The 144,179-nt window shown below is 42.8% G+C and overlaps 1 protein-coding gene and 1 pseudogene across 1 annotated transcript; both read right to left on the reverse strand.

Moving 5' to 3' along the window:
• Positions 1-12,034: 12,034 nt before the first annotated feature.
• LOC148009694 (uncharacterized) lies at positions 12,035-77,711 on the reverse strand. Its single transcript, XM_087673220.1, has 4 exons — positions 77,488-77,711; positions 76,918-77,103; positions 12,585-12,624; positions 12,035-12,451 (listed from the first exon to the last, which is right to left on the reverse strand). The coding sequence occupies exons 1-4, from the start codon at positions 77,488-77,490 to the stop codon at positions 12,381-12,383; spliced, it is 300 nt and encodes a 99-aa protein (XP_087529346.1). The 5' UTR covers positions 77,491-77,711; the 3' UTR covers positions 12,035-12,380.
• A 33,217-nt stretch (positions 77,712-110,928) lies between these two features.
• LOC148009695 (pentatricopeptide repeat-containing protein At2g13600 pseudogene) lies at positions 110,929-114,459 on the reverse strand (annotated as a pseudogene).
• Positions 114,460-144,179: the final 29,720 nt, after the last annotated feature.

Here is a 144,179-nt window from a genome sequence, read left to right on the forward strand (position 1 = left end):
TTGTTGATAAAATAAAGGCCACATGAATAAGTAATATTTGAAGGGGATGCAATGGCAGTGGAGAAGGAGAAGAGGAAGATGCGGGAGAGAAGAGCACACACAATGTAGGTGATGTCCAACTGAACTAACAACCTTATTGTACTATTATATTATATATGAATAAAGAATATGGGAGGTCACTATACATGGGCAGGCCCAAGGGCCTTTTACCCCAACAACCTCCCACTAAAAGGCCAATGTGGCTGGGGAGTGAAAACAAAGACAAGGTGAGGAATCATGGCATCTCACCCAACGCCCACGAGCTGTGCAAGAAATGTCGGGAACCTCTATAGAAGAAGAGTCAAGCATCCCTGAGTCCATGACATCCAGGAGATAAGCAATCCCGTAGCTCCATACAACGGAGCAATCCATGCTTCTCATGAAGTAAGCACAACTCATCAATGCACTGCTATAAATCATCAAAGTCACGCATAGCATCAGCGTGGTGCATACAAGACAGCGGAGAGCAGTCAAACTCTCCAGAGTCAATCACTGAAAGAGAGCCAACATCCCGGACACTCGTCCAACAGGGTCTCAAGACTAGATGTGGCCTCAGCAAAGCGGAAGACTGACATATGGCTGGCTGTCCAGCTTGCAAAACTACAAGAAAATGGCTCTTATGAACCTGCAAGGGGTCTAGCAACTAACCACCAATATCATGACCCTAATTGTTATGCATAGCTATGTCATCTGGGCCAATAAGTGCCTCATTTTCAACATAAATAGCTTGTTGTAATGGCACTGTGGCTACTATAAAATCAACCATAAAGAGTATTGAATGCTCATCAAAAGGCTTGAGAGGTGTCTGTATCTCATAGAAGATAGCATGATGGCTGCGTATGACCTGTTGGGTATCCAAATCCCATAATCTGTAGGCCTTAAAGTCACCATCTCCATAACCAAGGAGGATATATCTATGTGACATAAGCTCATGTGGCATACGTACAGATGCCTAGCAGCCAAACATCCTCAAGTAATCATAGGAGGGCTGCATGCCACTCCATGCTTCATGGGTTGTAATACGATCCAAGGTCAAGCATGGCGTCCTGTTAACCAAATAGACTGCCGCCATAAGGGCCTCAGCCCAAAAGCCATAAGACAACCCAGCTATGGTAAGCATAGAACCAACCTTTGCCTGTAAGGTCAGGCACATGTCAAGATTGTGGGAGATTGAGCTCGAGGCACATGGGAGTAGATAAGGATATCTCAACACTCCCCCTCGAGCTCAATCCCAATTCCTGCACACCAAGCAGGTCTCTGAACTTGCGCAGCTTCTCTGCGCCCAATGTCTTCGTAAATATATCAGCTACCTGATCCTCTGTGCTGACATAAACTAGATCAATAAGACCTAGTAAAACCCTCTCCCGCACATAGTGATAATGCACCTCAATGTGCTTTGTTCTAGCATGATAGACTGGGTTATTTACCAAGTGTATACTACTCATGTTGTCACAATAAATGACAACTGGTCCATCTGTAGACTGATGCATATCATAAAGTAGCTTATGCAACCAAGCTACCTCACATACAGCCATTGCTGCACCCCTGTACTCAACCTCTGTGCTCGACAAGGCAACTGTAGGCTGTTTCTTGCTGCTCTAAGTGACTGCAGCACTCCCAAAAGAGAACACATATCCACTAGTAGATCGTCTATCAGAATGCTACCAGCCCAATCAGCATCAATGTATCCATGCAACTGTATCCGAACCCCAGTCTCATAAAATAGTCCATACTACAATGTGGACTTCACATACCTGAGTATGCGTCTAGCCGCATCCAAATGTGGTTTCCTTGGAGCCTGCATAAACTGACTTACCAATCCCACAGCATAGCTCAAATCTGGCCTGGTAATAGTCATATAAATCAAGCTTCCTACTATGTGTCTGTACATAGTAGGATCTTCCAGAAGCTCACCTGCATCTGTGCTCAGCTTCACATTCTACTCCAAAGGAACTGAAATAGGCTTACAGCCTGTCATCCCATATTTGGACAGCATGTCCAATCCATACTGCCTTTGCAAGAGTTATATCCCACTTGGTGATCTAATCACCTCAATGCCCAAGAAATAACGCAGCTCTCCCAAATCCTTCATCTCAAACTTCTGCTTCAATAGCATTTTCACATGAAGGATATCTTCATCACTGTCACCTGTCATAATCAAATCATCAACATAAATGACAAGTAGCATAATACATTTCTCTGTTTTTCTCACATAAAGTGAGAAATCTGCCTTGAAAATCTGAAAGCCAATAGTGACAAGATACTGTCCTATCTTGTCAGACCATGCTCTAGGTGCTTGCTTCAAGCCATACAAGGCTTTCTTCAACCTGCAAACAAACTCAGGATGAAAAGCATGCACATAACCTGGTGGCTGCTCCATATAGACCTCTTCTTGCAAATCACCATACAAGAAATCATTCTTTACATCCATTTGATGTAAAGACCATCCCTTTGATGCAGCCATAGCAATGACTGCTCTTACGGTTGCCATCCTTGCAACCGAACTGAATGTTTCTTCATAATCAATGCCATATATTTGTCCATACCCCTTGACTACTAATCTTGCCTTGTATCTGTTCACAGAACCATCTGCATTGTGCTTCACCTTATAAACCCACTTACAGCCAATTGCATTCTTACCTTTAGGCAAAGGTACTAACTCCCATGTAGCATTTGCTTCCAAGGCATCCATTTTTTCATCTATGGCTTTCTCCCATTTTTCTTTTCCCATGGCTTGCTCAAAAGAAATGGGTTCTAGTTCCTGTATCACTTTGACCATATATGCATAGTGAATGGCTGTAAATCCATCATATTTCAGCCTATCCACAGGATACCTAGCTCTGGTAGACCTGCGCAAAGTAGGTTCACTCTCAGGTGCTCTCAAAACATCCTTGGTCTTCCTTACTCCAGGTGTAACAATAGAAGGAATACCCAACTCATCATCAATGCTCTGTTCTGATCCACTGGATTCACCATCCACATAAGAGTGACCTGCATTCACATCAAGCATGGGCTGATCCACCTTCTCTTTTCCTTTTCGTGATACCTGCATACCACTATCTACATTGCTTTGAGAAGATTCTCCTAATCTCAATCTGCCTGTCCATGGCGAAGAATGTGAACCACTGCTAGAAAACGCTCCAGGTCCACTAATATTTTGTGACTGCTGCTGTGAATTCTGTACAGCATTACTATTTTGTGCATCTACATCATCAATCACATTTACTGGTTTATACCAGCTACTCATCTCATCAAAAACAACATCTCTGCTCACTGTAAACTTACGAGTAGAAGGGTTATAGCATCTATACTCTTTCTACTGCAAAGAGTAACCAATAAAGATGCACTTCTCAGCTTTTGGATCCAACTTGGATCTCAACTCATCTGGCACATGAACATAGGCAATACAACCAAAAATTTTCAAATGAGAAATATCTGGTTTCCTACCAGTATACCTCTCCTCTGGAGTCATTCCATGTATTGCTGCAGTGGGAGTCATGTTCATTATGTAGACTGCTGTAGCAACTGCTTCAGCCCAATAAAAATCTGGCATGTCTTTTTCATTGAGCATGGCACGAGATACCTCTCCAATATGCCTATTTTTCCTTTCTGCAATTCCATTTTGTTGTGGGGTATGACTGTATGAATATTGCTGCTTTATGCCATGCTCCTGCACGAACCTTGCAAACTCATTTGAGAGGTACTCTCCCCCTCCATCTGACCTTAGGCATTTTATTTGCAAGCATGTTTCTTTTTCAGCCATAGCTTTAAGAGTTTTGAAATACCCAAAAACTTCACTTTTCTTTTTCATAAAATACACCCAAACTTTTCTGCTATAGTCATCAATAAAAGTGACAAAATAATAACAGTCTCCAAGAGATGCAGCTTTAGTAGTCCACACATCAGAGTGGATTAATTCCAATGGCTTTTTACTTTCTTGAACATGTCTAGGAAATGGTTTCCTTGCCTGTTTTCCAAACTGACAGGCTTCACATACCTTATGCATTTCTGCAACCTTGAATTTTGGCAATCCTGCAACAATATTTTGGGCCTGCATTGATTTAAGTCACTGTACATTAACATGACCAATGCGTTTATGCCAGATATCAATATCTGCAACTACACCGGTCCCATATGCAAACATTGCTGCACTCAATTCAGACATGTCTGCATCCAACGTAAAGATTCTGCCCTTCTTATTTCCTTTTGCTATCAAGCGACCTTTATTTTTCATATCCTCAACAAAGCATCCATAAGGATTAAATCTGACCTGCAAGCCCTGCTCAACCATTTGACCAACAGAAACCAGATTCTTGGTGATATTCGGGACATGAAATACATCGGACAGGTATTTCTTTTTCGCATCCTACATAGACAAAGGAATTTTTCCAATCTGCACAATAGGATGTGCAGTATCATCACCAGTCTCCACAAATCCTGGTTTTTCCATTTTCCTTGCATCCTCCATCCATTCTGCATGACCTGTCATGTGGTTTGATGCACCTGAGTCAACATACCACATCGTTGCTTTCTTTTGCACTTGTCACAGAATTGTTCATGTGCTGCACCATAAACAAATGCTCATTTCTGTCATCACCCTGTCTACTAGAATATGCATAATTTCCTTGTTGCAGTTTTCCATTCATGATGTCATTCTGCTTTTTATAGCAGGCTTTAGCCATATGACCCATTTTACCACAGTAGTAGCATTCAACATTATTATTTACATTTTGACCTCTTTGCCATCCACCACGACCTCTTTGGCTCCCCCTGCCTCTAGAGTTACCACGTCCTCCTCCATAGGACTGGTTTTCTTGAGTCTACTGCATATTCTGATTTCTACCACGGCCTCCAAATCGGCCTCCTCTACCTCTGCCTCTACCTCTTCCAGCATTTGAGTAAAAGACAATTTCTTTTGAAGTTCCTCCTGAAGAAGATGCACCACCATTTCTTTGCTCCTCAGAAATTAGAAGAGCAATCAACTCCTCAAAATCAGAAAATCTTTCACGAATTGAAATGGATGTCAGAAACTGTGCATAATCATTTCCTAGACCATTCAAGGTCACACAAAATAAATCATCATCTTCCACTGGCGATCCAATGGAAGCAAGTGTATCTGCAATCTTCTTCACCTTCATGTGGTAGTCATTGATGCTCATACTTTCTCTTTACACATTATGCAACTCTTGCTTGGCTGCATTTTCCTGGCTTGCGTATTTGTGCTATACATTTTTGACAAAGTATCCCATGCCTCCTTTGGCGTACTTGCATCCTGAATATGCACAATCATAAAGTCTGAAATGCTGATAGACAGCCAATACATAACTTTCATGGCTCTCTCATGCCATGCTTTAAATGCCTGCATTTGCTGTTGATTTGGAACATCAGGAAGAACTGGTTCTTCTTCATTTCCTGCAACAAATTTCCAATATCCTTTTCCCATAAGGAAATTCGTCATTCTAAACTTCCATGCTTGGAAGTTGTTCTTGTCAACCTTTTCAGTGACAATCTGTGAAAGAGAATCAGACGCCATTACAAAACACTGCAAAAAATTCTGTCACTGCAAAAAACACAGCTTCACCCTCACAAGGGCAAATCTGCAAAACTGGCGAAAGTGGTATTTGACTACACAGTCACTTCCTAGTGACGATTTTGCATAAACAGGAACCAAGGATGATTTTGTAACTCCCAATATCTCTGCACACAAGCATACGATGCAATTTTTGTGATAACTTTTCACCGACCTGTAGAACAGTGGTCGCACAGCATAAAACAGGGCCTTTTCCTGAGTGCGTGCAGAAAACTTCCACCTTCAAAACAGGCCCCGAAATGGCCTCAAATCAAAAAAACAGGGTCGCCAAGAGCTAAAGCCCTTTCCCGCAGCATATATTGCCCTCTTGCTTCAACGCGAAGGGCGTCTCAACCTGAGACAATGCACTCTTGCAATTTTCGACTGTGCTACCTGCAGAGATCTGCTCCCAAAATAGAAAATGAAAGCAACACTGCTCCTTTTACCAGAACACCGCAAGCTTGGCTTGCTTTCTTGAGCTCCTTACTACGAACAAGGCTCTGCTACCATGTCAAGATTGTGGGAGACAAGGAAGGAGTCTCACTTGTAGCTTTCTTGCTTGCACAATGGGGGAATACACACAAGGGTGGAGGCTGAAAACAGTTTTCCTCTTTTTAGTTGTGTAAGCCAAAAAAGAACTCTTGTACAAAGAAATAGAAGAACCCTATATATGGGTCTCAAACCAAACTCAACTAACTAAGGTGACATACTAACTAAGCCACGAACTAGAGTAGATAAGGATAGCTGTCATGTAGCTATTATTGATGGGCGGTGTACCAACCGCATCTGCAACTGACACGTCGGTGACATAATTGCACAACGGTCACCCTGGCATGTCACGAGTGGAGCTTGATATCTCAACAGCACATGCCATGAGCAATCCCATAATACCGTGGGCACAAGAAATCAATGTCATACTGCTGACAAGAGGTTTGAAAGCTGGGAGAGAGAGCATGACTCTCATAATCCATCGGCAAGCACCTAGGCCTGCTACCAACACAATCCATAAACCTGTCAAGCATAACTGGAGCATCCTCAATCTGCACCAAGGGAAAAGCCCAAACACGATGGGTAGCATGATCAACAAAGGTCACAAAGTACGATGCTCCACCAAGTGATTGGGAAGGCATAGGTCCGTATACTACACAATGGACAAGATCTAGAGAAGCATGCCTCGTACGATCGCCATAAGTCAAGGGGGCTCTGCAAGAACTAAGTACAATCAGAGCAAGCATCAAGATTTGTAAGTGACATAAGAGGCAGCAATGAGTCTAAATGAGACAATATCTCCATCTCTCTATGGTGCATATAGCCTAGGCGATAATGCCATAACAATGCATGTGGTATCTAGATAATTGTAACCATAGAATCTCCCATATGAGAGACATGCACTAGGTAATGAGAACCAACTCTAAAAGCTTTGGCCAAACCAAGCAACCACGATAGATCTTCCATGACCTATCCTGAAGAGAAATAAAGTAACCTGCATCATACAACTGACTGACAGAAATCAAGCTCTTATTGAGCATGGGAATATGTAAAATATCCCTAAGCATAAGAGAAGTCCCATTAGGCAAAGCTAGGTGTATATCTCCTATACCAAGAATAGCATAAGTTTGCTCAATGCCCAAAGAAATGCATCCATCAAACTCCCTGTAAGTAGAGAATCATGCTCTATGTGGAGTAACATGACAAGATGCCATAGAATCCAATAGCCAATCTGAGGCATAGGCCATATCACTGAGCAAGAAAGTTGTAGGAAAACTAGATGACAGGAGTACATGCTCAACTGCATCATCATTGGTAACAACATGTACATCGCCACTAGTAACAGTGGTAACACCCGCTGTATCTCCTATCTCTCTGACTCTCTGCTCATGTCGAGTCCATCTCTGTCTTTGTTGCTCTCTAATCCATCTGAAACATTTTCTTTTAACATGCCCAAGCTTCCCACAATGGAACCATACATCTGTAGAAGAAGAATCTGTAGAAGATAACGAGGAATCCAAGTCATCATGAATAGGCCTATCCATAGCATCCATGGAGCTCAAGGAGTCGAGAGCTGTCCCAACATATGGAACTTGCTCATCAAGACAACTATCAGTAGAAGCACAAGTGGTAGAAGCATGATGCTGCAAGTACTAGCACAGAAGCATCAACTAGGGATGCAGAAGCTCCCACATGAAAAAGACTCGTAGCTAAGTACATGACATAACCAACCACAATAGTGTAAAGACCAAGATATCTGTCAAAAGAGCATACGGTATTCAGCCATGAAATCAACCCATAACCATAATGGCAAGCATGACTCTGTAGTACATTAGACCACATAGTAGTATCCAAGTCAATGCAAGATTGGTAAGTGGCATAAGATCCTGCAATGGTTAAGCTCCAGGAGAAGTCCAAGTATCTGTACAACAACATCCAAATAAGTGGCTCTGTAAAGTACATGATAGTAGACAAAGTATATAGCCGAGTAAGCATCAAGAGCAACTGCTCTCTGACCTGTCTAGGCAAAAGCAACCCAACTAGCATAGAAGTTAGGCAACACAGAAGCAACAAAGCCATAACTGCTAAATCCAAGCACTATCAAAAAGTCCACTGATCAAGGAGTAACCCGCAAAGAACCAAGTATCAATGAGCAACAAAAGCTCAATAACCAACTGCCAAGACAATGAAGCAAGCACTCAAACATGTATCTGCATCCAAGTAAACCCAAGATCCATAATCAAGGCATTAAGGGCCAAATAGCATCCAAGTTGCATAAGTGATAAGCCGACCAAATGCAAACTGCTCCACAAAATTCTCAAATGCAAGTCAATTCAAGCCCAAATATGTGCCATAATGTAGCCGAACCTAAAAGCATCCACAGCAGACATCAGTCCCATAATGGGTAGCACGAAGCATAAACCTTGTCAAGTGAAATGCCAACTGCAAAGAAAATGTCAGTGACCCAAGAATTGAGCTCTACTCTTTGCTTAAGAAGCATCTGGGAGCATAAACATCAAAGTGGCATCATCCAAATAGATCAACATATCATCCCGAGTAGTCAGGAGCACCCGTAGACCATAGGCATAACCAAATTGGAGGTAAAATAACATGTCAACCAAGGTAGCATAAATCCCAACTAACAACAAAGTGTCCGCATCCAAATCAAGGCTCAATAGCTCTCAAATAGCATATCCGGGTATAAACCATGATGACCAAGTATCAATACATCGAACAGGACACCCGAATGTCAACAAAGAGCATTATGCATAAGCCGTCCCTGATAAAACCTTACTACTTATCCAAACAATGCACACTAGTAAATCCTTGCATAAATCGAGCTATGGAAGCTCAAACCAAGTCCCAAAGCATCTGGGCATCAAATACCAAGCCTTGAAAGTATCATATAAGCTAAAAGCATGACATTTTCTTGCTGTAAATCAACTCAAATCTATTACAGGAAATTCTATGATCAAAATTTGACAGATCTGAAATCACCATTGCATCCGGAGCGTGTCAAAACCCCAAGTTAGACTCTTACCTTACCTAAATCAGGTTTCGAATGCTGAGGTATGAGAAAAATTGAGATTTTTGAGCCAGATTTTGAAACATACGCAAAAAAACGTGAGCTGCTACTATGGGGCCTGGTGGTTATGCTAAGGATAAGGGAGTAAATGGAGACATACAAGGTGCCCAATGAAGCCAAGGAAAGACCTGCAAAGAGCCTATGAGGGCCAGGGAGAGGCGAGAGATGAAATCTTACCTCGGGGGGAAGAAGCCATGGCTAGCATTGAAGCTCCAAGCTCTAGGTCTTCAATCCGGGTAGAAGTAATACCTGACCAAGCTCCACAATCAAGCTCTGATCCAAAGCTCTAATACCAGGTAAAGGATGCAATGACAGTGGAGAAGGAGAAGAGGAAGATGCGAGAGAGAAGAGCACACACAATGTAGGTGCTGTCCAATTGAACTGACAGCCTTATTGCACTATCATATTATATATGAATAAAGAATATGGGCGATCACTATACATGGGCAGGCCCAAGGGACTTTTACCCCAACAATATTGTGTATACCAAGACGAGTACATAAACTATAACTAAGTAGCTTCAGTGTGAATGGGAATCTAGAAGATATTAAGGTTTTAAAATAACTCTAATAAGATAAGCTTTGATCCTTATCTACACAATGTACTGTTTCTAATTTGATGGCATCGCCAAAGATGCCATTAACTATATTGATGATACCACCGTGATTTGCTATCATGATTGCACCAATGATGACAGCTATGATGGTGCTGGCTACTATGTTGACTAGACTAATGTGGGTTGAGCTTGTCTGAGTAATCAAGTGCTAGTGCTGATGTTGCACGTAACTACTGAAGTCTAAAGCTCACAAGATACTACATGTTAAAGCAAAAGCCATTCTTTTCATACTGATGGTCGTAAACTACTACTCAATTGGATTTGTCTGATTGCCAATAATAGCGCTACTTGTGCTACTAGATAGAGCTCGAATGGTGGAGCCCGCGAAGTTGAATAGGAGATTTGGTCTTCCTCTTTAAATCAAACCATCTTAAGGTTTAAGAAAACCTTAAGAAAACAAAGAATCTCTCTCTCTCTCTCTCTCTCTCTCTCTCTCTCTCTCTCTCTCTCTCTCTCTCTATATATATATATATATATATATATATATATATATATATATATATATATATATATATATATATATATCAATGAAGTTGAAGAAAAAGTAGATGAGAATGCCAAAGTTGGCAAGGAGAGAGAGGTAAGAATTAAATAGGGGAAGAGAGAAAACAAAAAGAGAGAGAGCAGGTGAGAAAATCAAGGAGAAAGTCTAGCTTAAAATGCCAAAGATGAAGCTTGACTAAGATAATGAGCCTAATCTAATATAGAAACCTTGCTGACAATAAAATTAGGAAGGATAATGAGGTCCCACAAGCTTTTTTCACTCCAATACCATGTAGGAAATTCAATGTTTTCACACATGATCATATGTGTAAAAGAACGTATATGAGGAGAAAAGAAAAGAGCAAGACACAAGCTAGGTGCAAAGAAGTTTAATCATAATGATAGATCAAAGAGTTATTTTACAATGAAAACAAGCCTCTTATATTAGCAAAGGCAAGTGGATTGCTTACATCATCAGTTATGTCATGATCACATGGGTCCAACTATTTCTCTTGAAGAAGTCTAAGTACATCTCCCCCTTTCTCCACTAAGACAAGGGGGCATTCCTATGAGCCTAGTTGAGGAGTCTATTTCCAACACGATAGATCCTCAAGGCATCTTTCAAAGTCCACATCCTCTCAAAATAAAAGTTTGGTTAAACTCTACACTTAGCTAACAACAATATGAATGTCACTACCTTTCTTATCAAACTCTTGATTATCTCACCATGCATTTAGCCATGTAGCACCTTTAAAAACTCAATGTACACCACGCAAAGTTGCAAATGCAAGGAAAAATTATAGTGCAATATATTTTTCCAACTTACCTAGCCTACACTAAACAAGCAAGACAACCTTGAAATGGTGAAAGAGAGGATACTAAAGAAGTTTGATACATCCTTACGGCATTTTTCAACGTTCAAGCCTTCTCATAAAGAGAAGTTTGGCCACAGCTCCAACTTTTGCTACCAACAATAAGGTTGTTGCTGCCTTTTTTGTAGACTCTTCATTATCTCACCAAGCATTGCTAAGTTCAGCCAAGCAATTCAACATACTTGGTTCTAGTAGCTCATTGAATGGGTCCACCATTGAGCAATAAATAAAGAGAGTACATACCAATACTAGGACGAGGAACATGAGTTTTATCAATGAAAAGAAAACATTAGAGACGAGGGTAGAATGCTCAATACACAAATAACTCTATCAATGTGATGGGCAAGATTGAAATTTGACCCTTGTAATGAACCCAATATTGATACCTAGGACAAGATTTCTACATGCAAGACCATGGAGCTATGTGCATATTTGACTTCGGTGAATGCAAGATGTCCCTAGAGACGTAAGATACTAACCTTGCTGCTAACTTTCACAAGTATCCAAGGACTGGTCTTTTATTTGCCAATTCAAAATTCTAGACATGGTTTCAAATTTCCAAAAGGTGATGGCCCAGCAATTAAAACTAGGGCTCATATATCTAAGAGGTTGGAAGGTTCCATTGCAAACAAGCTCTACTATTCTGTCACCTTGCTGCTGTCCTTTCTACACATGCTACCAATGCCAATCCAACACTTGCCCACTCTCTTGGCTAATACGTGAAAGAGAGGGCCTGCCCCTAGAAGAACTGTTCATTAAAAATAAAGGGGGGCAGTTTGATGTCTCTCTCAAGGAGGAGAGCATGGGTTTGCTGTCACTTTAATCTTTCAATACAAGTTTCAGATCAGTGTGGTCAAAAGTCATAGGGCGATTTAACAATATTAAAATAAACTCACTTTGAGAATTCTACAAAGAAGCACGTTGTTTGATATATATTTCCCGTATCAGTAAACTTTGCCACTTCAAGAGCTGGACAGTGAAGATGAAATAGTGTGTGACAAATCAAAGAGCTTACCAACATGGAAGTGTAATGAATGTAGGTGCACAATATCATATTGGAAAAAGGATTTATCTTATGGATTAAAGGCATATATTTAGGTAGGTAGGTATGATTCTATAACAAGCTTTTTGGCTTTATTGACAAACAAAGCAGTGCCCAAGGCAGGTCATATTACACAATTCTGAGTCTTATGGTCAACAGGGCATGCATGGAGTAAGATGTGCTGGCTACTCTGGATCCAATCCACTCTGATGATCATATGGCTTCTCAATGTCAATAGCTTCCCATTCCCCAGTATCTGCACAAGACCATAACATTGAACACAGAAAACGGACAGTTTCAAGCAGGTAGTCAGGTTTGCATAATACATAATTGTAAGCGTCTACTGTCATGTGTGTCTTATCCTAAAGGCACCACTGTGAAACAACTACCTTTCTTCAATGTCAAGGCTACAACTGCATCATTTTCAACCTGCAGAAAGTAAAATTTTCAGTTGATCAAACAAAATGATATTGCACACATTCTAAAATACACTTATCCAATAACATCCTAGCAGATGGTCATTCCACTTGCGAACAAGTCAGAAATGAACATCACACATACAGCTGAGCAAAATAGATCATCACTTACATCACCGCCACCACATTACCAAGTGAAAATCTGGGATTCTTTCTTATTTGCTTCTTTATATTAACTCTACAGGCAGACCTCAGTCAATATGTCGTACTATGAAGGGTGTAGCAGGCCAAGGTTGCGAGCCCAATTGCCTTCCAGCTATTAAGAGTTCAACAACGCTTGCCATGGCCAATGTCATAACAAAGTTGTTGCTAATCAACATAGTTGCATCTCAAGTAATATAAGTATATCTAACAATGAACAAAAAGGCACATATCCCCCTATGATAGCCCTGTCAAAAGATGACGTACCAGCGAGACAGTAGGGTTGGCGGGGAGGAACACGGAGTGAACTCAGCAAACATGGAGAAGAGAAGGGAAGAGAGAAGAAACTCTGATGAATGGAACAATGAAGATCTGAATCATGAAGTGAATGTGATACAAGGGACCAAGGGTGCCGTAGCACAAGGAAGATGATGAAGACAGCCACGAACCACGAACCGCAATGTCCTCTTGAAGGGGTGTGAGGGTAGTCGAGAGGCTCGAGAGAAGATGTGACGGACTGAATGAATCAGCCGTAAGGAATGAATGAGAGAGTGGCCAATAAATAGGCACAGTCAGTCTAGGATGAAGCCCCTTTTTGGGGCTACAAACCATAAACGCAAACCCTAAATGCAAAACGCAAAAACACAAAAACGCTAACTGCCAGTGAAGGGTGAAGGGTTTCTCAACACCCCCTCTCGGACCCAAAAAGGGAAACAAGAGAAGAGTGAGGTGGAGATGCAATGCTACATGCTGAAGAATGCTCATGCAGCAGGTGCCACTTGGACAGTGTCCCTCGTGGGGAAATTGTTCACTTGCCCAAGAGCCCTAGTACAAAGATGATGAAAACATGCAATGCATAGGAGGAATGTTGGACTTCGTGTGGTGCCGAGAACCATAAGGATATTCCCATACTTAATCTCCAGAGGTGGCTCCATGCTAACCAAGTGACCAAGGCAAGAAGAGAAGAGGAGGAAGATGTAGAGGATCCCTAAGATCCAAGATTTCCACCGGAAAGGGAACTTGCAGTAAAGACCAATAGACAAAGTGAACTGGAGAACTCGAAACTCAACCTCCGAAGAGAAGCCACTAGCTCCATACATCCATGCTGGAAGGAATACGAAGGCCTCGTCACCAAGTCGCGGCTGAATCTCTGAGGTCCCGATCTAGGTGGTACCTGAAGATCCTAGGTATCAGTAGAAGAGATGACTGGTCGAAGACAGCCACCCCAAGAAAGTAGAGGATGGGTGAAGAACGTCATGTGGAGTAGGTTCTCCCTCTGAGGTGGGAGGTGAAGGGAACCCCGGTAAAGTCAAATAAGAAGTAGATGCCCCCTCTGAGGGCAAAGAAATAACATCTCCCTCTGAATCCCCCTCTAAAGTAGATAGGGAATCCAAAAACTCATGGATCACGGACTCCGAAATGTCTAATGACGAAGGAAGTGCCGTTGGTCGTGCTAAAGAAGGTATCTGGGGTGCCGAAGAGCTCCCAGAGGTAGCCTCTCGAACCTGAGTAGTCGAGGGTGGGAAAGGATGAGGCTCAGAATGAGCCAGAGGTCGGCAACAATCGCTGTCTCTCAGTGGAGCGGACAGGGTAGCCAAAGAAGAGGAAGGAGTCGAGCAGCCACTGTCTCTCGAAGGAGCGGACTGACGAGGAGACAATATCAAACAATCACTGTCTCTCAGTGGAGCGAACTACAGATCCGTAGGTCATGGAAGCCACTGTACCTGAAAATAAGTGGGAGAAGATTGCCGCTGGCATTGCGACGATCTCCAGGAGGTCGTAGCGCCAATCGATCCTCCATGTGCTCGAAAGGACTTAGTGCGCATCGGATGCGTCTTATTGCCTTAAGCATAGTACTCTGATAGCCGATGCAGAACAATCTCTGTGGCCCAGAAAGGAGAGGTGGCACAAGGAGTGCCTAGTGGAAGACGCATATACTCCGAGGAGGTGGGGAGCAAGGGTCGAAGTCAGCAAGCATCAATGGTGTGTTCGGTGATGCCACAGTAGGAGCACCCAACAGTCTGGTCATTTGTTGGTAAAGAAGCCATGGATACGAGTGTGCCTTGCTGAAGAAGGAAGAGGTCAGCCACCATGAACCACGAACCCCAATGTCCGCCTCAAGAGGTGTGAGGACAGTGTGAAGCACGAACTACAATGTCCACCTCAAGGGGCGGGAGTATAGTGGAAGGGCTGGAAGTGAGCTGCCAGTGGGAGGAGGATGTGACCAGCAATAAGAGACTAAAATCTGCAAAAACAAGATTTTGATGCAGCAGAAGAAGAAGGGAAGTGGATGCCGAACCCGCCACCGGTCTTTGCCTTCACTGGAGTGGAGGATCTTCGCTGCTAGGTGAGCATATCCAACTCTGATACCACATCAAAAGATGACGTACCAGCGAGACAGTAGGGTTGACGGGGAGGAACACGGAGTGAACTCGGCAAACATGAAGAAGAGAAGGGAAGAGAGAAGAAACTCTCATGAATGGAACGATGAAGATCTGAATCATGAAGTGAATGTGATACAAGGGACCAAGGGTGCCGTAGCACAAGGAAGATGATGAAGACAGCCACGAACCACGAACCGCAATGTCCTCCTGAAGGGATGTGAGGGTAGTGGAGAGGCTGGAGAGAAGAGGTGACGGACTAAATGAATCAGCCATAAGGAATGAATGAGAGAGTGGCCTATAAATAGGCCCAGTCAGTCTAGGATGGCGCCCCTTTTTGGAGCTGCAAACCCTAAACGCAAAACGCAAAAACGCAAAAACACAAACTGCGGGTGAAAGGTGAAGGGTTTCTCAACAAGCCCTACAGTATGAAGAGGATGAGCTTTGAGTACCGTCGACTCAGAAGCCACCAGCAAAAGCAAGCACAGCGTCCAAATCCCAATTAATGAAGGACCAGTAACCTTGTATCACATGCCACATTCCCATTGGATGATGTAATCCTTGATCCAGCTCACGCCAAGGTAGGAAAGCCAACTTCAGAAATCCCATGGCATAGCAGTATGTTCAGGGAAATCATCTTCCCAACTACATTGACAGACCTAATGAAATGCCAAATCCCCATCTTGAGCGTGTGATCAGCTCATACTGGCCATAGGAATCTTTTCCAAGCACAATTCCAGATACATGGCTGTTGGTATAATTTCAATTTTTTCCCCATACAATGACCTAGCAAAATCCCAATCAGCAACTCTAAAGTCATTGGCAATGTTCTTGATGCAACTTCAATTGTCAACTTGCATTTAGTTTCAAATCTTTTACTAAAATGTCAGCTTGCTCATCAAAAGCCAAGCTTTCAAGTGCTGATGGTCCAGCCACTCAAAACTCTCTCAAATAAACTCTCAATGAACCTGATGCATGCTTTTATTTAAGGCACATTGAGCATAGAAACTACAGGGGACTTTGGAAGTGACATTATCCTTGGCAATGTCCAAAAATCATTGCTCAGCCGATTTTCCATTGCTGATCCTCTATCAAGATGACACATAATGCAACATAAAACTAGTACCCCCAGCTCTTTCACAGCCACACAAAAGCAGTAATAACCAATTGCAGAAGAAATCTAAGGGTTTGTAAAGTGCACAACAACAAAAAACTCACTTTGTATACCAATCTAGCCAAGCATTTCCATTTAGAGATGGGGGACAACTGATGAGCTGCCCCCTCCCTTCCAAGCAGGCTGCTGCTGCCACACCTGATGCCTGGTCACCATCCACTCCCCCTCCCCCCTCCTGCCACACCACCTCACTGCCCCCCTGTTACATCCTTGGACATCCAAATGGGTGCTAGTAGCATTGGTCACGATGGTCATGAAGTGACTTAGTACGAATGCACTATGGACACTTAAAATTTAGAGCAGCGGAGTCTTAATTTATAGGCCTCAAGGCCCTATTGTGCTCATGATTGTGTAATTACCACTCTTGGCCCATTGGCCAACATATCTATACACCGGGATGGTGTGGGCTGGTGGTATAGGGCGCCAAACCTTGGGATGTAGTGGAGACCTGGAGTATTGCTAGCTCCTAGGCTCAGGGGTGAGCCCATTTGGCTATGGCTGGAAGGTTAGTCTAATGTCCAGTCCCTTATATTTGTGGATATATGAGCCACTTGGAAAAGTAGTTATGCCCATACTATAGAGAATTGAACTAGTTATTTTTAGAGCCACTTGTAGAGAACTATTTTCACATTGTGAAGAATGTGGATTGGTTGGTTCAATAAATTGGTTCGACCAGCCTATGTTCACACAGCAAGGGGGAAATACTAATTTTTCAGAAGGCCTAAAAGGCAATTTCTATGGAAGTTTTTGGGGACATTTTGCTTGGTAAACCTTCGCCTGCCCCCTACAAACGCAACCCACCTGCCCGCTGCTTGCCTATACACACCTTGCACACCTCCTTGCCCCGCCCCGCCCCCACCTAAACCTCCACCACCATGCCTCCTTGCCCCACTCTCACACCACACCAACCCTTGCTGCCCTGCGTCCTACATCCCCAGAACACTGCTGCCCCTTCCTTCCATGTGCCATGAAGACCCCCCCCGCCCCCCCCCCCCCACAACCCAAAAAAACAGCCAATGTCATGGCCCATAGTCAAAAGTAATAGTAATTTTTGGACTTGAGGATTGCAGAGATGGCGATTCCTCCCTGTGGCTAGTCCACCATCCCTGACCCATTTTGTGTCACATATGTGACTATGCTCAATTGGCAATCCATTCAATAAACCACCCACCTTTAAGCACACATTCAATCACTCCCTCCCTTCACAAAAGCATTCCTCTAGTTTCAACATCCACCCAAAAGGTCCTCCGTCCAATTCCCACGATGGAAACTGTAACCAGCCTTCCTTCCATGGATGGGTGGTTAATCCCTGATTACAACTTAATTACAGCAGCAAACAATAAATGCAAATCTAAAAATACAAATTTACCTACTGAACTTGGACAATGCACACCCGATTGGCCCCAAAATTGGTACCTCTTTCGGTATTTCTTTAGCTTTATTGCAAAAAAAGTTGATTCACAATGGGATTCTTCCGATCCCCTTCGCAATCCAAACTCCCCTTGCTGTCCAAAGTGACCAGCAAGTCTTCAATTCGATTTGCCCCTTGATTCGGGCACTTAATTGGCCTTCACCCACTTCATAGACGATGGAAATGCCCCAAATTCAATGGCTGGCTAGTCCTCCACCTGAATTTAGCTGAAAATCACCTTCAGCCCTGAAAAATCCAACTCTTGGAGCTTCCAATTTTTGGCATGCTTCCCGAGGCTACTGCTAAACTATAAATTAGGGTTTACAAAAGAGAAATTTGCAATTTCTAAACCTCCAAGGGTCCAAATGCTGAGATCTTCGGAGCAAGGTTGTGAAATGGCTGGAAGTTGAAAGAGAAAGCTGTAGAGAGAGAAAATTCAAAGTTTTGTCGTGAAGAATGACTGAAAATCAGTCAAATGTAGCTGCTGCCCTCCCACAACAACTTGTAGATACAAAGAACTGAAGAAAATCAATCATTTACTGTTGTTGTCCTGTCTCAACAGCCTGTAGATGTTGTCACTTGCTCTTGATTGGTCTTCTCCTGTCCCTAGCTGCTTCAGAAGGTTCTCCAATGGCTGCAAATCACACCAGTAACATCTTCTCTCTCTCTCTTGTAGGCTGAATACACTAAAAATGCCTCTCTCCAACCTCTAAAGACATTTTTCAGTCTTGCATGGATATTTTTGACAAGTGGCAACCTTCCCAAATGGTTTTTCCAACATTATCCATAATTAAATATTAATTTTCAATCTTTACATACTGAGAATTAATCTAATAATTATTTCGGTGCCCTGAAAAATAATCTAACTAACCAATAATTAAATTGGCTAGGCAACTTCCATTCCCAAGTGTCTCTGCGTCATCTTTGACCATTAGATTGGCGTTAGGTACCATTAAACACCACTTCTCTAGTGTCAACAACTAACACTTATGACCAAATGAATAACCTAGGCCAACAATTGACACCAGATACCACCAAGTACCTGTGCGGCATAACTTATAGCAACTTTTACCTTTGAAATCCCATGATTTCCTCGGATCCCAAACTTGTAAATTTACTCTAACCCCAGTTACACCTCACATATGCAACATTTACTTAACCATGTGATTAAAAATTAATCTACATGTTAAGTGAGGTTTCAAAAATACATATCCTCATGACAGGTTTCCTCTGGTCCAGCACCAGAATACTCCATGGGTGCCTCTAGTCACACCCCTTGCATATTGTCCTCACGAAAGAGCAGCTTCAATTCGTCGAAGCCATAAAGAAAGAATAGGACATCACGATCTTTGCTCAAGTCATAAGTCACTCCCCCTCTTGAGCATAACTTCAAGATTGGCTCACTCCATCTTGCACATCGGTACCTCGTAGATAGCAGCAAACCGCCTTGCTACTGTTACCAATCATGTTTGTCATGCAAAGCCATCTCCTACCTGTAAGCCTCTCAATTTGAGTCAAACAGGGGCATTAGGAGCTCTGACATTCAACCTATCATGCGATTTGATCCTACATTTCTTTTACAATCAAGTTTGAGGTATGTTCCCACTGTTTCCAACCAATTTACAGCTTTTTGTATTTCTTTCTTGATGGGCCAAAGGACCTATTCACATTGGACACGTGGTGATTTGTGCATACTTGCTGCAATCAGCATTTTACATGGCATTCACATAATTTTCTTTCCCAAATGCAGATTGGCCAACATTTTGTTAGATATGATCAATGCCCCACCCTCATTAGGTACTACCAATGATCCATGGTGCTCAAAGTTGTAAGGCCCCCATTATGAGGAGAAGCCAAGTGTGAGCCCGGACATTGGTGGAGTCCTGACTTGTATATCAGATGAGGTCTATGTGACCGGATGGCAAAAAGGTGACCATTGTGGGTCTAATCTTTGGGTTAGACAGAGTGGTTAAGCTGGTAGCAACTCGAGGCACATTGCATTGAGTTGCGTAGTAAGGGAGTTAAAAGGGGCCCCTATTGTGGGGTCCGGGGGCCGCGGAAGCGGCCCCTGGCTAGGGGGTCCCAAGGGGGCCAGCGGCCCCCCTGGCGGGGGTCCGGGGGCAGCGCCCCCGGCCCGATGGTAAAGGGAATATTCCCTGGAATATTCCCTGGCCGACTAGTGGAGGCTCATATGGTAGGTCGGTCAGCAGGCCGACCTAACGACCTTTGCGGGCCATAAAAGCTAAACCCCTTCGCAGCCATCTTACACTAATCTTTCACCCAGTCAGAGTTGTTGTTCCAGCTAGCCTTAAACTCTTCACCTATCTTCTGTCTAGATCGCCATCTAAGCTTCACTCAGTGGAAGCGCACGGGTGGACAGAGCCATCTTTGTATCAGTTGTTTGAAGTTAAAGAATTTACTGATTCTCCTCTTATCTGTTGTGTACTCTCTATCTCTTTCTCAGATTCTGTTCGCTGCGCCGTGTAATATTTTACACATTTTGCCCTTATTTTGACAAGTTGACCAATTTTGGTGAGATTTGGCTATTTATAGCAGCCAGATTTTGGGGATGTTCAAGATATCCTCCATCGTCAAGTGGCTAGATTTGGCTAATTATAACAGCCAGATTTTGGGGATGCTCAAGACTATCCACCATCTTCTAGTGCTGCCTTCCACATCAGCCTAATCCAGTGCCCTCCTTGACACCTTGGGTTGCGTGCAAGGGCTGATCAATACCCCTTATACTCGACATTCGTTCATAGTTCGCTGCAGATTTTCTTCATCCTTTCTCTTATTTCCTTGCAGTCTTTCTCTTCTCTTCTATCTCCATGTTCGTATTTCCTCTTCTGTTACAACTCTAACATGGTATCATTGCCAAGTTGGGGACCCAAAGATTCTACAAAGAGAAGACCACACTCCGCTTGTTGTTTGGATCAGATCTGTCACAAAGAACGCACATTTTCTGCATTGTTTGGGCCTCCTAAGAAGTATGGAGGATATCTACAACTCCTTGCACGGTGTAGCTGATTTTCCTTCCGTTCAAGCATCCCAATACCAGAACGTAAATTTTTCTAGCATTTGCAAGTTTTCAAAGATGGATTACTTGTTGAAAAATGACAGCCAGCTATGGAGGAGAGAAATGAGAGACAATGAGAGTGTGCTGAAGCAAAAGAGTAGAGTGTACTCGCTGAACTGAAAGAATGAGAATGAAAGGTACAAGATAGGTCTAAGATAGACCTAGGTCTAGCTCAACTAGAGTTAACTGACTCTAACTCTAAGAGTGGTGACATAACTTATAACTTTAGTTGTGTTCACACTAAGAATTGAAAAAGAACTAAAGACTAAAACATTGGGCACTGCCCATAGAATTGGCAAATTCTAACACCCCCTTGTAGTGCCAATGTGGTAAAGTACAATAATGATTAATCATCAAAGAGTAGCAAGTTTAAGGACTTGCGAAAAGCCTCAAACTTCTCACGAGATAGTGCCTTGGTGAAAATGTTTGCAATATTTTCTTGTGTAGAAACATACATCAAGTTGATCTCTCCTCCATAGCATCTCTCTCTAACGTAATGGTAATGCACCTCAATATGTTTCATGGGAGCATGAAACATAGGATTTCGTGCCATTGCAATAGCACTCTAACTGTCAAAAAGAATAGGTATAGAATCCTCCAATGATAAATGTAGATCAGCCAACACTCTGCGCAACCATACACATTCCACTGTTGCCATAAAGGCTACTCTATACTCAACCTCACAGGACAAGGTAGCCACTGTAGGCTATTTCTTACTTAGTCATAAAATGCATAAACGGCCTAGAAAGAAACAATGTCCACTAGTAGACTACCTAGTGTCTGCATCACTAGCCCAATTTGAATCATTGTAAGCCTATAATTGCAAGTCTCCCCCCTAGGAAATAATAATGCATGTAACTGAGTACCTTACAAGTATTTGAAGATCCGCTTGAATACTTACCAATGTATAGTCCATGGGCTATGCATATACTTGCTCACCTGAGATACTACATACTGAATGTCAAGGTGTGTGTTACAAAGATAAATAAAACAACCAACAGCCTAGTTGTAAATTGCAACATCATACATCTCTTCACTATCATACATAGACAACTTTAAGCCTGGCTCCATAGGAGTACACATAGATTTGCAATCTTGCATGTTAGACCTATGTAACAGCTTATCCACATACTGTGACTGTGACGTGATGATACCATGTTGATTTTGGGTGAATTGAATCCCCAAATAATAGTGTAGATTGTCCATATCTGACATAGCAAATGCATGTTTTAATTCAGTCTTGAAATCTACAATTTTTGCTTCTAAAGGTCCAATGAGCAGTATGTCATCTATATAAAGAATGATAATCAAAAAGTCCCTCTCTCCCTTCACTCTTAATGTATAGAGTGGAAGCAATTGGACTGTTTTTGAACCCTTCGCTCGCCAAATATGCATCAATTTTAGAGTACCATGCACAAGAAGCCTATTTGAGACCATAAAGAGCTTTGTTTAGCTTACATACCATGTACTCTTTTTCCTTAACCACAAACCCTAGAGATTGTGACACACAAACATCCTCATGCAAATCTCCATTCAAGAATGTCTTAATGTCCAACTGATGTGTCTTCCAACCATAATTTGCAGCCATAGCAATTACACATCTCACCGTACCCATACAGAATGTAGGAGCAAAAATTTCTTCATAATCTATGCCCTTCTTTTGTGCATAGCCTTTTGCTACCAACTGTGCTTTGTACCTATCAATAGTACCATCAGCCTTGCATTGGAGTTAAAAAACCTATTTTGTGCCAATGGCCTTCTTGCCAAGTGGTAAATCCACAAGATGCCACGTAGAGTTAGTGGCAATCGAGTCTAACTCATCCTACATGGCCTACATCCAATATACACCTTCCTGAGCTTCATCCAAGGAAATAGGCTCATCATCATCCAACAATGAGCTCATAAATACATGCTCATCACAATCATCTACTTCCATAAAATCAGCCAAATGGGCTCTCCTTGCATCATCTGTTGCATGTCTAGCAACCCTTCTAGTGCGTTGAGCTAAAGGAGTATCCATTTTACTCTCCTAGAGAGTCTGGGACTATTTTTGCTGCATTTACAGCAGCCCTTTCATGTTGTACTGCATCTTCTACTATATGTGGCAAACCATCATCAATACCGTGCTATTCAAGCACATATGGTACAGCAACAACTTGCTATATTGTGTATGTCCGGCCATTTGCAGCAGCCACAAACTCCAAAGAGTGGCAAGAGACCCTCAAAGACATCACCAATGTCATGGGTGGCTAGCATTTGAAACTGATTGTGTGAAAATGCAGTATCACCAATGTCATGGGTAGCTAGCATTTGAAAGTGATTGTGTGAAAATGCAGCATCACCAATGTCATGGGTGACTGGCATTTGAAATTGATCATATGAAAATGCAACATTTTCAGTAAATATGACATCCCTATTGACAAAAAATTTCTTTATGCATAGATCATACAAGCGATAGCCCTTGCTTTTTGAACAGTAGCCAATAAATATGCATTTATAGCCTTGTTGTCAAGCTTCCCACGAAGCTCTTTCAGAACATGTGCATAGGCTATGCAACCAAACACGTGAAAGTAGTCAACCTTGGGTTTCTTGCCATGCCAAGCTTCAAACTGGATGACCATCTTTACTACCTTAGGGGGTGCACAATTCAACACATGATTTGCACACTAAAGGCCTTCTAACCAAAATTTATGAGGCAACCCCTTGATTTTGAGCACACAATGAGTCATCTCCATAAGAGTGCAATTCTTCCTTTCAGCAACACCATTCTACTGAGGAGTCATTCTAACAGTGGCTTAATGCATAATGCCATGCTCAAGCAAATATATCTCAAAAGCACAAGACATGATAATACTTTTGGCTACAAATAGGGCAACCAATCGACCGGGGGTTCCCATTAAGCTATCTCAATCTTTAAATGAAAGGAGTCATGTCACGGGGACGTGAAATTTTGAGATGCTTTAATCTTGCTAGTAACATTTGATTAAGTTATTAATCAAATGTGCAAGGTTGTTTAGCACGTAATGCACATGGCAGCTATTTCATGGGAACGGGCCAAGGACCCCGAGGATGCAGTAGATGTTAAAGGCAAAAGTTGTGTTAAGTTACGCCAACTGGGTTTTGGTGGTCAGTTGGTGCCAGGTTGGACTCTACGACAATTATTTGGCCATTAAGTGTCAGTGGTGACACTAGGGACTAGCATTAATTAATTAATTAATGCTAGTCTAAGGGTCAACAGAGGTTGGAAACCACTCCAAGTTGCAAATGGTCTAGCCAATTTCATTACAGATGGGCATGTTTAATTTTGGGCAAGGTCAAAAGGGCTGAAATTCATTTTCAGAATTAGTTAATTTTGAAAAAATTAATTTAATGGCTGAAAATGCATTAGGAAGGCTGCCACTTGGCAAAACTTTCCCATGCAACTAGGGAGAAGGCTGTTGGAGGGTAGTTGAAGCTGAATTGCAGCCATTCTAAGCTTGGTGGAGGGAGAGGAGGTGATCAGTTTTGGCTCTGAGAGATGACAACGACTGATCGCGCCCCACGACAGGACAGGGGGCAACAGGTTTTCTCTTCCACCTCAAGAGAGGCGGCGGTAGAAGAGGAGGGCTCGCCGGTCAAGTTGGTATTTTACCCCCCTTTTGAAGCTATTGGTGCCATTAGATTTGTCATCAGAGCTACGAATCAAAAGATACATTTCAGCTGATTTTCTCTCTCTCTACAGCATTCTCTCATCTCCTCCAGTCTATGCTCAAGCATTCTCAATAATTCTCAGCCATTGGTAGCAGAGTATAGCCAAATTTGGTGGACAACAGAGAGTTTACTACTGTAAACCCTAAATTACAGCAGTAATTAGGGTTTAGCAACCACCTTGGGACCCGTGCCATTAGTCAAAGGCATTGTACACTGAAATCAGCATTGGAAATTTGTGGAATTGTGAGGATTTCAAATGCCAGCCCATCTATTGTGAATTTGGGGCAGCATTTGACTAGTTGGGGTTCCATTAGAGCAAGTCCTAGGTGAAAATCAAGGGGCAATTTGCCCGAATGCTTTGCTGATTATTGGAACAGCAAGGGGCTTTTGAATCAGCCAAGGAGATTATGAAATCTCGGCTTGTAATTTATCCATTAGCAATTGAAATTAAAGAAATACCGAAAGGGGCGCCAGTTTATGTTCATTTGCTAATTACTGTAATTAAGTGCTTAATCATGTTAAACCACCCTATCCGAGAAGATAGGCTGGCTCCAAGTCACCTAAACCAACAGCAATTAGTCAATTGTCTTCAGAGTTGCATATAAGAAGTTGTCTATTACAATAGCAACTCGTCGGCCGTCTTTGGAATTGCATAAGAAAAAGAACGGCAAGCGTAAGGTCACTCCCACTAAGGATCTTCGATCACTCAAATGGCCGTTGTTTCGCTTGCCATTAGATGAATCATTTTCACAATGATTACAAGTGTCTCCAGAACAAAAAGGCAAAGTCTATCTTTAAGACTTCGATAAATACTCTTGAAGCTCTAGGTATTTCTTCTAAAATTTTATTCAAATAATGTTTTATTGATGCTAGCAATAGCAATGGTAATCCCATTAGTAAAACTCTTTTTGGCCTGCATGATCTTCTAAAGATCACTAGGAAAAATGGCCAAGAGGTCAGTTTTATTTTATGATGGTTCTACTCATAATTTTATTTATTCTCGCTTAATGCAAAGACTGCAACTCCACACGATACCCACTGATTGAATTTAACATGTCTAATATACAGAGGGCCCTATGATGGATTGTTGGGATTAGGTGGTACTCGACTTGGATCTTTCAATCCAACAATATCATCAGATTATAGATTTTTGACTTATGAGCCTTAACTATGTCAATGTCAATCTTGGCAGTGTTAGATTACGGGGACAGTTTTCTTGAAAAGATGGAAGCACGAGACAGACTAACCTCCCAGCCACGCCTAGATAAGTGCTGGCCCTCAAGCTTATCTCTTTGCCAGCCGTCAACTTCCTGGAGTCCTACTATTCCTGGACTCCCTTACTCTCTAGGCTCCCCTTAACCCCGTTCGGGCGCCCAAGAGCCCGGACGGTCATTCTCGTGCATGTTCCCCTAAATTTACCTTAATGTAACATTAAATATCCCTTTTAATGTCACATTCCACACTTATGACCTTAATGTGACATTAAATATCACTTTTAATGTCACATTAATGTCACATTTCCTTCCCCTTAAAAATCGGTTTCGTCCTCGAAAACGATATTTGGAAGGTCTAACTGTAAATCGTGAAACCTTTTCTTTAAAGTACTTACTCGCTCCCATGTTGAGCTTTCTTCTGAACAATCTTTCCACTTAACCAAACATTCTTGATAAATAGTATTCCTCGTTCGTCTATTACGAACATTTAATATTTTTTCTGGTTCATGTGGATTAGATTGGTCATAGAATAACTCCTCAATATCATCATTTAAGATTAGATTATCCAAATCACCCAGCTTCTTCCTTAGTTTGCTTACATGAAAAACTGGATGTATTTTACTACCAGCAGGTAGTTGGAGCTTGTAAGCCAATTCTCCCACCCTTTTAAGTATTATGAAAGGACAACAATACCTTGGTGAAAGCTTTGGACAATGTCCCTTTTTCATAGTTTTAGTTTGTTCAGGCACCTTAAGATAGACCAATTCTCCTTCTTCAAAGGAGATGTCTCTTCGGTGAGGATCTGCATATGCTCTAGCTCGACTTTGAGCCTTTTTAATATTTTCTTGAGCAAATTTTAACATACTATTCATATCCTCCAAAAAGTCTTTAGCTGCCTGAACCTTTCCCTTATGCAGTCCTACTGCAAAAGGAGCTCTGGGCTGAAACCCATACATCAACATAAATGGACTATATCCAGTGGAAGAGTGTTTGGCACTGTTATATGCAAACTCTGCTATCGGTAAATACTCTTCCCAATTAGTTTGCCTTTTGCTTACATATGCCCTAAGCATATCTTCAAGAATTTGGTTAACCCTTTCAGTTTGCCCATCTGTTTGCGGATGATCCGCCGTACTCATGCTAAGTTTAGTATCCAATTTCCTAAATACCGCACGCAAAAAATGGCTATCAAATTTTCTATCCCGATCAGAAATTATATTTGCCGGAAGGCCATACAATCCGTAATGTTCTCTACGAACAATCTAGCCAATTCTGGTGTTTTAACATCAATTGAAGTTGGAATAAACCTAGCCATTTTGGTTAACCTATCCACAATTACCCACACAGAGTCGTGCCCCCTCTGTGTTCTAGGTAAAGCAACAATAAAGTCCATGGAGATACTCTCCCATTTTCCCGAAGGAATTTCTAATGGATGGAGAAGTCCTCCCATTTTTAATTTTTCAGCTTTATTAACCTGGCATTTATTACATTTGACCACATAGTCAAGGACGTCCTTATTCATTCCAGGCCAATAGAACTGCCTTTTAATAAGACTATAAGTCTTATTAACTCCTGGATGTCCCGCACTAGGGGTATCATGACACTCAAAGAGTATCTGGCGCCTTATTTCTATATCTTTCGGGACACATACCCTACCCTTGTAGAGTAAATAACCATTATCAATGGTAAAATTCTTCCACTTGAATCCAGTTTGAGCAACCCCTAATGCTCCATTTCCTAGTTGAACATCCTCAGATATTCCTTCCTCAGTAGAAGCACTTTCTTTTGGATCCCCATTTTTTATTGCTTCCCATATGTTGGAATATGCCGGATCAACCTGACATTTCCCTTTTAAAGATTCAAGCAAGTTGGAAGTGAACTGAGTAAAACTTAATTCATTAATGATGGGCATTCTGCTGAGTGCATCAGCTACTATATTATACTTTCCTTTTCTATATCTTATTTCATAGTCGAACTCTTGGAGGAGTTTGGCCCATCTGGCTTTACACCCGTGTAAATCTGGTTGATCATTAAGCCACTTGATGCTTTCATGATCCGATAAAATCAAAAGTTTGACACCATACAAATAGTGCCTCCATTTCTTCATTGCATGTACTATTGCATACAGCTCCCTCTCATAAACAGAATAATTCTGTTTTGCACGATCTAATTTCTTGCTTTCAAAAGCAACTGGTCGACCTTCTTGTAATAAGACCGCGCCTATTGCCTTGTCACTGGCATCAGCTTCAACCACAAATGGTTTATTGGGATCCACTATTAATAATACTGGAGCTGTAGCAATAGCTACCTTAAGTTTTTGAAAACTTTCATTTTGGTCTATTCCCCAATTAAAACTTTTCCCTTTCCCTTTAAGTTGGTCTGTCATTGGAACAGCTATTTTGGCATAATCTCGAATGAATCTACGATAAAATCCAGATAAACCTAGGAAGATCTGCAGCTCTTCCAGGTTCCGTGGAGGTGGCCATTCAATAATTGCCTTTACTTTTTCTGGATCCATGTTGATTCCCTCTTTCGAGATTATATGTCCTAGATATTTGACCTCTTGTGCAAAGAATTCACATTTAGTTTTCTTCGCATAAAGGGAATGTGTTCTTAACAGTTGAAATACTAATTGTAAGTGTTCCAAATGTTCTTCTCTTGATTTACTAAAGATCAAGATATCATCCAAAAAGACTACTACAAAATGTCCTAGATAGGGCCGTAAAACACTATTCATCAGCTTCATAAAGGTAGCTGGTGCATTAGTGAGACCAAAAGGCATCACCAAAAAATCATAATGCCCGTATCTAGTACGAAATGCCGTTTTGGAAATATCTTGTGCGTTAATTCTTATTTGGTGATAACCTGATCTTAAGTCTATCTTTGTGAAGAATTTTGCTCCTTGCAATTGATCAAAAAGATCTTCCATTCTGGGCATAGGAAATTTATTCTTCACCGTTATTTTATTAAGTGCTCTATAGTCAACACAAAGTCGCATAGAACCATCTTTTTTCTTTACCAATAAAATTGGTGAAGCCCAAGGTGAATTACTAGGTTGAATAAATCCTTTATCCAGGTAATCCTTAATTTGTCTCTCAACTTCTTGATGCTGTGTTTCACTTAACCTATACGGTGGTTTTGAAATTGGATATGTATCCTTATTTATATCAATTGGGTGATTTATTTCACCCCTATCTGGTGGAAGGCCACTTGGTAAATCAGAAGGAAACACATCTTTAAAATCATCTAACAAACTGTTCAATTCATTATTAACATTCAATTCGCAAACATAAGAAAATTGTTGCTTTATATTACAGAAAGTAAAAGTATTCTGTACAGGAAGAGACCATAACATATATACCTCACAAACTTCCTTCTTTATCAGCTTCTGAACTTCAGTAGAACACAGCAAAGGATTATCAGATACTTCATGTTCACCTTGAATGACAAAAGTCTTACCATCCCTTTCAAATTCCAGTGTATTATGGTGATAGCTACGTTTTAAGCATGGTTCCAATCCCCATAGCCACTCCCTCCCTAGAGCAATATCAGCTCTTTCCATGTTCATTATTTGAAAATCAAGCTTATCTTTATATCCTTGAATCTCGATTTCCAAATTGGATACCATTGTATCCCATATTTTATTGTCTTGGCCTTGCATCATACGCACAACGTATTGATGCTCACTGTTTTGTTGGGGAAGTTTCAATTTTTTGACAAGTGCATCATTTATAAAATTATGTGTGGCAGAGTCATCAATCATGACTCTAACCCGTTTTCCAGCTATCAATCCATGTACTCTAAGTAAATCATGTGGCCCAAAAGTAGGCTGCCACAAAGAAGTTGACATACAACACTTATGTTGTATATCCCTGTGCAAGACCTCTAAAGATTTATACTTTTCATGGCCCTTTAATTCTAAGGTCTGCACTACATGGATTTGCTTTTCTTTTCCCTTGCCCTTGTCCTTTCCTTTGTCTTCCCCCTTTTTCTTTTGAGGGCAGTTCCAAGCAGCATGGTTAGGGGATAGGCAATTAAAACACAATTTTTCTTTTTTGGCCTTATCAAAGTCATCAGGACTTAACTTTGGCCTCATATATGGTTTCTTTTCAAAAGGTTGTTTTTTAGCCTTGAAAAATTGCATTTTTCTTTTAAATTTGCCCACAAATTTTGAGGTTTCTAATTCCTTAGACTTGGGCTCCGTATCAGTGAGACTGGTGAGTGTACCTGGATGCGTACTATCTTCATAAATTAATGCAAATTTAATTGCCTCTTCAAGCGTCTTAGGTAAACTCCGTTTTACTTCCTTTTTACAGGCTTTATCCAGTCCCCTAATGAATCCTCTTGTTTTTTGGAATTCATCAATTCCTTCCAGTTTGAGGATTATCTCACGATATTCCTCCAGATATGTCAGTAGGGGCCGTCCCTTTTGTCTGACATAATCCCAATCTTCCCAATTTCTTTCCATTTCATTTTCAGGAAGAAATTCTTTTAAAAAGACAGATTCAAATTGAGCCCAAGTTTCAGGTATTTTATTCGCCTCCTTTAAAGTTCGCCACCACTTATATGCTTTGGGCCCCAAAGTTAAACTGGCCTCCAGTGCTTGGAGATGTGGTGGGGTATTTTTTAATTTATGTAAATCTTCCCATTTTTGGAGGAAATTAAAGATTGTATCTTTATTCCTATCTTTTTCCTCCCCGTAAAATTGAGGTGGTTTCATATCCTTTAAAACCAGATTATCCCTCAATTTATGATAAGTTTGGGGTTCTTTAGGATCTCGCATAGTCACATCTAAATCTTTCGATGAAGATGGGACATCTGAGATTTCTATCTTATTTTTATCTTTTTCCAACAATAAAGTTAACTGAGATTTTATTTCAGTAAGTGTTTGAGTTAAAAATTCCATTTGAACCCCCTGAGTTTGCACACGAGCAGAAAGATCATCAAATTGCTCTCTCGTGGCAAAAAATTCTTCCCATTGTTCTTCTTGTATGTCTGGTTCATGGGGATCTGCCATAGGTTGATCCCCGGAACTAGAACTTTCCATTACCCTTTCTTTCCCTTTTTCTGCCATTAATACACTGGAATTGGAAAGCAAAAATAAGAAATTTGCATACAAGATAAAATACTTCCCTGATTTTTAATGGCAGACTGTGACTTCAGTTGTATATGATGTTTTCTGCCTGTCTCACAGCAGTTGCAGTCCTATCCGTCTCAGGAGCAGTCCTATTCGTCTCAGCAATCTGATACTGGCGGCTCCACTTCTGATCTAGTTCTCGCGGGTGCTGGCAGCTTCACATCTGATCCTCGCGGATGCTGACGGCTGCACGTTTTTTTTCTTTTTTCTTTTTTCTTTCTGCCCATCACGAAACGTTTCTGCTCGTAACTTTTTCTGCCGTGACGTTGAAGGTCACATTAATGTGACGTGGCGCTGAAATTCTTTTAAAATTTCTTTGACGGCCCGTTTTCTCACGCGACGGGACGGGGCGCTTCTGACTGACGGCCCATCGACTATTATCGACGTCTTAATGACCAGCAACTCCAGCGATTATTTTCGTGACGAGTCACGTCACGTCTTCACAGCTCCTGGTTCCGACTGCTCACGCGATATGACCAAAACTGACGACCTGACGGATTCTTGTTCGATTAATTATCAGAAACATAGGCTCTGATACCAATGTTAGATTACGGGGACAGTTTTCTTGAAAAGATGGAAGCACGAGACAGAATAACCTCCCAGCCACGCCTAGATAAGTGCTGGCCCTCAAGCTTATCTCTTTGCCAGCCGTCAACTTCCTGGAGTCCTACTATTCCTGGGCTCCCTTACTCTCTAGGCTCCCCTTAACCCCGTTCGGGCGCCCAAGAGCCCGGACGGTCATTCTCGTGCATGTTCCCCTAAATTTACCTTAATGTAACATTAAATATCCCTTTTAATGTCACATTCCACACTTATGACCTTAATGTGACATTAAATATCACTTTTAATGTCACATTAATGTCACAGGCAGGTTCTTTGAAAACTACTTCTCCTTATATATTGATTATAAAGTTGAGCTTGATGGTCGTTTTCATGTGATCGAGAGTTATTTACCCTCCGAGATCATAGAGAATAATGTAAATATGATCTCACCAATGGAGTTTACTTAATGTTTTTTTAATCCAAGTGTAACTACTTATATTTGTTTTGTTAAAAAAGTTCAATCATCTGATTATTAATGTAATTCAATTTCTTTTAGTAATAATCTTAATGTGAATTCAAATGTCAGTGAGTATTTGAATCCGATATTACATAATGCCGATGATTTTCCATCTGAGCTACCTGATGGACTCCCGCCGTCTCGCAGAACCTTAGACCATAGGATTTAAATTTTATATGTTCAGCCCAAAAGAGAAGGACAAGATAGCTAGCCAACTTCAAGATTATTTAGCTAAGGGTTATATTGAGCCGAGTAAATCCCCATAGGGTATACCTGGTGCTTCTCGCCAAATAGAAAGATGGCACAATGTGTTTCTGTATTGATTACAAAAGTCTCAATAAGGTGACTATCAAGAATAAATATATGTTGCCTAGGATGGATGACCTTATCAATTGCCTTTGTGGTGCACACTATTTAACCAAAATAGATCTAAGGTTCGGATACAATCAGATACGAATAGCTTCAAAGGATGTCCCGAAAACTACGTCGCAATATGGACTTTATCAATTTTTTGTTCTACCTTTTGGATTGACCAATGCTCCCACATCTTTCCAATATATGATAAATGATTTATTTCATCCATATCTTGGAAAGTGGGTAATCGTTTTCCTTCACAACATTTATAGCAAGTTATTGGAGGAATACACAAAACTCTTACATATCGTCTTACTTTTCTCAAGGCAATAGCAATTGTTTGTCAAACTATCAAAGTGTGAATTTATTTCACATAAAGCTTTTATACCTTAGTCATATCATCTCAATTGACAACATTTGTGTTGATCCTGAAAAGTTATGACTAGTACTCAATCACCCTATTCCGAGAACCATAAAGCAAGCAAATTTTTTTAAGGTTTTATTGGGGGGTTTTCAAAATTCATAAAGAACTATGCTTGTATTATTGAACCTTTGACACGTTTGCTTAAACATATCCGAAGTAAGAAGAAGCACGTTAGTCCACCAGTTGTTAGGACTACTAGCTCGATCAATGTTGTCAAACATTAAAATGGCTTGTTACCACTGCACCAATGTTGCAGATTATCGATCCGAATAAACCTTTTAAGGTTTATACGGATGCAAACGATTATGCTTTAGGTATTGTTCTTTATCAAGATAGCCGACCTATCACATTCAAGAGCCGCAAGCTCGTCAATGTCCAAACATGTTATACTACCCAAGAAGAAGGAAATATTGGTGGACATCCATGCGCTTGAAGTATGGAATCATTATTTGTACAGCACTCAATTTTATATTTGGACAAATCACCATTCATTGAAATACCTATGTGATCAACTCAATCTTTGTGGCTACAAGGCGAGATGGGTAGAGCTTATGTAAGAGTTTGACTTTGAATTTCATTGTAGAAAGGGTGCAAATAATATGATTATCAATGCTCTTAGTCAAATTCCTAAAATCAATGCCTTATCCTTCTTTGAAATTTCGACTATTTTTTACATTTTTCTCAAAGGGCATTGCCAAAACGCCCTTTACTTGTATACATCTAGCAACTAGTTCATGAGAAACCTAGTAGCCTAGGAAGCTTAGGCAGTCCAAATGCCCGAAAGCTGGCTACTAAGAGAAAGATAGCGAAAAAGTACTCCATTCATAATGGATTACTTTTTAAACACAGCAAATGTGTGCTCGATGATTAGGATATTCACAAAAAAAACTTATATACAAGTGTCACGATACGCCAAGGACTAACCTTGGAATGCACCAAGCTTTAGCCTTGGTTACCCATCATTTTTATTAGCCGCATATTAAGACTATGGCTGAGTCTTATGTGCGTGCGTGGACAACATAGACAAGCTGGGATGTTTGATCCTTTACAAATCCCTGATAAGAAATGGAGTAGCATTTCTATGGATTTTGTAGTAGGATTGCCTCATAGAAATTAAGATCATTGACTAAAACAGCTCCCCGTCATCATGTCGCGAAGCGCCAATCCTCCCCTGTCTTGTGCCAATCCTCTCCCCCCCTCCCCCGGCCCTGCGGCTGCCTACCCTGTGCCCCCCCCCCCCCTTGGCCTGCCGCCCGCCTTGCCCTCCCTCCACCTTGCGCCTATCTCGCCCACCCCCCGCTCTGCCTTTCCCCCTAGCCCCCCACTGCCCCCCTCCCTCGTCTATTCCCTTACCAATCCCGTCATGAAGTGCCAATCCTCCCCCGCCTATTCCCTTACCATCACGTCACGAAGCTGCCCCCCCCGTCACGAAGTGCCAGTCCTCCCGCGTCCTACACCAATCCTCTCCCCCCCTCCGATTCTACAACCGCCTGCCTTGCGTCCCCCCCCCCCCCAAGCCTATCCCCCACCCTGCTGTAACGTGTCCGCTTGTCCGCTTGTGGGACACGTCTTAGCAGCCAATCGGGAGAAGGGTCTAGAAGGTTCCGCCTAGCACTCGCAAGGAATGACACAGGATTTGCAATCTAGGTCTTCCCGCGTCTGCCTCGAGCGGAAGTGTCCGGCCGTTCCCACTTGGGATCGAGGTCAGGGTTCCTTTCCTATCAACAAGGTCTCTAGGAAAAAGCTAGCGTCGAGCTCCAATTGTACCTCATTTGTAGAAACAACAAAGTCGAAGCGGTTTCATGCTGCACTTGGTTCATGGAGAATGGGAAACGAGAGGGATGCGAAGCTCAACGTCTCTGCCATATAGCATAGTCCCATTCCTTTCCCCTAGAACAGAATCAACCGGAAATTCTACATCTACTGACACTAGGTCTTCATTGTCTTATTATCTCATCATTTGAGGAAATTTCCCAGCTAACTGAGACCACCCTTCCGTAGGATGAATCCAAGTCACGTCCACCGCACTTTCCTCAATTTGCTTTAGTTATCTAATTACTTACCACATTATGTTTTGACATGCAAAAGCAGCTTCCTTAATTAATCAAATTAATCACGGGTTCCTTCACGCAACTTAGGCACTAACACGAAAACAATGTCAAGCAAATTCTTTTTTCTCCAATATCTACTCTTTATTTATCAAAATCCTGGAGTACATCCAATATCACGCCCGAAGGCTATCCCAGCAATCTACAGGATTGTTGTTCCAAGTTCCGCCCGTTGACTAGTACACGGGCCTCAAGATCCCATCCCGAGTCACGTCGGCCTCTTGTGCAACATCCGAAGGCAAGGGATTTACAGCCAGAGCCTCCCCTCGCACCTAAGCGTCCTCCCGCTCCAAGCAGCACCCACGGAGAGACCTCTCGCAGCGGGTTAGGTCCATATACCCGGCGCGACTAACAACCCCTTGGATAGGGCCAGGCGGCAGACAATCGGAGGTAACTGTTCCTGCCTCTCCCTTTAGGCTTTCAACCTGAAGCATTAAGTGTTTTCCTTGAATTAGTTCCTTGAGCAAAGAGATCAAATAATGTACCTAAGTACAAGCACGAACATTTCGGAGGTCGTTTGTACAACCAACTGCTAAGGTGTGACTCCTTTTTTCCCGGATGCTCCAAACATCCTGATCTTGGGTCTTTTTGCGACTTGGCGAGATCCCAATAATCAAAAACAAGATTACGCAAGCAAATGATCTTGGTAAGTTAACTCAATTTTTGACTTGCCCTTTTCCCTTGGGATTTACCTTAGGGTATCTTAATCCCTAACTCAAGCATTAGCTGGTCAGTCAAGGCAACGGACATGCCTTATTCGCAATCCAACCAAGGGTCCAAGCTCAGTTAACACACTTGGCAACACATTTAGACTTTCAATATGCAGTCTACATGCATGCGATCCTTCCAATTCCCTTAGTGCGGTTCTATACAGGATTTCCCAATCAACCTTATCCATTATGCACATGGTGCGTTTAGTATAGTTGTACCTCCTTTATCTCTCTTCATTCCCGGCAACGAGTACTTATTTCTAATGCACCGGATCACATGTGACTTGCGTAAATGAAAGTCTAGGGTTTTGTCCAACGGTGCAAGTGTATCTCATGAACAGAAACTAACATTTCATGTGTTTCTTTTAATCATGATTGCGAAACCTCAAATTTAAATGACTATTCATACACTAAACTGGTTAAAAAGCTATCATTTTATGTGAAGTAAGGCGATTACCTTATCATTTTATGTATGTAAAAGCTATCATTTCATGCATATAATCTTATGCGAATTCCAAACTCTACCGTTTCGCGAATGCAACTTAGTACTTAGAGTAAACAGAACCCTAAGACTCGTTCTTGTTCCATGCATGTCACCAACCCTTTCATCTCTTCTACACGAAATAATATCTAATTAATTTTAAAGCTTAGAACCTGGGCTTGATTCGTGTTTGCTGCGTTGGTCGCTCCACTCGCCTCTCCAGCATTACCGATGGCTTTGGCTCCTACGCTTTCCGCGACTTTCTTCTTGGGAGCCATTCGCCTCGCGGAGATTGGACAGTCCGGACCTTAACGGTTTTCGGGTCAACAGGTTTGGGTAGGAAAGACCACTGGATGGGATCCTTCGTTGAGAGGGTGGTTTGAGTGTGGCTCCTTGCAGTTACTCACCAACTCTCACTCCCTCTCCTTCTTTCTTTCTCTCTCTCTCTTCTTCTTCTTTTTCTCCTCCTCTCCTTCTTCTCTTCCTCTCCTCTTCCTCTTCTTCTTCTTTTCTCTTATTCTCCTACTCTCTCTCTCTCTCTCTCTCTCTCTCTCTCTCCTTCTCCTTCTCCCTCTCCCACTTCTTTTCTCCTTCTTCTCCTTCCCTCTCTTTCTCTTCCTCTTCTCTTCTTTTCTCCTTCTACTCTTCTTCTTCTTCTTCTTCTACTACTTCTCTCCTTCTTCTAACTCTTCTTCTTCTTCTTCTACCTCTCCTTCTCCTTCTTCTTCTCCTCTCCTCTCTTCTACCCCTTTCTTTTTCCTCCTACTTCTCTCTTTCCTTCTCTTCCTTCCTTCTCCTTCCCTCTCTCTTCTTCTCTTCTCTCTCCCACTCCTCCTCTCCCTCTTCTTCCCTTCTCTCTCCCACTCCTCTCCTCACTACTCTCCCACTCCTTTTTCTCTCGTTCTCCTTCTCTCCCTCTTCTTCTCTCTCCTCACTCCTTCTCTTCTCTCTTCTTCTCTTCTCTCTCCCACTCCTCCTCTCCCTCTTCTTCCCTCTCTCTCCCACTCCTCTCCTCACTACTCTCCCACTCCTTTTTCTCTCGTTCTCCTTCTCTCCCTCTTCTTCTCTCTCCTCACTCCTTCTCTCCCTCCTCTTCTCTTCTCTCTTCCTCTTCTTCCTTTTCTCTCCCTCTTCCCCTCTCTCACGGGCCGAAAACTGAATGGCAATCAAAGGGGGGGTGGTTTAAATCGTAGGCGTAGTGTGAATCGTAGGGCCTAGGGCCCGCAGTCACAGCAGGTCCGAGGGGGGGGAAAGAACTCCAGCGAAAGGCCACGGGGGCCCCAGCTACCGTATCAGCGGGGGGGAGGGGGGGAAGGGGGGATTTGAGACTCGACGACCCAGGGCCCGCGCAGCAGCTGATGGAGGTGGCGATGTTGGGAAGGGGACGCAATCTCTTGTGCCTGAGGCCCGCGGGGGGGGGGGGGGGGGGGGGGGGGGGAGAAGCCTCCCCTATATAAGGGGAGGGGGGGAGGTAGGTGGCATGGCCACCCCTCCCACCTAGGGGGCTGCATGCCCCCCCAACACCATCACTCCCTCTCTCTCCCCGACGTGCTGTCGGCGGGGAGAGAGGGGGGGGATTTAAAAAATTGAAACTACAGATAATAATAATTTTTTATCCTTTTTTTTTTAATTAAAAAGGAGGGGGGTTCCTATGGGAGGAAGCTTGGTATGTTACATCCTCTCCCCCTTAGAGGAATCGAGATGTCCTCATCTCGAGAGGACCTGGGGGTATTGTTGGTTGAGAGTATCTTAGTCCATCCAAGTGGCATCCTCTTCGGGATAATCTTTCCACTGGATGAGGTATTCTCTCAATCCTTGACCTCAAATGCCTCTCCCTGACATCTAGGACTCTATCAGGTCGTAGCTCAACGGCCCCTTGGCTAGGCATTATAATTTGCTGATCATCAAGTACATGATTCGAATTAGGTAAATACTTTTTCAATAGGCTAACGTGGAATACATTATGAACCTTTAGGGTTCCGGGCAGTTGTAGTCTGTAAGCATTAGGTCCTAGGCACCTAGTGATCTTATAAGGTCCACAATACCTTGGACTTAGCTTCTTGTACTCTCCCAAGGACAGTGAACTCTTTTTAGGGCGTACGCGGATGAAGACCATATCACCTTCAACGAAGGATCTGTCTTGCCATTTCAAGTCCGCGTAAGCCTTCTGTCTATCCTTGGCAGCTTGGATGTCCTGTCTTATTGACTTGATTTGGTCATCCATGTCCTCTACCATCTGCCTTGAAGCTTCTACCCTTAAAGTTGGATCCGAGAAGCTCAAAGGGGTACGACAGTTGCCCGTACAATGCTTCAAAAGGGGTCATCTGAATACTGTGTTGGTAGAAAGCATTATAGGCAAACTCAACCAGTGGCAAATATTGAATCCACTTTTTGGGTTCGCGACAGCAATATGCCCTAAGCATATCTTCAATGACTTGGTTGACTTGTTCTGTTTGACCATCACTTTGGGGATGGTAAGCTGTACTGAAACAACGTTGAGTCTCAATAGCCTCGAAGATAGCCCTCCAGAAGTGTGATGTGAAGAGGGAGTCACGATCACTAATGATTCTTCTGGGTAACCCATGCAGTTTGAATATTTCCTTGATGAATAATCTTGCGATGTCTGAGGCTTTATAGTTTGTCTTAACAAGGATGAGATGTGCAACCTTGGTGAGCATGTCTACTATAACCATAATAAAGTTGTATCCTCCCTGAACTTGGGGTAGGCCAACAATGAAGTCCATACTAATGAATTCCCATTTCATTTGGGGAATATCAAGTGGTTGCAATTTCCCAAACATTTTGACATGTTCTGCCTTGATGCGTTGACAAGACAAACATTTCGTGACATATTTGAGAGTGTCACCCTTGAGCCTATCCCAATAATAGCTCTTCCTAACCGCATTAAGGATCTTGGCATAGCCAGGATGTCCTGAGAAAGGGAAGTCATGGGCTTCCCAAAGAATCTTCTGCTTGAGAGTATGGCTTGCAAGGATACATAATCTTGTCCTAAAGTAGACAAGTCCACTACTGACAGAGAATTCTTGATACTTCGACTTTAGCTTCGGGTCTTGATCCTTGATGGGGATCTCCCTTAGCAATTTCTGATCGACTGGGTCATGACACACCTCTTCTTTAGCTAGCTCAAGAATTGGGTTGTTTGGCATTGATACGTTTGTGGCTAGAGATCTTGCTGTTGATGGATCCTACAAAAATAAGAAATTTGAGAAATGCCTTGCGACTGACTGCATCGGCAACTACATTCTCCTTTCCAGGCATGTATTTAATTTCAAAATCATATTCTTCCAGCACTTCGATACATCGACGTTGCCTCATATTGGGCTCAATCTAGGTGAAGATCCACTTAAGACTCTTGTGGTCCGTCACTAAGGAAAATTTGTTACCTAGCAAGTAATGTCTCCAAAGTTTGAGAGCATGGATGACAGCCAATAGCTCCAGATAGTGTGTAGCATAATTCCTTTCATGGCTCTTCAATTTCCTTGAAGAATACGCTACGGGATGACCTTCTTGCATAAGCACACATCCTAAAGCAAGTGCACTAGCATCAGTTACCACTTCAAACTCCTTACTAAGATCAGGAAGTTTCAGGGTAGATACTGATACTAAGCTTTGCTTTAGCTTGTCGAAGCTGCTCTATTCAGCAAGTAACCATACAATTGCTACTTGCTTTTTCAGTAGATCAGTCAGAGGCGCTGCAATCAAAGCATAATCTTTGATGAAGATCCTGTACCATCTTGTCAATCCAAGAAAGCTACGTATTTCTTTGACAGAAGTTGGTATTGGCCATTCCAGAACGTCTCTTGGATCTATTGAAATTCCTTCCGCTGATACAATTAATCCCAGATATTCAATCTATCGCTTGAAAAATGCACACTTCTTCTTCTTGGCATAAAGCTTTTGTGTCCTCATTGTTTCAAGAACAATGAGAAGCTGGGGTTCATAATCTTTTTCCTGTTTAGAGTAGACTAGGGTATCGTCAAAGAAGACGAGTACGAAATCATCAAGATAGGGCCTAAAGATATCCTGCATTAACCTGTTGAAGGTAGCAGGAGCATTTGTCAGCCCGAATGACATCACTAGGAATTCAAAGTGTCCATACCTTGTGCTGAATGAAGTCTTTGGGATATCTTCTTCCTTGATCCTTATCTGATAATATCCAGATCTAAGATCTATCTTAGAGAAAATCTTCGCACCTTGAAGACGGTCAAGTAATTCATCTATTCTTGGAATGGGGTATTTATTTTTTATGGTTGATTGATTCAACCCTCTCTGGTCAATGCATAGCCGAAGCGTTTCATCTTTCTTCTTTTGGAATAGTACTGGAGCTCCCCATAGTGAACTACTAGGACAGATGTAGCCTTGGTCTAACAGTTGCTTGAGTTGCTCTTTCAGTTCAATAGCTTCCGGAGTGGACATCCTATATGGCCTCTTTGCGACTGGTGCAGCTCCTGGCGCCAGCTTGATTTCGTGGTCGACTTCCCTTTGAGGAGGAAGTTCTGTCAGCTCCTCAAGAAATACATCTGCGTATTCCTTTAACCATGAAGGTTCTTCCCCAGATTCTTGATTCTGATCTAGCTTATTCTGTTTAATCAGATAGACAGGCAGGCCCTTTCTAACTCCTTTTATTATCCGTGTTGCTTTTGCCAGCTGTATTTTTGGCTTACCAGCCTCTCCTTGAGTTGTAACTAGTTCCCCTTCAGAATTTCGGAAGGAGACTTGACCCTTTCCACAGTGGATGTGGGCATCATTGGGTACTAGCCAATCCATTCCAAGTAAACATTCATGGACACCTAGGTTCATTACCCTGAATCTTACCGAAGTTGGCTTCCCACCCAGTAGGAATTTCACCTTAGCAGTTTGCCTAGTACAAGAGACCTCACGACCATTTGCCAATTCCATAAGTAAAGTAGGTGCGTCTATTGTGGCTATCCCTAGCCTTTTTGCACAGATCGGTGAAATAAAGGAATGTGTACTGCCACAATTAATTAGGGTTTTGAAGCTTTTACCTTCATAATTTGATGGAGTTTGAATCACCGAGAATTGGCGATTTAAACCCTTCTTGTGCAAAGCGGTATGAACTGTTGTCCTCTCAATGTCAGCATCCATGGATGGATCTTCTTCATCGCCCAGCTCCTTGTTGAAAACACTAAAGGTTCTCCCTTTGGTCATGACTATGGATCCTTGGACATGGGCAGCTCCTTGGAATTGCCCTTGGGGATGTCCTTTGCTAAGCTTGGGACACTGCCTCTTAAAGTATCCGGGGTCGTTGCAATGGAAACAATGTAGATTGCGGTAATTTCCTTGTGTAGGGACAAAGTTGTTGACAGCATTGGCCCTAACTTTCTTCCTTTGGCCTGGATTCTAACCCTGCGCTCTCTTAGTCTGAGCCCTTGACATACCCTTATTCTGATCTTTGTAAGGCCAAGTTCTAATATTCCTTGGTTTGACCTGCACCTCCTGTATTATTGGTGCAGCTCGAATGAGTGCGTCTTGTAGGTCCGTTGGGCACATTCATTCTAAGCAGGTGTTTATGGGTGGATTTAACCCAACACAAAACTTTGACACATGTTGTGCCATATCCATTGGAGACATGTACTTTAAGAGAGAGACGAACTTTGAATAATATGCATTAAGATATAGTCTAAGCTGCTTCAATTCATAGAATTCGTTCATCTTCTGCGTGCGGTAGGCAGGTGGCAGATACCTCCCTCGCACAGCTTCCTTAAGCTTCTCCCAAGTGACTGTCCCTTCCGAGATCGCTTGGTCTTTGCACCACTGTTTCCACCAAAGTCTTGCTTCGTCTGTAAGCTTAAGTTTGGCGAGCATGGCTTGGTTAGCAGGTGCAGTTCCTGCTGCCTCAAAATAATCCTCCATCGACTCGATCCAGATCTTGGCGTCAGCTTAAACAGTCCTTCCCTTGCCATCGAACTCGGGTGGCTTAATTTGTTTGAGAAGAAACTTTTTCTCTTGAATCACAGCTGAACTTAGTGCCGGAGTCGGACTTGGAACCTGCGCTTGGGTTTGCCTCTGGGCAATAAGATTCTTTATGTTAAAAACTCATCAAACGTTTCCCATATTACGCTAATACGACTAGCACAACTTTTAGCCAAGTGATTTAATCGCTTAACACCTTAGCTAACATTTACAATCAAGATAGACGATAGTAAAAGTCTTGTTCATTCATGAGGGCATAGCCCTTTGAGTACATTTATTTTGGGAAAGTAGAACAAGCTGATTGATACATCAGTTTAGGAAAAATAGGATTGTGTTACAATCGGCTACAGGGACTGAGTAATAATATGGAGTGGAGTCATGGATTTTCAAGAAACGATAAGTCATAGGAAGCTCGGGGTATCCCTTCCTTTGATACCCATTCTTCTCATAGCGCCCTAGCACTTTGATTCTGTCGGCAGGGATCACCCGGGTCACTTCTTCATAGACATACTTGTTCTGCTTGACTTGTCGACCGCCAACATGCAAGCTTGCGTTTGCATGAGCTTCGACAAAGATGAACAACTTCACGATCTTTAAATCCTCCATCCACTTGATTGTCTTCAAGTTGGTCTAAAGGTACACAAGTCGATGGGCTGCTATGTAGTATATTCCTAATTCTCCCATCCATCTCCGTTCTGCATACAGGGGTGAAGGATTATAGATGCGGTCCAGAATATTCATCATGCCTAGCCTCTGCGATAATCCGAAGTACGCATTGCAATCATGAACATGACCTGGAACACCAAGAACTTGCTCCATGCTTCGTGAGTCTGCAATCCGGCATTCATAAGTAAGGAAATGTTTTCAACAGAAAACACTGTTCTATTCTACTCACCTTCCCCTGGCTGTCCCCTTATTCCCTTTATTTCCCCCATTAAGTTCCCTTGTAAATCTTAGATCCCGTTGGTTCGCTCTGATACCAACTGTAACGTATCCACTTGTCCGCTTGTGGGACACGTCTTAGCAGCCCGTCGAAAGGAGAGTCTAGAAGGCTCCACCTGGCACTTGCAAGAAATGACACACGATTTGAGATCTAGGTCTTCCCGAGTCTGCCCCGAGTGGAAGTATCCAGCCGTTCCCACTTGGGTTCGACCTGAGGTCAAGGTTCCTTTCCTATCAGCAAGGTCTCTAGGAAGAAGCTAGCGTCGAGCTCCAGTTGTACCTCCTTTCGTAGGAACAACAGAGTCGAAGCGGTTTCATGCTGCACTTGGTTCATGGAGAATGGGAAACGAGAGGGATACGAAGCTCAACCTCTTTGTCATACGGCATAGTCTCATTCATTTCCCCTAAAACAGAATAAACCGAAAATTCTACATCTACTGATACTAGGTCTTCATTGCCTTATTATCTCATCATTTGAGGAAAGTTCCCAGCTAACCGGAACCACCCTTCTGTAGGATGGACCCAAGTCACGTCCACCGCACTTTCCTCAATTTGCTTTAGTTATCTAATTACCTACAACATTATGTTTTGACATACAAAAGCAGCTTCCTTAATTAATCAAATTAATCACGAGTTCCTTCATGTAACTTAGGCACTGACACGAAAACAATGTCAAGCAATTCCTTTTTCTCCAATATCTGCTCTTTATTTATCAAAATCCTCGAGTACATCCAATATCACGCCCGAAGGCTATCCTAGCAATCTAGAGGATTGTTGTTCCAAGTTCCGCCCGTTGACTAGTACACCGGCCTCAAATCCCATCCGGAGTCACGTCGGCCTCTTGTGCGGGATCCGGAGGCAAAAGATTTACAGCCAGAGCCTCCCCTGGCACCCAAGCGTCCTCCCGCTCCAAGCAGCACCCACGGAGAGACCTCTCACAGCGGGTTAGGTCCATATACCCGGCACAGCTAACAATCCCCTTGGATAGAGCCAGACAGACAATCGGAGGTAATTGTTACTACCTCTCCCTCTAGGCTTTCAACCTGAAGCATTAAGTGTTATCCTTGAATTAGTTCCTTGAGCAAAGAGATCAAATAATGTACCTAAATACAAGTATGAACATTTCGGAGGTCGTTTTTACGACCGACTGCTTAAGTGTGACTCCTTTTTTCCCAGATGCTCCCAGCATCTTGATCTTGGGTCTTTTCGCAACTTGGCGAGATCCCAATAATCAAAAACAAGATTACGCAAGCAAATGATCTTGGTAAATTAACTTAATTTTTTACTTGCCCTTTTCCCTTGGGATTTACCTTAGGGTATCTTAATCCCTAACTCAAGCATTAGCTGGTCAGTCAAGGCAACGGACATACCTTATTCGCAACCCAACCAAGGGTCCAAGCTCAATTAACACACTTGGCAACACATGATTCTTCATTTAGACTTGCAAGATGCAGTCTACATGCATGCGATCCTTCCAATTCTCTTAGTGCAGTTCTATGCAGGATTTCCCAATCAACCTTATCCATCATGCACATGGTGAGTTTAGTATAGTTGTACCTCCTAAATGTCCTTTATCTCTCTTCATTCCCGGCAACGAGTACTTATTTCTAATGCACCGGATCACATGTGACTTGCGTATATGAAAGTCTAAGGTTTTGTCCGACGGTACAAGTGTATCTCATGAACAAAAACTAACATTTCATGTGTTTCTTTTAACCATGATTGCAAAATGTGAATTTTAAATGACTATTCATGCACTGAACTGGTTAAAAAGCTATCATTTTATGTGAAGTAAGACGATAACCTTATCATTTTATGTGTGTAAAAGCTATCATTTCATACATATAATCTTATGTGAATTCCAAACTCTACGGTTTCGCGCATGCAACTTAGTACTTAGAGTAAACAGAACCCTAAGACTCGTTTTTGTTCCATGCACATCACCAAGCATATCTACTATAACCATAATAGAGTTGTATCCTCCCTGAACTTGGGGTAGGCCAACAATGAAGTCCATACTAATGAATTCCCATTTCATTTGGAGAATGTCAAGTGGTTGCAATTTACCAGGCATTTTGACATGTTCTGCCTTGATGCGTTAACAAGACAAACATTTCGTGACATATTTGAGAACGTCACCCTTCTATCCCAATAATAGCTCTTCCTGACCGCATTAAGGATCTTGGCATAGCCAGGATGTCCTGAGAAAGAGGAGTCATGGGCTTCCCAAAGAATCTTCTGCTTGAGAGTATGGCTTGCAGGGATACATAATCTTGTCCTAAAGTAGACAAGTCCACTACTGACAGAGAATTCTTGATACTTTGACTTTAGCTTCGGGTCTTGATCCTTGATGGGGATCTCCCTTAGCAATTTCTGATAGACTGGGTCATGACACACCTCTTCTTTAGCTAGCTCAAGAATTGGGTTGTTTGGCATTGATACGTTTGTGGCTAGAGATCTTGCTGTTGATGGATCCTGCAAAATAAGAGAATTTAGAAATGCCTTGCAACTGAGTGCATCGGCAACTACATTCTCCTTTCGAGGCCTGTATTTAATTTCAAAATCATATTCTTCCAGCACTTCGATTCATCGACGTTGCCTCATATTGAGCTCATTCTGGATGAAGATCCATTTAAGACTCTTGTGGTCCGTCATGGCCAGCACTTCAAGCACTGCCAAAAAGAACATATCACGGTAAGACTATAACTACAATAAGAAGTATTTTCAAAAGCAGTGGCTTTGGCCTGTTGGGATCCCGGTCCTTATCTTCTGACCGGTTAACTCAGTATCCGGAATGTAAGATGATTCGCCTTGCCTAACTTACCTATTACATTTTGCTTCTAATACATGCGGCAACAAAAGCTAGACAATGTTTAGAACGATAAGTTTATTACTACATTTTGCTTCTAATATAACCGTAATGCGGTAGCAAAAGCTAGACAATGTTTAGAATGACGTGGCTGCAGTCATTCCAAACAATGACTAGGAAAATTTGTTACCTAGCAAGTAATGTCTCCACAGTTTAAGAGCATGGATGACAGCCAACAGCTCCAGATCGTGGGTAGCATAATTTCTTTTATGGCTCTTCAATTTCCTTGAAGAATACGCTACGGGATGACCTTCTTGCATAAGCACACACCCTAAAGCAAGTGCGCTAGCATCAGTTACCACTTCAAACTCCTTACTAAGATCAGGAAGTTTCAGGATAGGTGCTGATACTAAGCTTTGCTTTAGCTTATCAAAGTTGGTCAGTTCAGCAGGTGACCATACAATTGCTACTTGTTTCTTTAGTAGATCAGTCAGAGGCGCTGCAATCAAAGCATAATCTTTGATGAAGATCCTGTACCATCCTGTCAATCCAAGAAAGCTACGTATTTCTTTGACAGAAGTTGGTATTGGCCATTCCAGAACGTCTCTGACCTTAGCTGGATCTATTAAAATTCCTTCCGCTAATTCAATTAATTCCAGATATTCAATCTGTCGCTTGAAAAATGCACACTTCTTCTTCTTGGCATAAAGCTTTTGTGCCCTCATTGTTTCAAGAACAATGCGAAGCTGGGATTCATGATCTTTTTCCTGTTTAGAGTAGACTAGGGTATCGTCAAAGAAGACGAGTACGAGGTAATCAAGATAGGGCCTAAAGATATCCTGCATTAACCTGTTGAAGGTAGCAGGAGCATTTGTCAGCCCGAATGACATCACTAGGAATTCAAAGTGTCCATACCTTGTGCTGAATGAAGTCTTTGGGATATCTTCTTCCTTGATCCTTATCTGATAATATCCAGATCTAAGATCTATCTTAGAGAAAATCTTCGCACCTTGAAGACGGTCAAGTAATTCATCTATTCTTGGAATGGGGTATTTATTTTTTATGGTTGATTGATTCAACCCTCTGTAGTCAATGCATAGCCGAAGCGTTCCATTTTTCTTCTTTTGGAATAGTACTAGAGCTCCCCATGGTGAACTACTAGGACGGATGTAGCCTTGGTCTGCTTGAGTTGCTCTTTCAGTTCAATAGCTTCCGGGATGGGCATCCTATATGGCCTCTTTGCGACTGATGCAGCTCCTGGCGCCAGCTTGATTTCGTGGTTGACTTCCCTTTGAGTAGAAAGTTCTGTCAGCTCCTCAAGAAATACGTCTGCGTATTCCTTTAACCATGAAGGTTCTTCCCCAGATTCTTGATTCTGATCTAGCTTATTCTGTTTAAACAGATAGACAAGTAGGCCCTTTCTAACTCCTTTTATTATCCGTGTTGCTTTTGCCAGCTGTATTTTTAGCTTACCAGCCTCTCCTTGAGTTGTAACTAGTTCCCCTTCATAATTTCAGAAGGAGACTTGGCCCTTTCCACAGTGGATGTGGGCATCATTGGGTATTAGCCAATCCATTCCAAGTAAACATTCGTGGACACCTAGGTTCATTACCTTGAATCTCACCGAAGTTGGCTTCCCATCCAGTAGGAATTTCACCTTAGCAATTTGCCTAGTACAAGAGACCTCACGACCATTTGCCAATTCCATAAGTAAAGTAGGTGCGTCTATTGTGGCTATCCCTAGCCTTTTTGCACAGATCGGTAAAATGAAGGAATGTGTACTACCACAATCAATTAGGGTTTTGAAGCTTTTACCTTCATAATCTGATGGAGTTTGGATCACCGAGAATTGGCGATTCGGACCTTTCTTGTGCAGAGCGGCGTGAACCGTTGCCCTCTCAATGTCAGCATCCATGGATGGATCTTTTTCATCGCCCAGCTCCTTGTTGAAAACACTGAAGGTTCTCCCTCTGGTCATGACTATGGCTCCTTGGCCATGGGCGGCTCCTTGGAATTGCCCTTGGCAATGTCCTCTGCTAAGCTTGGGACACTGCCTCTTGAAGTGTCTGAGCTCATTGCAATGGAAGCAACGTACATTGCGGTAATTACCTTGTGTAGGAACAAAGTTGTTGACAGCATTGGCCCTAACTTTCTTCCTTTGGCCTAGATTCTGACCCTGCGCTCTCTTAGTCTGAGCCCTGGACATACCTTTGTTCTAATCTCTGTAAGGCCAAGTCCTAATATTCCTTGGTTTGGTCTAAACCTCCTGTATTATTGGTGCAGCTTGAATGAGTGCATCTTGTAGGTCCGTTAGGCGCATTCATTCCAAGCGGGTGTTTATGGGTGGATTTAACCCAACACAAAACTGACACATGTTGTGTCATATCCATTGGAGGCGCGTACTTTAAGAGAGAGACAAACTTTGAATAATATGCATCAAGGGATAGTCCAAGCTGCTTCAATTCATAGAATTCGTTCACCTTCTGTGTGCGGTAGGCAAGTGGCAGATACCTCCCTCGCACAGCTTCCTTAAGCTTTTCCCAAGTAACTGCCCCTTCCGAGATCGCTTGGCCTTTGCACCACTGTTTCCACCAAAGTCTTGCTTCGCTTGTAAGCTTAAGTTTGGCGAGCATGGCTTGGTTAGCAGGTGCAGTTCCTGCTGCCTCAAAATAGTCCTCCATCGACTCGATTCAGATCTCGGCGTCAGCTTGAACAGTCCTTCCCTTGCCATCGAACTCGGGTGGCTTGATTTGTTTGAGAAGGAACTTCTTCTCTTGAATCACAGCTGAACTTAGTGCTGAAGTCAGACTTGGAACCTGCGCTTGGGTTTGCGTCTGGGCAATAAGATTCTTTATATTAAAAACTCATCAAAACGTTTCCCATATTACGCTAATACGACTAGCACAGCTTTTAGCCAAGTGATTTAATCGCTTAACACCTTAGCTAACATTTACAATCAAGATAGATGATAGTAAAAGTCTTGTTCATTCATGAGGGCATAGCCCTTTGAGTACAAGTATTTTGGGAAAGTAGAACAAGCTGATTGATACATCAGTTTAGGGAAAATAGGATTGTGTTATAATCGGCTACAGGGACTGAGTAATCATATGGAGTGGGGTCATGGATTTTCAGGAAACGATAAGTCATAGGAAGCTCGGGGTATCCCTTCCTTCTGCAACCCAGCATCCATAAGTGAGTAAGGAAATGTTTTCAACAGAAAACAATGTTCTATTCTACTCACCTTTCCCTGGTTGCCCCTTATTCCCTTTATTTTCCCCCATTAAGTTCCCTTGTAAATCTTAGATCCTGTTGGTTCGCTTTGATACCAACTGTAACGTGTCCGCTTGTCCGCTTGTGGGACACGTCTTAGCAGCCCATCGGGAGGAGGGTCTAGAAGGCTCCCCCTGGCACTCGCAAGGAATGACATACGGTTTGCGATCTAGGTCTTCCCGAGTCTGCCCCAAGTGGAAGTGTCCGACCATTCCCACTTGGGTTCGACCTGAGGTCAAGGTTCCTTTCCTATCAGCAAGGTCTCTAGGAAGAAGCTAACGTCGAGCTCCAGTTGTACCTCCTTTCGTAAGAACAACAGAGTCAAAGCGGTTTCATACTGCACTTGGTTCATGGAGAATGGGAAACGAAAGGGATGCGAAGCTCAACCTCTCTCCCATACGGCATAGTCCCATTCCTTTCCCCTAAAACAGAATAAACCGGAAATTCTACATCTACTAACACTAGGTCTTCATTGTCTTATTATCTCATCATTTGAGAAAAGTTCCCAGCTAACCGGGACCACCCTTCCGTAGGACGGACCTAAGTCATGTCCACCGCACTTTCCTCAATTTGCTTTAGTTATCTAATTACCAACCACATTATGTTTTGACATGCAAAAGCAGCTTCCTTAATTAATCAAATTAATCACGGGTTCCTTCACGCAACTTAGGCACTGACACGAAAACAATGTCAAGCAATTCTTTTTTCTCCAATATCTGTTCTTTATTTATCAAAATCTTGGAGTACATCCAATATCACGCCCGAAGGCTATCCCAACAATCTACATGATTGTTGTTCCAAGTTCCGCCCGTTGACTAGTACAGGGGCCTCGAGATCCCATCCCGAGTCACGTCGGCCTCTTGTGTGGGATCCGGAGGCAAGGGATTTACAGCCACAGCCTCCCCTGGCACCCAAGCGTCCTCCTGCTCCAAGCAGCACCCACGAAGAGACCTCTCGCGGCGGGTTAGGTCCATATACCCGGCACGACTAACAACCCCCTTAAATAGGGCTAGGCAGACAGTCGGAGGTAACTATTCATGCCTCTCCCTTCAGGCTTTCAACCTGAAGCATTAAGTGTTTTCCTTGAATTAGTTCCTTGAGCAAAGAGATCAAATAATGTATCTAAGTACAAGCACGAACATTTCGGAGGTCGTTTGTACGACTGACTGCTAAGGTGTGACTCCTTTTTTCCTGGATGCTCCCAACATCCTGATCTTGGGTCTTTTCGCAACTCGGCGTGATCCCAATAATCTCAAACAAGATTACGCAAGCAAATGATCTTGGTAAGTTAACTTAATTTTTGACTTGCACTTTTCCCTTGGGATTTACCTTAGGGTATCTTAATCCCTAACTCAAGCATTAGCTGGTCAGTCAAGGCAACGGACATACCTTATTCGCAACCCAACCAAGGGTCCAAGCTCAATTAACACACTTGGCAACACATGATTCTTCATTTAAACTTTCAAGATGCAGTCTACATGCATGTGATCCTTCCAATTCTCTTAGTGCGGTTCTATGCAGGATTTTCCAATCAACCTTATCCATCATGCACATAGTGCATTTAGTATAGTTGTACCTCCTAAACGTCCTTTATCTCTCTTCATTCCTGGCAACGAGTACTTATTTCTAATGCACCAGATCACATGTGACTTGCGTATATGAAAGTCTAGGGTTTTGTCCAACGGTGCAAGTGTATCCCATGAACAAAAACTAACATTTCATGTGTTTCTTTTAACCATGATTGTGAAACGTGAATTTTAAATGACTATTCATGCACTGAACTGGTTAAAAAGCTATCATTTTATGTGAAGTAAGGCGATTACCTTATTTTATGTGTGTAAAAGCTATCATTTTATGCATATAATCTTATGCGAATTCCAAACTCTACCGTTTTGTGCATGCAACTTAGTACTTAGAATAAACAGAACCCTAAGACTCGTTCTTGTTCCATGCACGTCACCAACCCTTTCATCTCTTCTACGAGAAATAATGCCTAACTAATTTTAAAGCTTAGAACCTGGGCTTGATTCGTGTTTGCTGCGTTGGTCGCTCCACTCGCCTCTCCAGCATTACCGGTGGCTTTGGCTCCTACGCTTTCCGCGACTTTCTTCTTGGGAGCCTTCGCCTCGCGGAGATTGGACAGTCCGGACCTTAACGGTTTTTGGGTCAGCAGGTTCGAGTAGGAAAGACCGCTGGATGGGGTCCTTCGCCGAGAGGGTGGTTTGAGTGTGGCTCCTTGCAGTTACTCACCAACTCTCACTCTCTCTCCTTCTTTCTCTCTCTCTCTCTCTTCTTCTTCTTTTTCTCCTCCTCTCCTCTTCCTCTTCTTCTTCTTTTCTCTTATTCTTCTACTCTCTCTCTCTCTCTCCTTCTCTTCTTCTCCTTCTCCCTCTCCCACCTCTTTCTCCTTCTCCTTCCCTCTCTTTCTCTTCCTCTTCTCTTCTTTTCTCCTTCTACTCTTCTTCTTCTTCTTTTTCTTCCACTACTTCTCTCCTTCTACCTCTTCTTCTTCTTCTACCTCTCTCCTTCTCCTTTTTCTTCTCCTCTCCTCTCTTCTACCCCTTTATTTTTCCTCCTACTTCTCTATTTCCTTCTCTTCCCTCCTTCTCCTTCTCTCCCTCTTCTTCTCTTCTCTCTCCCACTCTTCCTCCTCTCCCTCTTCTTCCCTTCTCTCTCCCACTCCTCTTTCCTCACTCCTCTCCCACTTCTTCCCTTCTCTCTCCCACTCCTCTCCTGCTCCTCTCCCTCTTCTCTCTTCTCACTCCTCTCCTCCTCTCCCTCTTCCCTTCTCTCACAGGCCGAAACTGGATGGCAATCGGAGGGGGATGGGTTAAATCATAGGCATGGTGTGAATCGTAGGGCCCAGGGCCCGTAGTCGCAGCAGGTCGGGGGGGGGGGGGGGGGGGGGGGGGGGGGGTGCGGGTGCGGGGGGGGTTTAATTTTGAACTGCAGATAATAATAATTTTTTCTTTTTTCTTTTTTGAAATTAAAAAGGAGGGGGGGTCCTATGGGAGGACGCTTGGCATGTTACACCTGCCTCCCCCCGCCTTTGCGACTATCCCGCCTGCCTCCCGCTATGCTTTCCCCCTAGCCGCCCACTGCCCCCCTCCCCCACCTATTACCTTACCAACCCCCCACCCATTCCCTTACCAAACCCCCACCGTTTCCCCCCCTCCCCCCACGTTGCCCCGCCTCCCCAGCCTTGAGGCCCGGCCAGGCGGCCACACCACCAATTTAAAGACAACAATCCCCCCCCCCCTTCTAGTTGCTCCCTCCCCTTGCAGCAACTACCCACCCCCCGGTAGCACAGCAACGTGATAGGTAGGTTCCTAGCAGGGACGCACAATGAAAACCTCTGGTCAAACGTCGGCGCATTCTGCGAGTGCCTCCCAGTCAAACACCTTGTGCATCATCCTCTCTGAGGAATAGCTCTTAGCCGTCCGTGCCACAGAGCTGAAGTTGAAAGAAACAACGATCTTTAGTCATGTCATTGGACACTCCCCATCGAGGGCCCAGCTACAGGATTGGCTCCACTCCACACTGCGCATTGGCACAGCGCAGATTGTGGAGGCTGTTAGCCTGCTCTTTTATCATTCTCAGTCTGTCATCTCCTGGTTGTGAGCTCCTGTCAGAGTCTAACAGGAGACAGAGGAGCTCTGTCAGCTTATTAGTTGCTGTTCTTGTCTGTATTCAGCCTTCGGGAGTCACACAGCCCACACTGGGCTGTTTATGTGCAGTAGGCCCAGTTTTCTGGGCAGGTCAGCCAGATCTGGCCAAGTCGGCCAGATTTGGCAGGTCGGCCAGTTTTCTGGCCTGGGGCTATATATAGCAGCCCCCCAGTCATTTCCAGCATTGTCTTCTGCAGGTTCAGCACTCTCTCCGTCCTCTCCCGCTCCGGCATTGGTGCTGCCATTGCTTTCAATCTGTTCTGGTGCCCTCACTGACACTCCGGGCTGCGTGCAGGGACTGCTCCGTCCATTTCAGTGTATTCAGCATTCATCTCAGTCAGTGCAGACTTTCTTCCTTCATTCCCTGCTTTCTTTCTCCTCTCCTCTGTGTTCGTGTTCTTCTTCCATTGCGCACTCTCACATGGGATCGTCGCCTGATTGAGAGTACGGAGGACATACCCACTGGAGAGAGATACCTCTCTGCTGCTGTCATCTAATCTGCAACTGCCCAGGCGGCCTCTTCTTCCTGCGTTTGCTGTAAACGCTGTCTTCAGAGGCTGCCACGTCATCCAGCGACACATCATCCCTGCGTTTTCCATCAGGCTGTCCCTCCTTCTGCTGGGCGACTCATCTTCAGCCTGCGTTTTGCAGTTCTGCTGGTCGCTACTACTCCAGGCGGCACATTTCTTGCTGGCGACTCATTTTCTGGCTGTTTCTTGGTGCTGGTGGTCTCTTTTCTGGTGATCGTCATCAGTCATCTTTGCATTTTGCAGATCCAGGTGTTTGTAGGCATTCTTAGCCTGCGTCTTGGTGGTTGGTGACCAAACTGCTGGTCATATTTCGACATCGGCACAACTTTCTTTGGTATTTTGCAGATTGGAAGATGTCTTACCAGTTTTCAGGCTTTGACGACTCAGAGGATGAACTCCTTTCTCATCATTCCTCTGAGCGGAGGCAGGATTATCAGGAGGTTCGACGTCGGGAAGAACCTCCTCGCACTCGTCCTTCTTCAGTCCATGCATCTCAGAGGGTTCCATCTACCGTGAAGGTATCTTCCGTGAAGACTGCTTCAGATGTGCGGATGCCTTCCTTGATTCCCTCCATTCAGGTGCCGATTCTCCCTTCCTTTCCAAAGGAAGATAAGTTGGATGGTTCCAACTACTCCCTCTGGTCGTGCAAGGTGGCATGCATCCTCGATACATTTGACCTTTGGGAGCTTGTTTCTTCGCCCATCGACCGTCCCCCCGCGGATTCGTCCGATGGCACCTCTATGGACCGTGCAGCCTTGTGGGATAGGCTCAACTCTCGAGCCTGTTCCTTTCTTTTTATGAGTCTACATGATTCCCTTCTTGTACATGTTCACAGGTTACAGACCGCGGCGGAAGTGTGGAAGAAGCTTGCGTCTTTGTATCAGCACAAGACGTTTGCCCACAAGATTTCCTTGGAGAAGAAGTTGCGGATGCTCAGTCTTGATGATTCTCCTTCCATGAAGGAGCACATCACGAAGATGGAGGATATGCGAGGCGAGTTAGCCTCTCTTGGTCGTATGATATCGTCTGAGGATATGGCGATGATTCTGTTGACTCAGCTGCCATCACCCCGTTATGATGTCTTCTATACCAACCTCATCACCTCGAGGACCCGTGAGACACACCTATGGGAGGAGCTTTCCCCGCTTGTCTTGGAGCATGACGAGCGACTCAAAGAGGTGGGAGCCAGTGGCTCCACCAAGGCTTTCACAGCAGGCACAGGTGGCGGCAAGAAGAAGAAATAAAAGAAGGAGAAGGCCAAGGACAAGGAGGAGGAGGACAAGAAGGATGCGAAGGAGAAGAAGCCCAAATGTCCCCACTGTGGGAAGGGCACTCATCCCGAGGAGAAGTGTTGGCAGAAGTATCCCCATTTGAAGCCCAAGGAGAAGGACTCGAAGGCGGCCCCAGCCACGGCAGAATCTACGTTTGTGCATGTCTTTGTTGAGGAGGATACAGCCCTAGCTTCTACCACTCAGGAGAAGCCTTGGCTCGTAGACAGTGGAGCATCTTCACATATGACCTTCCGCCAGGATTGGCTTCAGGATCTTCGTTCCCGAGGGGGTACAATCACCATTGGTGACAATTCTACAGTCCCTGTTCGAGGCGTGGGGACTCTACCTATGTTTTCTGATAGGCAGTCTTCCTCCGCCAAAGTTCTCTATGTCCCTGATTTGGGTTTTAACCTATTGTCTGTGCATGGCCTTACTTAGCTAGGTACCCAAGTCATTTTTACTCAGGATGCAGTCACAGTGGAGGATGCTTCTACAGGTGATGCTCTTTGGACAGGTACACAGGAGGGTGGGCTTTATACACTCACAGCCTTGGCTACGCGGACTTCCCATGAGCTTGGGCTGCTTTGGCATGCTCAGTATGGTCATTTGAACCTCGATTCTCTTCGGCGGGCTTCTAGGAGGAAGATGGTGGAGGGCTTCTAGGAGGAAGATGGTGGAGGGCCTTCCAGATTTCCCTCCTCTTCACACTTTGTGCCCGAGCTGCTTGAGAGGCAAGCAGCATAGGCAGCCTCACCCTCACGTTGCTTCTCGGAGGGCTACTTCTCCGCTTGAGTTGGTTCACACCGACCTTTGCGGACCTATGGGCACGGCCTCCCTTGGGAAGGCCAGGTATTTGATGCTGATTGTGGACGACTTTAGTCGTTATGTGTGGCCTTATTTCTTGGAGTACAAGAGTGAAGTGTACTCCCGTTTCTGTGAGTGGCAGGTGTTTGTGGAGACTCAAACAACTTCTGCAAGGAATGAAGGAAGAAAGTCTGCACTGACTGAGATGAATGCTGACTACACTGAAATGGACGGAGCAGTCCCTGCATGCAGCCCGGAGCGTCAATGAGGGCACCAGAACAGACTGAAAGCAATGGCAGCACCAATGCCGGAGCGGGAGAGGACGGAGAGAGTGCTGAACCTGCAGAAGACAATGCTGGAAATGACTGGGGGGCTGCTATATATAGCCCCAGGCCAGAAAACTGGCCGACCTGCCAAATCTGACCGACTTGGCCAGATCTGGCCGACCGGCCACATCTGGCCGACTACTCTTTTATCATTCTCAGTCTGTCATCTCCTGGTTGTGAGCTCCTGTCAGAGTCTGACAGGAGACAGAGGAACTCTGTCAGCTTATTAGTTGCTGTTCTTGTCTGTATTCAGCCTTCGGGAGTCACACAGCCCACACTGGGCTGTTTATGTGCAGTAGGCCCAGTTTTCTGGGCAGGTCGGCCAGATCTGGCCAAGTCAGCCAGATTTGGCAGGTCGGCCAGTTTTCTGGCCTGGGGCTATATATAGCAGCTCCCCAGTCATTTCCAGCATTGTCTTCTGCAGGTTCAGCACTCTCTCCGTCCTCTCCCGCTCCGGCATTGGTGCTGCCATTGCTTTCAGTCTGTTCTGGTGCCCTCACTGACGCTCCGGGCTGCGCGCAGGGACTGCTCCGTCCATTTCAGTGTATTCAGCATTCATCTCAGTCAGTGCAGACTTTCTTCCTTCATTCCCTGCTTTCTCTCTCCTCTCCTCTGTGTTCGTGTTCTTCTTCCGTTGCGCACTCTCACAGAGGCAAGGCAGTCTTCATGGGCCGAGGGATCTTCATGGTTTGACTCACCTCTACGGACGCAACTCGTGAATTAGTGGAGAACTCGCCCTATACCTCCACGAAGGGGATCATTTACATGGTTCCCTGGTATAGCGGCTTCACAGTGGAGACATTTGCGCTCCACAACAGATTTCTCAGACACCCAGTCACCTATCTTTTTCCCAGACTAGCAGTAGAGTACCGCCAGTTAGTGGAGGACTTTGGACGGCTCTTCGGCACATTTCTTCTTGCCTCCTTCGCAAATGCAGTGACAGCTACAGGAGTCCCAAAGGTACGAGTGACTGTAAAAGACAGAGAGTATACCAAAGTTCCTGGAGATTGAGACAGGAGGTCACTCCTTTAGGCACCAAGTCATTGTGACTGGGCAACCACGGAAGTGTCTGCGCTACCACGACTTTGGGCATCAGGTAGCAGATTGCACGCGTTTCGGAGCCAAGGCGGCTCCGTCGACAGGCCTGCAGGTGGACGCAACGACTTCACACGAGTCCAGAGACGACACAGAGAGAGACGGCAAGGGGGGCCGCAGCCAGCTTCTCAGACGCATCCTCGACAACAAGGAGCAGAAGCGCGAGCAACGCCCCCTCGGCAAAGCACTCTGCAGCCCACCCCACCTGACAGGACAGTAGTCCCCCACATCCACCACGCGCGCCACAGACTACCTCACCTAAGATCCCACATCCCCCACACCCATCGTCCCCCGCCAAACATGCTCCTGTAAAGAAAATACCCTAACACAAAAGCATAAATAGAAACTGTACGACAAAGCACAGACTTATAAAAGAACACAGTTAGGGTTAGGGTTAGGGTAACTCAGAGACAATGAACACAGTTAATAAATGAAATAATATGACTACTAATAATACGATGCTCATGCAGCAAACACACTATGCAGTGAATGAATATACTGAACCTCGAACTCCTGTATCACAAGGATCACGGCAGGGGTAATGAGCTGGAGAGAGTGTCGTACTCCGAGCGGATCCCGAACTGCAGCAAGGCAGCCTCCGGATGTCAAACGCAGCAGTGAGAAGCTGGATCTGATGCGGACAGCAGTGAGGAGAGAGAAAGACTAAAAACGCAGGCAAGATTGCTTGCAGGAGAGAGAAATACTAAAAACGCAGGCAAGACAGCTTGCAGGAGAGAAAAACTGCAACGACTGCAGCAGGAGAGAGGAAACTGTCAAGGCAGCAGCTGGGGCCTGCAAATGCAGCAGTTTGCTGACGTGGCAGGCTGTACGACAGCAGTGTAGATGATCAGCAGTCAATCGCCAGGCAGAAACAGCAGCAATCAACGTGTGGAGGGCTGGAAACAGGTGCCAGACTGTAGGGAACAGTGATGGACATCAAGGGCTGAGATGTCCTCCGCGAACGGGGTGTGGGCAGCAAGCTTATAACACCTGGAACCTGCAAAAACGAGATTGGGGAAAGAGTGGAGGGCTGGCTGCCAATTTATAGAAAATTAGGGTTCTAGATCCTCTCCCACTTAACTCTCTCGATCCACTCCCTGTTTTAGGGTTTTGGCTAAAATAAGCATGTTTTGGGGCTGTTTAAGTGGCTAAGAGCAATTCTTAGCACAACAGCCCCCCCCACTGACCCTGGCCCACAGGCCCCCCGCCCCCCACACCCGCCACGTACCTCCGACCATCCCACCATCCCTCGATCCTCTTCCCCCCCACCACCTCCCCTACCAAGCACCCCCCTTGATCTGCACCCGGTTCAGGTGATCCCCCCCACACCCACCCCCCCTCCTCCCACAAGAGGTGATGAGCCACACACCTACATCCTCCTTGCGCCAGCAATTTTGCTCCTCCCACACAACCACCAGTTCATCTGCCCCTGCCGCCCGTCACACTTTCCCGAGACAAGCACGGCTATTGCCACAGGAGTTCTTCCGTAGTGGCCCATGGTCCTACCTGAGAGTTGTGGAGCGCGGAGAGTTCCCACTACCTCTAGAGGTGGGGATCTTCGTGGTTCGTAAGTCGAGGAGGGGCAAGGTCCATCTACTAGCACCACCAGATGTACCAAACTACACTTTTTTCCTTCGATCCTCTCACTCAGGGGAGAGGACGACGACACAGATAAAGAAGGAGGAAGAGTCAGGTGGCAGACCACATCTCCTAGTGGATGGGAGAAGAAAGACTAGCACTGTTTGCACAACAATGGCCTGGTTGCATGATGGGCCTTAACTGGTGGGCAGGTGCCAAGGTCCCACACTTGAGCATTATCTTTCAAGCCCCTCCATAGTGGAGAGCTCCGAGGGATGTGATTGAGTGGCCCCTGGCACACACGGCCCATTTCTACCAATGTACAGAGTCAGGACTCTCAGCATGGCTCGTAGATGCATTGATAGTACTACCTCGAGCATCTATCACCCCTATGGTCCGGCCGAGGGCCACCATGGGGGACTGGCATTCGCTGTCCAGACCTGTGGCAAAGCCTACTTGCATGCCCCATAGTTTTTCCTCCTCATCAGCAGTCTCCACACCAAACAGATGCCTATTCGGTCAGTCACAGGTTTCCCCATGAGCTTACACCTTGCATCGTGGAATGTGAATAGTCTCCACTACAGTGGGGCATGTGGTTCCAGAAAGTTGATTGTTCGGCACGAGCTGCAACCTGCCCTTGCCGGACGGATCGACATCTTACTTCTACAAGAACACAAGCTCACTCCCACCCAAGCCCAGCGGGTAGGAAAGGTACTCCTGGGCTGCTCGCACACTTACTGGGAAAACCATAGGTGCCCATAGCAGGATTGGAGGCATATGCATCTCTATTGGCCCAAGTCTCACCGCCTGTGTACGAGACCACGGGACGATAGTAGCAGGGAGGGTTCTATGGATCAGATTGGATATTGGGGACTCGTGCCTTGGAGTCCTCAATGTCTATGCCCCTACCGAGGTTAGGGCACGCAGCAGGTTCTAGGTGGAGATCGCAGGACTCCCAAAGGTGGACTCCTGGATCATTGGAGGAGACTTCAACAACCTGGAGGCTTTGGAGGACCAGCAAGGCAGAGGCAGAAAATACGAGGGCATGGCTAGGGAGGAGCAGGAGGCATGGGAGGTCTTTCTACTGGCAGTAGGAGCACGCGATGCCTGGAGAGACCCTGCATTCCACAAGAGGAAGAGGTCACTGGACTTCTCTTGGGGATACAGGCGGCTAGATGGAGTCCTGGTGGAGGCGGTTGGACAGGTTTTATGTGGGAGAGTGGGAAGGCTCTCGTGGAGACCAGATTGGGCACTTGGCGAACACCATGTTGTCTGATCATTGCCTGGTTCTCCTAACACTTGATCCCCCATCTGCCCTAGACACCCAATCCTATTGAATCCCTGACTCGATCTATAGGAGGGAGGAGGTGACGAGACAGATAGAGCAGATTTGGACCAAGGAGTGAGGCAAGAGGTACCGGATCGTGGAGGAGGTTGCAGAGGTCCTAGCCAAGTCAAGCAGAATCTGCCAAGAGAGAGCCATACAGGCCAGGCAGCAGAGCTGGGAGGATGAGAGAGCACTCCGGCGGGACCTTGCAGCCACGCAGAGATTATTACAAGAGGCACCACCTCCACGCACAGGAGGTGTGCGCACGAGCAGACATTGCTAGCCTACGAGACAAGCGCTCGGAGTTCTCTTTCCACACCTCAACAACTTTCTGGGCGCGGAAGGGGAACACGATGTACAAGGAGTTTTTCCAGGTGCATCAGCCTCGCACCTCAGGAGAGCAAATACATAGCCTTTGAGAATAGTATGGGAGGACTCATTTAGACGAGGTAATGGAGATTGCCACCGACTACTACAAACGCCTTTTCCAACAGGAGACAACCTCAACTAGAGGAAAGCGATATAGACAGCAGGTATGGGATCACATCCCGTCCCTCATCACAGAGATGGGACGCTCCCTCCTAGCCCTCTTCAAAGAGAAGGAACTAGAGGAGGCTTTCCATACACAGGACGGGCAGAAATGCCCGAGAGAGGATGGCCTCTCTAAGGCCTTCTTCACTACCTACTGGGAAGTGGTGAAGGACCCCCTATTGATGGCCTTCCAAGAGATTTTCACTTCAAGACATAGGCCAAGGAGTGTTTCAACAGGCCTTATCAGTCTTGTCCCCAAAGGGGGAGACTGGTTGGCGCTTTCCCAGAGGAGACCGATCACCTTATTGTCAGTGGCCTATAAGGCACTGGCAAAGATGATTGGTAGGCGACTACACCCCATGCCCCCTGGCCCTGTACCTATTCCTACTCTTCATAGAGGCGATGTCTCACTTCCTCACGTCACATGTGAGCGGATTACACAGCCTCCGACTTCTAGTGAGGGAGGAGACCGAGTTGTTAGACTCAGAGTATGCAAATGATATAGCACTCTACATAGAGAATGATGAGTTGATGCTGGAGAAAGTGAGGCTAGCTCTAAAGGTGTTCTATTCTGCAGCGGGAGCGAAAATCAACTTGCGAAAGTCGGTTGGTTTCCTCAAACCCAGACTCTAGCACGAAGTGGGGCATCCACCTGGGATTTAGATGGGTGACCAGCCAGTACCTAGGGTTCCAGGTGGGACTCGACATCACTCCCGCCCAACAGTTTCTTCCAGTCCTCGATTCTATTCTAAGGAAGCTGACCTACTGGAGCACAGCCGGCCAAGCCCTGGTGGTCAACCAAGCCCTCCTAGCGACAGCTTGGTACATCGCCTAATGTTGGTGCTTCTCCTCATCCTGTGTAGTACAGCTTCGCCACCTAGTGCGGAATTTCCTTTGGTCCCGGTCAGGTGGCTCCAGGGATTCCATGGCCAAGGTGGCGTGGGTGACCATCATACGGTATCGGTCAGAGGGAGGGCTTGGGATCATAGACCTAGAGTATCAGAGTATGGCCCTCTTGGGCAAGCTAGTAGTCTGTGGCCTCACACCAGGAGGACAGGGTCTTCAGGATTGTAGAACGAGGCTTGGCAGTGAGTGGAGGCCGTCCCTGAGATGGATCTTCACGTCAGCCCAGATCACCCCCCCAGATCACCTTTCCTACACAGCTTGCTCCGCGTGTGGCAGGGCCTCTGTAAGGCCCTAATCTAGAGCCCCCCAGGCTGCTAGGAGGAGATAGACCGTTAGCCGGTGATCTGGAACCCCCAAGTCAGAGATCGGGAAGGGGCACAAATTGGCGAGCGCCCCCACATCCAGTGGGCTGGTTGGGAGGCTGGCCCGGCTCGTACCACCAGGACATGGCGGGAGGTGTACAGGATGGTGGATGAGGAGGTGCTGCAACGAGTATCAGGCTGCCAAAGAGGAGTGGATTTAAGGAGAAGGGAGATAGACGCAGCAATACCTCAAGAGTGGCTTGCTCCCCCGATACGAGAGCCAATAGGGCCCTAGGAGGTATGTGTTAGCAGATATTAGTCAGCTCATGGTGTGAGTCTGTGTGCAGAGGCTGGGCATTTTATGTAGCATTTTATGCAGTATTTTATGGCGCATTTTTGTGGCCATTTATGATGTACTTTTAGCATTTATTGCTGGCCAACCAGCATTAAATGCTGGCCGACCTGTATTTTATGCTCCCCACTTTTGTGGCTATTTATAGGGCTCCTCCTCCACAGTCTTTTGTGCTTCAGCCATCAGTGGAGATCCTTCTGGGAGAGAGGAGCCGGTGCTGAGGAGCCCACGCAGCCAGTGACTCACCGTTGTATGCTGTTGTCTCGTGTTCGATATGGATTCCATTTCCGGAGCATACATCTGAGTTCTCATCTGTCTACTGTGTTCATTCTTTCTTTCTTTCTTCTGTCTTGTGTTTCAGCATTTATTTCAGCATATTCTTTACGCTTCCATTGCTGCACCACTTCTGACATGGTATCAGATTTCAGGCTGCAACCTATTTGTGCTGTGTTTTCTTGCTGATTTCAGGATTTACACCCTTCTTGCTGATCAGCCAGCTGTCCTTCCTGCTGGCGACTGCTGATTTGCTGCTGGCGACAGTGTTTCAGCATTTGCGTTTTGCGTTTTTCTGGACAGATTTGCGTTTACTGCTGTTCCACTCTTTGCTGCCCGTGTTTCCTTCATCAAACTGCTGGCAACAGTCTTTAGCCCCTGTTTCTTCAGTTTGCAGCCTGTGTTTTGCTGTTTACAGCATTATTTTTGCCTGTTTTTCTGATTATTCAGGCCGTTTTTGCTGTTTTTGGCAGTTTTAACCTGATTTTTTCACTTTGTGCAGCAGCTTTTGGTTTATTTTGGTCAGCCTTTGGGTTATATTGCATGTGAACTCACTATTTTTGGTGTTTTTGGTTGCGTTTTGGCTGTGCTCACTCTCCAAACGACCTTTTTTTCTTCTACTTCTTTTTTCTACCTCCTCCAGATGGCCCCTCCGTGCACCTCAAGTGAAGATAAGTTACATGGACCTGATTATCTCACATGGAGTGCTGTCATGAAAGCTTGGTTTGTGCAGAAGCGGCTATGGTACATCGTCTGTGGAGCTCTTGCTCGACCTCTCCGTCCTTTTCCTCTTCCTGAAGACTTTGATGAGGACAACCATGAGGAAGCGGTGCTCACATGGGACTCGGACGATGCCCGTGCTTACTCGGCGTTGCTTCGGTGTATTTCTAAAGCGGTCTTACCGGCGGTTACCTCCTGTAGAACATCTCCTGAAGTATGGCAGAAGTTGCAGCAGATGTACGAGGCACCTTCCACCATGCAGGCCGTCACACTTTATGGCCAGCTCCAACAGATGAAGTTTGAGCCGAAAGATACTATTCAGTCTTTTCTTCTTCGTGTTACGCAGGTACAGGACCAGCTTCGCCACATGCAATCTGCTCTTCCCGAGGTGCATCTTGTCGGGACGGTCCTCTACAAGCTCCCCCCGGAGTTTGATGGAGTGGCCACTGCTTTGCAGGCGCAGACATCATCGACTCCTGTCAGTTTTACACATATGACCTCAATGCTTCTTGAGCATGAGGCATCCTTGAGATTACAGGGGCGGCTTCCGGCACATTATGGAGGTGAGGCTTATGTAGCTTTAGAGAGGGGTGACGGGAAGAAGTCGAAGGCCCAGTGTTACCACTGTGGCAAGAAGGGACATTTGCGGAAGGACTGCAAGAAGTTAGCGGCTTCCAGGAAGAAGGAGCAGAAGACGAAGCGGGATGCTGACTCTACCGATGAGTCCTCTCCTTCATCAGACTCCGACTCCGATCCTCCGATCAAGGAGAAGTCCAAGGCGCGGAAGGGATCCTCTTCTTCGGATCGCGGGAAGGGCTTGGTGGCCCCTTCCTCGGCTGCTTTCTAGTGGTGGTGATGAGGTCATCCCTCACGACTCTCTTGTGCCAGAGAGGGAGTGTGAGCGGGTGTTGGTGGGGCTGCAGTGCCTCATCTATATTTTGATATAGATGCACAGGATCCAGAGAGGGATGTCCCTGACGCATCGACGGTATCTGGCAGTGAAATCCTAGAGACTGGAGTTGATTTCTGGGTTCATGATGAGCTGTTCTTCTTGACAGAGAGCGAGAGGCTTTCGTCTGGAGCTCACATGAGGGGACACTTTGGTGGTTTGGCCAAAGGCGGGGAATCCATGGTCACATGTTCACAGACATGTTTGGCAGATTGGCTTTGTATGTCCTGAGTGACATAGGTGACATTACACAAAGAGCTGCTATGAGTCTTCTCTATTTTCAGGTGTTGTTGGTACGATCGACATCGACATCAGATACTCTCCGAGGCATCTTGGTGGTGGGCTGGCCACTCACCGCTTGGACATCCATGGTCCTTCTGGTGTTTCTTTGTTGTGTAGTTTATGATTCTCCATCATTGTACTATTTTATTGTATCAGATCACACATGATCTGAGAGAGGGTGTTAGTAGATATTAGTCAGCTCATGGTGTGAGTCTGTGTGCAGAGGCTGGGCATTTTATGTAGCATTTTATGCAGTATTTTATGGCGCATTTTTGTGGCCATTTATGATGTACTTTTAGCATTTATTGCTGGCCGACCTGTATTTTATGCTCCCCACTTTTGTGGCTATTTATAGGGCTCCTCCTCCACAGTCTTTTGTGCTTCAGCCATCAGTGGAGATCCTTCTGGGAGAGAGGAGCCGGTGCTGAGGAGCCCACGCAGCCAGTGACTCACCGTTGTATGCTGCTGTCTCGTGTTCGATATGGATTCCATTTCCCGAGCATACATCTGAGTTCTCATCTGTCTACTGTGTTCATTCTTTCTTTCTTTCTTCTGTCTTGTGTTTCAGCATTTATTTCAGCATATTCTTTACGCTTCCATTGCTGCACCACTTCTGACAGTATGGGCCGCTAGGTTTCCACCAGCAGGCATCCCCCTACAGATAGCAGGTAGAGTGGGCGGCGCTCCACTTGGGACCTTCACTGTACAGGAGGGGGGCATCTCGCTCTTGACAAAGGGCAGCAGGATGAGGGAATAGCTGTCCGTTCATGGAAGAGGATTCGGGTAATTGGCCTTCACGGGAAGACACGACGGTTGGACCCTTTTGTCTTTTGGCAGGAGCTCAGGGAGTGACACCTCTAGATCTGGGAGGGCAGGACACTTAATGAGCTGGAGTGGGATCCGGGAGAGTGGCTATGGCCGGCCACTATGGTCGCCAAGAAGCCACCAAGGTTCCTAGAGTACACTGCTAGGATTGGCAGACACGTACTGATGTAGGAGGATATGGATTGGGCGCCGTCACGTAGCAGGCACTAGGCGGAGCACAGCATCACGGAGCCTTTCCGACGAACCTTCTGGCACCACCTATGGAATAACTGGAGGCCGAGGAGGGTATCGTATTTTTTATGGCTAGTGGCACATGGAGGCTTGGCGGTGGGAAGCTAGCTTGCCCAGATACAGAAGGAGGAAGGTTGTAAGCGCTGCACACAACAGCCTTTGGAAACCCCAAAGCACTGCCTTTGGTTGTGTGAGGTGGCGCAGCTCGTGTGAAGAGGAGCATGCCGCATCCTTCACCGTACAGCACCCAGTCTTGGATGCATCTCATGGGGAGCTTTCTGCCGGCAGGCAGTCAACCAAGGCCATCACCTTCTGTATGAGGCCGGGATGTAGGACACAATATTCATTATCGAGGCAGGGTTGTGCCCAGTGGTCGATTTGGAGGCTCTACCCATCCGCCTTGAGAGACTTATATACATGATGTATTTGTGACTTTCATCAACTCCAGCTAGTCTGTCGAGTATGAGCACTCCATTGTAATCAAAAAAAAATTAGTAATATAATCAACCACATTTTACTTGCAAAAAACTATATACATGACGCAATCTGGGTTATGGTCCACTGATTGAGGAAAATGGCTTGATTCATTCCTACAAAGATGATTGTGAAAAGCCATGAGTTGATTGATCATTTTATCAAACACTTTTATAGACTTCATGGTTTGCTTGATGAAATAGTCAATGACTATAATCCTAAGTTCACCAGTCATTTCTGGCAAACAATTTTTCAAAAACTGGAAACTCGATTATCCATGTTGTCCTTAGAACATCCTGAAACTGGTGAAAGACCAAATGGACAAATCAAACTAGCAAGTGCTATAAATTGTCTTCAAGATAATGCACTCCTTTCCAGAAAACCAAGAAGATAAGTAGCATATCAATGCTGGTCGGACATATTTATGGCCTCAAATTTCAGGTCGGCCAGTTTTTGGGTTTTTTGGCTATTTATAGCCATTTCCCACTTGGCAGTCAGTTGTATTATCATCGTCCCTCCTTCTTTGGCAGGTGCACACTCCGACTCCGTCATCTTCCTCCATCTTCGCAGCTGCCGTCATCATCAGCCTGATCTGGTGCCCTCACTGACGCTTCGAGCTGCGTGCAGGGACTGATCAGTCCATTTCAGTGTATTCAGCATTCATTTCAATCAGTGCAGATTTTCTTCCTTTATTTTCTGCTTTCTCTCTCTCTCCCTCTGTGTTCGTGTTTCTTCTTCTGTTGCGCACTCTCACATGGTATCATCGCCTAACTGAGAGCACAGAGGAGAGCTTCCATTGCAGAGGAGGACACCATCAAGTGCAGCCTTTCTTCCCTCCTTTCCAGCCCTTGGCGGTGCTGTCCAGGCTGAAACGCAGCCTTCTATACCTGCGTTTTGTTGTTTTGCAGCATCAGGAGGAGTAAGCGACAGTTTTCTAGGTGTTTGCAGCCTGCGTTTGCATCAAACGCAGCCAACAAGAGGTGGTCAACATCAGCAGAGGAGAAAGCGTCATCATCTGGAGGATAGGAGAGTTTTTCTCTCCAGGCGGCAGCATTTTCTCTCTCCTCTTGCAGGCGACAGCATCTTCTGGGTCTTTTCTGACATAGGCGGCTCCATCTTGACTGTCTGTTGGTTGCAGATTGTTTGGTGATTACAGATATATACAAAGATGTCTTATCACCAGTTCTTTGCTGATTCAGAGAATGAGGTCTCTATTCCTTCCTCTGAGAGACAAAGAGACTTTCGTGCTAGTTCACGCGACGAGCAGAGGTCACCTAGCCCATTTGACCGAGATCTCTCTATTCCCCGTTCTCTCCATGTTTCACAGAAGGCTCGTTCTGCTGGCCTTCATATGCCTTCCATGGCACCCTCTATACAGGTGCCCGTACTCCCTTCTTTGCCCAAAGAAGACCGGCTTGATAGTTCCAACTACTCACTTTGGTCGTGTAAGGTGGAGTGTATCCTTGATACCTTTGATCTTTGGGAGTTTGTTACCCACCCTATTTCCTATCCAGTGGAGGATCCCACCGTTGGATCATCGATGGATCGTGCGGCCTTATGGGATCGGCTCAACTCACGAGCTCGATATTTCCTCTTTATGAGCTTACATGATTCTGTCCTAGTGCATGTGCGCAGGTTGCGGAAAGCAGCAGAAGTGTGGACAAAGCTTGCTTCTTTGTACCATCAGAAGACTTTTGCCCATCGGATTACTCTCGAGAAGAAATTACGAATGCTCGTTGTTGATGATTCTTCTTCCATGAAGGATCATATCAACAGGTTGGAGGACATGAGGGATGAGCTTGCGTCCCTTGACAGGATGATCTCTTCCGAGGATATGGCCATGATTCTTTTGACTCAGCTGCCATCTCCCCGTTTTGATGTCTTCTACACCAGCCTTCTTACATCGAGGACCCGTGAGAAGCTTCTATGGGAGGAGCTTGCCCCGCTTGTTTTGGAGCATGACGAGCGCACCAAAGAGGTCGCCAATGGATTCACCTCCATCAAAGATTTTGTTGCAGGTTTGAGAGGGGGGACCCAAAAGAAAGGGAAGTCACAGGCTAAAAGACAGGAGAGTTCTTCAAGTTCTGACTCCGACTCGGAGAAGCCTAAATGCCCATACTGTGGGAAGGGACACATCCAAAGGAGAAATGTTGGAAGAAGTACCCTCACCTTCGTCCAGGAGCGAAGGATGGAGCTAACACATCCGAGCCTTCTACCTCTACTCCGGCGGTTACCAATGAGTCAGTGTTCCTTCATATTGTTGACTTGGAGGAGCCTTCTTCAGTGGTTGCCTCATCTTCTGAGAGACCTTGGCTGGTTAATAGTGGAGCTTCTAGTCATATGACTCCCCAAGGCGATTTGTTGCAAGATCTATGCCCTTCTGAGGGTTCAGTCACTGTTGGTGACATTGTTTTGGTGCCTATTTGTGGTGTTGGCACTTTGCCTTTATTTCCCGACTGCGCGTCGAGCTCCCTTTCCCAAGCTCTTTATGTTCCTGACTTGAGCTTTCCACTCCTCTCAGTCTATGGCCTTACTAGGCTTGGTACCCGGGTTGTCTTCACCGAGCAGGCCGTTTGTATTGAGGATTCTTCTACAAGGGCTATTATTGCGACAGGTTGGCAGGAGAGCGGCCTTTATCGCCTCCATTCCCCTTCTCTTATGCAGGGACCTCCGAGGCAATTGTCTATTGCTACACCTGTTTCCACTTGTGCACCCTCTTTTCCACAGGTTCCTTCCCATCTCCCACCCTCTCCTCCGGTGGTTCCCTCGTACCCCCCATCCCTTTCAGAGAGAGACGATCTCACTGATGCTGCTGTGGATTTCCTAGCCCCTACTGTTTTAGAGGGGGCTTCCCAGGATCGCGAGGAGTTTCTTCATCGACGGACTTCATCGACCTTGGCATTCCTCTTGCCACCCCAGGATCCGTTTCTCCCTTGGCCTTCCGCCACATCCAGGATCCGAGAGGGGGTGTTAGCAGTCATGTTTGTCATGCCCTGTCATCTCCTGCTTGTGAGCCTCAGTCCGGACATTGTCCACCCTTTCCAGGATTTTTTTTTAGCATTCTTGGCTTTTTTACCAGGCATTAAATGCTGGTCGGACATATTTATGGCCTCAAATTTCAAGTCGGCCAGTTTTTGGGTTTTTTGGCTATTTATAGCCATTTCCCACTTGGCAGTCAGTTGTATTATCATCTTCCCTCCTTCTTTGGCAGGTGCACACTTCGACTCCGTCATCTTCCTCCGTCTTCGGTGCTGCCGTCATCATCAGCCTGATCTGGTGCCCTCACTGACGCTTCGGGCTGCGTGCAGGGACTGATCAGCCCATTTCAGTGTATTCAGCATTCATTTCAGTCAGCGCAGATTTTCTTCCTTCATTTTCTGCTTTCTCTCTCTCTCCCTCTGTGTTCGTGTTTCTTCTTCAGTTGCGCACTCTCACATACGTATCATCTTACGTCTTTTAAGATAAGAGCGATTGTTTGCCAAACTATCCAATGCAAATTCTTTCATATAAAGCTCTTGTACCTTGGATATATCATCTCGATTGATGGCATTCGTACTGATCCCAAAAAGTTATAACTAGTGCTCAATTGCTCTATTCTAGGGACCATAAAGCAAGTTTTTTTTTTTTTTTAAACCAGGTTTTGTCTAAAATTCATAAAGGACTATACTCATATTATTGAACCCTTGACATGTTTGCTTAAGGGTATCCCAAGCAAGAAGAAGCACGTTAGTCCACTGGTTGTTTGGACTACTAAGCTCGATCATATTTTCAGACATTAAAACCGCCAGTTACTATTGCACCGATATTGCAAATTATCAATTCGAATAAACGTTTTGAGGTTCATATGGAGCTATCATTTATCAGGATAGCCAACCTATCACATTTAAGAGCCACAAGCTCGTTGATGCCCAAACATGTTATACTTCCAAAAAGGAATTATCGGCAACCATCCATGTGCTTAAAGTATGGCATCATTATTTGTATGGCACCCGATTTAACATTTGAACAAATCGCCATTCATTGAAATACTTATGTGATTAGCCTAATCGTTGTGGCTACAAGGCAAGATGGGTAGAGCTTATGCAAGAGTTTGACTTCGAAATTCACTATAAGAAGGGTGCAAATAGTATGATTGCCAATGTCTTAGTCAAATTCCTGAAATCAATGTAAAATATTACACGGCGCAGCGAACAGAATCTGAGAAAGAGATAGAGAGTACACAACAGATAAGAGGAGAATCAGTAAAATTCTTTAACTCCAAACAACTGATACAAAGATGGCTCTGTCCACCCGTGCGCTTCCACTGTGTGAAGCTTAGATGGCGATCTAGACAGAAGATAGGTGAAGAGCTTAAGGCTAGCTGGAACAACAACTCTGACTGGGTGAAAGATGAGTGTAAGATGGCTGCGAAGGGGTTTAGCTTTTATAGCCTGCGAAGGTCGTTAGGTCGGCCTATTGACCGACCTACCATATGAGCCTCCACTAGTCGGCCAGGGAATATTCCAGGGAATATTCCCTTTACCATCGGGCCGGGGGCGCTGCCCCCGAACCCCCGCCAGGGGGGCCGCTGGCCCCCCTGGGACCCCCCAGCCAGGGGCCGCTTCCGCGGCCCCCGGACCCCACAATAGGGGCCCCTTTTAACTCCCTTACCACGCAACTCAATGCAATGTGCCTCGAGTTGCTACCAGCTTAACCACTCTGTCTAACCCAAAGATTAGACCCACAACAGTCACCTTTTTGCCATCCGGTCACATAGACCTCATCTGATATACAAGTCAGGACTCAACCAATGTCCGGGCTCACATTTGGCTTCTCCTCATAATGGGGGCCTTACAACTTTGAGCACCATGGATCATTGGTAGCACCTAATGAGGGTGGGGGCATTGATCATATCTAACACCCCCCCTCAATGTCCACCCATAGATGAACTATCTCCTCGGCCCAATGCCGAGTCTCTGAAGATGAACTTGAAGCAGATCCTTCGTAAGTGCTTTGGTGAAGATATCTGCTCCATTCTCCTCTGTTGGACAGTAGACCAATTCCACTATCCCATCCTCCATCAAATCACGCACATAGTGATACTGGATCTCTATATGTTTGGTGCGTGCATGAAACACTGGATTTTTGGCAATGGCGATGCAACTCTGATTGTCACATCTCAGCACAGTTGGTTCTTCATCCTGCACTCCCATATGCCATAGAATCCTTCTCAACCATACGGCCTCACATGCAGCAAAACAAGCTGCCTTGTACTCTGCTTCGGTAGAAGACAATGCCACTGTTGGTTGCTTCTTACTAATCCAAGAAAAAATTCCTGAACCCAAAGAGAAACAATAACCAGAAACTGACTTCCTGGAATCAATGTCTCCTGCCCAATCTGAGTCACAGTTCCCCACAAGAGAAGTTCCGAAACTGTATGTGATACCATAGTCAAGAGTTCTCTTCAAGTATCTGAGCACCCGCATCCCAGCCTTCCAATGACTCTCATGAGGTTTGTTTGAGAACCTGCTCAAAACACCAACAGCAAAACTGATATCTGGTCTGGTGTTACACAAGTAGATTAGACTGCCGACCAACCTCCTATACCTCCCAATGTCTGCTAGTGCTGATGTATCCTCAACGGATAACTTTACATTCACCTCCATAGGTGTAGCTATCTCCTTGCACTCGGTCATGCCAAATGCCTTCAAGATCTCCCATGCATACTTCTTCTGAGAGATGAAGATCTTTCCTGGCTCTTGCCAGACTTCAATCCCCAAACAATAGTGCAGCAAGCCCAAGTCTGTCATTTCAAACTCAGAACTCAAAGCCTTTCGAGTTTGGTTGATCATATCTTCATAGTCACCTGTAATAAGAAGGTCGTCCACATATAGGACAATCACTACAGACTTTTTACCATCCCTGTAAACATACAAGTTAGCATCTGAGGCACATCTTTTGAAGTTTAGGTTTAAAAAGAACCTATCTATCCGCTGGTACCATGCTCTGGGGGCTTGTTTCAGCCCATACAATGCCTTCTTCAGTTTACACACTTTGTTCTCAGAATGGGGGGCCTCAAACCCTGGTGGCTGAGCCACGTACACCTCCTCCTTGAGGTCACCATTTAAGAACGCTGACTTAACATCCATTTGGTACACTGGCCACTTCTTGTGGGCAGCCACTGCAAGTACCGTGCGAATAGTGGTCATTCTGGCAGTTGGGGCAAATGACTCTTGAAAATCAAACCCTTCAACTTGTGAAAATCCTTGGGCAACTAGTCTAGCTTTGTACTTTTCTAAGGTACCATCAGCCTTGTACTTTACCTTCCAGATCCACTTGGTGCCAATAATCTTCCGCTTTGCTGGCCGATCCACTAGCTCCCAAGTGTCATTCTTCATTATGCTGTCATACTCCGCCTGCATAGCAGCCTTCCATGATGGATCTGCAAGTGCTTCTTCTAAGTCAGTTGGCTCCTTTACTTCTCTCATAATCTCAACCATCAAGGCCATGTTGACTATGTGAGCAGAAGCCCTCCTTTGCTCCTCTATTCTCTGAGACCTCCTTGGTCCGTCTGCCTTCTCCTCAACAGATGCAGGCCTAGGATTATTGTGGTCATAGAGCTGCTTCACCCAGCGCGGCAATGGCTTTTCCGGTGGGGTGATGTCAGGTTGGTGAACTTTTTCCTCATCATCTGAAGATGATGCTTCCTCCTCCTTAAGGATAGGGATAGCTCTCGGGACAGGTTCATAGTGGACTACTTCTTCGCTTGATGATAAAGTGGAAGACCTTGCCTTCTCCTCCTCCACTGTATGCGGCTCCTCCTTGAACACCACATCACGGCTCGCGATGATCTTCTTTGCCTCTTGGTCATATAACTTGTAAGCCTTCTGCTCATCACTATAACCCAAGAAGATACATTTTCTGCTTTTTGGTTGTAACTTGTTTCTCTTCTCATCTGGAACATGTGCATAACATTCACATCCAAAAATTCTGAAATGTGAAACAGATGGTTTCTTACCAGTGTAAGCCTCATGAGGTGTTTTTCCCTTGAGAGCCTTTGTGTAGCTCCGATTTAGAATGTAGACTGCAGTATTAACAGCTTCAGCCCAAAAATGGTTAGGCAATCCCTTGCCCTTTAGCATGCATCTTGCCATCTCCACAATGGTACGATTCCTGCGTTCCACAACACCATTCTGCTGAGGTGTGTGAGGCGTCGTCAATTGACGCTTGATCCCTTTGCTCTTGCAAAAGCCTTCAAACTCCTTTGAGTTGAACTCACCACCACCATCTGTTCTAAATTTCTTCACACTTTTCCCTGTTTCATTCTCAACAAGTATTAGCCATTCTTTAAACTTACCAAAAGCTTGAGCCTTATCACGAAGGAAGTACACCCACATCTTCCTACTGTAGTCATCGACAATCAACATAAAATAAGAAGATCCCCCCAAGGCCTGTGTAGGCATCTTACCACACAAGTCAGCATGCACCAACTCTAGAGGAGCATGTGCTCTATTCTTGCTTTCTTGTGGAAATGCCTTTCTCTGTTGCTTGCCCATCATACAAGCTTCACATGGTTCCTTCAATTCAGTTATTGTAGGTAGGTGAGCAACCATACCTTGCTTTTGCATCTCCTTCAATACTGCAAATCCGATGTGTCCAAACCTTTCATGCCAAAGCTTACTTGTGCCCACTCCAACGGTGGCTGTAAGAGCACTTAGCTCATACAGGTTGTTCCTTCTTTCTCCTTTGCCAACAATTGTGCCAGCACTATCAATAATTTCTGCACCTGTCTTCTTGAACCTCACTTCATGACCAAGATCAGTTATGGCAGCAACTGATAAGAGATTTCTCCTGATTTCGGGAACATACAACACATTTGAAAGCTTTTTGACTTCACCATTTGCAGCAACAAAAGAAATAGTACCTGTGCCCGCAGCAGGGCATTTAGCATCATTTCCAACCGTCACAGTGATGGATTCTTGTAGAGGCTGCATAGAACTGTATAGACCTTTCTTGTTGGTCATGTGACGGGAGGCCCCACTATCCAACACCCAAGAGTCAGTGGTAGATTCTTCTTGCGCCGAGGAGCACACTTCCTCAACGGTCGCCATGAATAATTCCAACTCTGCTTCAGCCGTATTGGCTGTCTCTTTCCCTTTAGTTTTAAGGGTACCATTCTTTTCATCTGCCTTCTTGACACGACAATCTGCAATTGCATGTCCTTTCTTCTTACAGTAGAAGCACTCTCCTTGAAACTTCTTCTTGCCGCCCTTTTTCTTTTTGTCACCATCATTTTTGGTGGAGGAAACACCTTTGCCTTTTGCATTGGCAGAGAATGCAGCATCTCCATTGTTGCTTCCTTCTCGGGCTTTCAGCCTCAACTCCTCCTCCATTAATAATGCACAAAACTCCTCAAAAGTCAAAGCTTGAGGTCTCACCTGAGTATTAAGGGCAGTTACTAGTCCATCAAACTTTTGTGGACAAATCCGAAGACACCTCCGAGCTAGCTCTTCGCTAGTCTTTTGTATCCCAGCGCCAGCCATCTGGTTGCGCAGATTCTTAATCCGAGTGATGAATGCTTCAACCGTCTCTCCTTCAGCAAACTTCTCCGCTGCTAGTTGATTCTCCAAGTTTTGAATCCTTGTTTGGTTTCGTGTTTCATACTGACTCCTTAGTACATTCCAAGCCTCTGACGCTTTGGTTGTATGCTGAATCAGAGTCAAAACACTGTCAGAACAGCTTGTAACTAAGGCACACAATGCATCTGCATTCCTTCGTTTCCAAGCTCGTAGAAGATCTGCATTCGGAGGAATCATCACACTAGGATTTGATGGGTCGGGGGTAGGCTGTGGTTCTGGGTCAGTCCCCAGCACAGTCTCCAGAAGCTCATAAGAATCAAGGATAGTTGTAATTTTGAACTTCCACAAGGTGTAGTTTGTACCATCTAACTTGCCTTCGCTGAAGGTTGGTGGACGAATCCTCAGTGTTTGAATAGCCGGTACAGCAGCACCACCTCCTGCACCGCTTCCTGATGCGCCAGAACTGCTTCCCGGAGTCGACATCGTTTCTCTTTGCTGTTGAAGCCTTTGCCTCTTGCACGCTCTCCGATCTCTAGAGCCCCCTGGGCTCTGATACCATGTAAAATATTACACGGCGCAGCGAACAGAATCTGAGAAAGAGATAGAGAGTACACAACAGATAAGAGGAGAATCAGTAAAATTCTTTAACTCCAAACAACTGATACAAAGATGGCTCTGTCCACCCGTGCGCTTCCACTGTGTGAAGCTTAGATGGCGATCTAGACAGAAGATAGGTGAAGAGCTTAAGGCTAGCTGGAACAACAACTCTGACTGGGTGAAAGATGAGTGTAAGATGGCTGCGAAGGGGTTTAGCTTTTATAGCCTGCGAAGGTCGTTAGGTCGGCCTATTGACCGACCTACCATATGAGCCTCCACTAGTCGGCCAGGGAATATTCCAGGGAATATTCCCTTTACCATCGGGCCGGGGGCGCTGCCCCCGGACCCCCGCCAGGGGGGCCGCTGGCCCCCCTGGGACCCCCCAGCCAGGGGCCGCTTCCGCGGCCCCCGGACCCCACAATAGGGGCCCCTTTTAACTCCCTTACCACGCAACTCAATGCAATGTGCCTCGAGTTGCTACCAGCTTAACCACTCTGTCTAACCCAAAGATTAGACCCACAACAGTCACCTTTTTGCCATCCGGTCACATAGACCTCATCTGATATACAAGTCAGGACTCAACCAATGTCCGGGCTCACATTTGGCTTCTCCTCATAATGGGGGCCTTACAACTTTGAGCACCATGGATCATTGGTAGCACCTAATGAGGGTGGGGGCATTGATCATATCTAACAATCAATACCTTATCCTCCTTCGAGATTTTGATTAATTTCTATCTTTCTTTCAAAGGGCGTTGCCAAAATGCTCTTCACTTCGGTAAGATCTAACAACTAGTTTAAGAGGGACGTGGTAGCCCAGAAAGCTTAGGCAGTCCAAATGCCTAAAGGTCGACTACTAAGAGAAAGATAGTCGAAAAGTATTCCATTCATTAGAATGGATCACTTTTTAAACATAACAAAGTATGTGTGCCTATTGACCCTATCCTTGCATTATAGCATCACTGACTATAATCCTCTTACTAATCTTTCTTAATATTCATGAAGTAACCAAAGGATAGAGACCAAACTCCTGAGCCTAACCATCTAGTCATGGATTGATGACAACGGAAAACTAGCCATTACCTAATAAGCTTTCAAAAAGAGACTATAAACTTACCATCCCTATTTGAAAGGAAAACATATTTCCAATTAGATGTCACAAAATTGTGCGACTTTACGTGTAATATTGTGTTGACTATAGCCATAATATCATATATCAAGATTTGAACCCTATGAATCCTTCCAATATGTTCCTATCTTTACATTTTTGAATCTCCTACATAATAAACATTGCTTTGAAGCACATAAAGTAAGCTCTGATTGCAACTATTTATCAAATGCAAGGTCAATAGTGCTGAACATCTCTACTCTATAGCAAATTTGAACCTTAAGCTATATGTTGACATTTCACCCAATCTTACTTCTAAGTCTTGGTTGAGTGTGTTAAATTTGGATAGAAAAAATATCCATTCAACAAAAGTCTATGTAAGTATGTCTAACATCTCCTATGCTAGCTTCATGACCTTGTCCAACCAATTTACCAACTTTGATAAACAAGCTGTTGCACCTTCACCAAGTTGAGTAATATTCACAACCTCAATCAAGGCTACCATACCATGCTAGCATGGTATCTTCTTCTCTTTCTCAATGTCCCATGGGGTGATACTTCAAAAGCTCTCCCTAACATAGCCATATAAGACTCAAGAAAAAAATCATACTAAGATCATGAAAGGTCACAACCTCACCCTTCCAAGACACTTCTAAATTTTGGCTGGTCGTGTTAAAATTGGATACGAAAAAAAGTTCATTCAGCAAAAGTCTCTTAACAAGTATGTCAAAGCATCCCATTCTAGCTTTATGGCCTTGTCCTACCAACAGTCTATTTTCCCAGCTTTGATAGCATAACAAGCTATCGCATCTTCGCAAAAAATTGAGTGATATTCAAAGCCTCAATCAAGGCCTACATTAGCTTCTTCTCTTTGTCAATGTCCCAATTTCTAATTTCATGCAGTGATGTTTCAAGAGCTCTCCCCGATCCCTAAGATAGCCATATAGAATTCAAAGGAAACTTCATATTGAGATTGTAAAAGGTCCCATCCTCAGTCTTCCAAAACATCGATACATTTTGAAGTTGCCTATGCCATGCAGGCATCAAAGTGATTTAATTTTCTCATGAAACAAATGCCATTTTTTCACCAGTTTCCAATGCTCAAAGATTATCTTGCTTATCAAATACATGCAGGAGAGCAGCAGACCTCAATAAATGTTGAGCCTAGGAAGACACATAGACAATTTCAGCATAGGATAGTACCTTTTGGTCTGCCAGAGTCTTAGCATCTTCAAGGGTCAAATTTCGTGAAAGAAGGATCAGACGCTGGGCATCCACATCATTGTCAGTTAGAACTTGGAGTTTTGCCTTTATTTCTAGAGTGGTCTCTGAGGGATCACAATGCAGGAAATAAGTAGTCTTCTTCCTCTTCACCCTTATGAACATAGCCTACAGAGACAGGTTGCATCAATCGCACATGTGCTGTGTCCGTGACTGACATAAATAGACACACCGACTAGCTTTAAATAGAATCTAAAAGTATGTGTGCTCATTGTGTGTGTGTGTGTGTGTGTGTGTGTGTGTGTGTGTGTGTGTGTGTGTGTGTGTGTGTGTGTAGTGAATACTGTTGTAAACGGTCCTTCTGATGCAATCTGCAGTGAATGGCATAAGATTTTGATCTACTAGGCTTCTGGCTATAAGAACTGTGCAATTTGAAATAAAACACCTCTGTGTGTGTGTGTGTGTGAGAGAGAGAGAGAATCAAGGTGAACCAATTGGCCATTAAACAATGGTGTGTTTTGCAGTGTTACAGAATATCGACAAGATCTTTACCATGGCCGGAACTCGAGATTGAATTCAACAACGGCTGAAGCTCTACAGCGGGATTTCTGTACGTCTTCCCTGTTCTTCTTCGTCTTCTCTACCTGCTGTTACTGCCATGCGCTAAACTTGAGCGTCTTCACATTCCCTCACAACAGTGGACACACCAAGAAAACTAGTGCTTCCAAAAGGTCACGTTCCGTCCCACGTCGACTTGCTTGCTTCGCACTTGCGATTATCCTCTCAACCTATGCATTAAACTCAAAAGTTTATCATTACATCACCCACACTAATAAACTTGTTTTACCATTCCATCATATACAATAAACTTGCTATACCTATTACATCATACATCCTCAATAAAAGAGCTTCATCCCATGTTTTCTTACCAAATAGCATAGCAAAATAGTTCCTCAAATTGAAATATAGGAAGACATGTACACCAAGAAGGGTTTCTCTACAAATGAGATGGCTTTTTATGTAGATAATATTCCATATGAGAGAGAGAGAGAGAGAGAGAGAGAGAGCGAACTCATTGTGTGCTCTTTTTTGCTACAAGCCCCTACGAAATGATTGTGAGCTACTTCCATGGTGGCCTTATTGAAGATACATCCATCATCATCTTCTTCTTGTTCCATGGAATGCTTTTGATTTTTCCTTGCATGCATTAGTGGGGAGGTGGTGGAGGGGATAGAGAGAGAGGGGGGGGGGGGCTCAATTCATTTACATTCAACACAAAGAGGAGGAGAAGGAGGAGATGATGGCGAAGAAAACTCACATACTCATTGATCTAGAATCTTCTCCAAGAAGAAGAAGAAGGTAGGAGAGTAAGAGGAGGACTTAGGTGAGTGAGTCTTCTTAATCCCCATATCCTCAACCTCTCCTCTCTAGCGTACATCTTCATGACCTTCTCTTGATGAGGGCCTCTCTTTCAAAGCCTACAAAATTATGATCTTCTCTTGACAATGAGGAATTATGCATACCTTAAGTGATCCTAAAGTTATGCTTGTAGAACTATTGCAAGGTCCTTAGGGTCTCTCCTCCATAACCTATAAAATCATTGATGAAAAATTATGCATACCTCACGTGATCTTGAAGTTATGCTTGTAGGATTGCTACAAGGTCCTACTTGAGAGAGAGAGAGAGAGAGAGAGAGAGAGAGAGAGAGAGAGAGAGAGAGAAGCACATGAGAGTGTTCTATTTGGTGGCTAGTATCATTTATGTCTTATGCATGTTATTAGAAATATGAGCACACACAGGATGGTCTCTACTTGAGTCTTGCTAATTGTGTTTTCGCAAATACTAGCACATTTTGGATTAGTTTGCTCTAATGGACAGAAAGGTGGAGAGAGGAGGTGGTTGCATAGGATGGGTTGATGGAGAGTTGCCTCACATTGCCTAATGGTACATGGAGGTGTTTTTCATCAAATTGTGATAGTTTCTAATTGCTCTTTCACTTGCTAGTCACAAGTCCCATTGCCATTAGTGAGGATCTTTATTGGAATGCTACTTGAGATACTACATGTACCTAGGGTGAGATAGAGACATGGGGGAGGGAGCCATCCCTTCTATGATGTTGGCCTCACCTCCACAACCTACATGAGAGAGAGAGAGAGAGAGAGAGAGAGAGAAGTTGTTAACCCTCAAACGAACGAAGGTGGAAAATTAGAAAAGCTAAAGCAGAAGACAAAGACAAAGGCTAAGGCAAAGAGAAACGGAAGACAAAGACGCACAAGGAGAAGAGTCCTAAATAAGGGAGAAAGGCACACAAGGAAAAGTGCAAGTCAAAACTTTTGTAAAAGAGCGCAAACGCATCATGGTTTAATTCAAGGAGCGCTGGGCTCTCACCCGTGCAATTTGTAAATGTAGACGGGCGGTGGAAAGGAAGCTAGGAAGATAGAATGACAATGGGAAAAAGGGCCTAGGCTATGGCCGGCCATGTAAAAAAGAGGAAAAGGGGATGACCGCCCAAAAGGGATTTAGGGTTTTGTATATAAAGTTGAAAAGTGAATGAGAAGCTCATTCTTGTGTGTGGCCAAAAGTAGCTCTCTTCTTCTTCTTCTTCTTCTTCTTGTTCTTGCTTGCTTGAGCTTGTGCTTGAGAGAGGGAATGTGAGAGTGTGAGGGAGTGAGTATGTGAGGGTGAGGGACCAAGGAGGAAAAGCTCTCCATCTTCTCCTCTCTTCTTCTCTTCTCTTCTCTTCTCTTCTCTTGCTCGCGGCAATGGAGCTTGGAGCGTGGAGCTTGAGGATGGAGCTTGCTTGAAGCTTGCACTTGGATCGTGGAGCTACCAAAGTGCGTGGGAGAGGAGGTAACTCGAACGGCGCAGAGGTAAGCTCACTACACCCGTAGATATGGATGGTGTGTCGGTTATGTGAGAGGTAGCCATTAGTGCTCAGCTTGGAACGCTTGAAACAATAAGCGGTCCATAGGTCTTGGCGGTTGAGTGAAAGCTCCCACATTTTGGTTCGTGCCGGGACCAACGGATTCAAGCCTTGAGCGCTTGCGCGCTTCGAATCGAGCATCAAAGTAAGGGTTTCCCCGAACTGGTGCTTGAGATAGGTAGGAAGGGAGGGGGTTGAAGATGGTATTCGATATCCTTGGCAAGTAGGTTTTTTGCTTTCTTGAGATTTATGTTGTGGAATGAAGTAGTGTAGGTATTTACTTTGTGATTTGTATGCATTTAAGATAGGAAAAAACAAAGAAAAAGAAGCAAACAGTAGGGGCTTCTGTTGTTGTATAACAGGCTAAAATAGGGAAATAGGGGCACAGATCCTTGGAGTACCGTTTGATTCGAGCACCACAGTGATTCCAGGCATGTCTGGCATTCCCTTGTAGTGTCTTGCACCTATCTAGAAGGCACTGGACGATTCGGTGTAGTAGACGTCAGTCTAGAGGTATCGCGTGCAACTCGCGGGCCGTCGGCTGTGTAGTCAGACCAGGCCGTCCGAGTCCCAGAATCGAACCAGTCCATAATCGGACGCTTGGACACCCGTCCGATCGGACCACTTGGACCAACCCATCCGATTTTGGAAATCGGACCACTCGGACTCGGACGCTCGGACTCAGACACTCGGACTGTCGTTTGATTGGACCAACCCCGTCCGACTCGAACACTCGGACCACCCAGAATCAGGCCGTCCAAAATCGGACTGTCCAGAATCGGACCACCCAGAATCGGACCACCCAGAATCGGACCACCCTGTCCGATCTGATTCCCAGAATCGGACCACTTTTTCGATCCGACTCCTAGAATCGAACGTGACCAAAATCGGACCACTAGGCCGATCGAACCAACCCAAAATCGAACGTTCGATTCTGATAATTGGACTCCTGAAAATCGGACAAAAAACTGTCAAAATCGAACAGGTACCTAGAATACAAATTTTAACGCATCTAAACCCCGAGATTGACCCCAAAGGCTACGTAGAGCTAAAGGCACATCACAGATCCATCACTGGGCTAAATTTTAGAGCACGTAGTTCAAAATTTGGCTATAAACAGTCCTCCAAATTGCGTATGGCATTTATCGTAACGGCCTTGTGGGCCGGGGGGACTGCCCCCCCCCCCCCCCCCGGACCCCCACAGAGGGGACTCTGCCCCCTCTGCACCTCCCCCAAGTAGGTTGGAGGGAAAATACGCGTCGTGATAGGTCTTCCAAATTGGACGCTAGTGAAGTAATGGCTCTACACGAGCATGGATTCTCGCTTGCAAAAGAGCAACCAAAAGCCCGTACCCAAATAGAGACAAACAGAGGCCCTAGAACCTCAATGGGCCCATCTAGCCAACAAGGGCAAAAAGGCCACACTGCAAAAACACATACGTGTTGTATTCGGGCTGCATATAGTCAAAGCGGAAAGCAACAACATCAAGCTACAATAGCGAGAATGATAGATATGACAGTCTTGACGAGAGATGTACCTTGAGCAACACTGCACAAACAACCCAAGACATCAGTGGAGAATCCACATCTGGTCGTGCAGTTGAGAACTCAAGGGCATTTGTCAGAAGGCTTAAATTTACAAGCCAGGACCCGGAAGATGAAGACATAGTACCACCTGCTTATCTTAGGGTCAAACTCACCGCGAAAAGAGAGCATACTATTGATGCTCTAATTGATGAAGGAGCAAATTTTAACATCTTGACCTATGAATCATAGACCCTACTAGGCCAACCAGAGCTCACACTGACTAGTGCAACTCTTAGCCCTTATGGGGGACACCCATAAACACTCATGGGGAAGTGCAAAATCCTTGTGACAATTAAAACAGAAAGCTTGCCTATCCTATTTCATGTTCCTCCAAATAGTGCTAGCTGCGGGAAAGAAACCCTCCTTGGAAGACCCTTCAAGAGGGCAACCAAGTGTGAGGCCGACTATGTAGCACAGAGGATACACCTAACACTACCGGGTGTGAGGATAGTCACAACCTTTAGCAAGGGTGACCTCAGGAACCTCGAAGGAAAGGCAAGGAAGGTGCTTATGTAACAATCAAGCCTATTAACGAGGGCAAGGACTTGTTGGAGGAGTTGATACAAGCACAGGTCGAGCAACGAGAACCAATGAGTGAGGCCATGCTTGAAACAAAAAGGTTAGGAGACAAGGCCAAGGATGGGGTTTGGACTTACAAATATCGTAGAAGACCACGAAAGAAGCCCAAGCCTTATAGACGAAGGCATCGACAGAGAGCTAGCACAATGCCACGATGGATATCGAAGGCGTTGCTTCATGCTCAAGGGTATTATGCAGGCAATCATTGGATTTGGGTACCAAAACTCCCTGCTAAGCCACCTCTGTCGGAAGCCCAAATTATGTCCAAAGCAAAGAGGCGTAGGAGGAAAACTAAACGAAAGGCCAAGTCTTGAACCAAAAATATTGGAGTGATCAAGCCCCTCACTATTGAAATCAAGAAACCAAACATGGCCTATCAAAAAGTAGATCCCCAACCTGGCGTACTTAGCAAGCAGCTATCAGAGGTAACTGTCGAGCGTGCACAAGGTCCACTAGTGCCCAAGGAGCCTTTGACTTCCCAAGACGATAATGGGCACCACACGCACAACATTGCTCATGATAAGGTTGATCACTCAGCAAAGCTAATGACATAATCATCTAACAATCACGAGCAAATTCTCCAGTCAGTGCCAAGCCCATGTAGGAGTCCCAGATCTCCTACATCCTCTTCACCTAAATTGACACGGGAAGCACGGCAGCAGCAGCCTCGTGCCGCTGCTCAACCTACACAAGTGAAGGTGCAAAGGGCAACAAAAGGCACGACCACTTCTGATCTGCCTAGGGACTTGACACTACAGTCTACCAATGGTAGCCAGTCCACTGAACTAACTGCTACTACTTCCAATTAGGGATCACAACAGTCACAACCCTTGGCCGTGACAATGCCCCTTGTGGAACATGTCCTTAGTAGTTTACCTGTGGAGGAGGTGTTGCAACCAAATCCCTCGACAACTCCAGCACTTTCAAAGTGCCTAAAGCCTAGGATGGGGGAGTTAAACTCAAGGGAGTTGGCTGAAGAGCTAGACTCTCCGAAAAGGGAGGTAGTTGTGCTCTCATAACCTAGCGAGGCTATTCAGCAGACCACGGCCATGTCCCATAAGGACACACTAGAGAAAGAGAATGCTGAGGCCCAACCAACCACATCAACGGTTGACCTAGTCCAGGGTCCGAAGTCGTTGAGAGATGCACCTTCATTGACCAAGAAAAAGAGGAGAAAACATCGAAAACAACAGCAGCTACAGGTAGTTGTGGACCCCAAGAACGTTGAGACCAAGAGCGCTGGAGAGCTGATGAATAAAGCATCGAGTCCATCCACCAATGAGCCCACTGATGCCTCTCCTAATAGTGGTGAAACCTCAGACACATCCGCGTGCTCTGAAAAATCAAAGTAGTCGTTGCCATCAACGGCTTCTTTCAACACTCAATCCACTGACAACAGAACTTGCATTGACCAATCAAGAGTGGATATAACGTGGTCACAACAGGGTGACAAACCTATACCAGTCACATCCAAGGAGAACCATGACACAATAGCGAAGCCTCAGGAGAAACATGGAAAACTTAAGAGCATAAGAAATCCTAGCATTGACTAATCTTGCTCATCTAGGCCTGAGCTCCCAGCTATGCTAAAGCCTAAGGAAACTCCTAGAACCTTGCATGAGATGGCAACCGAGAAAGCCCTCGTTGAACATAGAAGTATTGCAGAATGCCTAGCTAAGATTGATGCTAAGCTCAAGGTGTTTGCACGAGTTTAGGTCCTTGTGGACGTGGGCACAATCCCCAAGGAGCAGCTTGGAGATTACTTGCCCTTTTCTCTATCTTGGGAAGAGCAAGAACATCTTGACGAGCACTATAACAAGCTCTTACATGAACGTATGCGACTCATCTCTGACGAGGAAGCCGACGAACTGCGCTTAACTGTCACGTTCAATGAAGTGCTCTACCAACCGAATCTTGTAGACCTAGAGCAACTAAAGCGACTGTCAGCAGGCCGAAGTCAATTTGAACAGCGTTGGTGTGAAAACCGCATTGTAATGGCCGAACTAGGGGCTCAGATCATGACAGTCTCAGAGGAGCGATTGGCCAAATGGCGGTCTCAAAGAGACCCAACCTATGTGGCACCAACTTCCCTTCGAGTGGTGCTGACTGCCATTCGGGGTACGGACTTAGCTGGAACTAGCCTAGAGAGCCCTCTGTTTGATAAGGTTCTCATTGAGGAGGAGTTACATATTGCCAGTAGACTCGGACAAGGGTCCATGCTACTCGATGTGGCAAAATATCTATTGGTACTGAGTAAGATGCCACGAGTGCTGGACGCGTGTGCCACACTCCAGTACAACCCCGAGTTCTATAATTGGTTCTTATCCTCGTGAAGTGACATGGATTCATAAATATGTATATAAATAAACACCAAATTGTGTGTCACCGTGTATCAACAATATCAACACACACAAGCAATGATAGTCAAGCAGCGCAGGGAGAAGAGTTGGGTCTGACAGGCTAAGCTCCTCAAGTCCTCCTCTCATCACGCATTTAAAAGCCATGTGACCATCCCCACCTCCAAGTGAAGGGCATGCAACCCACACTACTGCCATAGGAAGCCTTGACCAACAACTTTGATGGTGTAGACAGGGTATAGTCCCTTTCTATACACCCTCTTCCTTGTCCGGTCTATCCTTCCAAGGAGGAGCCCTGCCTAAATCCATGACCGCCAGCCGACGTAACTCTGCATGAACCAAGATCTGCTAATGGCAAGAGGCTAAATATACATCATGGGGGCCATCCCTCTACAACAACACTACATGCCCCACCCCTCCCCTTCTCGTCCTATGCGCTTGATAACCTGCACTATAATCCCTTACATATGAATGGTCTTATCATGTGACGAATCCTAATCCTTGATTCGCATCTTACAGGTCCCCCTGCGAGGAAAATATGGAGAACCAAGGGTAGCTAGCTTGCAAGGACGCTCTCCGCAGCCGACGGGAACATGCCACACACGCCCCTCCGCCGGTGCGCTATGTGCCCACTCTTAAAAGGTACGCCAAGAAACGCGGCCCCAAGCGACACCACCCCAGACGAAGGTCGAAGAATCCGTGGGCCAGGGGAGCGGACGCTCAAGGAGGTGCACACAATGTGGCAACACCAGTGGCACAAACCCCCAACGTACACTCGGGCACCAAGTGCCCACGAAGAGAAAAGGCGGCCTGGGACAGGGAAGAATTTAATGAACTGTTTAAAGACATTTTGGGAATGGTCGCGGCCCGGGACTACACCATTCATGTCCCAGCCGACATGTTCCCTGCCCAACCCCACGGGAGCCCCGCACCAGCAGAGCCCCAATCGCCCGACCACCCAGACTCGCCCCGCCTCGTACAAATAGAGTCACCCCATGCTGTATAAAGGCTTATTAAAAGCTACATGGCCAGGACTCTTTGTCTTCAAATGGTTAAGCATTGACATGTTCCCGAATTGTACGAACTTTTCATATCTACGTTTAATATATGTCACGTCTTTAGCAAAAGAAAAAGCTAATCAAGCGCAAGTGATAAATATCTAAGTCAACACCATAGAATTCAGATAAGTGATGTCTCCTTGCATTGCACTGGTTTATTATAGTTGCAGCATATACCATGCATGTACTCTCATGAAGTGACAAGTGGATACAGGACGAGACAGGTCTTTGTGCGAAAGTGTTCAATACCCGATCACCGCAAGACCATCGACTGCACAAAGAGCCGCGACAAAGCCACGCTGCCGACCGCCCACATCGCATAGCCTAAAGCATATTCATGGGCTACGCTCTCTTTCTGGGTCAAGCTCTATAGTTGGCTCACGGCAGTCGTTACCTCAATTGTACCAACATCGCATGTGTCGCAAGGAGGTTTGCAATATCTCAAGTGTATCTCTTCATCTCAACAACAGTTCCTCTAGCATCAAGGCTGGTGACACAATCCTCTCTGTAATATCCATTCTTTATAGCCTTTGGATTCCAACATTTCTCAATCCAAATGAAAGGCTAATAGCCTCAATGTATGGCATTGATTGTATTCATTTTTTCCCACCAAAAAAAAAAAAGAAAGAGAAAGAAAGAAAGCAAGAAAGAAAAGAAAAGGAAAAAATGAAAAAAAAAGAGAAAAAAAAGAAAAAGAAAAAATGCACACACGATCACAGCACCGCACCTAGGGGTCCTCAAATTAGGTACATCCAGTGACCTTGGTCAGCTGGCTCCATCCCTAATCCCCTAGCCCTTTGTACATCCCCCACAATTTATTCAGGCCACATTAAGGGCAGGACATACCTAGGGAGCTCGCCTCGCCTATGGTTAGACCTGTCACCCTGGACCACTTGCACAATTCTTTTGCACTCCATCTCAATGCCATTACAATCAATAGTGGTAAGCACGGCATGAAAGACAATGGAAAAGTACACCATACTTTTCAAGCACTATGAGTAGCCACTAGCTACCAAAAGCTAAGACATCACAGAGCTTAATTGTGCTACATTGCCTTGACAAGACCATAATGATGTCTCAAGCAATCTTCAAGTGTACTCCTCGTCTTCATCGACAAATTTTTCCATCAACTAAGCCATTGCTTCACTGACCCATTGCTATACAAGGAACCAGGCCGACAGTCTTCTAGCTAAGTAATACCTAGATATGCACGAGCACTTACATAATATCTGCACCGAAGTATATACACGGTTTGGTCCTCAAGTGCAGGACAATACTCCATGCTTGCTTAGATTTTGACCTGTCTCCCAAACTAATCAAAATATGTCTTGTGCACGATAAGAAGACTAGCACTACCCCTTAGGGAGAGACCACATGAGAGGTTTTCAATTGCAGGTGTTGAAGACTCTAACGAAAGTGTCGTTCGCTCTTCATCAACACCCAACTCTGAATGCTTATCCCTTCCCTTTTGACAAGCCCGCAACGAATCGTCATGAGCAGAATCCCCAACAAACCAACACTTGTGCCAGCCATCAATGCAATCCCCAACACAGAATAGCCCTACCACCAACTCCAACAGCCTTCCACCAGCCACCTTGGCCTCCAACAGGTCCCCCAAGACCTTCTGCCACACCACCACCAATACTCCTCCACGGAAACCACAGGCGTCCTTGTCACCCACGTCTTCAGTGCATGCTACAGCCTGCTACCTACGACGGTGAGTGCCATGGGACTGGCACTCGTCTAGGAGGGGGGTAATGTTAACCCTCAAACGAACGAAGGTGGAAAATTAGAAAAGCTAAAGCAGAAGACAAAGACAAAGGCCAAGGCAAAGAGAAACAGAAGACAAAGACGCACAAGGAGAAGAGTCCTAAATAAGGGAGAAAGGCGCACAAGGAAAAGCGCAAGTCAAAACTTTTGTAAAAGAGCTCAAGTGCATCATGGCTTAATTCAAGGAGCGCTGGGCTCTCACCCGTGCAATTTGTAAATGTAGATGGGCGGTGGAAAGGAAGCTAGGAAGATAGAAGGACAATGGGAAAAAGGGCCTAGGCTATGGCCGGCCATGTAAAAAAGAGGAAAAGGGGATGACCGCCCAAAAGGGATTTAGGGTTTTGTATATAAAGTTGAAAAGTGAATGAGAAGCTCATTCTTGTGTGTGGCCAAAAGTAGCTCTCTTCTTCTTCTTCTTCTTCTTGCTTGCTTGAGCTTGTGCTTGAGAGAGGGAGTGTGAGAGTGTGAGGGAGTGAGTGTGTGAGGGTGAGGGACCGAGGAGGAGAAGCTCTCCATCTTCTCCTCTCTTATTCTCTTCTCTTCTCTTCTCTTCTCTTGCTCGCGGCAATGGAGCTTGGAGTATGGAGCTTGAGGATGGAGCTTGCTTGAAGCTTGCACTTGGATCGTGGAGCTACCGGAGTGCGCGGGAGAGGAGGTAACTCGAACGGCACGGAGATAAGCTCACTACACCGGTAGATATGGATGGCGCGTCGGTTATGTGAGAGGTAGCCATTAGTGCTCGGCTTGGAACGCTTGAAACAATAAGCGGTCCGTGGGTCTTGGCAGTTGAGTGAAAGCTCCCACAGAAGTCCCCCTCCATTCACCCTTTGAGAATGACATTTGTTGGACACCAAACCTCTCTTGCATGAACCACATAGAGGCTTGGGAGCCTTCTCTTTGGTTTGAGTCCCCAAGCAATAGTTGTAAAAAATATATAGAATAGATAAAACACTTCATTCACTTTCTTTGTGCATGTGTGTAATGTCTCATGTTTTCCTCATCATTTTTTGCTTTTGCACATTTTCCTATAGGTCAAGTTTTTTAGACCTATAAACAAGTATTCTTCTTTGGGCACATGCTTGTTTTTCCTTGAAGAACGTCATTGAGCATTGCCCTCTCTCCAGCACAATAATGGTCTTGCTCCATCATAGCTTTTGAATCAAAGCAAATATGCAAGGAATGATGGGGTTATAAATTGTTGCACCCAACAATGGTTGTGTATTGATTGTAGCAAAGTAATGACTAGGCAGAACTATGTCTTAGCACATTGGCTTTCATGTGTGTGTGTGTGTGTGTGTTATAGACACACATGCATACATTTTCTTTTTCCTTATTGTTATTTTTTCTATGATTTGTGTGGTGTTGTGTGTGTGTGTGTGTGTGTGTGCATATATATTTATGTGTGTGTGTATATGTGCATATTTGTATGTGTGTTTAATACATGTGTGCTCTTGTAAATGTGTATCCTCTCTCTCTCACTCTCATCACTTTTCTTTTCTCTCCTTTCTTTTTCTTTCTCCTATTTCTCCTATTTCTTCATATCATATGTGTGCATATTGTGTATGCATGTATGCATATGTCTATACATTTCATATATGTGTACATATATAGATTTGTGTGTGGATACATGTGTCTACATATATGGGTGTGTGCATGTTTTTAAGCGTGTCATTTTATAAGTGTATCCATTCTCTCTCATGTGCTCTTTTTCCCTCTTTATTCTTTCCTCACTTATATATATGTTTAGATGTGTGTCTCATTTGTGTTCATGTGTGGTCTCATAAGTATACGTACTCTCCTCTAATTATTTTTCGATCCTATCTTATCTTTTTTTCTCTCTCGTCTCTCCTTTCTTTTCCTCTCTTCTTCTTCTTCTTCTTCTTCTTCTTCTTCTTCTTCTTCTTCTCTCTCTCTCTCTCTCTCTCTCTCTCTCTCTCTCTCTCTCTCTCTCTCTCTCTCTCTCTCTCTCTCTCTCTCTCTCTCTCTCTCTCGTATATGTATGTATGTATGTATGTATGTATCGCACACACATACATTTTTGCATCTTCTTGTTTTTCCTATGCTCCATTTGTATATGTGTGTCTATGTATATGTGTGTTTAGTACGAGTGTCTATTTGTATGGTCTCATAAACATGTGTCATGTCTCTCCCTCTTATTGTATTTATTTTCTCTCCTTTCTTATTCCTCTTGTCTCTCATCTTTCTTCACCTCATATATTTGCATATGTATGCATGTTTATATATATGTATGAATTGCATGTATATATTGATGTATGGATGTGTATTTTTGCAAAGTTTGTATTTATTATCTTTCCTTTGCTCTCCCTCTCTCTCACATTTTACTCTCATGTATGTTTATGTGTGTATGAGCATATATGCACGCATGTGTATATGTGTTTGCATGTATGTGGTTTACGTGGTTTTGGAGCATGTATACATTGTATGAACATATTCAACTGTTGAAATTATTATCTCATTCCATATGCTAAATTTAAAAAAATTCAACTCTTTTTTTATAATGTGCATTTGTGGATGTTTCTAGAGTATGTGCACTTTTTATGCACATGTTCACGCACTTCATGTTATTTCATATGTCTAATTAAAAAAGAAATTCATCTCTCTCTCTAGGGGGGATAGCTCTTTTTCTTTAAGAGAGAGAGAAAGAGGGAGAGTTTCTCAACAAAGACCCATCTTTCCCCTTCCCATGGTCATATCCAATTTCAATCAAAAAAGAGAAAGGGAGAGAGTATGTGTATATGTGTATGTAACGTCATGGTTTAATTAAAAGAGATAGAGTGTGTGTGTACATGTGCTCAATTGATACATATATTTCTTGACCCCCACTCATCCTTCAAGAAAATCCCTCTTTATTTCTTAAATACCAAACTTCTCCTCCTTATGCCACATAGGCCTGGGAGCCTTGTACCTGGTTTTTGATCCCTCAAGCAAAGCTCTAAATAATTGATAGAATCGATTCTACTTCAGCTTCTCCTCTTGCAATTGGTTCAAAAGGACTAGGTATTCCCTAATCATGGCTTTTTTACCATGTCACAATCATCTTGCCCCTGGGGACTTGCATGTCAATGGAAATATCAATGTCGTACATGATCACCCATCATTAGAAGAAAATGGTGGAAACCCTATATGAGGGCTTGGTTGTCAATGGTAAAAAATATGGATTAGGCATGAAATGCACTTTGTTATCATAATGTTATGCAATGTGTGGCCTAGCATGGGGTCTTTCTTCGTTGATAGGTTGACACCTAAAGCATGGTCTATCTTTGTAACATAGCTTATACACTTGAAATTGCCCATGTGATCTATGGTCTATTGGTCAAATAACCCTAATCTCTAATATTTCTAATATATATTAATAAGATATTTGCAACATGCTACCATACGGTGTGAACTTGCATGTCCTCAAACTTATTTGGCCCCACATATCCGTCTCCCCCCCCCCAAAAAAAACAAGCAATTTATCATGACCCGCCAACTCACACACATGTCAACCAGTCTACATGTGTTTGCCCAACCCAATCGTCTATGGACATGTCTGTCTTCGTGCACTTAATTGCTCACTCATGCCTAGTTGCTTGCTTCCATGTGTGTTTGCTTGGTAGCGTGCTTGGCCACCTACATGACCAACCGCCCATGCCATTTGCCTACACCTATCCACACATTGTCACATGTGTGTGCACTTGCCCATCCACTATCTTGAGCCCTGAAACTTGAAAGTAAATCAAAACAAAATGGTCATGTGTGAATCAATGTGTCCTAATTATCCATAATAGTAGGGCATAGCATTGGTTTAGTGTCTCACTTTGTATGGCCTATGTATGAAGCACTAGGCTAAAACTAATGTGAAGCATTTGAAGAATCTAAGTGCAAAGCACCTAGTACTTCATTATTATGATCTACACACGTGTGTGCATGCACACATGCACACAAGAGGATGGGATGTTGAGAAGTGGCATAGAGGGGTCTAAGGGTGGTGTGATATATATATATATATATATATATATATATATATATATATAGACTGATTTATTGATTTATTTATTTTTGCAACACCCATGTCCATTAGAGCTCTTCAAGTGCATACATGGTGGCCAGGTGATAGATGAGGCTATTATCTAATGATAAGATGGTCTAATGTACTTTATTTTCATCAATAAAGAACCTTTTTGGTTGGCTACATGCTTAGCCTATCCATCCATCCATCAATCAATATTGTGATATATCCATCTTCCTATATGCGTACCTACCTACCTAGCATCTTATCTATCTATTGCTATTCTCATCTACAAGGGTTAAATTGACATATACTAAATTAGTATCCATAAATATTCAAAACACGTATGATAGATAATATGTTTCAATGTACCAAACATGACGTGGTTTGTGGATTGGCGCATTTTTATGAGCATTCACTTATAGTAGGAAAAGCATAGATGACACACTTTATGCATAAGAAATTATGTGCTTCGTTTTATACAATGGGAAAATCTAGCAATCAACTAAGTATTATTGAGACTTAATACTCATATAAGTTTTGAAAACCCTACAAACTTTATAAAGCTTCTCAATATTATACTGTTAAAACTTGTGACTTGATAATACTAAAAGGCAATTTGATTGTGTACAAGGGGCACAATCATATTTACCTGGCCCACATTATACATTTGTGGAGGTAATCTTACACATATATAATACTATAGTTCAAAAACTATCAATGGAGCTAGATTATAGATTCCATTGGATGAGTTCACAAGACATATGTCTATGTGTTACATACTTCAACATCCCATGCCTTCCCACACATTCCACCACCACAATGCTCAACCCCACAAAATGGTTAGTATGATAATGCCTAGTGATGAAAAAGAAAGATGCTTTATTATGGGATCATCCTCTCCCTTCATCCTTGTCTCTTTTTTGCTCTCAATAGTGCTCCAAAGTAACACACACACACACACACACACACACACTCTCTCTCTCTCTCTATATATATATATATATATATACATACATATATATATATATTGCAAATCAAAGATAATCCTTTCATCTTCACACACACACACACACACACACACACACACACACACACACACACACACACACACACACACACACACACACACACACACACACACACACACACACACACACACACACACACACACACACACACACACACACACACACACACACACATGTACACACAAAACTTATATTTGATTTTCCACCATATACTTTTGCACACACACAAACCCCCTCTATTAGTTAATTATGGTAGTTGTTAATTGTAAAATAGAAAGGCGTAGAATAGTAGAGTAGATTGACAAAGCCGAACAAAGTAAAGAGAAGTGCAAATCAAGTGAAGGGTGCAATGCATCCAATAATTTTCTGTCAATGTCCATAGTCATACAATTAATTGTAATATTATTTTGAGAGTCATATGTAGCACAGTTCCAAGTTGTAATATTTTTTACTTTAAAAAAAGGCCCCTAACTCAGCAAGGGTGCAAGCACTAGCTTTCATTCACTTTTGTGACAGTTGAGTGTAATCTAAATATGTATGTATAAATTGGAAAAGATTTACTGAGAGCCAAATAAGAGAAACAAGCACCCAACTTAGTGGAAGCACAAACTTAAAACCCCATATATAAAAACTAAAAAGTGAATGGATAAGCTCATTCTTGTGGTGTGCAAACTTGAGAGAATGCTTCTTCTTCTTGCTTCTAATCTATCTACTTATGCTTCACCTTCAGGGTGAGAGAGAGAGAGTTGAGGTGTGAAACTACTCTTCTCTTATATTTCCTTCTTAGGTGAGAGATGGATTGGAGGAAAGGTTGGGTTGTATCTCTTCTTCTTTGCATTTCCTCTCATGGATCGAGTGCTTGTTTTTGGGTCAGATTAGAAGTTATGTAGTAGAGAAGGTGGATCAAGTACCATTGCATAGATTGTGGAGCCGCCATTGAGCATTTTCTTGATGGTGTCAAGGTCAAGGTAAAGCGCTTGAAACAAGCAACATTCCATCAAGTTTGGCGGTCAAGCATGTGAAAGCTCTTGACATTTTAGTTCCATTAGTGAGACATGATAGAATACTTCATGATGCCATACGTTCTCTTCATCATACATGAGAATTGAAATATGACTTTGAAATGAAATAGGAACACATACTCTAAAATAGATTAGTAATGGAGCTCTAAATGAGTGTGAGGTAGAGAAAGATGGACAGAGTAGGAGAAACTAAATGATTTTGGATTGAAAATTTGGATTTGAAGTAGAATAGCAAGTTAATGTAGCCTTAGGAACAAACTTTAGAAATAAAAACCATTTAAAAATCTAAAATTTTGGTCTACGTTTTGCATCCTATGGGATTTTAAGGGGCTTGCTTGTGGTCTAAAGCAAGGGGCTTAGAAGAAAGGGGGTTAGGGAAGAATCAAAGCTCTCATGGCCCATTGGACTTTGATAATATGGAGTGATACTTCAAACAACCATTAGGGCATTGTTATATTCACACAGCCAATTTAAGCCTTAGGAAGTTGATGGGCATTGGATGAGATGAGGTCTTTCCTCATCTTGATATACTCATGTACATTTGTACTTTGTCACTTTTTTCTTATTCTCTTCTCACTAGGGACACATTCACCTTTAAGTGGGAGCTTGTTTGGGGTAAAGGCACTTGTGCCTAGCCATCGATGTATTAGTTACACTGACAATATCCGCATACTTGCATGTGTGTACATTGTAGGTGGCAAGCATCCATCACTATCACTTCATTCTTTATTCTTTTAGCGACATTTGAATAAAGAGAAGGCCGGTAACACATTGTGACTGTTGGAATTCCCACATCTTGTGTCTCTCTCTCTTACTCTTGCTCCTTCCACCATAGCTCTTCCTTCCGCTCCATGCTTCCACTTCAAGGCTCACTCCCTTCAAAGAGATCACACGAGTGTAACTCTAGTGACTCTAGGGGCCAACTAGGACATTAGGCATCTGGCCCTCTACTTCTTCATTAAGGCCTATACATTTGATTGTTAGCCTTATGGCCTTCGCTCTTTTTTTTCTCAACCATCGTATAACCCAAACAGTTAATGGCCAATATGCCTTGGTAGTTGGATGCAAATACTAAGGTTTTAGGCATTATGGCCTTGAATCATCTCTCTTTTAACCTTTGACCAATTTCAATCTCTTATGGGCAATAGGCCTTTGTGGTGAAGGGTTGACATGGAGCGGAATGGCCTGGCAACCTGGCCCATTGCCAAATGGTTTCATGGCATGCCTCATCCAATTGGCTCAAATGTCAAGCCTTGTCTAAATTGTGATAAGTCACATGAGTAGGCAAAGTGTCAATTTCTTGCCAACTAAAGGCAAAATGCTCCTTTGAGAGACTTTTAGCGAGTGGATTTGCAAGATTGTGGTCAATTGAGATCTTGATAAGCTCAATGGACTTGTCCTCAATGACCTCTCAAATAAAGTGGTAACACACCTCAATGTGCTTCGTTTTTGCATGGGAGATCAGCAAATTCTTAGCCAAGTGAATAGCACTCATAGAATCAGAATGCAATGTAGGTACCACATCAATAATGCCAAGATCTTTCACCAGAGAGCCTCCTTGCAAGCCTCAACGGCTACAATATACTCTGCCTCTATAGTAGATAGGGCCATGCATTTCTGCACCCTTGATATCCAAATAATAGCACCTCTCGCAAAGATGAAGACATAGCTAGAGGTGGACTTCCTGCTTCTGCATGTCCTTCATAATCAGAGTTAGTGTATCCCATGACTCATGTATCTTGGCCACCATAACATATACACATAGTTGATGTGGCCTTTAGGTATGCCATGATACCCTTAATGGCATCCCAATGCCATCTACCAAGTATAGCCATATAGTGTGCCACAACTCCCATTGCAAATGCTATGTCAGGATAAGTGGCAATCACATGGCATGCATCAAACTGCCCACTACGGATACATAAGGGATCTTGGCCATCTGCTAATCAAATTATGAACAATTAGCTTGAATAACCTTCACATGAGAAGGTAAAGGAGAGCTAGTTGACTTAACATCATGCAGATGAAATTTCTCAAGGAACTTCTGGATGTACTCTTATTATGATAAGTAGAGGAGCCCCTTGGAGCGATCCTGCATAATGCACATCCCAATAATATATGAGGGGGGCATGTCCCATGTCCTTCATCTTAAATCTCTTCTTAAGTTGACCTTTCAAGGCATCCAACTCATCATGAGCACTCCTAGCAATCAACATATAATCCATATAGAGGATCAAAATCGTAAGGCTACCATTATGAGCCTTCTTCGTGTACAAACACGGATCCATATCACTACAGGAATATCCTTGTGAATAAATAAAAACATAAAACTTGTGATACCATTCCCTGGGTGCATGCTTAAGGCCATAAAGGCTCTTCCTCAATCTACACACCAGGTATTCCTACCCATGTTCTATAGAGCCCTTAGCATGCTCCATGTAAATCTCATCATGGAAGTCCCCATGAAGAAAAGTCGTCTTAACATCCATCTGATAAAGATCCAAGTACAGTTGAGCAACCAAAGCCAGTACCAAGCATAGGTGGTCATCTTTACAATGAGAGAAAAGGCTTATATCAAAATCCACACCATGTTCTTGCTTGAATCCCTTAGCAACCAATCTAGCCTTGTATCCTAGCTTGGGGTGTCTAGGGATACTTTTCAACATGTATACCCACTTGCATGGGTAGGGTACGCTTGCCATTAAGCAAAGGAACCAAATTTCATGTATAAATTTTCTATAATGAGCCATTTTCTCATTACATGGCCCTCTCCCAAGAGTGACTATCACCTCTACACATGGCCTCATTATAAGTAAGAGGCTCACCAACATCTATCACCATAACATAATCCATAGAGGGCTCAAACCGTGTAAGTTTGTGTCTATCTCTAGTAAACTACTTCAAGGTTGTGGGGCTTGTAGATCTTGTGGAGCATCAAGGATCTAGGCCACTAGGGTATTGACTGTTGTTGTAGAGGTTGTCTAGTGGGCCACACACAATAACAAGAGGTTCTTCCTGAAAGATCACCTTGCATACCTCAACGATATGCTCAAGCTGCTTATGCATTTTCTCCTCATGGAAAACAACATCATGGCTATGGATAACCTTTCAATCTTGCGAATCCCATAGGTGATAGCCCATATCACATGTATCCCCTTGACCAAGAAAGATACATTTCCTAGACTTAGGATCCAAATTATTGTGCTTGTCCTTGGATATGTGGTAGAAAGCCTCACAACAATCAAAGACATGCAAATGACCATACGAGGGAGGTGTTCTAGACCATACCTCCTATGCAACGTGATAGTCAAGAATAGTGCATGGGGACCGATTGATCAAGTGTATGATAATAGTTACTATTTTAGCCAAAAAAATTTGTGGTAAGCTTACCTGGCTAAGCATACTATGAACCCGCTCATGAATTGTCATGTTTATATACTCAACCATACCATTGTGGGGTGGGCCGTATGGGGCAGTCAACTAATACTTAATACCCCTCTCACCACAAAACCACTCAATAACTTTAGAGATATACTCACCCCCATTATCTGACCTTAGGCATTTAAGCCTTTATCTAGACTTTCTCAACCAAAGCAAGCCAATGCTAAAATATAGCCAAGACATCCAATTTCTACTTAATAGGATATGCCCACACCTTATGCGTATAGTTATCAATGAAGGTAATAAAATAATTCATACCACCTAATGACTTACATGGCATGGGACCACATACATCCAAATGAACAAGATCCAAGGGCTCACCCATGCATGTCATACCAGACTTTTTATGTGTATTATGTGTTTGCCTACCAAATGAACAATGATCACAAGACTCAAAGCACTTATAGTCAAGGGGCACTAGATATTGCAAACGAGTAAGCATTTTCATTCCTTTCAAGGACATATGCCCAAGGCGAAGATGCCAAAGAGATACATGTAGAACTACATTCATTGCCAAATATGGTCAACTGACCTAGATATAAGCAAGCGATAGAGAGTGTTAGACTTAGTGCCACATACAATGATAAGATTCCCACGGATAATCTTCCATGGGGAATCACCAAAAGAGACTAGATAACCTACATAATCCAAAGTGCCAACAAACATAAGGCTCTTCGTGAGAGCTGGTACATGGCGTACATCATGAAGAGTAAACATGCAACATGAACTAAATTGCAGCTGGACATCACCAATACCAATTGTATCCAATGCTAGGTCATTACCCAAATAGAAAAATCTAGTCAAATTGCAATAGGAGTGAAACCACTCTCTATGAGAGATCACATGAAAAGAAATCCCCAAATCTATAAGCCAACATTGAGCATACCCTGATAAAGCATTAGTCAATTGTGAAGTATCAAGAGAAAAAGATACAAGTATGAAATCATCATCAGAATTAGTTTGCACAACATTAATCTCTTCAACCTTAACACTGGACTTACCAGGGACAATGCTACAATCATCATTTTTGTCCTATGATTTACCCTTTCCCTTTTCTTTGTGCTTGTCTTCATGCATTTTATAGTACTACAGAGCCGAATATGCCCTACTTTTCCATAGTAATGACAAGTTAATGGTATTTTGAGAAGGCTGGCAAAAGCACAAGTGTCGGCTACTATTTTGGATTATGGACATCATCATATTATCATGGATGTATTCCTTTGTGAGAGCCCCAGGCTCATTCCCATGCAAATTGTATTTATTACTCGCAATTGTATTTGTCGCACCTGCAAGTGTTGTGTGGGTTGCACACATGTATTTGTGGTTAGATTAGCATAGACTTAGTCTATTTAGGCTAAGGTACAAGCATGCTTCAAGGATCGACTGGCCGGCCTAGAGTCCACCACTAAGTGGGTAGGATGCCCAAGAGAGGGTGCAAACCCTAATTCACAGTTATGGAAACCCTAAACGCAAAACACAAAAGGGACGCAAACCCTAAATGCAAAAGGGGTGCAAAACCTAACCCTAGTCCTAATTCTTGGTCTATATAAGGGTGGGAGGTCTCAGTTGTATTCACCCTTTTAGCACATCCATGCTGCGAAAGCTTGATCAATGTGACTACTCAAGATTTCTATTCTATCTTTCCATTCTATCCTCTTGCTTCCATTGTGCTGAGAGTGATTGAGAGGGAGAGAGTGAGAGGTGTATTGAGTGAGGGACTGAGGAAAGGTGAAGCTCTTCGTCGTCTTCTTACTTTTCTCTTTTTTTCTACTAGCTCGTCAATTCATTGGTGTCCTTGGTGGTGGATGCGAAGGAGCGACAACATTGGATCGTGGTGATCGTGGTCATGGAACAATCTTTGAGCATTTGAAAGGTAAGCTAGGTGAGTTCACTACAACTCAAGCTAGTCTTGTGTTTTTGCTTTCTTGGGTTGGAGAGGAGGATGCTTGGTTAGTTAGAGTGGAGTGTGAGAGACAAGGTGAGAGATTGTCATCGAGGTGAATTGCAACTTTTGAAATAATAGAAGTCATCCAAAGTCCCGATTGTTGGTGCATTTGGCTCAATACAAGTCAATGAGGACTTATGGCCATGCAACTTACTGCGAGACTGTCCACATGACTGAGGGTGAGATTGCTGAGAGTCTCCGCCACAACGATCATTACCACCTCTACCATTATTGCCTCTAATTGTTAAAGCATGAGAGGTGTGAAAAGCATCGACATCCTTCTTGTTGACCTCTTCAATCAAGAGTGCACCCTCTACATCTTGCAACTGTAGCCCATCGATAGGTATGTTGGCACACATAGTAATACAAAAGGTATCCCATGATTCAGGCAGTGTGACTAAGAGAAACAAGGAAAGTAGAGTGCCCTTGAATTCAATCTCCTACAAAGACAGTAATGTGCCCACCTATCGGCTGTCCAAGCATGTTTTTGCGATCCATCGAGAAACGAATCTAAGCGTCACCACCTGGCACTCCCATGGAATGTTCCGAGGTTTGTCGTCTAGGGTCTCCTAAGTGCGCCTTACAACGGAACATTCACGCCCAAACCCACTAGGATCGACCTTAATCTTGAGTCCCTAGGGGTCAAGGTCTCATGTCAATATTCTAGTGTCGGATTTTGGACATCCTACTTTACATAGAGATACCTAATCCGAAGCAGACCCATGCTACACTTGGTTCAAGGAGAATGGAAAACGAGAGGGATGCGCCGCTCAACCTCTCTACCCGTAGTGCATAGACCGATTCTGGTCCCCTAAAACGATATGAATCGGGTTCTAACTTAACCATACCTAAAGGTCAAATGACGGTAAAACCTTGTGAGAAGCCTTCCAGTTCTCTAGGACCACCCTACCATAGGACAGATTGTTGGGGTTTTGCCCACTCGCTTCCCTTGATAGCTTTAGTTTTCTAATTAGGTCCTATCACATTTATGTATGACATTCACAATCAGCTTCCTTAATTAATCCTGTTTTGAGACGAAGACAAAAGAAGTAGTCCTTTTGACAAACAAGTTCCTTAACTTATCTTCAAGTTAATCTTTGTCTCGTCCCCATACAGGAGAATTATGTATCTCTTCTGTCCAACAGAAGTACCCGGTCCAAATCACATGGCACCACAATTTCCATCCTTTATCTAGAATAGGATCTTCCAACACCCTATACATTGGGCTCACAACAGTCTACAATTCCGTTCTAGTCTAGGCAAGGGGTGTCCAAAGCTCCACTAACCCCAAGCAACCTAGGAGTGAGGCACAACTTTTGTGGTTGGCCTTTTCACCACTCGACCTTCAGCTCATGAATCGAGTAGTGACCTCTTGGGGTAATCCGCGGTGCAATCTTGGAGATGATCCATCCATGCAAATTATCATTCCTTAATTAATCCAATTAAGAATCAAGCATAATTAAGGAAATCGGCCTAATATCATCTTTTAATGAAACATTCTTTTATTTCCCATGGCTACTTGTCATTACTGACCTTTGCCATGCTTTTACCATCAAATACAAGCACTTGGAATATTTATCCAAATCACAATGCAACAATCAGTTGATTGTAAAAAGCATTTAGGGTGTTGTTCAATCAACCAACAAAACTAATTGTATTTTTTTCCAAACAACACAAGAATAGATGCGATAATAATTCCATCGCATATTTGCTCTCCCCCTTGAGATCAAAGAGCGATTCTATGCAAAATTTACTCAATACTTGTATGCACAATTTCTAATGTTATTCTTTTTACGATTATGCTATTCATAATCCCTAACCGATTGCTCTATCAATGAATAAGCCATACGCAACTAAATGCAATTAACTTCCCTTGATACATACACTTTGCAAACTCCATCTTTCGAATATGTGACAAGAGACCTATCCCTTCCCACGACCTATTCTCGTACATCATAGTATGGAGCCTAATGTATCTCATGCGAGAATCAAAGTAAGCATCTATTAATTTAGAAATACATTACTTACGACCGGAACCGCGATTGGATTGGTAGTGATGCCCTCGCCCGAGGCTCCATTGCTTGATGAGGGATTGCCATATGGGCGTGATATTTTTCGCTTGGGGGCCATGATATTCTTCTCTTTTAAACATGACTCGCACAAGACTTCAACAGCCAGCCACTTGCTCGAGAGGAGGGAAATTGGGAAAAATCGGCTTGGGAAAAAGGAAAAGAGAGAATGTGTGTGGCCACCCTCTAAGGAGGGAGAAAGGGAGGAAGAACCTTCTCTCTCTCTCTCTCTCTCTCAGTCTCTCTCGCAGCCTCTCGAGGTCTCCTTGTGATCTCTTGTGTCTCCCCATGCCTCATATTTATAATGAATTAGAGAAGAGGGCATGTGGCTAAGAACAAGAGTTCTTGGTGGAGGGACTCTTGGAAAACTCAGTGATCTGATGCTTAACTCATAAATCAGATGGTTCCATTGGCTCCAAAAGGGGGAAAAAATCTCAAGACACTTGCTTAGAAAGCTTTCAGATCACTCCTTCTTTCTCTCCATGTTCGAAGTGCCGTCTACTGCATGTAGACTGCGATTGTGACGCACGCGATTTCACCAATCTCTCTCTTTATTTTTTTTCTTTTTATAAAATCTCCAAAACTAACTAAAACGCCACTTGTCTTTTCTTTTAAATGACATCCAATTCTAGAAATCTCCATATCTTTTTAGGATAATATCTAAAATACCTAGACTATTCTAGTTTTGCCCAAAATCTAATATTTTTGGACCATCCATACTATACATATTAACACTAGTGATTAATATGGCTCATAACTCTCGTTCACGTTTTAATTTTGTGAAGGGTGGCTATGGTCCTTGTTAATCCGAGAAAAATATCGGATTATGACTCTCGATTTTTAAAACATATATTTTTAATTAAATAAAAATAATTAATTGTTAACATTAGTTAGTTTTTACTTTAGTTAGTAGTAATCTTAGTAACATATTAATTGACTAACTAACTTTTAAACTAACCAACTGACTTTTAATTGCATGGGAATATTACAGAAGACAAATGACTAATAATGGAACAAGGCTAATTTAAGTGAGCTAACATAGAAGTGTCCTCCTTCATGCGAAGGTCCATGAGTTGCTTCAGCTAATACATCTAAGAAGCGCTCTGCTTGTCATAGACATTGCAAATCTTTTTCCATAATTTCCACGTTGATTTCCCATTAGAGACAACATTATAGAATACTTTCTTAGAGAGGGATACTATGATGGTGGAGTTACATAGCTCATCTAATTCAGCTCATTCATTAGCATCAATAAGTTTGGGCTTGACACCCTTATGTTTCAAGGATCTAACCTGTGTTTTCTGCACTAAAACTTGCTAGATTTGGGCCTTCTAGTAACTGTAGTTGGTGCCATCCAACTTGTCAATATTAAAGATAGCACTATTAGTCGAGCCACTAGCCATAATGAAGGCAAACAAGTGCACTAATTGTCAAAACAAGCTGCTATAATTATAGCAAACAACCCTAAAACAACTACCAGATCAAGCTAAAAATAAGGGATACTAACCAACTAATGAACTATCCACAATAATCAATGCAAAGAATAGTCAAATGAAGGTGATTGCTTGCATAAATAGTGTAGTAAACTGCAATTACATCATGTTGAAGATGAAGTACATAAGTAGGTAATCAATACAAAAGAGAGGCAATCATTGATATAAGGCAAATTGCAACTACCAGGGAATAGGTCCAACTAATAGTGAGTGAATATGTGACCCATACCGAGAATTGTCAAAGAATCAATGTGTTAGACTGAGATACATCACATAAGCATAACCATCATGCATAGAGTGGATCTCATGGGTAATAGAAGATACCAACTAGAGGCACAACGGACTAAGCAATGTACTCGAAGCTCAATACATAACCAACCAAGATGCATACATTAGTGATAACGCAGCGGTTGATAGCTCCACCCACCCACCGTGACATAGTCCCTTACTGAGGCCCGGCAAGCTTGTAAATGATCTTTTGGCTATGAATATGACGTGAAGCCCCCAAGATGGGCCCTTATGCAAATCATGTGTCGTGTTATGTTTCGTGTCGCGTTCCGTGTCGCATTCCGTGATGTGTTGGGGTGCCCCGTGACATGTTGAGAGGTCGGGATGGCAAAGTTATGGGAAGGGTCTAGTGCTGCCCCGGGGCCTAGACGGGGTCTCGAGAGGGTCTCTGAGGGTTGGACCATCACATTGGGTCTCTCAAGATGAATTCTAAGGAGTGCCTTTGTAAGAGCTTTGATGAAGATATCTACTTCATTCTCCTTCGTTGGACAGTAGACCCACAACTGTACTATCTCATTCTCAATCAATATACGATCTCAATATGTTTGGTGCATGCATGAAAAATTGGATTTTTGGCAATGGCGATGTAACTCTGATTGTCACATCTTAGCACTGTTGGATCTTCATCTTATACTCCCATATGCCATAGGATCCTCCTTAACTACTATACTACTTCACATGCAGAAAAGAAAGTTGCCTTGTACTTTGCTTTGGTAGAAGATAATGCCATAGTTGGTTGCTTCTTTTACTGATCCAAGAGAAGATTCCTAAACCTAAATATAAACAACATCTTGAAATCAATTTCCTGGAATCACTGCCACCTGTGCAATTTGAGTCATAGTTCCCCCATAAGAGCACTTTTGAAATTGTATGTGATATCATAGTCAAGAGTTTCCTTCAAGTATCTAAGCACCCGAATCCCAGATTTCTAATGACTTTCTCAAGGTTTGTTTGAGAACCTACTCAAAACCCCAACAACAAAATTGATATCTGGCCTAGTGTTACATAGGTAGATGAGATTGCCAATCAACTTCCTATACCTCCCAATGTCTACTAGTGTTGATGTATCCTTAATGGATAACTTCACATTGACCTCCATAGGTGTAGCTATCTCCTTACACTCAGTTATGCCAAATGCTTGTGAGATCTCCCATGCATACTTCTTTTGCGAGATGAAGATTTTGCTAGACACTTGCTAGCAGACTTCAATTCCCAAATAATATTGCAAAAAGTCCAAGTTTGTCATTTCAAACTCAGAGCTCAAAGCCTTTTGACCACTACTATTGATGTATCCTTAATGGATAACTTCACATTAACCTCCATAGGTGTAGCTATCTCCTTACACTCAGTTATACCAAATGCCTGTAAGATCTCCCATGCAAAGATTTCGTTAGGCACTTGCTAGAAAACTTCAATCCCCAAACAAAAGTGCAATAAGTCCAAGTTTATCATTTCAAACTCAGAGCTCATAGCCTTTTGAGACTGATGGATCATATCTTCATAGTCACCTATAATAAGAAGGTTGTCCACATATAGGACAATCACTATAGACTTTTCACTATCCCTGTAAACATACAAGTTAGCATTTGAGGCACATCTTTTGAAATTCAAACTTAGAAAGAATTTATCTATCCACTGATGCCATGCTCTAGGGGCTTGTTTCAACCCATACAATGCCTTCTTTAGCTTATAAACTTTGTTCTCAGAATGGGAGGCCTCAAACCCTAGTGGCTGAGCCACACACACCTCCTCCTTGAGGTCACCATTCAAGAATGTTGATTTGACATCCATTTAGTAAATTAGCCACTTCTTATGAGCAGCCACTGCAAGTACTGTGCAAATAGTGGTCATTCTAGCAATTGGAGCAAATGATTTTTGAAAATCAAATCCTTCAACCTGTGAAAATCCCTGTGCAACTAATCTAGCTTTGTACTTTTCTAAGCTGCTATATGCCTTGTACTTTACCTTCTAGACCCACTTGGTGCCAATAATCTTTCTCTTTTATGGTCAATCCACTAGTTTCTAAGTGTTATTCTTCATGATGCTCTCATACTCAGCTTGCATAGCTACTCTTCATGCTGGATCAGCAAGTGCTTCTTCTAAGTCTGTTGGCTCCTTTACTTCTTTCATAGTCTCAACCACCATCAATGCCATATTGACTATTTGAGCAGAAGTCTTTCTTTGCTCCTCTATTCTCAAGGATATCCTTGGTCCATCTAACTTTTCCCCAACTGTAGTAGGCATAAGATTACTGTGATCATAGAGCTGTTTCACCTATCATGACAATGGTTTTTCCAATGGTGGTGTGATTGTAGGTTGGCAAAATTTATATTCATCATCTGAGGACTATGCTTCCTCCTCCTTGAGAGTAGGGATGGCTCTTGGGATAGGTTCATAGTGGACTACTTCTTCACTTGATGATAGAGTGGAAGGACTTCTATTCTCCTCTTCCACTGTATGTGGTTGCTCCTTGAACACCACATCACGGCTCACTATGATTTTATTTGTCTCTTGGTCATACAATTTGTAAGCATTTTGCTAATCACTATAACCCAAGAAGATACATTTTGTGCTTTTTGGATTTAACTTGTTTCTCTTATCCTTTGGATATGTGCATAGACCAAAAGTTTTAAAATGTGAGATAGATGGTTTCTTACCAGAATAGGCCTCATGAGGAGTTTTGCCCTTAAGAGCCTTTGTGTAACTTCGATTGAGAATGTAGATTGCAATATTAATAGTTTGTGCCCAAAACTGGTTAGACAATCCCTTGCCCTTAAGCATGCATCTTTCCATTTCCGCAATGGTGTGATTTTGGTGTTCAATAACACCATTTTGCTAAGGTGTATGAGGCATCATCAATTGATGCTTAATCCATTTGCTCTTGTTGCAAAAGTCTTCAAACTCCTTTGAGTTGAACTCACCACTACCATCTGTTCTAAACTTCTTCACACTTTGCCCTATTTCATTCTTAAAAAGTTTTAGACATTCTTTAAAATTACCAAAAGCTTGAACCTTATTATGAAGGAAGTGCATCCACATCTTCCTACTGTTGTCATCGACGATCAACATAAAATAAGAAGATCCTCCCAAAGATTTTGTAGGCATTTTACCGTACAAGTTAGTATGCACAAACTCTAGAGGAGCTTTCGCTCTATTTTTGCTTTCTTGTGGCAATGCCTTTCTCTATTGCTTGCCCATCATATAAACTTCACATGGTTCCTTTATTTCAGTTACCACAAGTACATGAGAAACCATACCTTGCTTATGCATCTCCTTCAACATTGCAAAACCAATGTGACCAAATCTTTCATGCCAAAGTTTACTTGTGCCCACACCAGTGGTAGCTATAAGAGCACTTAGCTCATACAAGTTGTTCCTCCTTTCTCCTTTACTAACAACGTTGACATCACAGTCAATAATTTCTACACACGTCTTAGTGAACCTCACCTCATGGCCAAGATCAGTTATAGGAGCAACTGATAGTATATTTCTCTTAATCTATAAAACATACAATACATTTAAATATTCTTGAGTTCACCATTTACAATAACAAAGGAATTAGTACTTGTGCCCTTAGTAGGGTATTTTGCATTATTCCTAACCGTCACAGTGATAGATTCTTGCAGAGGCTTCATAGAACTAGATAGACCTTTCTTGTTGGTCATGTGATGGGAGGCGCCACTATCCAATATCAATGAGTTAGTGTTAGATATTTATTGTGCCAAGAAACACACTTCCTCAATGGTCGCCATGAATAACTCCATTGGATGTCTCCTTTCCTTTAGACTTCATGGTGTTATTCTTTTCATTTGCCTTCTTAACACGACAATTTGCAATTATATGTCCTTTCTTATTGCAGTAGAAGCACTCTCCTTGAAACTTTTTCTTACCACCCTTCTTATTTTTGTCACCATTGATAGAGGAACCATCTTTGCCTTTCGCAATGGCAGAGAATGCAACATCTCCACTATTGCTACCTTATCGAGCTTTAAGCCTAAACTCCTCCTTCATTAGTAGTGCACAAAATTTCTCAAGCGTCAAAGTTTGGGGTCTCACCTGAGTGATTGGGGCAATTACTAATTCATCAAACTTTGGTGGACAAATCCAAAGATACCTCTGAGCTAGCTCTTTACTAGTCTTTTGTATTCTAGTGCCAGCCATCTAATCACATAGATTCTTGATCTGAGATGAATGTTTTAGTTGTCTCTCCTTCACAAACTTCTCTGCTGCTAGTTGATTCTCCAAGTTCTAAATCCTTGTTCGATTTCACATTTTGTACTGACTCCTCAATATGTTTCAAGCCTCTAATACCTTGGTTGTGTGTTGCAACACTATCAAAAAAGCTTGTAACTAAGGCATACAATGCATTTGCATTCCTTTGTTTCCAAGCTCGTAGAAGATCTGCATGAGGAATCATAACACTCGAATTTGGTGGGTCGGGGATGTTGTGGTTCTGGGTTAGTCTCCAATACCATCTCCAGAAACTCATAAGAATCAAGGACAGTTGTAATCTTAAACTTCGACAAAGTATAGTTTGTACCATCTAACTTGCCTTCATTAAAGATTGATGGATGAATCCTCAGTGTTTGAATTGCTAGTACAACAACACCATATGATGTGCCAACATCGTTACTTGATGCAGCAAATGACATTTCTTATCTCCGTTGTTGAAGCCCTTGCCTCTCAAATACTCTTCACTCCTCAAAGCCCCCTAAGCTTTGATACCATGTAGAAATTACATGGCATATTGGGATAGAATTTGAGCAAGGAGTAGAGAATACACAACAAATATGAAAAGAACAGAGGCTACTTTAATTTCAAACAAACTGATACAAAGATGGCTCTGTCCACCCGTGTGCTTCTAGTGTGCAGCTTAGATGGCAATCCAAATAGATGATAGATGAAGACCTTAGGGTAGTTGAAAGGACTCTGACGGGGTGAAAGATGGATTGACAACGATTTTAGAGGGGTCTTCCTTTTATAGCCTAAGAAGGTAGCTTGGTCGGTATGTCCGACCATATGATGAACCTTCCCTAGTTGATGAAGGAATATTCCAAGGAATATTCTCTTTATTGTTGAGCCGGTGGCACTATCCATGAGACCCTGTCAAGAGGGTACTGCCTCCCCCCCCCTTCCCCCCCCAAGACCCCCTAGCACTAGGGGCCATCTCTATGGCCCTTGGACTCCAAAATAGGGGCCCTTGATAACTCCCACACCCTGCAACTTGATGCCTTGTGTCTCGAGTTACTGCTAGTATAACTACTCTATCTAACCCAAAGGCTAGATCTACAAAGGTCACCTTTTTGCCATCCGTTCACATAGATCTCATCTAACATACAAGTCAGGACCCACCCAATGTCCATGCTCACACATAGCTTCTTCTCATTATGGGGACCTTACAACTTTGAGCACCATGGATCATTGGTGGCACCTTACGAGGGTGGGACATTAAGCATATCTAATAGCTTGCATTTCAAGAGGTATGTTGGAGAGTGATGATGAGTATGCTATGTGCTTGAAAGAAGCTTCTTCCATGCAGACTAGTGCTCAATTGTGAACTTTGTTTGTTGTAATTTTGGCCTTTTGTGAGCCTACTCGGCTTGGTCAACTATAGGAAAAGTTTTTGGTACCAATGGTAGAGGATATTATATACAAGTTGCAACTACAACACATGTATGTCTCTCCTAGTGTTATATAGCAGAGGCATCTAATATGGCTTGGTTGTATCTTCAAGACCTTTTAGGCCATATCGGGTAAAGACTCTTTGATTTTGATGGGTTGCCAGAACCTCATCAAGAAAAATCTCAATTTCATGCTAACTCTCTTTTGCAAGATGAATATGTGTATAACAGATACAACATAGGGTTTTTGAATCTATGGAGGCATTATTGAATGAGGGACAAAGAATTGCCTTTAGTGTAGTAATGGATACTATTGATGCAAATTCTAGGGATATATTCTTTTTGGGTGGTCTTAGTGGGTCTAGGAAGACTTTTTTGTATAAGTATTTTGTTTGCAAAGATGCACAATGGTGGTCATATAGCATTGGCAACATCATGTGGCATTGTTGTCTTGCTTCTATCAGGTGGTTGTATAGCTCACTTGCGGTTTAAAATCCCAATAGATTGAAATAATCAATCCACCTATAGTATTCCTATTCAAAGTGACCTTGCTCAATTGTTTGAGACAATCGAGTCTCATTTTATGGGATGAGGCTCATGTGACCCATTGACATATCTTTGAAGCACTTGATAGAAGTTTAAGAGATGTTATGAGTTGTAATAAACCATTTGGGAAAAATGTTGTTTTATTTGGAGGAAATTTTAGATAGGTCTTACTAGTTGTGGGGAAGGGAACATGAGGATATTGTTGATGCTATAATGTGTTACTCAAATTAGTGGCAGTATATGAGGGTGTTAAGGCTATTTGGGAATATGTGAGCATCAATAAATGGTAATGTGATGGACAATGGGTTCATTCATTGGATTCAGGGAATAAGGGATGGAGTGGGTATTATTGAAAACTGTGATAAGTTGTGTGTTTCACTTGACATGGTATTAAAATGACACTCTATTAAAACCTTTATTGTATAGTGTCTATGGTGATGTGTCCAATATGGGTGACTATATAACGTATTTTAGTGAGTGGGCTATACGTGTATCACAAAATACAAAGATGGCTACTCTGAATGACCATACATTGTAGTTGATGCCAAGACAGATTAAGTAGTATTATAGTGCAAATTCGGCTGCAAAGATAGATAACTCATTTTTATACTTCATGGAGTATTTAAATACATTAGAACTTGGAGATAGATTTCCTCCTCATTCATTATTGCTAAGATAAATGCACCTATTATTATCCTCAAAAACCTAAAACCAAGAAAGGGCCTATGCTATAGTACACGGTTGGTATGTAAGGCTTTCAATAGGAAAGCAATAAATGCTAAGATAATAACAAGGACAAATGTAGATAAATGAGTTTTTATTTTTAGGATTACTTGGATTTCCAATGCTACACAACTACCATTTACTATGAAATATAGAATTTTTCATTCGATTGGCATTCGCTCGCTATAACGATCAACAAGTCACAAGGACAAACTTTATTCGTGGTTGGGCTTTATTTACAAGCACAAGTATTTACACATAGTCAATTGCATGTTGCATTTTTAAGGGTAAAATCCTCATGTGGTATGAAAGTCCTATTGGATAAAAAGGATGAGGATATGACCACAAACATTGTATATAAGATGTACTTTGAAAGTAACCTTATAGGGTCACTTTTCTAACATATACGTGAATCGCTCTTCATGCTATATTTGGTTAGTATATATTCTTTTGGAGGCGGATTATTTTGTGTATTTTAGTATTTATTTGACTTTTGTAGATGTCTATCCCAAAGTGGAGCTATTACTCGTAGGCTTCTAAGCATCATAAGAAGCTACAGTGCACATTGCGTACAGTAACAACTAATGATATCATGAGGACCTTGCGAGAGTTGTTGAGTGTCTGCATGATGATGTCAATATAGACATTAAGCTACCCGTTTTTATCAAAGTTGTACATTATGGATATACCCAATGCTTTCGGGTGCATATGCACGAGGTTGACCAAAAGAAGAAGTTTCCACGTTCTCATACTAATAAGATACTGAGGCATTGATTTAAGTATGGATTCAAGGATTTGGATTGTTTTGTGACATCAATGTCTAGCAGTACTTACTAGATGGTTCACAAATGTTTGATCAAGTATTATTACCTTTGGAATAAAATGGTCTTTGTTAGTTGTTAACGTACTCATATTGTGATTTTATTCAAATGCAAGTGTCAAAAAGAGAGGTAAGACTATCACATCTCCCATGCCATTACTAATAGAAAGCATAAGATCAGCCTCTACTTCACCTTCGCATGTTTTAGTCAAGGATGAAGATTTTGCTAATGATTCCTTAAAAATGGAGACGTTGCTCTTTTTTTGTATAAACCTAGCCATCATGGCTTGCTAATGGAAGGCAGGATGCCTTATACCTTTCCTTCATGGCATAAATGTTAGAAAGAGGCCAAATATGCTAGCGACAAGGCTACCTCATCTATGAATATCCTACTTGGAGATAAAAATGATTCCTGGAAAAAAGAGAACTTCATTTTGACTAGATCTCTTAGAGAAAGTCTTTTTATAATGCTTGGTCTTTGATCCGTTTCAGTATAACATTGTTGTTTCTAAATAAATATCACGCAAAGTAAGAATGTGTTTTCTTATTGTCGTGTATAGATGAAAGTTTATAAGTTTGGTACATAAAAGAGATTATTTGTATATCTAACATTTAGTGTTACAAATTTTATAAATTACTCTTAGTTTTAAGTTTGATGAGAGAGAGAGAGAGAGAGAGAGAGAGGAAACAATTTCAAAATATGAAGCAAGCATGTGTTTTACAATTGTGTAAAGAAACAAGCACCAGCAATTTCTTTTCATGGCACAAAGACTGAGGGAAAGGTTGAAATGCAAATGAAAACAGCAAGGAGCAAAGGGAGAAAAACGTGTCAGAGTCGGACAAATCCATGCTATGACTCATATGCTCAATTTTTGATGTAGCCTGCAAATACATTTTGTTTCTAGTATACATATGTGACTGCTCCTGCACTGCCATAATCCTGTTAGGAGCTTAAGGACTTCTCCAGGAAGGTAGTAAATGGAGGTGGCAAGTAGTTCGCCAACATGACAGCAGTGACAAGTTGAAACTGCACCACTCAGTGCTGAACAGCGAGGCCTGCATCATATGAGGCTTCAATGGCAGCATTAGGATAATCTCAAGAGGAGAAGAAAAAACTGCAGCACTTTTGGATTTCAGTGTGAGATAGCTGAAGCATCTCCAAAAAACACAGCTTTCTGGATGGTCACTAGTACAGCTGCCACACTAAACTCTGTATGAGTAGATATCAAGTGGCGCTGGTTGGTTCATTCTTGCATAGGATCAACTTTTCTGAAACTGATGAAGTTAATTATCTGATTTGGTTTGTGCTTGAATGTTTTCCATGCTGCCTTTTGTTGCCTCTGGTAGTCTATTGGTGTGAGTTGAGAAAGAACAATGCCTTCATCCAGATAGCATGTGTTTGCAGGTAACTCTGCAACCATAGAAGTGTAACTGGGTACAATTTATGTGCCTTACTATAGCATCCTGTTGCAAGTGCATCATGTAACTCCTGCACCTTTGTGTGCACTAGTTGCGGATCCATTTCCTGTCAAAGGAATGTACTTCACCCAAAGTTAAAACTCCTTGGCCAGAGAAGGATTGAATTTGCTGTTGGTCTTGGTGGTTGTTGCAGGTATTGCCATTTTGCCCTTATGAGCACTGGATGACTAGTTGAATGCAAATTCTTCAAATTGAAAACAAATGCTATGTAGCATAAACAGATGCTCTCTATGTGATTCAGATAAGTAGCTAACATGAAGATCCTTTTGCATTGAGGACCATGAAATATCTGACCTTTATAATCAAGGTTCAATGACTGCACAGATCATTGTCTGTTTCTTGCATGCACATGTTAAAGCCTCATTTGGATATATGCAATCCTTTTTGGGGGGTGACCACAAAACAATCAGATTTTTAAAGCCAATAGAAGCTGCAGTGCCATCATCCTGCAGAGCTCGGAAGTGATTTGCACCTATGATTATGATTTTATGCCTCTCTCATTCTGATACATTGTGTTCTGCAGCTTGACCAAATAAGGGAACAGCTGCCCGAGAAGATACATGCATTGCAAACAGTACAACATTGAAGTCTTTACCTTTGTTAACTTGAACCAACAACCTCATGATATCTTGGCCTCTTCAGTGTTTCATTTTATTATCATGGCTTCAATCTTGTCTGCCTCCTTGTGCATGCCAGCGGCTGCATAAATATTGCTCATAAGTGAATAAGCTGCAATGTCCTTTTTATCCAGTTGTATTGCATGTTCAAAGGCCAATCTCCCAAGCTTCACATTTCCCCATTTTTGACAAGCATCCAACAAAGTAAACCAAACTGGGAGATATTCAAAAGATGGCATCTTCTTAATCACTGCTATTGCCTTGTCAAAATGGCCTGCACGGCCAAAAAGGTCAACCATGCAAGTGTAGTGCTCTACACTTGGTGAGATGCCATAATCTTTTCTCATGTTGGCAAAATACATTTGCCCCTTATCTAGTAGGCATGACTGACTACATGCATTGAGCACAGATACAAACGTGACTGCATCTGGAGACAGGCCCTCGCATTGCATTCGTTCAAAACAATGCAGTGCTTCCTCACCATGTCCATGTTGTGCATACCCAGCTATAAGTGCAGACCAGGTAACTGCATCACGAACAGGTAGCTCCTCAAGAACTTGTGCTGCTTTTGCAAGCACACCACATTTGGCATACATATCCACCAGAGCATTGCCAAGCACAATATCTGTTTGTAGCAACCCTTGCCTCAAAATCTCCCTGTGGATTTGTTCACCCTTGTCAGCTGCTGCCATGCTGCCACAAGCTTTCAAGATGCAAGTGAAGGTGACTACATTTGGATAAAAGCCCTCATGTTGCATTTGTTGAAAACTATTCAATGCTTCTTCTTCTTGCCCATGTTGAGCATATCCAGCAATTAGTGCTGACCAAGTGACCAAATTTCGAACAGGAAGCTCATTCAGTACTTTTTGTGCTTTCTCAAGCACACCGCATTTAGCATACATGTCAACCAAAGCAGTATCAAGGACAACATTTGTTCCCAACAACCCCTGTCTTACAATCTCATCATGAATTTGTTTACCCTTGTCAGCTGCTCCCACACTGCCACAGGCTTTCAAAACAGAGATAAAAGTTATTATGTTTGGACAAATGCCATAACATTGCATCTGTTCAAAGCAATCCAATGCCTCTTTGCCATGCCCATGTTGGGCATATCCAGCAATTAGTGCAGACCAAGTGACTACGTTTCGAACAGGAAGCTCATTTAGCACCTGTTGCGCTTTAGCAAGTGCACCGCACTTGGCATACATATCCACCAAAGCAGTACCAAGCACAATATTTGTTCCAAGCAACCCTTGTTTGACAATCATATCATGCATTTGTTCACCTTTATGAGCTGCTCCCATGCTGCCACAGGCTTTCAAGATGCAAACAAAGGTGATAGCATTGGGACAGATGCCCTCCCGTTGCATCCGTTCAAAGCAGTCTAGTGCTTCCTCACCATGACCATGTTGGGTAAAGCCAGCAATTAGTGAGTTCCAAATCGCTACATCGCAAACAGGAAGCTCATCAAGCACTTGTTGTGCCTTGGCAAGTGCACCACATTTGGCATACATACTAACTAAACTGCTCCCAATGAAAGGGCTCTTTGCAAGCAGCCCCCTTTTCACAATATTGGCATGTATGGTAGTGCCTTTGCACAGATCCTTCTGCTTGGCACAAGACTTCAGCAAGGCCACAATGGCAATACCCTCTTGAATAATGCCTTTACTCATGATCTCTCTGCCATAGATCACTGTCTAATTGTCTTCCTGCCTGGCAGTAAGCTTATCGTCTTTCTTCCTGACAGGAAGCTCACCATCTCCTGCTAATGTTGATTGTCCCATCCATTATCGCACAAGGATTGACGGCTGACTCTGATTCTCAGCCATGAATCCTTGATCAGAGTCAGCCATGAATCAACGATGATTCAAGGCTTATCATTTCCTGCTAGGCATGATTGTCCCAGCCATTATCCCACAAGGATTCTGAACCCGTGGTCAATGGCTGGAGATTCTGGACTGGTCTATGATGAGGTCTCTCTCACAAGGAACCGGCCATCGAAGCAGATTCTTCTTCTGCGAGCGATCATGACTGCGGCTGAGGGTGCAGCTTGTCTGGTAAAATCACAGGCTTTCGCCTTACCCGCGTGATTACCTTCCTTGCTTCCATAAGAGCGGAGTCACGTGCAAGTCAAAGCGAGTGCGGTGAGACGACTAAGTCGAAGCTACGTGTCCGCGGCCATGTCACTTACCTTGGACCATGTAATATGGGTAAACTATAGAATAATTATGTAATATGTTTAATTTTAATCATTAAACATTATGAACATAGTTACAATAAGGCTTTCACTCTTACATGATACCTCATCCTACTGGTTTCATAACCTTAATAATTTGATTCCTTGATCTCTAGTTCACATTTTCAAAAGAATCCTTGTAGTTGATCCTATCGCTTCAACAACTTTATTCTTAATAGCCTTGCGAACTTGATAAAAAAGTATTATAATCTAACTTTTTAAAAGCAATTACATAAATTGAGTTAACCCTAACTAGAATAAACAAAGCTCAATTGTTTTACGTTTGGTTCCCTTATTCTTCAAGTACCCATGTACCCTCTAACCCTTCTTTTACCCTTCAAATTATGATAGCCCAAACATAATGTACCTTTACACCCCCCCACCCTTCCCCCACCTTTTAAATTTGTAGAAGGAAGTCGTTTCTTGGCGCTAACTTCATGGGATTTAGTAATTCTTGTCTATTTTCTTAATTCTTGTGCATTACTTTTGGGATGTCACACACACACACACACACACACACACACACACACACACACAGAGAGTATATATATATATATAATCACATCCTTGCTTGTTGAAAATTCTACACTCCTTTTTCTTTAGCCACTCCTTGTCTTTCACCATTTCGCTTCTCTTGTGTGTCACCTTCAATCTGATTGCTCTAGGTTGTGATAGCTCATCATGTCACTTTCCTATCCATTTTGACTGCTCTAAGTTGTGGCATGATTCACATGCACTCACACTTATAGCATGGCATGGGTTAGCTTTAGATTATGATAACTCCTTAGGTCACTATATTGTCTATCATGCCCATCTCTTTCTCGTGGATTTATCTCCCCTTACTACATATCCCGTGTGTCGTCCTTATATCGCCTCCACATTTATCCCCACCACCTCCATTCTTGCTTATCCAACTCTCACTATCAAGCATATTACATGTGGCTTGTCTCTCCTTTTCCATACATCCTTTGTGATTATGCACCCTCCATAAATATTGCAACAGTTGTCCTATTAGTGAAATCATTGTGGTCCCCTCACCCCTCCTTCCTCGGCTATCTTTTGGACAACTCCATAATCACTCGAATCATCTGAGATGCTCCAACTCAAATGATTGGTGCTATTTTATGGTTTGTAGCTCCACTTTAAAATAAATTTTAATGCATAACAAAATTTTTATCAAAATTTTCACTTTCTTTTAGATTGTTTTACTATGTTATTTAAGTTTTCTCTTTCATTTAGGATCATTGATTAATCATTCCAACCCCTTCTCATCTTTTAAAAATTTTATGAAGCACCATTCATATTCTAAGAACTAACTCTCCTAATACCATATCCTAGCCTCTATCATGTGGACTTTTAGTCTTTCCAATGATGTGCCCATCTTTTGTAATTAATGATGCTCTACCACTCATTCTTCACATATATGTGGGTTCTCAAAGCCTTGTATTGGATACATGGCCAAGCACTTTAGTGTGCTACATATTCTTGTATCCACCTATAAATGTGGAAACCTCGATGGCATCTGACTCCCCAAACTACTACTTCTACCACAATTTGTTCTATATTCTTTGCCGAGCAGTTTAACAATTCGTGCTACTGAGTTTACTCAGCATGGATGCCAATAAGGTATAAAACCATGTGGGTCGACATGGATAACAACCAGGTAGGTCTCTAACACCTATACCATGCACTAGAGTTCATGGTTCTCACCCTGATTTGCATGGGAGGGAGCCCGAGATCTAGATTTGATGGTACAACAGATTCAAATTTTATTTCCAAAAGATTGTAAAAGCATGTTACATATTGCAATTAACATTGTGCCCCCCCTCTTGGAGGAGTGCCAACTCCATAGTACTCACATTGAAGGTAGCTTATTGTAGCTTGTGTCAAAAATTAGGAATGCCAGGAGAGTTAATGAAGAAATCCTAAAAGAGAAGGGATAGGTGTTGCTGATGAAGGTTTGAAGCTGAGATGGGGTGGATCTTATTTGTTTGAAGATAGCTTGTACTATGGTGGTGGCTGATGGGTGTTGCTACTGAAGCTTTGAAGCTAAGATGGGACAGATCTTATTGGTTTGAAGATAGCTTGTACTATGGTGGTGGCTGATGGGTAAGAGGCTATATCTCAAGGGCACAAGAATGGTAACTATATGGTGGAAGAAGGAAACATAGAGCATGGAATAGTGATGATGATGAAGAGCCACCAATATTAAGGGGTCTTTAGGGAATCTATCACAAACCTACAAGTCAACTTGTGCTCTTCAAAAGGGGTGTGTCAACCTCACTTGTGTAGTGGCTAGTACACTAGACGATAGGTCACATCCCAAGTAAATCCAAACTATTATCACATATTCAAGGACCCAATTAGGTTAAAATGTTGTGTTGTACAGATCTTTAGGTGACAAGTCATCGAGAAAGCCCTAAATATCATGCTCTTGATGTGCCTTGAGATTATATCATGGGAGCAAGGGCTAGGGGGTTAGAGGCAAAGCTATCAAATTGAGGTCACTGGATGCTTTTAAGTTGAGAACCCTTAGGTACATTGAAAATATGGCGTTCCTTTCTATAGTGGAGTTTATGTATTGTTTTTCCTTCTTTTTTAAATGAATAAATACAACTAAATACATGGACAACAATGCACTACTTAGAAAGAGGGCAAAGTATCCTTAGGAGGTATCCCTTGTTGAGAATGCATTCTTTCATAGGCTCATGAAGTTGGGATGCAGACTTAGGGAAAAATGGATTGGGATATATAGTGAACATGTTATCCACCATATCCTCTGATAATTATGTACAACAAGTGGACAACAATAGAGCTCAAAGGTGGAGTTGCACCATTTCTAAATATGATCAATTCTTGCATTTACAAGAGCCCATCTTCGTAGGGTCTGACTAGTTATTGCAAAGAATAATGGTTGGAGCCCATCTTTGTAAGGTATTACTAGCTATAGCAAATGGCTTAATAAAAAGGTTGAAATAGTTATTGCAAAGAATAATGGTTGGAGCCCATCTTTGTAAGGTATTACTAGCTATAGCAAATGGCTTAATAAAAAGGTTGAAATAGTTTCAAGTTGTAATAAAAGAGGGATTGGAACAATCATTGAAGTCTCACATAAAGTGACTAAAGGAAGGCATTATATCTATGTGCTTAAACAAATAGGTTTTGTCTAGGTGAGTGGCACATACATTTGGAATCCAAGGGAAGTTATTCCTTTTGTGATTTCTTCATCGTTATTACTGTCATGTCTCTATGGGTAAGGGCTATTGAGTGGATCTACCATCTCATCTTGATGCAACAATAGTAGGCCTCCCATACTCTTTTATTGGATTCGAGGGTTGGATAACACCACTCTAGTTGTCTTGGCCATAGTTCCCTTGGTTTTTATTTGAGGTACATGCATCTACTTACTTGGGAGCATTAAGACCTACATTAGACTAGAAGATCTAGTTAGTGAAACCATTTATATGCTATGTTCTTAGCTACCCTAATGAGCACCCATACTATATGCAAAGGCAATGGTATCCTCAATCTACTTTCTTCCTTTACCTTGAAGCCAAAAAATACCAAGGTATTTGGCCGATGCCTCTCCTAGTATCTTTACACAACTTCTTTTGGATTTACCTCTTCTTCTTGTAGCAATATTTCAGATAGGAGAGGGTGGTCTATTATCTTCTAGGATTGTGCCCTCAAGGTCTACACCATTGTCTCGTATACTTCCCCTTGCACTTAATCTTCTACCTCAAATGGCTATTCTGCTTTTTCATGTGCATCATAATTTGGGGGTCTAGGTAGAGCCTTACACATGCCATAAAATGAACTTACGTTCTTGTGGCCTTGACATGATCGACCAATCCACAATTGGCTATGAGTTCCCTAGTGGTTTAGTACATTTCGACAAGGCTCCCGAGGTTGGTTAATATTTGAAATTGAAGAGGATTCACTCTCCATGTGCTAGCTTCCATGTTGAATTCATATTGTTGTTGTGTAGAGAATACTATTTTTTCTTCATTGAGGGGATCTTTGATAAAAAATAGAAGTTGTGTGGGCTTAAATGGAGAGGTTTGTTGAGTTGCCATCTATAAGATAACATGAAAAGGTCCCCATTAGAATTACTTGATGATAAAAAATAAATCTAGTTTTCTTGGTGCCTTTTTATCTCTTTACCAAGTCACCAAAATATTCACTCCATGCAAGTGTGGGTTGTCAAAATCTTGATGTATATGGAGGATTTAGAGGACTTGGAGGGTGCCTAATAGCTTTAGTTTTTCTTCCCCTACCAAAAAAGAGTTCAAGATTTCAAGCTTCAAGGAGCTAGCTAAAGTACGTGCATGGTTTTTTTTGTGTATTTAAAGAATGTTTTTTATTGCTATTTACAAACTAGATTGTTTTTTTATGTACAACGTTCGTTTTAGGAAGTCACTAGCCCTGTAAAAGTCAAGATTATATTATATTCGAGCTTAGTGAGGACATCAAGATCAGAGGGTTGAATTATAAGCATGCATAAGTAAGATGTAATGTCTTTGAGCAATGAGGGACCATTAAAGCAACTAGGGATATGTAACTCCTCTTCAGTCAAGGTTTTATCTAGGAGCAGGTGATATAGCAATTGCTTAGGTGGGTCAAGTCTACACGATTCCATAATTGATTTGAAAAAAATAGTCTCATAGTATGTGGGGTCACATCACAAAAAATTGGTTGCACTGTATTGTTTAGCCATGGTTATGAGCCAACTACTTGCGATGGCCATGACATACCATAATCTACACCAATTCCTTGTGAAGGGACTCATATAATTACATTGTTGCTTGAGTTCCTCTTGGTCTTTGAGTTTAATACCAAGCTTGTAAGTAAGTGTTTGACAGTTCTATGATTATTTTTCAAGGAGCTTATGTGTGAGAGTTGCTCGTGGATGCGAATGATTTTGCAATACAAGTATTCTTACTCTTCCTAAAGTGGGATGCAATTGGGAGGAAAGTGTAACCATATAATCTTCTACTAGGTCCAAATCAATCGTTGCAAATAGCTTAGTGAAAGCATCAAAGGTTGAGTCTAGTTGCACAAAACATTATGTTGGGGAATGTTTAGTTTGTTTGGGCCATATCCTTTGCCATTTTATAAATTGGGTGGCAATGGTGTTTCTTTTTTAATTGGTCAAAAGTAGTGGCCTATGTTCACTAATCTTGGAGGGATACACATTAATGTTTTCTTTTGGTGATAGAGTAATAAAGGCTTAAGGTGCATTGTCATGTGCTTTTTGATGCTTTAGGAAATTAGGTGCTATTGTGATGATAGTAGTGTCAAGTGATGCAATTTGATCCCTTGGGCCTTTGGAATTCATTTTGATCAACACCTCATGAGGAACAAAAGCGTTCGAGGTAGGGTGCTTTGGTTTATAACCATCATAGGCATGGAACTATCATTTGGTGTGGGTGTTTTGGAGATCTTTTGTGCAGAATGGTTGGATTTTTTCATGGGTTTTGGTGGCTAGGTTTGTATTGCCCAGTTTTTCCTTGTACTTTTCTAAAGAGAAAGTAGTGGTTGGGTCTTTTTGTGGGTTTTGGTGGCTAGGTTTGTTTTTCCCAATATTCCTACTATTTTTCCAAACAGGAAGTAGTGGTATAGGACTATTGATGTCTCGGTTCCCATTTTTCATTGCTCGTGCTAGCTTATGTAGGACAAGGCAATGCACCTGGTGGTGCAACTATGTGGGGTTGGATTATTTAGGGAGTCAAAGATATTAGAAACCTTAATAGTACCTTTGTGCATGTAATAGGGCATTGGGTACCCACTAAGGCATTGTGTATGACCTCTCTCAGGTTTGGGAACTCCTTTGAAAAGTTTTGGTGGCTTGAGTACATTTCAATCTTCATTGGGAGGTCTTTAGGCCTCCATTATTATAGTTGAGGAGATCAGCTATATGTCCTTACAAGCTACTAATTGTGAGCCTATGCAACTAAGCATCACTTAAGGAGAGTGGCGTCTAATGTTCCCAATGGCTGTTGAGGTAGTGGGGTCAAAATAGTGAGCCGCATGTGCCCTATCGTCCAATCCCTAGAACTGAATGTTGAGATGATTCTTACATAAACAAATTGCAAGTGAATGCACTATACAACATAGTTGACCTTGTAGCTCATAAGGGATTTTAATGGGCATCCCATGAGTATTCTTATTCCAAACCCATCTCTATTCGATAAGATATAAAGGAGAAGAGGAACACTTTTAATCTCCATAATTAACATTATCTACATGGATTGTCTCCATATGGATTTAGTTTAGCGTGTCAGTTGGTTGTAGTAGAGGTTAACCTAGTTCTTTCCATTAATAATAAGGAAGGGGATGAAATCAACTCTCTTGTCAATAAATGCATCAATAACTACAACTTTTGCCATAGTCAACTAGATACAAAGATATATAGGTGGCACTGATGTCATCCTCCAATCCTAGGCTTTGGATAGTAATGCCTTGACATTGAAGCTTGTAGGTGTGGGAGAAAGGTTGGATGTGACATTGAGCTTGTTGCTCCGATATTTCTTGTACTAGGTTTTTTCTACCGCCATGATGGATTTGACTAGAATGTTGAGTTCCTTCATCGGTGGTTCATGCAAATAATGCCCTAGAGAGTAGTATCTTTTTATGGGGCTACTATTGAATTATTTGATACTTTGGCCATCCAAGGTTTCTAACTCCATATTACGTATCTTGTTGATTACACATATGTGATTGTTGGGTGTAAAGGCTCCTGTGCCTAGCTACCCGGGTATTAGTTACACTGACAGTACCTGCACACCTATACATTGTAGGTGGAAGGTGCCCATCATTATAACTTCATTCTTTATTCCTTTAGTGACATATGAATAAGGGAAGGTTGGTCACACATTGTGATTATTGGAGTTCCCACATCTGGTCTCTCTTGCTCTTGCTCTTGCTTGCTTGCTTCTTCCACCATAGCTCTTGCTTCTGCTTATGAGCTTCCACTCAAGGCTTTCTCCCTTCAAATGGTATCAAATCCATCTTTCTCTAGAGCTTTTGATCCCAACTTGGCATTGCTTTAGCTTCCATTTGAATACCCATAGTAGGATTTTCCTATTGGCAGCCATATCTTCACCTCTTGAGGTTCGTATTGGTCTTCCATTGCTTTAGCATTCCTCAGGACCTTTTGAGGCTTGATCTATGGCCTTGTTAGAGGCCATTGAGCATTGTCACAAGGCCTATTGACGCTAGCATTTGAAGTAGCCCCTCCATCAGTAGCCCATGTGTTTGTGCTTGTTTAGGCAGCTCTTTCCCCTATCATATTTGACACCTCTCCCACCTCTCATGTGGCCTTTGGCATTTGGGTAATCATCTCGCGTGCCCTTGGCATTGGGATTGAGCATTGGACATGAGATTTGGGCTCATACAATTCAATTCAATGCTGTATACAGTAATAGATCTGCTAGTTACAGGTCTGTGAAGGCTTTACTTCATTGTTTGGGGCTCATACATGCTTCCCTGGATGCATGTATCCACATGTTTTGATGATGGATACTTGGGGGATGATATGGCATTGATATGAGATACTATTAAACTAATTTGAGCTCACATTTGGCTTAGTTTTATCAGATATTTCATTATTGTAATAATAGGCTAAATGTCATTTATCTAGAAAAAGTATATGCTTATTGTCATTGGATGCTTCCCTAGCACTTTGGATGCTACACTAGGATATACCATTGATCTTACATGTTCGATTGTGCTCCTAACATACTATTGAGCTAAGATTGGAGTTTGCTTTTATTGACATTGATTGTCATTTAGTGTTATGGATGCTACTTGGATGCCACAGTAAGAGCTTTGTAGATTACTTGGGTTCCATGCTTCCATATGTCTATCATATGGATATTGGATGTCTAGATTCCACACACATGATGTGTTGAGCTACTTATGCTTGTATAGCATTCAACTTTTGTTCTAATGGGAGCCACTACTTGACACATGGATGTTACATAGAGCACTTGATATTTGAAGTTTCCCTTGAGTGTGTATTACAGTGAGATAGTGGGACTCATTGTGACATGTACATGCTCTCTTGATATATATTGGATACAATCACCCTATTGTGGGTTGATTTGATCTCTTGATTTGGACCTGGCACTTATGTCTGTTAGTATGTTGTCAGTGGTATTCACATGCTTTTGGGTTATGTATTGAGCTTCGCTTAGTAGGTTACACATATGGTGATTCTCTTCATTTACCCTTGAGACCTACCATGTGCATGCTATCTATGCCTATTACATGTATGGTTACTAACACACTGCAGTTGTGATATTCTTTGGTGTTATTCCTAGCTTCTTCCTTCTTGATTGTTCATAGTTGGTTGTTGGCATATTGATGAAATTTATTATAATAGCCTGCCATTTTAGATTTTTGCATTCTATTTGAGGGAAATCACTTGGATTTGATAGTTAGTTGAATCCAGTTTGTGAATAGCTCACCATTTTGGTAGCTTCTCTTTCTCAGCCCTTGATTTGGGTATGATATTGGGGATGTTTTATTGTCCTTTATAGCAGCTTATTTATCTTGTATTATGCTTTCATCTATTACATTATGGTTGGTGGATTGAATGATAGTGCTATCTTTAATATTAACAAGTTGGATGGCACCAACTACAACTATTGGAAGGCACAAATGTGGCAAGTTCTAGTGTAGAAATTGCAGATTAAGCCATTGAAATACAAGGGTCTCAAGCCCGAATGCATTGATACAATGGATTGGGCTGAATTGGACGAGTTATGTAAATCCATGATCATTTTGTCACTCTCAAAGTAGGTTTTCTATGATTTTGTCTTTAAATGGGTAGTTCACATGGGACTTATGGGATAAGATTCACAATGTCTATGACAAGTAGAGCCATGCCTCTCAAATCTGTTGGCTGAAGCAACTCATGGTTGGACCTTGATATGAAGAAGGGGACTTCTATGTCTACCCACTTAAATGAGTTTAATCCTATTTTCAACCATTTGTCTTCACAGGGGATTGAATTCAAGGGTAATCTTCCTCCCTTGTTCCTCTTCGTTACATTGCATGTGTCATGAGGCACATTTTGTTTTGCTATGTGTGCAAATATGCCTATTGCTAATGGGTTGAAATTGCACGATGTAGAGGGTGCTCTCTTGAATAAAGAGGTTATTAGAAAGAATATCAATGCTCTCTGCACCTCTCATGCTTTGACTTGTTAGAGGTAATACTAGTAGGAGTGGTAATGATTGCCATGGAAGAGACTCTCAGAAGTCTTGTTCTTAGTCACGTGAACAATATTGTTGTAAGGCCCGTGGTTGTAAGTCCACATTGACTTGTCACTATTGTGAGAAGCATGGTTATATTCAACCACTGTGCTATAAAATGCATGATGCCAAGTGCAGGAAAAAGGAAAATGATAAATTACAAGAAAAGTATGATGATCGTAACATTGTCTTTAATAAGTCTAGTGTCAAGATTGAAGAGATTAATGTTGTGCAGACTAATTCTGATGATGATTACATACTTGCAACTTCTTTGTTCGATGTTTTGCACTTGACTAATGTCTCACCTACCTACGCTCACTATTGACTACTTCATTTAGGCACTTCATTTCATGTCACCCCTCATTGAGAGTGGTTTCACTCCTATTGGAGCATGATAGATCTATCAGATTGGTTGGCATTGGATATTGTTGGTATTGGAGATGTCTAGCTATAGTTTCCTTCAAGCATTATATTTACTTTTCATGATATACCCCATGTTCTAGCATTGACTAAAAGCCTACTTTCAATTGGATAGTCAGATGATGCAGGCTATGTTGTCCCTTTTAGGTGATTCCTCATGGAAGCTTACTTGTGGGAATCTTGTCTTGACACAAGGTATCAAGTCTAGCATGATTTATCCCTTACTTGTATTTGGGTCTATTGACTATATTTTGGTAGTGACTGCAACACCACATGTATCATTATGGCATCACTGCCTTGTGCACATTTCATTAAAGGGAAGGAATTTGCTTAACTGTTTACAATATCTTTTGCTCCTTGATTATAAGTATTTTGGTTCCTGTGATCATTGTCTTTATGGCTAGCAAACATGTAATTCTCATAAGAAGTTTGGCATTACACGCATGGGTCAGCCTCTGGATCTTGTTCATCATTTTGATATTTGTGGACCTATGCTCTACAAGTTTTTAGGTGGTGCAAAGTATTTTTTTACTTTCACTAATGATTACATGCATAAGGTATGGGCATACCCCATAAAGCAAAAATCACAAGTCTTGGCTATATTTCAGCATTGGCTTGCTTTGGTTGAGAATCATTCTGGTTATATGCTAAAATGCCAAGGATCTGACAATGGGGGTGAACATGTCTCTAAATGCTTTATAAGTTTTGTGACAAGAGGGGTATTACATGTTAGCTAACTGCTTTGTACACCTCACCCCAAAATGGTATGGCAAAGTGTATGAATAGGACGATTTAAGAGCGAGACTATAATATGCTTAGCTAGGCAAGCTTACCGCAATATTTTTGGGTTGAGGTAGTTACCACTACCATACATTTGATTAATTAGTCCCCGTGCACTGCTCATGACTATCAAGTTGTTATAGAGGAGGCATGGTCTCGAAAACCTCCATCCTATGCTCATTTGCATATCTTTGGTTGTGAGGCTTTCTGCCATGTTCCCAAGGACAAACACAAAAAGCTAGATCCTAAGTCTATGAAATGCATCTTTCTTGGTTATGGGGATGTAGGTGAGATGGGCTATTGCCTATGGTATCCGCAGGCTCTCAGAAGGTCATCCATATAGCCATGATGTTGTTTTCCATGAGAAGAAAATGCATAAGCACCTTGAGCAGGTCATTGAGGTACGTAGGGTGATATTTTAGGAAGAGTTTCCTATTACTATACAACAAGCTAGACAGCCTACAGTAGGCATTGATTCTCCAATGGCTTAGGCCCATGATGTTCTCTAGGAGATGTACATGCCCCATATCATGTTTTGTGATAGTCTACTAGAGATACTGATCAGTTTTATACCCTCTATGGATTATGTAATGGTGATAGATGCTAGTGAGTCTCTTACCAATGATGAAGCCATCTGCAAAGGTGATGGTCACACTTGGGAAAGGGCCACGCAATCACGGTATGACTCATTGTAGAAAAATCATACATGGGATTTGGTTCCTTTGCCTAGTGGAAAGCATGCTCTACCATACAAGTGGGTGTACAAGTTGAGGAGTACCCCTGGACATTGCAAGCTAGCCTATAAGGCCAAATTGGTTGTTAAAGATTTTAAGCAGGAGCATGGTGTTGAATTTGAGGAAGTCTTCTCTCTTGTAGTCAAGATGACTACCCTATGCTTGGTTTTGACCTTAGTTGCATAGCTAGATCTAGACCTCTATCAAATGGATGTCAAGATCACTTTCTTACATGGGGACTTGCATGATGAGAATTATATATAACAGCCTAAGGGCTTTGAGAACAAAGGTAGGGAGCACCTGGTGTCAAGTTGAGAAAAAGCATGTGTGACCTTAAGCAGGAAACTAGGAAATGGTACCACAAGTTTGACACTCTTATGTATTCACATGGATATACTCACAATGATATGGATCCCTGTTTATACACAAAGAAGGCCCGTGATGGTAGCCTTATCATTTTGGTACTCTATGTGGATGATATCTTGATTGGTAGTGCTACTCATGATGAGTTGGATGCCTTGAAAGGTCAGCTTGGTTATCCTTTACCTTCTCATGTGAAGGTTAGTTAGGCAGATTGTCTGCAGTTTGCTAAGTAGAAGGTTGAGGTGGCTAAGATCCCTTATGCCTCCACATTGGGTAGTTTGATGTATGCCATGATAGCCACTCATTCTAACACAGCATTTGCAGTAGTGGGCATTGTGCCACGATATATGGCTACACATGGCACACATCATTGCAATACCGTGAAGGGTATCATGAGGTACCTTAAAAGCATTGTAGAAATGTGTATATGTTATGGTGGCAATGATATAGGATTTGTGGGGCACACAGACTCATTATGCACGATATGCAAATAATAGGAAGTCCACCTCTAGCTATGTCTTCACCTTTGCTGGAGACGTTGTTTCTTAGATGTCCAAGGTGTAGAAATGCACGGCCCTCTCCACTACAAAGGCAGAGTATGTTGCAACCATTGAAGGGGATGCAATGGCAGTGGAGAAGGAGAAGAGAAAGATGCGGGAGAGAAGAGCACACACATTGTAGGTGCTATCAAGAATGATATGATAGCCTTATTGCACTATCTCATATATATGAATAAAGAATATCGGTTGCCAGTGTACATGGGCAGGCCCAAGGGCCTTTTACCCCAACAACCTCCCACTAAAAGGCCAATGGGCCAAGGAGTGAAAAAACAAAGAAAAAAAAGAGACAAGGTGAGGAATCATGACATCTCACCCAACGCCCGATCGGAAAACGAGCTGTGCAATAAGCGAGAATCTCTGCGAAAGAAGAGTCAAGCATCCCTGAGTCCATGACATCCAGGAGATAAGCGATCCCACAGCTCCATGCAACGGAGCAATCCAAGAATGCTTCTCATGAAGCAAGCACAACTCATGAGTGCAAGGTTGTAATGCATAAGCATCAGAGTAGCGCATAGCATCAGTGTGGCCCATAGGAGATAGCTGAGAGCACATAGACTCTCCAAAGTCAATCATAGAAGAAGGGCTAGCATCCCAGACACATGTCAGACGGGGACTCAAGATAGTATGCGGCCTCAGCGAAGCGGAAGACTGACATACGGTTGTAGCATCAACCATAAAGCGCACTAGATATGAATCAAGAGGCTTGAGAGATGTCTGTGTCTCATAAAAGACAGCATGACTACTGTGTATAACCTACTGGGCATCCAAATACCATAACATGTAAGCCTGAAAGTCACCATCTCCATAACCAAGGAGGATACATCTGTGTGACATAGACATATCTGGCATACATACAAATGCTTGGCAGCCAAACATCCTCAAGTAATCATAGGAGGGTCTCATGCCACTCCATGCCTCGTGTGGTGTAATACCATCCAAAGTCAGACATGGCATCCTATTAAGCAAGTAGGCTACCGTCATAAGGGCCTCAGCCCAAAATCCATAAGATAACCCAACTGTGGTAAGCATAGAAGCAACCTTTGCATGTAGAGTCAAGCACATGCCATGAGCAATCCCGTAATACTGTGGGCATAGGAAATCAATGCCAGACTGCTGACAATAGGACTGAAAGTTGGGAGAGATAGCATGACTCTCATAATCCATCTGCAAGCACCTAGGCCTGCAACCAATAGAATCTATAAACCTGTTAAGCATAACTGTAGTATCGTCAATCCGTACCAAGGGAAAAGCCCAAACACGGTGGGTAGCATGATCCACGAAGGTCACAAAATGTGAAGCTCCACCAAGTGATTAGGTAAGCATAGGTCCATAAACTACACAGTGGACAAGATCTATAGGATCATGCCTCTCACGATCACCATGAGCCAAAGGGGCTCTGCAAGGACCATAAGAACAATCAAGGCAAGCATCAAGATCTTCATGTGACATAGGAGGTAGTAATGAGTTTGAACGAGACAAGATCTCCATCTCTTTGTGGTGCATATGGCCTAGGCGATAATGTCATAACAATGCATGTGGTATCGGGATAACTGCAACCATAGAATCTCCCACATGAGAGACATGCACAAGGTAATGCGAACCAACTCTAGAACCTCTGGACAAAACCAAGGAGCCACGACAGATCTTCCATGACCTATCCTGAAGAGAAATAGAGTAACCTGCATCATGCAACTGACGAATAGACATCAAGATCTTACTAAGCATAGGAACATGTAATACATCATGGAGCACAAGAGAAGTCTCATTAGGCAAAGCTAGGTGCATGTCCCCTGTACCAACAATAGCATAAGTCTGCTCAAGGCCCAAATCAATACATTTGTCAACCTCCCTGTAAGAAGAGAACCATGCTCTATGAGGGGTAACATGACAAGAGGTTGAAGAATCCAACAGAAGCCAATCAAAGACATAGGTTTGATCATTGAGCAAGTAAGCTGTAGGGAAACTAGATGCTCAACTGCATAATCATGGGTAACTGTATGTACCTCACCACTAGAAAGAGTGGTAACACCTGTTGCATCGATGACTCTCTGCTCATGTCGAGTCCATCTCTGTCTCTGATGCTCTCTAATCTATCTACAACATTTTCTTTTAACATGCCCAAGCTTTCCACAATGGAAGCATACAACATCTGTAAATGAAGAACCTGTAGAAGACGCAAGGAATCCAAGTCATCATGAATAGGGCTATCCATAGCATCCATGGAGCTCAAGGAGTCGAGGCTGTCCCGACGGAGGGAACTTGCTCATGAAGATAATCATGTGCAAGTACATCATTGATAGAAGCATGCTACAAAGGCTCATGAAACCTCAACAGACGGGAGGACATAAAGGCATCAACCAAGGATGTAAAAGCTCCCACATGAAGAAGAGTTGTAGCGAACTGCATGACATAACCAACCACAGTACGGTAAAGCATAAGACATCTGTCATAAGAGCATACAGATTTCAGCCATAAAATTATCCCATAACCATAGACATAAGCATAGCTTTGCAATATATAATGCATATCAGAAAAGCCAAGTCAAGCCAAGATCGACAAGAGGCAAAAAATCCTACAAAGAGTCAAGCTCCAGGAAAAGCCGAAGTATCTATACAACAAAATCCAAATAAGTGGCTCTGTAAAGTACATGTCAGTAGACAAAGTGCATAGCCGGATAAGCATCAAGAGCAACTACTCTCTGACCTGTATGGGCAAAAGCAACCCAACTAGCATAGAAGCTAGGCAACACAGAAGCAACAAAGCCATAATTGCTAAACCCAAGCACAGTCAAGAAGTCCACTGGTCAAGGAGTAACCCGCAAAAAACCAAGTATCAATGAGCAATGAAAGCTCAATAACCAACTGCCAAGACAATGGAGCAAGTAGTGCTCAAACATGTATCTGCATCTAAGTAAATCCAAGATCCATAATCGGGGCATTAAGGGCCAAATAGCATCCAAGCTGCATAAGTGATAAGCCGACCAAATGCAAAATACTTCACAAAATTCTCAAATGCAAGTCGATTCAAGCCCAAATATCTACCATACTGAACCCAAAGGCATCCACATTAGACATCAGTCTCGTAATGGGTAGCACATGGCATAAACCTTGTCAAGTGAAATGCTTGCTGCAAAGAAAATGATAGTGAATCAAGAATTGAGCTCTACTCTTTACTCAAGAAGCATCCGGGAGCATAAACATCAAAGTGGCATCATCCAAATACATCAACATATCATTCCGAGTAGTCAGGAGCACCCGTAAACCATAGGCATAACCAAACTGGACATAAAATAACTTGTCAACCAAGGTAGCATAAATCCCAGCCAACAACGAAGTGTCCACATCCAAATCAAGGTTTAATAGCTCTCAAATAGCATATTCGGGCATAAACCATGATGACCAAGCATCAATACATCCAACATGATACCTGAATGTTAACAAAGAGCATTATGCATAAGCGGTCCCCTGATAAAACCTTGCTGCCCAAACAATGTACAACAGTAAATCCCTACATAAATCGAGCTATAGAAGCTCAAACCAAGTCCCAAAGCATCTCAAAACATTGGGCAAGCATCCCCAAAGCATCTTGGCATCAAATACCAACCCTCGGGAGCATCACATAAGCTAAGAGCATGACATTTTCTTATTGTAAATCAACTCAGATCTGTTGCAAAAAAATTTGTGATCAGAATTTGGTAGATTTGACATCGCCATTGCATTTGGAGCATGCCAAAACCCCAAGTTAGACTCTTACCTTGCGTAAATCGGGTTTCGAATGCCCGAGATATGAGAAAAAATGGGATTTTTAAGCCAGATTTTGAAACAAGCACAAAAAAATGTGAGCTGCTACAATGGGGCCTGCTGGTTTTCCTGAGGAGAAGGGGGCAAATGGGGCCATACAAGGTGCCCAATGAAGCCAAGGAACACATGCAAAGAGCGTATGAGGACCGAGGAGAGGTGGGAGATGAAATCTTATCTCAAAGAGAGAAGAAGCCATGGTTGGCATTGAAGCTCCAAGCTCTAGGTCTTCAATCCGGGCTAGTGAAGTAATGTCGGGCTAAGCTCCACGATCAAGCTGTTATCCAAAGCTCTAATACTAGTTGAAGGGGATGCAATTTCAGTGGAGAAGGAGAAGAGGAAGATGCGGGAGAGAAGAACACACACAATGTAGGTGCTGTCAAGAATGATATGATAGCTTTATTACACTATCTCATATATATGAATAAAGAATATGGGCAGTCAGTGTACACGGGTAGGCCCAAGGGCCTTTTACCCCAATAACCACTGAGGCTTGCAGGGAGGCTCTCTAGTGACCTTGGCATTACTGATGTGGTCCCTATATTGCATTTGAATTCTATGAGTGCTATTCAGTTGGCCAAGAATCTAGTCTTCCATGTAGAGACAAAGCATATTGAGATGCATTACCACTTTATCTGTGAGGTTGTTGAGAACAAGTCCCATTTAGCTTGTCAAGATCTCAACAAACCAAAATCCCATCTATTTGCTCACCAAACATCTCTTAATGGAGTGTTTCTCCTTAGGAAGTTGATGGGTGTTGGATGAGATAACGTCTTTCCTCATCCTATTATCCTTTATCTACACTTGTGCTTTATCACTTTTTTTTCTTGTTCTCTCCTCACTAAGGGCACATTTGCCTTTAAGTGGGAGGTTATTGGGGGTAAAGGGGGTAAATGTGCATGTGCCTAGCTACTAGTGTATTAGTTACACTAACAATATTCGCACACCTATACACTATGGGGGGTGGGCACCCATCACTATCACTTCATTCTTTATTCTTTCGGTGACATTTGAATAAGGAAAGACTGGTCATAGATTGTGACTGTTGGAGTTTCCACATTCGGTCTCTCTTGCTTCTTTTGCCATAGTTCTTGTTTCCACTTGCGAGCTTCCACTCAAGGCTTCCTCCCTTCAGTGATAAGGTCGAAGGCCTCGAAGTTTGAGAGTTTTTTAATGGGCCTTTTATTGAATATAGAGGCACTAACTCCCTTTTCTGAAGGAAGACTATTTACCGTGCACATCAAACTAGGCCTTATGTTGGGCCTTTTTAGCAAGTAGTATATGAATTGCCAAAAGTTGAGTTTTTGTAGGTGTTTGAGTTTTGTGAGGTGATTTGCTCAAGCCTTAGTACCTTTCCAATGTTCTTGCACTGTGATATGAAGACTAGGGATTAGAAACTAAACAAATATGTCTACATTGTCTTCATACATGCTCAAAATACCACAATTTATTTGTGTGATCAATGGCATTATTTGAGAATGAAGATTATATGCATTGTTTGATTTTAAATGTGAGCATTCACTACCAAAAATTTATTATCAAAGAACTTAAAAAGCTTCAATTCCATGAAGAAAAATGTATAATTCACCAAATTGAGGTCAAGATGGAATAACTAGATACTTATGAATTGTATGGAATGAGTTCTAGGTTAACTTTTGGGGAAAGAGTACCTGAGACATACTCAACAAAACTCACACTAGGATAAACCAAATCATGATCCACATTAGTATTCCACACATCTAGAAATAGGAAAACATATGAATTAGGATGTGGTTATGATGGTGCTTGAGATTGATTAGTGGCCTTTGTCAATGAGGACACTTGAGACATGCAGTGTGAACTTCTATGTAGTCAAGTAGAAGAATATACAACAACTACAATTATTAGAAGCTCCAAAGTATGCACATACAATATCTACCGAAGCTCTTTAGTTTAGTTTGGACTAGCTAGCCTTATTCTTCCACCTAGATTAATTTAGGTAGTACTTAACTTATTGTTCTTATCTTCAACATAACCTAATGTCTTTTCAAATTTAAGGTTATAGACCTAGTCTCTTTATGGATTCAACTTTCTTTAAGGGAAATCTATAATAAAACCAAGTTAACCCAATGTCCATTCAAATTTAGGATTATAGATCTAGTGTCTTTTTGGATTCAACTTTCTTTAAGGGAAATCTAAAGTAAGTTCAATCTAACATCCTATTGGACGTAAAGCAAGAAATTCTACTAATCTTCCTATTGTAGAACTTTGGCTACAATTTCTTTCTTTGTCCAATATTCATACTATCATTGTCAGTTCGAAAATTATGCTAACTATCACAAAATTTTCATGCAATTCAAGGGTTAATGCCATCATGGGAGAGGATACTCCTTTCAAAAACTTTGTCGTCATAGGATGTTAACCTTAGTATCCACCTATGGAAGTCAAGTAACATCATAAGATGTTCAAACTCCAATCTATGTTACATGCATTTTTGTCCATTCAAAAATAATAATGACTATTATCTAACATATCAAAAGTACATCTTAAACATAAATGAGGGCACTTGACTCGGTGCGATAGGAACATCACTTGCGCATGCTACTTCTTGTCCTATTCTTGTCTTCTGTTGTTTTGGGACCACCTTGAGCACACACACTCTATTGTTTCATTACTTTTCCTGATCCTTTTAAGTCTTTGTCAATCTTGAGACTTCAAGCATCCTTGAATATGAGGCTTGGCAAGGTGATGAGGACAAGGGCTGAGTGGATAGTGTGGCTACATTAGATGAGATCTTGACTATGAAATTGTCAATCTTGTTATGAGTGTGTGAACTTGACTATGAAAGAGTCAATCTTGTTACAAGTGCGTGATCTTAGTTCAACGATAGGATGCTTCAAGATTCTTAAAGGATGGTTCCTTCAATAGCTTATGAGAGGAGGAGGTAGGGCTTAGGCACAATCTCTGGCTTGGGTAGAGAGGGTAGGATGTCCCAATCTTGGGAAAATACTAGGAACTTGGGGGGTGAGGGTGAGGGGTGATGGTTAGAGAAAATAGTAGTGTGGGATTCAATGATGCTAGTAGATGGGAAAAAGGGAAAGATGAAGTCTAATAGGTGACATTAATGCACCTTGGAGTCCCCTTCATCCATTGGCTTCCTTCCTTTCTCTCTCCCTCCATCTCTCTCTCTCTCTCTCTCTGTCTCTGTCTCTCTCTCTCTCTCTCTGTGTCTCTCTCCCTCCCTCCCTCCCTCCCTCCCTCCCTCCCTCTCTCTCTCTCTCTCTCTCTCTCTCTCTCTCTCTCTCTCTCTCTCTCTCTCTCTCTCATTCAGTGTGAATGAATAGTAGTAAAAGAATAAGAATCCATAGCCTTTCTAATAAGTCTATTATATAGCCTACTTTCCCCTGCCTTAGCCCCTAAGCCTCGAGATTAATTTTGATTCTCTCCCTTTAGGCTTAGTGTGTGGTGGCTATCTCCCATTGCATGCGGTTGTCAATCGATCATGCAATAGTATGACATGCTAAATATAGTCTCTCTATGCCTCGATGGTGATGGCCCTTTTTCAACTCTCTCAGCATCCATGGCAACATGGCAATTTGATGATTGATGAAAAAACATAAGAGAAAGGTTTTGTTCTCGTATTTTAACTATTTTAACATTTATGATTTTGACCTTGACATAGGTGTAGCTCATGTGTGGCTTCTCTCCCAGGGATATTACAAAAACCATGTGACTTAAGACTTTCTAAACAACAAACATACTTTTCATAATTTCAAACTTAGATGGCCTTTAGGGCATTGGGACAAGTACAACTGAAGATGATGTAGGTGCAATAAAAATTTCCAAACACACTAAAATCATCCAAAAATACCCTCTAGAAATTTATCAATTATGGGATAAAACTTTCTTACATATCTTGGTAGTGTGAAGAGTGATCATTTTTCAAACCAAACAACATAGCCATACAAACTCCCCATGTTATCATAAAGGCTATTTTAAGCTAGTCTTTTGGTGTCATATATACTTGGCTGTAAGCACTTATGCCATCCAAGGAGAAAGACATTTCATGTTTGGTCACTTCAACTAAGTTTATGTCCAAATATGGAAGGGGAAAATGAAATAGAAAGCTACCTCAAAATTTCTATAGTCCACGCAAATCCTAAACCTCTTATTCTCCTTAAGTATAAGTACTATGGGATAAATCCACTCCAGATTGTACGCATTGAAATAATATTGATATTCATTTAATATAAATCCAAGACCAATTGAGAAACCAAAGCTAGTACTAAGTGTAGGATAGTCATCTTAACAACAGGAGAAAATACCTCATCAAAGTCCACACCATTCTCATGCTTGAAACCCTTAGCTCCCAACCTAGCCTTGTATGATGGCTTGGGGAGGCCATGGGTACTCTTCAACTAAGTGTAGGATAGTCATCTTAACAATAGGAGAAAATACCTCATCAAAGTCCACACCATTCTCATGCTTGAAACCCTTAGCTCCCAACCTAGCCTTGTATGATGGCTTGGGGAGGCCATGGGTACTCTTCAACTTGTACACCTGCTTGCATATCAAAGCATAATTTCCACTAGGAAAAGGGACCAGATCCCACGTATGATTTTTCCACAAAGAGTCACTCTAACTACATGGCCCTCTCCCAAGAGTGACTATCACCACGGTGCATGGCCTTATCACAAGTGAGAGCCTCACCTGCATCTATCACCATCCCATGATCCATGGAGGGATCATAGAGCTCTAACTCTAGTAGAATGCCTCAAAGCAATATGTGGGGCATGTACATCACGGTCATGAGCGCTAGTACTACTGTAGACTATCCAACTAGCTATATAGGAGTAGGAGGCTCCTCCTGAAATATAACCTTGTGTGCCACAACTATCCACTCTGACTACTTATGCATCTTCTCCTCATGGAAGGCTACATCATGGCTATGGATGACTTTCTACACTTGTGGATCCCATAGGCAATAGCCCATCTCACCTGTATCTCAATAACCACGAAACATAGGATCCAACTTATTTCATATGGCCTTGGGTACATGGCAAAAAGTCTTACAATCAAAGATTTGCAGATGAGCATACGATGGAGGTTTTCTAGACCATACCTCCTCTACAACCTAAAAGTCAATAGCATTGCAAGGAGATTGATTATCAAATGCACAACAGTAGTAGATATTGCCTCAACCCAAAAGTGTTGTGGTAAGCCTACCTAGCTAAGGACCCTCTCATGTATCATCCTCCTGTTCATGTGCTCAACCATACCATTTTGGGGTGGGGTGTATGGGGTGGTCAACTAATGCTTAATGCCCTTCTCATCACAAAAGCGCTTAAAGGCTTTTAATACATACTCACCCTTATTATCGGAGCATAGGCATTTCACCCTAAACCTAGTCTAGTTCTCAACCAAGGAAGGCCAATGTTGAAAAATAGCCAAAAATCATACTTCTGCTTTATGGGATATAACTAGACCTTATGTGAATAATCATCAATGAATGTAACAAAGTATTTCATACCACCTAATGACTAACAGGCATAGGTCCATAGACATCAAAATGAACTAGACCCAAAGGCTCACCCATGTGCATAATGCCAGACTATTTGTGCGTATTGCATGTGTGCCTACCATATAAACAATGATCACAAGACTCAAAACACTTATAGTCAATAGGTGGAAGATACTGCAAATGGATAAGCATTGTCATTCCCTTCAATGATATGGGCCCAAGGTGACGATACTAACTAGATACATGTGGAATTGCAACCATAGAGACAAAACATGATCCATCAATCCAAATACAAAATGGGGATAGAGTATGCTAGACTTGGTACCTCATGCCAAGACAAGGTTCCTATGGATGATCTTCCATGAAGAATTCCCAAAGGAAACAAAATAACCCTCATCATCTAGTGCACCAGCAGAGATAAGACTCTTTTGTGAGAGCCAGTACATGTCTAACATTATGCAAAGTAAACATACTTCTTGACTCAAATTACAATTGAACATCACAATGCCAACTATGTCCAAAGCCAAGTCATTCCCCAAATGAATAGATCCAGAAAAAATATGATAGGAGTGGGCTAGTATGTCCTACTTTCCCACAATAATGGCATGTCAGATAAGGCTTACGTCCATGGGACTTAGAACAAGACCTATGAGGGTCTCTCCCATCATCGAATGGAAAGAATACTGATGCTTCTCATAGTTCACATGCTTTGGCATTTAGTGGTAAAAATGATCGTAAGCACATCCAAGTGTCAAATGTGACTCAATACATAAAACCAAATAGCTCCCACTAAAATAGAAGTTGAATGCCAAATGAGCAAGCAAAGCTCAAAACATCATGGGGATGGCATCTCTACATCCAAGTTCCATATAGCATACCTCCAGAAGTTTTCGACCCAAGTAGTTTGAAAATATCTGAGTAATAACACTCAATGAAGTAGCCAAGTAGCATCCATAACAGTGAATGACATCCAATGCCAATATACTTCAGCTTCAAAATTAGCTCAATAACATGTTATGAGCATAACTAAGCATGTAGCATCCATCGTAGACATTGGAACATCCAATAGATAACATGGTAGCATCAAGTAGCAATAGGCATAAGCTTTGATTGTCAAATGGTTGCTACCCTTTCAGCAATGAAAATATCTGATAAACTAAGCTAAATGCAAGCTCATACTAGGCCATTAGCATTACAAGACATTTCCATAACATCCCTGCATCAGTGTGATTGCATAAGGGCATCAAGGAATACATGTATGAGACCCAAACTGTAAAAGAGGCCCTATTATAAACTTGTAACAACAAGTTTGTTGTTAATAATAGCAAATAGGAGTGAAGAGAAACTCAAATCCAATGACAAATGCTAAGCATTAGTACCAAGGGTTGTTAACAATGACAGTGAGCCTTCAAGTGAGTGTCTACCAGTCAGGAAGGAGGTCGAGTAGGCCAAGGAGAGTAGGGAAGGACAGCAGGTGAAAACACGCTGTCTACACCCTACTTACTGCTCTCCAAGATGAGGATGAAGAAGCTTACAAAGCTCTTTGCAATGGCCAATACAACCTTTGGAAAGGTTTGTCAACCAAGCCGGGAGATGAAAGAGTAACAATGGGTACCTCCTTGAAGCTGCCAATAATGGCTGCTCTATTGTGAGCTAAATGCTCACTGAAGTGGACTCAAGGCAGGCCAAATGATGTCATAAAAAAACCTCAATAGGCCCTAAGCAATGGGAGGTTAACTCATGCCTTGAAGGTTGAAGAAATGGCTACTAATGACTGTGAACTTTCATAGGTATTTGAATGCAAGCTGAGATAATGTCAGGTTGAGCTCCTCAATGTCAATGCAATGGCTCTAATACTAGTTGAAGGGAGTGAGCCCTGAGTGGAAGCACATGAGAAAAAGCAAGAGCTATGGTGGAAGGGGGAGAGAGAGAGAGAGAAGATGAGGGAATTCAAATAGTCACAATGTGTGACTCCCCTTTCCTTATTCAAATGTCATTGAAAGAATAAAGAATATAGTGATAGTGATGGGTGCCTACTACCTGTAGTGTGTAGGTGTGCATGTACTATCAATGTAGTAATACACAGGTGGCTAGGCACATGAGCCTTTATCTCTAACAAGACTTAGGCACTTTCAGTAATACTAACTCTCCTTCTTGGAACTCCATAGGGTGCCTCTTCTCATCATATACGAATTCATCTACTCTTGAGCCTTCTTAAGTTTCACTTTACATTGCTAAAGAAGGGTCTACATTTGCTCTAACTCTTCTTTCCCAGGAGGATTAATCTTCCCATTAAACAAAACTGTAGAAAGGGGCACTTCATAGCCATACAAGGCTTCAAAGGGAGAAACTCCAATATTGGAATGGTTAGAATTATTGTAGGCAAACTCAACCAAGTTAGTATTTATTTTTCCCAAATATTTCTAACATATTAATCTTTGCAATTCCTTATAGAGCCATGATTTAGCTTTCCATGATATTGCACTAGTGGGAGTTGTGTGTCAACATGAGTATGTGGCAAGGTGGATGGCCACACCACAAGGCATGAAAAAAGATATTCCAAGAGTCAAGGAATGCCCTATATCACACCATAGGGTCCAACTACAAAATACATTGGCCAATCATTAGAAAGGTTACCTTGATACATTTCGTGAGTTTGCAAAGGACTCACATGATTGTGTGAGTTGGAAAAATGAGGTAGGATAATTTATATGCCAGTCCCATAGGTGTGAGACAATATCATTTTAGTTCCATGTGTCCAATGATTCGTAAATGATAGAGATTTATTTGCCATGTGTTGATTCTCGATATTGCAATGTGTCCATTTGTCCAGAATTCATGGCTGATTGTTTGCCATGTGGCAAGCATGCCATGTTTCCTAAGTGAGCTTTGACATATGAAATCATCAAGAATTTCACATCCTATAAATTAGTCGACATTTGATCTTACAATACATTTTTCAAGTGCCACCCCCAAGGTTCATCACTGTCAACGGTACCTCTCCTCAGGGCTATTTGAGCAAGTCTTTGTTATAACACAAACCACATGATATGCAAGGTCTGATTTAGTCCAATTGTCTTTCTGTGTGTGGTATTGGTCATGTCTTAAAATTTTGTGATCTTTTGATGTTATAAAGGTCATGTCCATGATTTCTATGTCTTTTGATATATACATAACATTAAGTTAAAACCAAAATCCATGTTCTAAAGTATTACAAAAGGGACATATACATTTCTTGTTTTATTTGAACTGGTAACATGTATCTCCCTAAATCCAAGAGGGCTTATGGATTGTTCAAGAGGTTGTGAAGAGTGAGGATCATCTCCTAAGATGGGGCTTCTTCTTGCATGTACTCAAAACATTTTAATATCTTTACTATTGTATCCATGCTTAATATAAGTCTCCATTGATGATGGATTCACTTAATGTACTCAAAACATTTGATTACCAATCTAGTGCTTAGTTTTGGCATGAAATCAATAACCACAAAAACATTTCATTCATTCTAGAGCTAAAGCCACAAACCTAGAATGAGCATGTTGGTAATTAAGTGGGAGTGTTGGTTTTCCATCAGAACTTCCCAAGTGTCCTAGAACTTTTCGTGATTTGTTCCTTGTGGAAAATTTCAAAGAGCAAAAAGGACATATGGATGCATTCATCCAAGAGGTAGTATCAATTGATAGTTCCATTTTTTACATTCAAACAATGAGGGCATCCAGACTACACGGTGCGCGAGGAGGTTGTCTAGGAATCTCGAAATGGCTTTCCTTAGCCTTTCGATGTGTGAGATTTTGGACCCAAAGTAGCCTAAGTTATTTTTAGTCTTTACAGCAATCCATTCATGTGCTACTGAGTCAACTCCTTATATAGATGAGGCCTCTCAAGAGCTCTATTATAGCCAACATTATAATTGCAACCATAGTCTATGTCTACATGTTTGGCGTTGTCACTTCAGTTGATGTACCTCTCATTCTACTAAGTGGAGGTGGTATTGCAGATTAGTTATTGTGTCTCTCATTAGTTGATGTGTCTATCATTATACTATTGCCAAGTCCATTACAAGTTAAGCAATGCAACTCCTTGTCCAATTGACGCTATGCACATAGGGAGTGTTTTCCATAGTGTCTGAATGGATCCCTACACACTTTAGGGCCTTGGTATGTATTTCCTATTTAACCATCATTTTCTTTTGGTTTTCCAGTTCTTTTCAAAATCCTCCATTTTGGATCTTTCAATTTTGGTTTTAATCCATAGTCAATTTGCTCTTGGATCTCAATTAAAACTGCGTTTTGCCTTCATTGAGAATTTTTCTCCACATGAGACTCGAACTAAGGATTGAGATCTCAATTGACAATGTTGTTTTCTAGATGTGAGATCCCTTGGGTTAGGCATGGTTGATTCCCTTAGATTTGGACTTCAAGTCTGACATGCTCAAATTGGGGTGTTTGCAACCATAGGTAGAGGTTGTCTAACATGCTCAAAGTGCTTCTGAGTCTTCAAGCATATTGCAAGTAAATAATTATGGACTCTTTAGGCCTTAAGAATGAGAGTTATCAAATTTTCCCTATCAATCAAAGTCAAAGACCACATTATTGCAATCATGGAAACAAAACTAGGTTATTTTGCAACCATACCCTGAGTTTGTCTCCAGCATCTCTCATGATACTATGGTAGAGGTGGCATCGATATAGGAAAACCCATAATGAACCTTGTTTGGTGGACCATATCATTTAGATTTCTCTTGATGTCTTTAATTTTAACTTTATTCATGTAGTACCCATGAACATGTCAATGTCTTGTGCATTCCCTGTTTGCAATTTCTCAATTATCTTATGCATAATTTCCTCCTCGAGCTACATTGACCCAATGTTAGTTGTTAGATTTTTTCATCTTGTGTTATCAAATAACTATGCTTCTTCTTAAATCCTATCTATGTATAAAATTTAAATAGTGGCTTGTATTATAGGTACATTGGTTGTCCGTGTTCTATTATCTAACACCACTCCTATATTCAAGTCATCGTCCTAAAGTAAAGTTGTACCTTGGATTTTTGGGATGCTAATTGAATAGGCATGGAGATTTTCTATGACTACTTAAGTACAATTTAAGAAAGTGCATCTCAATATCCACAATTGTCCAAGCTTGATACATGGGTTGTACTTTGCCATGGAAAGGTGTTTTCTAACTAGTGTACATTATAGTTTCTAACTAGTACTTTCCAATGAAATCCTCATGATGTCCCCATATTTATGGTATCTTTAGTGAATCCTCTTGTGATGGACATCTTTATGATGTTGATGGAAAATAATGCATTCAAGCCTCCACACTATTATGTACCACATTAGCAAGAAAGTTTATCTCAAGAAAGTGCAGCTCGTGATGTCTTGAAATTATACTATCTTTGCTATATCCTCTTGGCATGTGCACATTAACCATATCATATTTATACTTTTTAGATAGAATCACCATAACTATCCATAGCTAATTACGATAAATGAATGTTCTTAAAGAAAATTGCATTTTTCCTAAGAAATCCATTATAAAATCAAGACAATTATTCTCAAGGTTTTGCATTGTCTTTGACATGCAATGACACATTTTGAGATCTCTACCTCAATGGATGTGACAATCTTGTGGAAGAGTTGTAGATAAATGTTATCCAATGCATTCACTTATCTAATATTGTGATATTCTAGTCATAAATTGTTACTTTCTTTTTGTAATGTTTCATTTCATTAATCATGTGCTTCAAAATGTACACAATTAGTCTTTCCAAGCTTGATTGCTACTCCAATCTACAAAGATTTTGTTGCTTTTCATCTGGACACCCTACGGCTAGAATGGAGGCATTTTGGAAGAGTTGGAATGCCTTCTTGTGCATTGTGGAGTCCAGGTTGGTTTCTAATGTCGTATTGTATGATTTCGTAATTTGTGTTTCTATCACTTTGCTTCCAAAGCCAATAGAGGTAAATGAAGAGAAGACCATAGGTCTTCATGTCCTAGAAGCTGTAGATGTACTCATTGGAGAGGTTACTCTTCAGTTAGTCTATCTTTATGTGTGTGACCGGCATTAGTTGGATATAGCTGTACACATGTGTGGCATTCAATAAGTCGGTGTAGTCAATGACTTAACCACATTTAGTCTTGGTTAGTCATACCTATGTGTATAAGTCTCTTTCAATTAGTATGATGAAGCATAATGAAAGAAGAACAACAATGAGTTGAGGCTTATCTTTTGCTCCACTCTATCTCTCTCCCTCTCTTCCAGCATGATGTTAGAGCTTGAATGTCTAAATCTTGAAGGCTTGGTAGTGGCCATTTGACATCGAGACATCAAATCTCAAGAAAACATCATCAAAGGAGACTGTGCCTGCAACCCGTGTCTACAACTTTGCAAAATAAAGTTTTTTCAAATTCCTCACAGATTTTGAGATATTCAGCACACACCTGTGCAGACTGGCTGTTTACTACATTAAACATTAGGTGATTCTAGGGCACTAGTCGCTTTCATCCTGCAACTAAATGAGATCATTTGGGGCTATTTTGAGGTCGAATACTCTTGTTTTAACAGAGAAAATACTGCTGATTATAGCAGTGGGCTGGCTATATTTGGTACCGCTACTTGCATACAGTACAAACATTGATACTTGTATGGACATAGTTTGTTGCTGGGATGTTTTGCCACTACCATAGAATGTTTTGAACTGATTTGAGCTTGGTTTATGCTCAATTGATTGTGTTTTTTCATTGTTGGAATATAGTTTATAGCAAGCAGGTTGTCAAGAAAACTATCCTGAATTGCAGGAAACTGTCTTGAATAGTAGAAAACTTGTGGGAGGTTTTGCTCAACCGCTAAGACCCACGGACTGCTTATTGTTTCAAGCATTTCAATGAGCACTAATGGCTACCTCTCACATAGCCGACGCGCCATCCATATCTACGGGTGTAGTGAGCTTACCTCCATGCCAATCGAGTTACTTCCTCTCTTGTGCACTCCGGTAGCTCCACTATCCAAGTGCAAGCTTCAAGCAAGCTCCATCCTCAAGCTCCATGCTCCAAGCTCCATTGCCACGAGCAAGACAAGACAAGACAAGAAAAGAGAAGAAGAGAGGAGAAGATGGAGAGCTTCTCCTCCCCGGTCCCTCATCCTCACACACTCACTCCCTCACACTCTCACACACTCTCTCTCAAGCACAAGCTCAAGCAAGCAAGAACAAGAAGAAGAAGAAGAAGAAGAAGAAGAAGAAGAAGAAGAGAGCCACTTTTGGCCACACACAAGGATGAGCTTCTCATTCACTTTTCAACTTTATATACAAAACCCTAAATCCCTTTTTGGGCGGTCACCCCCTTACCCCCTTTTTTACATGGCCGGCCATGGCGTAGGCCCTTTTTTCCATTGTCCTCCTATCTTCCTAGCTTCCTTTCCATCGCCGTCTACATTTATGAATTGCATGCCGGCACTCTTAAAATAAACCATGGCGCGCCTTGCACTTTTTTACAACAATATAGACTCGTGTTTTTTCTCATGCGCCTTTTTCCTTGATTTAGGACTTTTCTACACTTCTTGTGTTTCCAGATTCTTCTTGGCGCGCCTTTGTCTTCTGTTTCACTTTTGCCTTGGCCTCGTCTTCTGCTTTAGATTTTCTAGCTTTTTCACCTTGTTCATTTGAGGGTTAACATTAACCCCCTTCTAGATGAGTGTCAGTCCCATGGCACTCACCGAGGTAGTAGGCTTTAGCATGCACTGAAGACATGGGTGGCAAGGACGTCTATGGTTTCCTTGGAGGATTTATGGTGGTGGGCAGATGAAGGTTGTTGGTCCCATGTTGTTGGCGTTGGTGGCTGGTCGTAGGGTGGTTGGAGTTGGGAGTAGATATGTTCGTTGCTGGGAATTGCGATGGGGGCTGGTACAGGTGGTGGTTTGTGGGGATTTTGCATAGGTCGATTGTTTGGTGGGCTTGCATGATAGGAATGGTCAAGAGGTATGAATTGAGTGATGATAAAGAGCTGATGATGCATTTGATGGAGTCTTTAGTACATGTGATTGAAAACCTCTCATATGTGGTCTCTCCGTGGGGGTAATTCTAGTCTTGTTATTGTGCACAAGACATAGTTTGATTAGTTTGGGAGACAGGTCGAACTCTAGTAAGCTGAGAGTATTGTCCTGCACTTGAGGACCCAAACTGTGTATATATTTTGGTGCAAATATTATGT

The sequence above is a fragment of the Lygodium microphyllum genome, chromosome 30, assembly GCF_053477565.2.
Source record: "Lygodium microphyllum isolate KBCC chromosome 30, Lygodium_microphyllum_v1.1.10, whole genome shotgun sequence".
NCBI lineage: Eukaryota > Viridiplantae > Streptophyta > Polypodiopsida > Schizaeales > Lygodiaceae > Lygodium > Lygodium microphyllum.

What these genes read in the sequence shown, in the direction of transcription:
- LOC148009694 (XM_087673220.1), bottom strand. An exon ending in AGACTCTGGCAGACCAAAAG is followed by an intron (nt 12,625 to 76,917) that starts GTACTATCCTAT and finishes TACTTTCTGCAG; the next exon opens with GTTGAAAATGATGCAGTTGT. An exon ending in AGCCTTGACATTGAAGAAAG is followed by an intron (nt 12,452 to 12,584) that starts GTAGTTGTTTCA and finishes GGTCTTGTGCAG; the next exon opens with ATACTGGGGAATGGGAAGCT.